This window comes from Epinephelus fuscoguttatus, linkage group LG17, assembly GCF_011397635.1.
Source record: "Epinephelus fuscoguttatus linkage group LG17, E.fuscoguttatus.final_Chr_v1".
Lineage (NCBI taxonomy): Eukaryota > Metazoa > Chordata > Actinopteri > Perciformes > Serranidae > Epinephelus > Epinephelus fuscoguttatus.
Window position 1 is genome coordinate 5477007 of NC_064768.1, and position 126876 is coordinate 5603882.

At 41.0% G+C, this 126876-nt stretch overlaps 2 protein-coding genes across 4 annotated transcripts; one reads left to right on the forward strand and one right to left on the reverse strand.

Moving 5' to 3' along the window:
- The first annotated feature begins 2269 nt into the window (after nucleotides 1–2269).
- LOC125904251 (phosphatidylinositol 4-kinase beta-like) lies at nucleotides 2270–62676 on the forward strand. Its single transcript, XM_049601539.1, has 14 exons — nucleotides 2270–2510; nucleotides 13249–13744; nucleotides 14984–15552; nucleotides 18610–19056; nucleotides 46481–46708; nucleotides 46945–47208; nucleotides 47319–47425; nucleotides 47614–47718; nucleotides 49507–49630; nucleotides 51216–51329; nucleotides 52837–52988; nucleotides 53298–53430; nucleotides 53564–53684; nucleotides 54857–62676. The coding sequence occupies exons 2-14, from the start codon at nucleotides 13264–13266 to the stop codon at nucleotides 55036–55038; spliced, it is 3027 nt and encodes a 1008-aa protein (XP_049457496.1). The 5' UTR covers nucleotides 2270–2510; nucleotides 13249–13263; the 3' UTR covers nucleotides 55039–62676.
- Nucleotides 62677–67565: 4889 nt separating this feature from the next.
- mindy1 (MINDY lysine 48 deubiquitinase 1) lies at nucleotides 67566–111652 on the reverse strand. Of its 3 annotated transcripts, none has more exons than XM_049601573.1 (12): nucleotides 111554–111652; nucleotides 101033–101935; nucleotides 97464–97715; nucleotides 92957–93138; nucleotides 92678–92735; nucleotides 82999–83063; nucleotides 82634–82792; nucleotides 80778–80880; nucleotides 78813–78955; nucleotides 78380–78574; nucleotides 71607–71774; nucleotides 67566–71355 (listed from the first exon to the last, which is right to left on the reverse strand). In XM_049601573.1, the coding sequence occupies exons 2-12, from the start codon at nucleotides 101397–101399 to the stop codon at nucleotides 71284–71286; spliced, it is 1764 nt and encodes a 587-aa protein (XP_049457530.1). In that variant the 5' UTR covers nucleotides 101400–101935; nucleotides 111554–111652; the 3' UTR covers nucleotides 67566–71283. The 3 variants fall into 3 exon arrangements, with proteins under 3 accessions (XP_049457530.1, XP_049457531.1, XP_049457529.1); XM_049601574.1 differs by having other exon boundaries at nucleotides 101045–101935; nucleotides 111421–111645; XM_049601572.1 differs by having other exon boundaries at nucleotides 111421–111645.
- Between the last annotated feature and the right edge of the window lie 15224 nt (nucleotides 111653–126876).

Here is a 126876-nt window from a genome sequence, read left to right on the forward strand (position 1 = left end):
TATGCCATGCCTTATTCTCCTCTGTAAAACTTCTACTTGCTTTGATGTCCTTCCCTTTCTCTCTTCTCTTTCCTACCTGCCAATGGGACAAGGGATGGAAATTAGCCGCTTGGCTACAATCTCTTACATATTTACATTGTTAATGTTCATTAATATGTTCTGTCCCATTTTTAAAAATAAACAAATAAATAAAATAAAAATTGCGCAAGTCAACATCGAATGAGGCATATACCAAGTTGATGCACTGTCAACACTGCTGTTCTGCATAGGCCTGAATCCCCTCAGTCAGATCGTCAAGAAGACTGGCTATGGATACCAATTCCGAAGTGAGGTAACAATCAGCCACCTGCTCTACGTGGATGACATCAAGCTGTACACCAAGAATTAGTGAGAAATTGACTCACTGATCCACACCACCAGGATCTACAGCAAGGACATAGGGATGTCATTCGGATTAGGCAAGTGTGGCTGGTTGGTATCAAAGAGAGACAAGATGATCAGAACTGAGGGAGTTGACCTAGCAGAGAGCAACTTATGAGATATCCAGGACAGCTACAAGTGCCTTGGGATCCCGCAGGCTAATGGAAATCATGAAGAGGCCACAAGGAAGTCGACCACAACCAAATACCTCCAAAAAGCACAGCAAATCCTGAGAAGTCAGCTGAATGGTCAGAACAAGGTTAGAACCATCAACATGTACACACTGCCAGTCATCAGATACCCAGCTGGGATCATAAGCTGGCCAAAGGAGGAGATAGAAGCCACAGATATCAAGACAAGAACGCTCCTCACCATGCATGGAGGGTTCCACCCCAAGTCCAGCACCCTGAGACTATACACTAAGCGGAAAGAGGGAGGCTGAGGACTAGTGAACGTCAGAGCCACTATCCAGGATGAAACATCCAAAATCCAGGAGTACATCAAGAAGATGGCCCCAAAGGATGAGCTGGTAAGTGAATGCCTCCAACAGAAACTGGATGAGGGCAAAGTAGTGGTGGAGCAAACAACATGGAGGGACAAGCCATGCATGGTGCATACCACCGTCAAATATAGGAAGTGGCTGATATCAAGAAGACCTACCAGTGGCTGGAGAATGCTGGACTGACAGACAGCACAGAGGCACTAATCATCACAGCACAAGAACAGGCCCTATGCATAAAAGCCACAGAGGCCAGGGTCTACCACAGCAGATCAGACCCAAGGTGCAGGCTGTGCAAAAATGCCCCTGAGATGATCCAGCACATGGTGGCAGGGTGTAAAATGCAGGCAGGATCAGCGTACATGGCAAAACGAAGTGGCTGGGATAGTGTACAGGAACATCTGGGGTCACATGTGAGCTCTTAGTTTCAGAGTCATTAAGGTCACCATGTGAGTCGTTAGGGTCAGGTGGGACCAGGGGTGAATGGGTGTGAAGTCGTCTGGGACGGGATCCCAAGACTGCATTATAGGTGGGTGATAAGTGGTTTAAGGGTGGTCGTTCCAGTTTGAAGTAGTTGGATTCGTTAACGTCTCTTTCAAACCATCTTTCTTCCCTGGCCAAGATGTGCACATTGCTGTCCTCAAAGGAGTGTCCCTTCTCCTGTAGATGTAGGTGGACAGCTGAGTCTTGACCTGAGGAGCTGGCTCTCCTGTGCTGTGCCATACGCTTATGGAGTGGTTGTTTTGTTTAGTATAAATCTGTGCATTTCTGGCTGCACTGAACTGCATACACTACATTACTCTGCTTATGTCTGTGTGTTTTGTCCTTGGGGTGGACAGCTTTCTTTCTCAGTGAGTTACTGGGTTTAAAGTGCACAAGGATGTGGTGTTTGTTGAAAATCTGCCTGAGGTTCTCAGATACTCCTGCAACCTACGGAATGACAATATTGTTTTGTTTTTGTGTCCCTTCCTCTCTGTCTGCTCTGGGTCTTTAAGAGGTTTTGCAAAGGTCCAGTTGGTCTGGCCACGGGTTTTAAGTGCTTCCTTGATGTGTTTCTGTTTTTTAATGTGTTTGTGTACTTGCAGATCTGTTTCATGTTTTTGCAAATTTACTCATCTTTTTTTGGTAATTGTGGAAGGTGTTTCATATTTACAGATTACACATTTACACATGGGTTGTTGATTTCTTCACAAAAATAATACTGAGACAAACTTATTTTCATACGTATGTACAGTACTAATCATCATTTGCACTGTCCTTCCATATGGTCCCTTCTCGCAAATAAACTTTTATTGTGAAAGTATTAACCGGATGTGTCGTTACTTAGAACTGCGTCTGTCTTTACGGATGTTGCGTCACTGCTGCTTTAAAGCAAGCAGAGTCGAGCGGATCCGTACAGAGCCAGGCTATAAATCCCCGATCAGATGGACCTCTACAGAATCTGAAAACCTGGACTAATACTCGGACTAAAGACCCGAACTAAACCCTGGATCAAAGACCTCGATTCAACCCGGAAACTCCCGGAACGGAAACGGATCAAAGCCCGAGTCTCGGCACATTTAGACTGGAGTGAAGACGCCTCAGTGCTCGGGTAGGTCTCATCCTCTGCAGCTGCGTTTTATTTTTGGTGTTACTTTTCTTCCTCTCGATGTTTCGGTTCGTTTCGACCAGGCCGTTAACCGCCGGTATTGTCCGTGTGTCCCGGTGTTCAGTCCCCGGGCTGCGGGCCCTCTGTAGCCCGGCTCTCCTCCGTCTTCCTCTAGCTTGTTTTCATCAGGAGGGAGCGGCTCTGCTCCTCCTCCTCTTCCATCTGCTGCTCCTCCTGCTGCTGCCTGCGAATATACTCTTAAATATGTCCGTAATACTCACTGATACTGAGAGTTCAGCCCCTTATCTGTTGGAGTATTTCTGTGCTACTACCACAGTATTAAGATCTAGATTTTAAATTACTTCATGTGCAGTATTTTTCGTGTATTTGTGGTATTGTTTTATATCCTTAATGTTTTCTAGATATTAATATAAATATAAAAGACTGCCATTGCAGTCCTGAATAATACTCTCATAATACTTCTCCTTATTTTATTGGATTCTGCCTTTTTATTCTGCTGTTGTAAAGCACCTTGTAACTTTGTTTGGAAAGGTGCTTTACAAATAAAGCATATTATTATTATTATTATAATACTTCTATAGTGTCTGTACAGTACTCCTTTAAAACCTGTACAAGAATCCTATAATATTCTACAATACTTAAATAATGCTTGGACAATAATCCTATCATAGTAGTATAATGCCCCCACAATGCTAGAATAATACTAGTACAATACTCATGTAATACTTGTATTATATACCTGTAATACTTATATAAATTCCTTTAATACCATACAATACTCATATAATATAATATTATTCTCCTGATCACCCTTTTATAATTGTGTCATGCTCCTGTAATCAAATACTCGTGTAATACTTGTGCAGTTTTCCTATAAGACTTGTACAATAGCCCACTCCGACAATACTGACATGATATTCCCATATTACCTGTACAGTACTCTTATAAAACCTGCACAATACTCCAGCAATACTTGCACAATACTTCTATAATACTTGTACGATACTCCTATAATACTTGTACAATGTCCCTATGATACTTGTATAACAAACCTGTAATACTATGTGTGTGTATATATATATATATATATATATATATATATATATATATATATATATATGTGTATACTTATATAGCAGTAGTACAACACTCCTATAATGCTAGTATAATACTCTTACAGCCACATATATTTTTTACCCACCAATGATTAGAAGGGGTCGTCATTAAACTTTGTGCAGTATTTTGTCTCCTGCATTATCTTTGTAATTCCCTTTTAGTTTTCCTGTATAATTGCAAGCTCTCAATACTACAGTATTTGTTTACATTGTAGTATTATAGTATGTCATCCACCACAACCGACATCAGAAAATGTTTTTGTTTTCATACTTTTGATTGTCTTTACCTTTTTAATTTAAACTCAGATCTCCTCCAGACTCTCAGAAGAGGAGAAATATTAAAATTTAAATGCTTTATTTTCTTTTCTCATTTTAAAAAAGAGTTAAATTTAAGTATAAACAGAGTTTAAAACCTCTGGGTCAGCCTGTAAAGTACGCACCAGTGTGTAACAGTAGAATGTGAACTCCCACAGATTGCTAAAATCTTCCAAAATTCAAAAGATATGACCTCATGATTTTTCCCTTCTACCCCTCTGACCTTCTTACATACAATCAATAATATGATCCAAAAAAGTGTGTGTGTGTGTGTGTGTGTGTGTGTGTGTGTGTGTGTGTGTGTGTGTTTCAATCAGCTGTTACATTGTGGTGATAAACCTCCCACTTTGCCCTTAATTGTATGTCACACACTCACCCATCAGTCAGTACTTACTTGCTTGTACACACTACTTGTATTTGTATATAATATTTGTATAGTACTTCAGTGCATCAGTGTTTAATGTGTAAACAAATCCGCAATAATAATGATGATAATAATGATAACAACAATAATAATAATAATAATATAAAGAGAAGTTTGTCAGTATGAAATAAAATGAAGGAGATGATGATGATAAGTGAGATCAGAGGCCTGTACTATGAAGCAGGATTTGGAGTTAGCGAGGTAACTTCGGGGTTAACTCTCAGGGTTTTCAGTACTACAAAGCTGGTTCTCTTTTTACCAGAATAAATCACAGTGGCAACTTAGGCTGAACAGTTAAGCTGCTCCGGAGCAGGTTAACTTCAGAGTATCCTATCACAACCTGTCAACACCCCGACCTCTGACCAATCAGATCACTGAAGAAAAAAGTATCCATGAATGAAGGTCTGGAGTGACAGGTAAAAGAGAGGAGCCTGCATGCTGTTATAGGTCAGTAGAATCATTTAATTGTTCCAAGGGTTTTATTTCCAACGTTTTTAAAACCGAGCTTCTAACAAGCACAGAGATCATTTACAACACTAAACACATGATGCACAGTGGTGCTACTTTTACAGTACACTCTGATTCCATCACTGCAGCTCAAAATAACATGAGATGTGTGATGAGAACTAGAGTAAAACATAATATTTCATTAGTAAAATAATCTACAAGTCATTTCCTACAAGTTTGTGACAATTGACTCAGCTAGACTTGCACCGATTTATCAGCAGTGCTCAGAATCGGGCTGGTTTTCACGCGATTGGCCATGAGCTGCGACCGGCCGGTCAGTCTAAAATATGCCGATTTAAAATGCCGGTCAAATTCCCGGCTCGCAGCATGATTGACATCGTGTAACATCAGCAGCGCACACACACGCACATGTGCAACTCACGGCTTGGGCGATGTGAGGAAGTGAAACATGGGCGGCTTCTTACCTTCATCATTCACGCACACACATCAAAAGCGAGAAGGAGAAGATTGTTAATTGTCCGCTTTGCACTGTGAATCCGTGTGCTGAAGATTCATGTGTCCGCACGCTTACTGGCGGGCGTGTCCTGAAAACCTGTGTGAATTTTCCACAGGAGATATTTTTACTTTTTTTTCTATTCAAGAAATTACCTATATATGCTATACTCCAAGAATTATTATTTTATTTATCCATGTTTTTATTCATGTATGCCTTTTTTACTTATTTATTTTAATACTGTACCTGAAGTTATATTTGAGCAAAAAGGAAAATGTTTCTTAACCTGTGTCACTGTTTTTGTTTGTTTGTTTGAGATGGTTATTGAAAAGCTGGTTCTATCTTGGTTAAAATGCAAAGATAAAAAACATTGCAATATCTTGTGTGCTGTAAAGTGGTTTGAAAAAAATGAAATCGGACTCGGCCATCCAAACACTCTGCCAATCGGAAATCATTTTGTAATCGGTGCAAGTCTAGACTCAACGGTCAAGGAGTAACCCCCCTCTAAAGTTCATTGAACAATATCATCAAAACGCAATGACATATCAAAAAGTCTTTGGCAACTTTTGTAAAGCTCCATCCCATGATGCTCGACATAAGGTTTGGTGCAAATCTGACCTACGCCTTAGGAGGAGATGTAAAAATGGTGTTTTTCAGAAAATTCAATATGGTGGACAGTCTCGTGGGCGGACCTTGAGGGGTCTTTAGGTTTTCGTAGAATTCCTTCACCTGACCAAGAGTTTTGAGTTGACATACGATGCAAGGGGGATGGCCTCTCAAATCCAAATTTTCTTTGACCTTAATTATAGCACCCCCATCTGGCCTATTGGCATTTTTGTATTTTGAGCACCATTTGCACACAACTTCCAGTCATATCCTTCAAGCTTGAACCCCTAATAAGTACAGATAAGTACAGATAAGACAAGTTCAGACAAATATATATAAGTACCAGTGTTGGGCAGTAACGCGTTATTAGTAACATTATTAGTTATTAGTAACGCGTTACAGTAACATCGTTAGTTTTGGCAGTAACTAATACTCTAATGCGTTAGTTTTTAAATTCAGTAACTCAGTTACCGTTACCAAACGGTGCATTACTCCATTATTTTTGGCCAGGTTTTAAAACGGCGCGCAGCATGCAGTATTCCTTCACAAACTGAAGTTCCCTTTCACTAAAACATTTTAGCCATAAAAACAATAAAAGATAGTCAAGTCAGATAGAGGTATATGAACAATTCTTACCAGAGCATCTTAATGAAACACGTCTCTCACCATCTCTGAAGTCACTGTCGACCTGCTGGCCTCACCACAGTGCTGTAACGTTACATTAAGTGGTAGCGCTTCTGTAGATTTTTAGTCCCAGTAACGTTATATCCAGTGATGTGATAGCCATTGTCATCCCGAGGAAGCTTTTGTTGTGGACAGACAATGTCTGCGATGGGCGTCAGACTCGACACCATCATATTTGTATCCAAGTACCGTAGTTGTAAAACGTTTAGCTATATATACAGTACAGGCCAAAAGTTTGGACACACCTTCTCATTCAATGCGTTTTCTTTATTTTCATGACTATTTACATTGTAGATTCTCACTGAAGGCATCAAAACTATGAATGAACACATGTGAAGTTATGTACTTAACAAAAAAAGGTGAAATAACTGAAAACATGTTTTATATTCTAGTTTCTTCAAAATAGCCACCCTTTGCTCTGATTACTGCTTTGCACACTCTTGGCATTCTCTCCATGAGCTTCAAGAGGTAGTCACCTGAAATGGTTTCCACTTCACAGGTGTGCCTTATCAGGGTTAATTAGTGGAATTTCTAGCTTTATCAATGGGGTTGGGACCATCAGTTGTGTTGTGCAGAAGTCAGGTTAATACACAGCCGACAGCCCTATTGGACAACTGTTAAAATTCATATTATGGCAAGAACCAATCAGCTAACTAAAGAAAAACGAGTGACCATCATTACTTTAAGAAATGAAGGTCAGTCAGTCCGGAAAATTGCAAAGACTTTAAATGTGTCCCCAAGTGGAGTCGCAAAAACCATCAAGCGCTACAACGAAACTGGCACACATGAGGACCGACCCAGGAAAGGAAGACCAAGAGTCACCTCTGCTTCTGAGGATAAGTTCATCCGAGTCACCAGCCTCAGAAATCGCAAGTTAACAGCAGCTCAGATCAGAGACCAGATGAATGCCACACAGAGTTCTAGCAGCAGACCCATCTCTAGAACAACTGTTAAGAGGAGACTGCGAATCAGGCCTTCATGGTCAAATAGCTGCTAGGAAACCACTGCTAAGGAGAGGCAACAAGCAGAAGAGATTTGTTTGGGCCAAGAAACACAAGGAATGGACATTAGACCAGTGGAAATCTGTGCTTTGGTCTGATGAGTCCAAATTTGAGATCTTTGGTTCCAACCGCCGTGTCTTTGTGAGACGCAGAAAAGGTGAACGGATGGATTCCACATGCCTGGCACTGTGAAGCATGGAGGAGGAGGTGTGATGGTGTGGGGTGTGTTTGCTGGTGACACTGTTGGGGATTTATTCAAAATTGAAGGCACACTGAACCAGCATGGCTACCTACAGCATCCTGCAGCGACATGCCATCCCATCCGGTTTGCGTTTAGTTGGACGATCATTTATTTTCAACAGGACAACCTCAAACACACCTCCAGGCTGTGTAAGGGCTATTTGACCAAGAAGGAGAGTGATGGAGTGCTGCGGCAGATGACCTGGCCTCCACAGTCACCGGACCTGAACCCAATCGAGATGGTTTGGGGTGAGCTGGACCGCAGAGTGAAGGCAAAGGGGCCAACAAGTGCTAAACACCTCTGGAAACTCCTTCAAGACTGTTGGAAAACCATTTCAGGTGACTACCTCTTGAAGCTCATGGAGAGAATGCCAAGAGTGTGCAAAGCAGTAATCAGAGCAAAGGGTGGCTATTTTGAAGAAACTAGAATATAAAACATGTTTTCAGTTATTTCACCTTTTTTTGTTAAGTACATAACTCCACATGTGTTCATTCATAGTTTTGATGCCTTCAGTGAGAATCTACAATGTAAATAGTCATGAAAATAAAGAAAACGCATTGAATGAGAAGGTGTGTCCAAACTTTTGGCCTGTACTGTATATATATATTTTTATATATATATCTATATATATATATATATATACACACACAATATAATATTGTAGTGTGACTTACATATTTTGATAATATTCAATTCAATTCAATTTTATCTATAAAGCCCAATATCACAAATCACAATTTGCCTCAGAGAGCTTTACAGCATACGACATCCCTCTGTCCTTATGACCCTCGCAGCAGATAAGGAAAAACTCCCCCAAAAAAACCCTTTAGTGGGGAACAGTGACGCCAGCTATTGTTCCTTGTGCGTTTTTGTTTGCATCTTACTGTTGTTCAAACGGACGTATCTGTGTTGATCTGTCGGTCTCCAGGCTACAACAATGTTCTCATTGGCCCCATCTGTCACGGCATGTCCTCAGATCTCGATTTCTTTCTTTTTTTATGTGAATATGTGAAGCCTCTGGTGATTCCCACCCCTATCCACTACCATTAATTCCACTACTACTACTACTGATGATGATAATGATAATACCAACAATAATGAATATAGTATAGTAATAATAATACAATATAACACATTCTGTACTAGGTGTGGCTTATTTGCAAACCAAAACGTGTTGCTGTCACTGACTTGAGTGACATGACTTGAGGACGCTTGATCAGACTTCTCTAAATAAACAAGCAAGGCTTTAAATAAATCAATTAGAGTGAAGATGACACAACATATCACACTACTTCTACTTTGTGTGTGTGTGTGTGTGTGTGTGTGTGTGTGTGTGTGTGTAGTGAGTCATTCAGTGTGGAGGATGCTGATTATGATGTCATGCCCACACATGTCATGTGTAGGCATGGATGGATAGATAGATAGATCTATCTATCTATCTGTCTATCGTAGTTATAAAGCCCAACATCACAAATCACAGTTTGCCTCACAGGACTTTACAGCATACGACATCCCTCTGTCCTTTGGACCCTCGCAGAGGATAAGGAAAAACTCCCCCAAAAAAACCCTTTAACGGGGGGGGACAAACGGTAGAAACCTCAGGAAGAGTAACTGAGGAGGTATCGCTCTTCAAGGATGGACAGACGTGCAATAGATGTCGTGCAGAACAGATCAACATGATAAATTAACAATAATCCGTATGTCACAATGAGACAGAGAGAGAGACAGAGACAGTGAGAGATGCAGGACAGACGGTAATGACAGTAGCTTACAACAACATTAATGAAAGTAATAATATTATTATAATAATTACGGCTATTGTGGTACAATAACTTGAAAGTATATATTAACATCTGATAGTATACATATGTGACAATAATCATATGGGTATAATAACAGCAGAAGTATGACTAATGATAACAGCAGCAGCAGGAGGCATCAGGCAGGACCACGGCAGCAGCACAACCACGCACGTCACGCTGTCCAGGCACCGCTGCGATATGAGTTAACCTGTGGGACAGTGGAGCACAAAGGCCCCGTTTATACGACAACGATTTCAACTGAAAACGGTAAACTTCAGTTGCGTTTTGGCCGATCGTTTACACGACAGCGGCGTTTTGGGTGCCTGAAAACGCAACGATTTGAAAACGGGTTCCAGAGTGCAACGTTTTGGAAACGGCAGCCCAGACGGTAACAGGAAGATGATTCCACAGGAGAGGCGCCTGATAGCTGAAGGCTCTGGCTCCTGATCTACTTTTGGAGACTGCAGGGACCACGAGTAACCCTGCATTCTCCGAGCGCAGTGTTCTGGTGGGATAATAAGGCACTATGAGCTCTCTAAGATATGACGGAGCTTGACCATTTAGAGCTTTATAAGTTAGGAGTAGGATTTTATATTGAATTCTGGATTTTACAGGGAGCCAGTGCAGAGAAGCTAAAACAGGAGAAATGTGTTCTCGCCTCTTAGTTCCTGTTAGTATACGTGCTGCTGCATTCTGAATTAGCTGGAGAGTTTTAAAGATAGATAGATAGATAGATAGATAGATAGATAGATAGATAGATAGATAGATAGATAGATAGATAGAAACAAAGGGAAAAAACATCAGTACTCTATCTTTCTATCTATCTGAGTCTCAACATGTGTCTGTGTCACCAAGCATCTAAGACTGAGCTGGTTTAATATCCCTTTCCTTTATTTTTTATATTTATATATATTTACAAATGTAAAGACCAGCTGAAATGAAATTAGATCACTTCCTGTGACTCTGTTTGTTCCAGAGTTTATAAAACTGTGCCGAAGGTTTAATATTTTCTCCCCACCAGCTGATTGTTTTCTGTTTTGTTTTATTGACTTCTGTTTCTGCTGATTATCAGTGTGATTAACAAGACAACCAATCAGCAGTCAGCAGGTCAAAGGTCAAACAAGTCATCAGAGGTAGAAGAAGTACTCACGTATATTTCACTTGTGTAAAAATAACAATACCACAGTGCAGGAATAATCAGTTGTGAGGAAAAGTCCTGCATTCAAAATAATGTGAAATTATCTGTATCAACATAAACATCTATCTTTCTTCAGAGCTACAAACAGTGCTTTTAAATACTACAGTAAGTGTGTGTGTGTGTGTGTGTGTCTGTGTGTGTGTCTGTGTGTCTGTCTGTGCGTGTGTACAGAGAGAGAGTAAAGCTGCCTCCACCCACGCCTCACATCTGGAAACCATCATACACACTCACACACATGTGATGACATCATGCTAAGCTGTGTGTGATCAGATCAAATTAAGCTGACGGTGATGTCATTACAAGGACACAGATTTGTGATCTGAAGTCAATTTTTTTTTAAGTTTCATATTAATACACCGGCAGTGAAGAAGTACATTTACTCCAGTACTGTACTGTGGGACAATTTCAGGGTACTTGTACTGTATTTGAGTATTTCTATTTTATGCTACTTTAAACTTCTATGCTTCTAAATTTACTGCAAAAGTTAGCCTATTTTAGCACAAAACTGTAAGCAGGGGGGGAAATGTCAGCCTGACTTAGCACTAACACTGGTCATGGGGAAACTGCTAGCCTAGCTTAGCACAGAGACAGGAAATAGAGGAAACTGTTAGCTTATTTAGCACGAAGACTGGAAAGCGGGGGGAAACTGTTAGCCTAACTTACCACAAAGACTGGAAAGCAGTGGGAAACTGTTAGCATGGCATAGCACAGACACTGGAAGCAGGGTGACACCACTAGCTTAGCTTAGCACAAAGACTGGAAGCAGGAGGACCTGTTATCCTAGCTTAGCTCAAAGACTAGAAGCAGGGGGAACTGTTAGCCTAGCTTAGCACAAAGATTGAAAGCAGGGGAATCTGTTAGCCTAGCTTAGCACAAAGACTGGAAGTAGGGGGAATGTTAGCCTAGCTTAGCACAAAGACCGGAATCAGGGTGAAACTGTTAGCTTTAACAGGGGAACTGTAAGCCTAACTTAGCACAGAGACTGGAAGCAGGGGGACCCCTTAGCCTAACTCAGCACAAAGGCTGGAAGTAGGGGGAACTATTAGTCTAACTTAGCACAAAGACAAGAAATTGGGGGAACTGTTAGCCTAGCATAGCACAGACACTGGAAGCAGGGGAAATCTGCTAGCCTAGCTTAGCACAAACACTGGAAGCAGGGTGAAACTGCCAGCTTAGCTTTGCACAATGACTGTAAGGAGGAGAACCTGTTATCGTAGCTTAGCTCAAAGACTAGAAGCAGGGAGAACTGTTAGCCTAGCTTAGCACAAAGACAGGGAATGGGGGAAACTGTTAGTCTATCTTAGCACGAAGACTGGAAGCAGGGGGGAACTGTTAGCCTGACTTAGCACAAAGACAGGAAACGAGGGGAACTGTTAGCTTAGCTTAGCACAAAGACTGGAAACAGGGGAACTGTTAGCCTAGTTGGCACAAAGACTGGAAACGGGGGACTGTTAGCCTAGCTTAGCACAAAGACTGGAAGTAGGGGGGAACTGTTAGCCTAGTTAGCACAAAGACTAGAAACAGGGTGGACTGTTAGCCTAGCTTAGCACAAAGACTAGAAGCAGGGGGAACTGTCTCTTATGTAAGGTTCAGTTTTTATGTAACAGTAACAAAGCAATGAGTGTTACTCTATTAACTGTATTTGGATGGAGAGATGCAGGAAGAGGCATAGTCACAGAAACGGTTAATCTTTTTTCAAAGATTTGTCATGGAAACAGATTTCAGTGTCAGGAGGTCAGACAGAAACTGGATCAGTTGCTGGAAGTGAAACCAGAAAAACACAGAGTCTGTGAGAAGGAGAGGAGGATACTGATAGAAAAAGAAATAGAAACAAAATCAGACTCCTCCTCCTCCTCCTCACAGTGATGATCCCAGTCATCTGCGTCACTCACTCTGATGACACAAACACAACAGGAGGTTTCCCTTCTCTCAGCGTGTTGCTGCAGACGTAATGAGCCTCGTTCACGACTTCAAGAAAAGATAAATAATAAAATATCAAGGCTACTGGGTTGTTTGTGTATATAGATCATGGTTCTGATGCAGACTGTTATTCAGGTGACAGGTTGGTGTGCAGCAGGAGGACATTACTTAGCACACACATACAGACTCACAACGATGTGTGGGAGGGAGGCAAACAAAGTGACACTATCATGTAAACACACCATGGTTCATCTCAGCTACTGCAGACACGACACATACGCTCTTTAAATGATGTTTGTGTAGCTGTTTCCAGACCTGCTTAGGATTTCTAAACAAATATCAGAGTGGAGAATCTTAACAGGAACAGTTCAACATTTCAGGAAACATTTACAGAGTACAGAACCTGCATCAGTTCACAGAGACAACATTTTCTCTTTCTCTCTCTCTTTGTAGGCCTGCTCCTCCAAAATGGCCGACACAGAGGTCTCCTTGTCCCCGGCTCTGCGTCCGCTCCACCTTAGCCCCTCCCACTCAGTACCACCTCTTCCACCTGCCTCCTCCACTTCCCCCACCACCTTCTCCTGCCCGTCCTCCCCCTCCAGCGCCTCCTCTACCTCCTCTTCTTCATCATCTTCCTCATGCTCTGAAAGCTCCTCTGACTGCCCAGTCCACCACCACCACCACCACCACCATCATCATCATCATCACCCCCGCCCCCAGCTGCAGCTGCCCCCACCTTCCCACAGCGAGCAGCCTTCCTCCCCCAGCGCCAGCCCCCGCAGCTCCAGCCCCAGCGGGAGCATCGGCAGCACTGGCAGCCTCGGCAGCAGTGCCAGTGAGGGCATCGGCAGCAGTGGCATGTCGAGTGCCGGCGACCCGCGAGGCCCCAGCCCCCCGCTGGACGTCATCTCAGAGGATGCCATGGAGATGGACCTGGGGGTCGACCAAGGTAACAGAACCCCATAATATTTTGTCATTGATGTATTGTTGAGACCACACGAATGATTCAGCTGATTCTGAGCACAAGGAGTAGGAGCAGGGGGGAACTATTAGCTTAGCTTAGCACAAAGACTAGAAACAGGGGACTGTTAGCCTAGCTTAGCACGAAGACTAGAAGCAGGGGACTGTTAGCCTAGCTTAGCACAAAGACTAGAAACGGGACTGTTAGCCTAGCTTAGCATGAAGAATAGAAGCAGGGGACTGTTAGCCTAGCTTAGCACAAAGACTAGAAGCAGGGAAAAACTGTTAGCCTAGCTTAGCACAAAGACTGGAAACTGGGGAAACTGTTAGTCTAACTTAGCACAAACACTGAAAGCAGGGTCAAACTGCTAGCCTAGCTTATGCACACAATGTATTTTGAAAAATCCACTTAGTCCTGATCCAGAAGTTTGGTACCAGATTGGTACTCTGCACAGAGGTGAGCCCAGTTGTATCTAGTTTTGTTTAAATTAATACTGAGTGATCACAAACTAGCTGGAGATTACACCAGGAAAGCCATCCTTGACTGCACATTCAGTAGGCATTAGGAAACAGATTGAATATTTGTGAGAAGTGCAGTGTGACCACACCTTTTAGTCTGGCCCCTCAACTGGGACCAATATGTCTTGGGGGACCTAAGGCCCGTTTCCACCGCAGGAACTTCGGGGTAATTTTACGGGGCTGGGGCCATTGGTGCGTGTCTCCACTGCAGGAACCACCCCGAAGGACAGAGTATATATACTCAAGGCAGAATGTGACGTCAATAGAAAGTGACAAAATAGCCGCGTTGCCCCGGTCGAAATGGTCGCGCAACGATTACGTCACATCCAGAGCCCGGTAACTTTACAGGAATCTTCCTACTCCGCCCTCTCAGTGGAGACATGGCGGTTGAGAGGGCTGAGCGAGAGGACGTTCCTGTAAAGTTCCTGCCCCCCAAATAGTAACAGGAACTTCTTCAGTGGAAATGGGCCTCAAGACAGCACAGCTCCCAGGACCACAGGGACACGAAACCCTTCCACTCTGTGAGGTGGTGATTCTCAGGAAGACATTAAAGGAAAAGTGCCACAGATTCAGTCTTTTTTCAAATTTTTGTAGCAGCTGTAACAGCTGAGTCATTTATTTGTTGTTTGCAGTTTCTAAGTTTTTCTTTCAGGTTTTACAGATGTTATGGTTACGATCAGTCTGACCTCTTCTTGATTTCTGCCTCCAGTGATCGACCCAGAAGTTGCTCTGAAGGCTTGCCAGGAAGTCCTTCTCAAGGTCAAGTTGCAAAACAGAGAAGTGCCTGAACAGCAACAAGTTGACAACAAACAACAACAACAGGACGATCAACAACAACAACAACAACAACATTACACAGACTCAACAGAGTGCTCCAGCCCACAGTGGCACATCAGCCCGGACACCAGCTCCATCAAAGAGGAGGAAGAGGAGGAAGAGGTGGAGGGGAGTTGTGGGAAGGATGGGGGTAAACAAGGCGATACCTACCAGCAAGACCCACCTCCTGCAGCACGGCCAGAGTCCTCCTCACTGCTGTCGGCATCATCATCATCATCATCTAAACAGTCGTGGCTGCTGCGCCTGTTCCAGTCCAAGCTGTTTGATGTTTCCATGGCAATCTCCTACCTGTACAAGTCAAAGGAGCCAGGGGTGCAGGCGTACATTGGAAACCGCCTCTTCAGCTTCCCCGACAGCGAGGTGGACTTCTACCTGCCGCAGTTGCTCAACATGTATGTGCACATGGACACCGAGGTGGGAGACGCCATCAGACCGTACCTGGTGAGTCCCCAGGCACCTGGTTTAGAAAACAACAGAGGTTTTAAGGTCTCAACAGAAGGCATCATTTATTTCTGTCTGGTTCTATGTATGGATCATTTCACCAAGGATCCATTTAAATGATTTTGTATAGAAATCACATGAAGCTTGTTAGCTAGCTAATCTTTGTATCAACTCAGGGTGTTAGTTTATTAACAAAGCTATGGAACACTTGGATAAGTGTGTTCAGAGCTAAATCCCATCCATCTCTTTACTGTTTATCAATGCCTCCATGATACTTTGCAACTTTGCCCAGACTCACAAAGTCATGCCTCCACCGTCAGGCTAGACCTGAGAGGGAAGCTACTGGTGGTCAGGTGTCAAACATTGTGATGCTTTAGCATTCTCACCCATGTCGAGGAAAATAGTGCTTGGGCCATAGAATGCAATGCCACCTTTAATAACAGCTCAACTGACAGGTATCAGTAGACCAGAAGGACCACAACTTTTCTAGTTTGGAAGGAGTTTACAGAGACCATGCAGAAAAACATTCGGTCGGCCTCTAGGAGTTCTGACAAATCATCAGATGACTCAGAAGAGAGAGGCGGGACTTTGTCTCTCCAGGCTGAACTGCTGACTCTGACCGTGGACAGTGTAGGATGGTGAAAAAAATGGGATTCCTAAACCCGACCAACATATCTTCAGTGGGGGCAGAATGATAAGATGATTTAGGGGGAATCCTTGCCCATCTCACTGGTGGAGGTCACTGAGGCAGTTTCACAGCAGGCCGATGGTTCCCATTCTTTTTAAAGCATGGCCAAAAGATGCATTCTGTTGTCAGGGTATAGCACTGCTGGATGGGCAGCAGATCCTCATACAGTAGTTTAGTAAACATCTAACGAATTAGCGCCCCTAGTTGTTAGGATAGTTTTAGGAAAAGGAACATGGTAGGGTTTTGTCACGTAATGTACTTAATGCAAAGTAACTTACGTACTTAACATAACTTGACAGCATACCTTAAGGTGCTGACACACCAAACCGACATCAAAGAACTAACGGCGATGAAAGCCAACTGTTACGTCGCCCTGTGTCAGTTACATTTGAACACACTACAAAGACTACATCCGATGGCCAAGTAGCACGTACGTTCTGCGCCTGCGTGAGAGGAAATAACGCAAAAAGAGCACCACAGCACCTCCACGGACTATTACATCCAGACGGTCCCGGTGTTTCCTCCGCAGGCTCCATTTCACTCAGCTGCTTCTTCCCACTTTAACCTGAATAACAAACCGGGGCTTGGTGCTCCGGTTGGATCCAAATGGAGAGGAGCACCGTTTAGCCCTGGTTTCACTACAGGCAGATTCACTCGCTACAGTGGTGAGGAAATAAAACCTGAACAGCCAATCAGAGTGATCTCTCTCACTGACAAGCTCCGCCGCCGATTCAACATGCTCAATCAGCTGAAAAGCCGCGGACGCAAAGTGCCAGTGGTGCGGGACACACTGCAAAAACTAGGGCGACAGAAGCTCACCGATGCTCCAACTTTGACCGACGGCCAACCGTCGGCTTGGTGTGTCAGGGCCTTTAAGATAACTCAGCGTTCACTTGATTTCACACAGGACACAGTCCCCAGTCTCCTGGGGGAAAGTCCTGTGTTTGTTTGACCCATCCACCCCACCCTGCCTCCTTACACAAATGTTTGCTCTTTGTACACTTCCTTCTTTACTCTCATCAGCACATTGGTCATGTGAACACAGCCTTCACAATTTGTGGGTTATATATAATTTACGAGCTCACGGACTACATGGGTTATATACAAATTCTGGTTCATTACTTTATGTAGGTATACGTGCGAACAGTGCATGAGAACATCTTGAAATGGGTCATAGGACCACAAAGTACATCTGAATGTATTTTGTTAAAAGGACCCAGATGAGGCCATCAAACGCTTCCTGGACACCTCCCATTGGAGGTATTTCGGACACTTCTAACTGAGAGAGGCCCACCCAGAACATGCTGCAGGGATTATATATCTCATCTGGTCTGGGAATGCCTCGGAGCTACCAGGACAAGCTGGAGGATGAGGCTGAAGCCCCCAGTCTTAAAGAAATAAGTTTTTATTTTTTGGCCCTGTTGCCTAGCCCTCTTTGAAAACTTAAGACCCTCTCCCACTGGACATAAAAACAACTAACACTCATTAATATCTGGCTTTTATCTTTAGTCCCAGGACAAATGACTCTGCAGTAGTTATGGGTATATATGGGCCCCAGCTCTGATCAGCTTCATTCATTCATTCATTCATCTTCTAACCGCTTCATCCTCTTGAGGGTCGCGGGGGGGCTGGAGCCTATCCCAGCTACATCGGGCGAGAGGCAGGGTACACCCTGGACAGGTCGCCAGACTATCGCAGGGCTGACACATAGAGACAGACAACCATTCACGCTCACATTCACACCTATGGACAATTTAGAGTTATCAATTAACCTAGTCCCCAGTCTGCATGTCTTTGGACTGTGGGAGGAAGCTGGAGTGCCCAGAGAGAACCCACGCTGACACGGGGAGAACATGCAAACTCCGCACAGAAGGGCTCCCAAGCCCGGGATCGAACCGGCAACCCTCTTGCTGATCAGCTTCAGTCAGCAGTAATAAAATTACAACACCTGGCTGAACATACTAATTTCTGTCAGTCGTGTGCCACCACAAATTCCATGTCCCTGTCCAAGCAGCGCTCGAACCTCATTCCAAATTAGTCGGCACAGATTTTGAAAGAGAGACTGAATACATATCAGATATAAAAAGGAAGTAACCACCAAAATATTTTTACTGGCCTCCATGTTGCTTCCTACTGTTTACTAGCCCATCTTCTGGTGCATCATGTTTAATGTCACAAACGTGCTGGAAAACAACAGAAAGGCATACCTGTTTACTGTCTATCAGCTGTTTTTAGTGGGTTTTACTGCATTTTAAAAACCTGCATATATGTACTGATTTGGGTGGAAAAGGGTATCATTTAACAAATGAATAATGTAATATTTAATCTAAATACAATCAAAAGTCTTTGTCTCTCTGTCCGTCCCTCAGATCCACCGTTGCAGAGGTGAGATAACCTTCTCACTGCTGACGGCTTGGCTGCTGGGTGCTTACTCCTCTGACATGCACATCTCCACCCAGCGTCACTCCAGAGGCACCAAACTCCGAAAACTCATCCTGTCTGATGAGCTCAAACCTTCAGCTCCTCCACCAGATGCTCACAGTGCAGTTTCAGCTTCTGTTTCTGAAAGCCCGGTGTCCTCGCCAACCCACCGTCGCTGCCACCGAAGGCACAACAGCAGCAACATGGAATCTGGCCCCTCCTACTCTACGGCTGGCCCAGACAGCCCTGTACAGGGAGAGGTGGAAGTGTTTGTTTCTCCATCCAGGAGGACCCACCAGAGATCCAAGTCAGATGCCACCACGGCAAGCAGCGGGCCTGGCTCCGGCCTCCGACGGACAGGAAGTAACCCGAAAGTGGAGGCTGTCCATGAGGAGGTAAGGACCAGACTTTTACTTGACACCTCAAAGGGAAGAGCTGGTATTAGAATGATGTTGTGTCCATCAGAGGGTTTGGTCTGTGGATTTCAGATTTTTGAGTACTTCTTTGTCATCTGACACTTGACAATAAAAGTAAATTTGATAATCGATAATGACACTTTATTTATCTTTAAATAATACTGTGTGTATAAATAAAACACACAGAACAAAACTGAATTGAAGATGGATTGAAAATGATTAAAGTCAGGAAAGCACTGCCAATAATAAAACATGTATTGCTAGTTTCAGTGGAAAAAAAGTTAAAAAAAAAAAAAAATTATTATGAATAAAGACTTTACTTTTAAAAAGTCCAAAAATCCCATGTACTTGTATGTGTTTTACATTTGAGTCGTTCACATACAGCCTGCTGTTATCAGTCAGCTTCAGGGTTGCTCTGAAGTGTGACAGTTCAGATGCTGCTGGTGGGATTTTCACAGAACCTGGAAGGAAAATCTGTAATTATCTGTGTAGGGCGTGGCGTCGTTTTTCTTTGCAGCCTCCTTTTGTTCGCCTCCTTTATCTTGTCGTACTTTTTGTTCACCTCTTTGTGTTCTTTGTCACATTGTGTTCCCCTTCTTTATGATGTCACTTGTGTCAGAAACAGAACCTGTTAGTTACACGTGATAAGACTCTTCAGCTGTCTGCATTGATCACCTTTTTCAACTAGAGCTCCTGCACACCTGAGTGCTGTAATCCCCTCAGGATGAATTGTAATCACCGTAAGGAGTGCCATCATCAGATGTAGGAATGAGAATGAGAACCGGTTCCAAATTTTGTCGATCCATCAGAATCGTATTATAATGTCCTTTTGTCGATGCCGATATGTTTTTCTGACAGTTGCAAAAGACGTCAAACTTACGTGCAGTGTCTCTAAAAATGTAGTTCATTACTCATTACTATTTCTTTACTTATTACTCCCTGCCAACAGAAATTTGTCACATCACTTTTCCGTTACACCCCATAAAATTGGTAATTGAGTATCTCCCCAAAATTCAGATGTGCGCCTCTGTGTGAATTTCAGGGGAATTGCTATTAAGTGTAGCTAAGGCTAGATAGCTTCTATTTACCTGGAGGTCTTCAATTCCCTGTGACCAGTATTTTCCCAAGGCTCTGCCTGAAAGACAGAGAGTCACTCATGGAGCAGCATTTCATCTACAACATATCCAACCACAAGCCTCATCACTTCTTGTAGCTGCAGCTGTCCACAATTAAAATCCAGTTTTGGTTGTTTAGCCAGTGTAGGGCTACCTATGCGACCTATGCGGCTGAGGAGGGCTCACCTTTGGTGGGGTGTATTTTCTGGAGCTTCACGTTGTTGTGCTGTCAGTTGTAGTAGCCGAGGTGTTTCAGACCAGAGCTTTAAGGACGAGTTGTAGTTCTACTGCCTGCAGCACCAGTGTTCTTGTCAATTTACCTCTCAGCAAAATTAATTTCCAGCTGTTAAGGTAAGTGTTTCTAACTAGCTTGCTGCTTTATGATGTGCTTGAGCAGCATAACAATTACTAAAATGAGTCCACTGATGTGATGTTGTATTTCAAGTCAGTAGTGATGTGATAACAAAGTAATGTTGTAAGTAGGGCTGCCACAAACGATTATTTTGATAATCGACTAGTCACCGATTATTTTTGCGATTAGTCGACTAATCGGATCATACGTAAATTGCAGCTCATTGCACCAGCATGCAGCTGCTCTTATATAACCATCATTAGCTTCCAGCTTGAAGTGTTTAAGGTATGTGCTAACTAAAAATAAAGACAATTAAGATGATAGTTCATTCAACTTTTAATGAACTTTGCAGCTTGTAGCATAATTTCTGACATTTTTTAATGTGATGTGTGCAAAATAAAATGAAGGCACAACTCTGACCTTTAACATTTTTAGCTGTAAATGTTTAGTGCATTGTAAAATGGAACCAAAAACTATGCACTATGTATAGTTGCACTATGAATACTATGCACTAGTAAGAATACAAAATATCAACAAAAAGAAATACTTGTAAACATATTTCCCTCTTCTCAGACATCAAACAAATCTTTAAATGTAGCATAGAGTGCAAACAGCTGAGTAAAATAAGGAAAACAAGGCACTGGGCTAAAGAAAACAAAAATAAATATTTGTTTAGGTTTTTCTTTGCTTCATTTGTCTCTGGCATCAACATAGCTACATTTTAAAGTATTGAATAGTGCTACAAAATCAAATGAGGTAGGCACCTGAAACTAAAAAGAAAGTATCCACAAAAATTAAGTTTTGGTCTCACTCAAATATAACAAAAGTGCATTTTGTGCTCAGTGCTCACAACTGTATTCAACTTTACTACACTCTGACTCTATATAATCCCAATCTACACAAGGCTCTTGTTCATAGCCAGGAAAGGTAGCATTTCTACATGTTCTGGAGAAAGGCTTGCTCTCTTTTGAGAGCAGATGTTCCCTGCTGTGGAAAAGATCCACTCTGATGGGGTGGAGGTTGCAGGGATGCACAGAAAAGATTTCGCTAGCTTTGATAGCGTGGGGAAACGTCCCTCATTTTCACTCCACCATTTGAGAGGCTCATCCTTTTTAGAGACTGTGGCCTCTCCAAAGTACAGCTGAACTTCACTTCTCACAACTTGGACCTTTTGGTCTTCCTGGGACGCTTCTTCCTCATTTTCACTCTGACTGTCTGTGTCAGACTGAAGGAGGGTGTCTCTCTACCATGTGGAATGTACTGTTCCATCTTGTACTGACATCTTGGATCAGTGTATTTTTCTTCACATTCATTTGCTCCTGTTTCATCTTTAGCTTTGTACTAGCCAGCTTGCTTCTCTTGAAGTGCTCCACTAGCTGCCTAGCAGCACTTAGTGCTCTGCTGATGGTGGTTTCTTTGAGAGCAGTGTTGACTATGAGCTGGAGTGTGTGTCCAGCACAGCGGATAGAGGCCCATCCATGTTTTTCTTCAAGCAGTCGCATTGCTGCCACCATATTGGACCCACTGTCATGAACATGCTTTTATTTTGGCAGGCAAGATGTCAAACTTTGTTAACACCTCTTCCATCCATGTCATTATATTTGCACCAGTATGCCTCTCCTCAAGAGGCATGGTGGCAAGGTTGAAGCTCTTCATCGTCCAATCTTCACTCAGGAAATGGCAAGACACACCAAGGTACGCCTCTGTTGCACGACTGGTCCACACATCAGCAGTCAGGGTGAGGAAACTTTTGACAGCTCCAAGGGTCTGCTTTACCTTAAAGATATGAGATGATTTGGAACAATAGTAAGCAGAGAGAGACCTTCTCAAAGGTCTATCATATTTCTTTTCCATCATTGTGGTGAAGTGGGATCGGCCTGGTAGGTAGTTATCATGGTATTCTGGGTTGAACTGCTTGATCATCTCTTTGAAACCTTGATCGCCAACCATGGACAGGGGTCTCATGTCCGTCACCAGCATGTTCAAGATTGCTTCAGTCAGGACATTTGCTTGCCGAGGTGTGCATGTTGTTGGCTTGGTAACAAAGTCGTCCATTGAAGAGGAATGTATTTTTTTTAGCACTGTAACGTAGCGTTATAAAACATTAGCGTTATCACATTTCCGATTCAAACATGACATCGCTGTTATAACGTTACAGCAAACACATAACATATGTGTGCTAAGGCTAATGAAATTGTCATTGTTAATGTTAACGTTTACAGCTATAAGTAAGTAGCTCACTGTTGACGTTAATGTTAGCAGCTAACTAGCCAATTAGCTTACCGAGACGACTGTCCCTCAGAAATTGAATCAGCCACAACGTGCTTCCTTTTCAGATGCTCACGCATCGCCGTCATACTGCTATGGAAGGCAAGTTCTGCCTTGTAGATTTTGCATTGTACATTCTTCTCTTTTATTCTGGTAAAATGCTCCCAAACTTTTGAACTCCGTTGCCAACTAGCCATGATACTGTTTGGGCATAACTTTTCCGGTGACATCACGGCTGACCCCGACTACCACTACTGCGCATGTGCGTCAGGTACAGAAAGGCAGACAAGTTAGCGGAAGGTACAGCGGCAGTTTTGAGAGAAAAACAAAGCTTCAAAAAATAAACAATGACGTCGATTATTAAATTAGTCGCCAACGATTTTGATAGTCGACGTAATCGTGACTAGTCGACTAATCTTGGCAGCCCTAGTTGTAAGGAGTTGTTTGGTTTTGGAGTAATTGTAATATTATTACTGAAATTTCAATAGTAATTTGTTACGCTACTCGTTACTGGAAAAAGTAATATCATTACTGTAAGGCATTACTGCCCAACACTGCTCATGCATCAACGCTGCTGAAAACTTGCAACAAGAAGGTGTCAGTGTCAGTGCTGCTTTGATGTCTGTCAAATGATTTAAAGTCAGAGTGAAAACACTAACATTATACTGCAACATCTTTCTGCACAGCATGGTCTTACATTCCAGGAATGCCATTTATTTGACTTGCTAAGCATGAGTGACACTGTGTCCCAACCAAGAAGCATGGCCGTAGATATCCTGTTGCAATAACATTAGCACCATGTAGGCAGGCTGAGCAGCTTTTGACTGAGAAAACCTCAATGAAAACAAATGCGTCATAAATATTCTCTCATTTCATCCTTTAAGATGAAGACCTGAGTCACATTAATACTTTTTATGCCTCTGTGCAGGCGACAGCGTGGCCAGAGGCAATATGTTTTCAGGTTGTTTGTCCATCTGTAGGTACGTACATACAGTACAGGCCAAAAGTTTGGACACACCTTCTCATTCAATGCGTTTTCTTTATTTTCATGACTATTCACATTGTAGATTCTCACTGAAGGCATCAAAACTATGAATGAACACATGTGGAGTTATGTACTTAACAAAAAAAGGTGAAATAACTGAAAACATGTTTTATATTCTACTTTCTTCAAAATAGCCACCCTTTGCTCTGATTACTGCTTTGCACACTCTTGGCATTCTCTCCATGAGCTTCAAGAGGTAGTCACCTGAAATGGTTTCCACTTCACAGGTGTGCCTTATCAGGGTTAATTAGTGGAATTTCTTGCTTTATCAATGGGGTTGGGACCATCAGTTGTGTTGTGCAGAAGTCAGGTTAATACACAGCCGACAGCCCTATTGGACAACTGTTAAAATTCATATTATGGCAAGAACCAATCAGCTAACTAAAGAAAAAGCAGTGGCCATCATTACTTTAAGAAATGAAGGTCAGTCAGTCCGAAAATTGCAAAAACTTTAAATGTGTCCCCAAGTGGAGTCGCAAAACCATCAAGCGCTACAACGAAACTGGCACACATGAGGACCAGGAAAGGAAGACCAAGAGTCACCTCTGCTTCTGAAGATAAGTTCATCCGAGTCACCAGCCTCAGAAATCGCAAGTTAACAGCAGCTCAGATCAGAGACCAGATGAATGCCACACAGAGTTCTAGCAGCAGACCCATCTCTAGAACAACTGTTAAGAGGAGACTGCGCGAATCAGGCCTTCATGGTCAAATAGCTGCTAGGAAACCACTGCTAAGGAGAGGCAACAAGCAGAAGAGATTTGTTTGGGCCAAGGAACACAAGGAATGGACATTAGACCAGTGGAAATCTGTGCTTTGGTCTGATGAGTCCAAATTTGAGATCTTTGGTTCCAACCGCCGTGTCTTTGTGAGACGCAGAAAAGGTGAACGGATGGATTCCACATGCCTGGTTCCCACTGTGAAGCATGGAGGAGGAGGTGTGATGGTGTGGGGGTGTTTTGCTGGTGACACTGTTGGGGATTTATTCAAAATTGAAGGCACACTGAACCAGCATGGCTACCACAGCATCCTGCAGCGACATGCCATCCCATCCGGTTTGTGTTTAGTTGGACGATCATTTATTTTTCAACAGGACAATGACCCCAAACACACCTCCAGGCTGTGTAAGGGCTATTTGACCAAGAAGGAGAGTGATGGAGTGCTGCGGCAGATGACCTGGCCTCCACAGTCACCGGACCTGAACCCAATCGAGATGGTTTGGGGTGAGCTGGACCGCAGAGCGAAGGCAAAAGGGCCAACAAGTGCTAAACACCTCTGGGAACTCCTTCAAGACTGTTGGAAAACCATTTCAGGTGACTACCTCTTGAAGCTCATGGAGAGAATGCCAAGAGTGTGCAAAGCAGTAATCAGAGCAAAGGGTGGCTATTTTGAAGAAACTAGAATATAAAACATGTTTTCAGTTATTTCACCTTTTTTTGTTAAGTACATAACTCCACATGTGTTCATTCATAGTTTTGATGCCTTCAGTGAGAATCTACAATGTAAATAGTCATGAAAATAAAGAAAACGCATTGAATGAGAAGGTGTGTCCAAACTTTTGGCCTGTACTGTACATCCCTGCCTCATTCTCATGAACACATTATCTCAGAATAGCTATGACGGGATTTCTTCAGGTTTGGCACAAATGTTTGCTTAGACTCAAGAATGAACTGATTTTATATTGGTGTTCACAGATATCTAATAGATAAAAATGATGAAGTGGTTATGTTTTATATTCAAGCTCAGGTCTTTTTTGGCCTTTTCAGCACAAATGTGGCTTCATACAAACAAGCAGCTGGTTGGCGCCCATGTTTGTTTTCGTACGTGAGAGGGCTGCCTCTGTCTAAAAACTTTCCTAGTCGACCAATAGTCATCATTTAGGGCCATTAGTCAACTAGTCGCCCACATGTTTATGGTATTAATCTAATTGTTAAATGATATATTTTGGGTGGGGCAACACAATGGTTTGAGCTGAAGGTTTGAGAAAGAATAGTATCAGTAACATTGTTAACACTGTGCTACATTACAGAGAAATACAAAACTGTACTAATGAACCTTCCTTAATATAGGCCTATATTTTATCTACAAGTGCACGTCACACACTGAGCGAGCCGCCTGTTAATGATGCTGTCGGCAAAGCAGTAATGATTGTGCTAAGGGGCTAATGGGCATGTAGCTACTTCCATGTTTCACATGATACGTCATGTTTGTAGTCAACCAATGAAGATGAGTTTACATATCACCTTGGGTTCGTCCTTCACCTTCTCAAAATGATCCCACACCTTGGATTTCCTGCCCGACATGTTATTAATCAGCCTGTGGAATAACCGCAGGTACCAGCCCTGGAAATTAGGGGCCGTACACACGCAGCATCTTTAACCGCCTGGAAAACGCGAGGTCGGCAGCTGGGCACTATTCTTGGCGCTATTTAGAGCTGATCTTCTTCCAGGGGCTGTTTATAAGTGTGTAGGCCTATCATCCGTGGGACAGATGTAAAGCTCTGGATAGCCCTGCACTAAAATGATCAACTTTTCTGTATTTCTCAAACTGAATATTATTGTAAAAAGGGAAACATATCTGTTGGCTGTGATTGGTTTGTAACATGACTCCTGTCTGACTGCTGAGTGTGGCCATTTCCTGTGTCTTTCCTTTCAAATTTAATTGAATTCCCATATAGTCCAGTTATATACGTTTTGATTATAGAGTTTCACTTTTTTTTTTGTGCGACTAAGCAACCAATAAAATATTGTAGGGATGCACCGAAATGAAAATTTGTAGTCGAAACCGAATAAAATTAAACACTTGGCCGAATACCGAATGTCGTTGTTTAGTTTTTCGTTAGTTTTTGCAGATGAACCCCCTCCAGATTAGTGTTGTCATGGTACCAAAATTGGGACCCACAGTACGATACCAGTGAAAGTATCACGGTTCTGAGTAGTATCACGATACCACAGCGAAAATGAGGCAGATGTGCCTTTTGTCATTTATAAAAAGATAAATCATTTTTCTATAATACATCACTGATATTCCAATGGAATAAGTTACTCATTGACTTATTCATACTTCAAAAACAGCATCAATAAGTGATGAACATAGGGGGGATCGAAATAAAATAAATAAATAAAATAAAAATCAACCAAAACTCAACCATTCACTCTCCTCCCCTGACAAGTTAAGAACAGTCCCTAAAGTGCGGTGAGGTTTGTGAACCGTTACCTGCCACAAAGAGAGAAATGTGAACGGCTTGTTTCTCCTCTGACACGTCAGTGAGCCGTTCACCCGTGTTCCGCCACGGCTCAGCTGTTCAGGTTAAAACAATTCACCTTGCAATAAAATTAACCAAAGGAAAAGTTACAACGCTACTCTTCTACTCAGGCGGATCAGGTGCGAGGTATTGAAGACACACAAAAGAGATTCATTAATTTGGCTTTATCAACAAAAACAAACACAAATCCTCACACCTTGTGGTGTTAAAACATTCAGAAAAAAAGAAGATTAACAAATGTGTCACAATATAGTTGAATTAATAATCAAACTTTAGTGAAAGAAATTAAATCATGTCCGCGTCCGGACAGAGATAATACCAAACAAGGAACGGCATGGGCGCCAGTTCAACAAACAGTTCACTGATAATCAAACACTTTTTCCTCGTTATTCAAAATACACAATCTTCACAAAAATAACCCGAACAATCCCCCCAGTCAATCAAAGTTCCAGAAGCCGGCATTAAAGAAATATATATATATATTAAAGGGAAGTTCGTTGGAGCGTAATGAAGCACTGCAGTTCACAAAATAAAAAAAGAACCACGCAATCTCACCACTCGTCCCGCTTGGCAGCAAAGTTGTGTCTTGAGGTAATCCCACAAGGAACAAAAATAATCTACTGTATTTGGTTTGATCCTTAGAGATGGGAAAACTCCTCACGCACCTCCAAATGCCGACTGCTCATTGTCCTCCTCTTTTTCCATGCGTCGCTTTCCCTTATATCAACATAATAACAATATTTCAGTCTATACCATACCTGTGTACATATAAATGGCATCTGATAACATTCACCATAGAGTATTAATAAATCTGACAGCGGAACATGAAAAATTATAAATTTTTCCCGTAACTAAATGTCTTGTGTAAAGTAGAACTAGGCAACCTTTACAAGGTACTACTGGGCAGTCATGATGCCAGCAAAGAGGAAATTATTGGACCTGATGCCGGGCTTCTCAATCGCCGGTAAGCCGTTATCTTGTGCCGCGGAGCACTATGGCCGCCATATTTGACAGGAATACGGCGGGTCTGTGACCCCCGTTCAACCCACAACTGGCAGGATTTGCCTTTCGTTTCTGCTGCTTGTTGAAATCTGTACTCGCACAGCGTGCTCCTGAATGATTTCTTTTGCTCGCACAAAACTATATTTAGTCGCAAATGCACCGTAGAGCTCTGTGGAAAACAAATCACTGTAGCATATATAAACAAATCTAACCTACAAGTAAAAATAAATTAATAATAACTTTCACTGCTCAAAGATACTCAGTAGCTCAGCTAATACCTGAAATGTCACTGGATACAAACCATATCGAATGTATTCGATATGGTTTCGGCTGAATATATTCGGCCGAATATATTCGGCTACCGAATATCCTGTGCATCTCTAAAATATTGCTGACTAATGACCTTTCTGGTTGACTATTAGGGGGCAGCCCTTGTACTTGAACATGTGACAGTTGGTGTTGTAGTGGGATTTGTGGGGTGCTCCATACTTGGTGAAACACTCGGTCTTCTCACACCCGAAGGTCTGAACCAAGGTTTGTGTTTTTGTTACACTGTCTACCTTTGATCCAGTTTGTTTTAGTTTGATATCACAGTGATGCAAGCACACAAAAGAACTCCATGACATACCTAAGTCCTTTCATCATCACGTACATCCTCTCGTCCTTTGTTTTGTTCTTTTTCCTTTTGCTGGTTCTGATGACAGTCTGACAGACTTCTGCAAAGAGATTAGAGCTATGAACAATTGCAAAATGTCTTTGCCGGCAAATATTGATGGAGCCAGTGGTTCAAATTGAATCTCCCAGAAACATTATTGTTAACTGTTTAACTCTATTGGGAGAAATACTTTTGATGTGTGTATTATTGATTATGATGAAGACGTTTTTAATACAGAAGGGATTAATTGTGCTGTCTTGGCTTTAGATGACAATAAAGCATGTGGAGCAGGTAAGATAACTGCTGAACATCTAAAATATGCTCTCAAAAAACTTTGCCTCTTACTTGCTATCTGAAAAAAAGAAAGAAAATCCTCCTGAAAAGGCTAGAAAAATACATCACTACCACTGACAACCAGTTTGGTTTTAAACGTAAACATGGCACTGACGTGTATTTTTGCTTTAAAGGACATTTTAGATAAATATAAGAACTCCACAATGTTTATTTGCTTTATAGATGCCTCTACGGCTTTTGATCACATTAATCACAATAACTTATTCAATAAATTGCATTGTAGAGGGGTCCCTAAATAGGTAATCAGAATTCTTGTTTACTGGTATGCTCATCAGTCTATGGAGGTTAGATGGGGGTGCTCTGTATCAGAATCATTTCATGTAATGGAGTTCGACAGGGCAGCATTCTGTCTCCTTTTTTTTTTAATGTATACACGGAAGACTTGTCCCAACAGTTAAATGCATGTAACACAGGGTGTTGGTGGGCAATATTGTAATAAATCATCTTATGTATGCAGATGATTTGGCAGTCTTCTGCCCATATTGTGCTGGCCTACAACAGCTGTTGAAAATTTGCTCTGACTATGGTGCAGACTTTGACATCAAATATAATGCCAATAAGAGCAACATTAGGATAGTTAGAAGTAAAGAAGACAGAAAATTAGTATTTCCTGAATTCTTTTTATCTGGTGTTGCTCTTAAAGTGTGTAATGAGATTAAATATCTTTATCATTATATTGTAAATAATTTAAGTGATCATAGAGATATCTACAGACAGTGTCGCAAGTTGTATGCACAAGCTAATGCTTCACGTAATGATTTACGTGTGTTTAGTTGATGTAAAGATCGACTCAGCTTGGCCTGTAATGATGGCATGAGACTGCAGTGCCAGCCAAATGTTTGTAAATGTTGGTGTGCTTACTTGTCCTGCTTTAATACAAAATCTTATATATTGATATATGTGCAGGCTCTCTGTCTCAGAGAATAGTATCATCCAGGCTGTGGCCAACACTAGACATGTGCCGGTATGAGATTTTGACAGTATGATAACCGTGGGCAAAAATACCACAGTAACCGGTATTACCGCGGTAATAATAATAATAATGATGATAATAATCATCATCATAATAAAACAGGCGTTGTCCTATTTTTGCACTCTATACTTAAAAATGGTAGGCTAATATTCTTTTGACCGTTCATGAGCGACAGCACGTACCAGGCATCTCCTGTCAGTGCAACGCATCATCACACCAGTTGTTTAAATGTGTAGGCTAATGTAGACCCGTTAAAAGTTTAATAGAGCCGTTTCTTAACTTCACGATGGTGAAGTCCTTTGCGCAGCAGCCTGTGGACACGGGCGACTGGGAACTGGAGCCCAGTACGGGAGGAGTGGGTCTTTGCCTTGGCTCTGGCTTTTCCTCCGGTCTTTCTGCTGCCACTCATTTTTCTGATGCTTTCTAAAGTCAGGACAAAGAGGGTTCTTCTGATAGCCAAAATGGTCCCACACCACCGACTTTGTCCTTTTCGCTGGTGGGAAAAGTTCAGCTTCGCCTCCTTCAGCCATGCTTGCAGTTTGCACGTGAGTGGATTTATACTGATTACTGACTAGTACTGACTGACTGAGGCTGCCGCCCCCCCTTTTATATTGTATCTATTATATTGTATTTTTTTTTTTAAATTTCTTTTTATTGATTTTTCAGTGAAAAACTAAAACAAAACACAGATATATAAATATACACACAGAACAGGTACATCAGACAGGGTCATCTACAGCAAAACACAATGACAGTTTTTGTTAAAAAAAACGGGGGGGGGGGGCTGGCAGAAATCAGGCTGAGGGATCGGATCTAGGGGCTTTTAAGGCACCCACAGTTCTCCATTAAAGTCCACAGTGACACGAAATACCTTCCTCTGTTCAGTCCACAAGGTCACCGGTAAAAAACATAGTAAATAGAAATGAAATAAATATGTATTTATACGGAGAGAGAAAGGCTCACGACCCAGAGCAAAATTTCAGTATCCCAGTGCAGCAAAATAAAGTAAAAAATACAGATTTCCACACAGAGTATTCATTCAGTGGTAAGATTACCTCTTATCTATATAGTCCCTCCACTTCTTCCAATATTGGTCACCTTTTTCAGTATTGTGTCTCAGGGAAAATGTTAACCTTTCCATGTTGTAAATTTCTTCAACTATTCCTATCCAGTCTGAAATTGTCGGGCAGTCCTTGCTCAGCCAATTCCTGGTTATTGCCTTTTTGCTACTTGCCAATAATAGCTGTAATAGGTATCTGTCTTGTTTATTTATTTCAGTTGGTATGTTTCCTAAATATATAACACTGAAACTGAGATCAGGCTGCAAAATTATTATTGATTTGATTGCTGCTATAACGTCTTCCCAATAAGATGAAATAATGGGACATTCCCAGAATATGTGAAAGTGGCCAGCTGACATATTACCACACCCTCTCCAACATCGTCCTTGATCTGGGTTATTGGTCTGTAAACTTTTGATTCTGGGAGTTATAAAGAATCTTACAGTGCATTTCCAGGTGAATTCCCTCCACAGATCTGAGCTAGAGGTGGTGGACAATGTCCTACAAATGTTTAGCCAGTCATCTTCAGTTAACTGTATGTTAGCTTCTTTTTCCCATCTTGATTTAATATACATTGTGGAGAGATCTCTGGCCTTCTGTAGAACTGAATAAATCCTTGAGATTAGTTTTCTGCTCGAATTTCCTTTATAAGCATTGACAAATATCTCTATCAGGTTCATTCCTTCTTCTCCAATAGTTTTGATGTTTTTATTAAAATAATCTCTCAATTGAAAATATCTGAAGAGATCCTGTTTCTCCATATTGTGCTTTTTCCTGAGATACTCAAAGGAACCTAAACCAGTACTAGTAGAGATGTTGCAATATGAAGTAATACCCAGGTTTGTCCAACGAGTAAACCTGCTGTCCAGTTCGGCTGGCGTGAATTCCGTATCAAATGCTACCCAGCGTAGTAGTCTTGCATTTCTTTCAAACTTAGAGTCTTTGAGGATTTTGTACCATATATTTAAAGGGGTTACGATCCAATTACTTAATTTATCTACCAGTAAGTACTTTTTCAAGAGGGTTTTATCTCCCAACACAGATGGGAGAGGTTCACATATAAAATTTTGTTCTAACTCCTTCCATTTTGTGTCACACTCCAGATCACACCAACCGACCAGGAAGCGCAGCTGTGCCGCTCTGTAATAATCTTCCAAACAGGGTAGGGCCCTTCCGCCTTTATCTTTGGGCAACTGTAGTGTCTGAAATCTAATCCGTGGTCTTTGTTTTGCCCAGATAAAAGTAGATATCATCCTATTCCATTCATTAAATTGCTTTGGTGGTATCTCAATTGATAACGACTGGAAGAGATACAGGAGACGGGGTAGCACGTTCATCTTAATTATGTCTATCCGGTTGTACATATTTGTCGGTAATAAGGACCAGCGGCTTAAGTCTGCCTTGATGTCAGCTGTTATAGAGGTGTAATTGTGGTCATAAATGGTAGTTAAATCTTTCGGTATTTTTACTCCAAGGTATTTAATTATACTATCTGTCAGTTTAAATTTATATGACCTATAAATGTTTTCATGTGGTTTCAGATTAAAGGTTAAAGTTTGGGTTTTATGTAGATTAAGTTTATAACCAGAGTATGAGCCAAATTCTTCAAGTAGATGCAGTAATTTAGGGAGACTTACTTTGGGGTTGCTAAGGGTCATAAGAATATCATCCGCATATAAACAAATTTTATATTGTGAGTTTCCAATCAATACACCAGTTATGTCCTTATCCTCTCTTATCGCCTTAGCCAGTGGCTCAATAAAAAGAGCGAAAAGTGTAGGGCTAAGAGGGCACCCCTGACGACACCCCCTCTCAAGAAATACTGTATTAGACAGGGACCCGTTAATTTTTATTCTGGCAGTGGGGTAACAGTATATGGAGTTCAGGCATCCAATTACCTGATCGTTGAAGCGGAAACGTTTGAGAACCAAATACAAATATTCCCATCGAACGGAATCGAAAGCCTTTTCGGCATCAAGGCTAATAACTATAGATTCCCTGTTGCTACTTCTCATCTGATTAATGATATTATATTGTATTTTGATACATAAATGATTGTTTTTTTGTGTAGTATGCTATGAACCTCTCTCTGTGTCCTTAATAAAGTCGTCGTCATCATCATCATCACCAAACCATGATTTAGTTTGATCTGGACCAAGATCATCTCTTGTTTTTGCAGCGAGGTATGGATCAATCTATGGTTGCTGTGGTATACTGTGAAACAATATACTGTGGAATGAGAATTAGTTATCATGCTGTATACATTCCCTTACCTACAGTACTAGGTAAAACCATGCAACCAGAAGGAGAACCAAGTGAACCTTGGCTAAGTCACAACCCTGGACGCAGACTGGCCAATCATAATGTAGCATTGGGTCGGCTCAGACCAGGGTCCAACAACAACAGAGCTAACATATACCAGGGATTGACGCTAACTTTTTTCCCAAGGAGCACATGTGCTCCTAAGTTGAAAAAGTAAGGAGCGCACAAAGAACTTTAGGGGCACAATTTAAATTGATCAAATAATGTGTTTTCCGTAATAAACGTGATGCAAATAGACATTTACGAGCAAAAGTATTTAATGAATTTGTATACAAAATGTACAGAAAGGTAAAATCATCAAGTTTTGAAAAAGTACCTTTCACACAGAGCTTTCGCGGCTTGGGGGCGCAGAGGACAGGATTTGGGCGAGTACAGGCTCGTTCAGGAGCTACAGCTCCATGGTGACTGCTTTCAGGTCTACATCAGGCTTTTCTCTGCTATTGGACGTGCGGTGCCGAGGTGTCATCGGTGAAATTTAAAAAATTTCAATTCGAGCACAGGCTGGCGGCACGAACCGCTCAGCTCGGCGGCAGAGCAGTGTGCTCTTGCACCGCAGTAGCACATACACAATGAATGGGTTCATCGGTGGAGGTCTGCGCTTTGCGCACTCTCTGTGAAAAGGGCTTTATTTCCACCCTGCCCAGCAGCGGTACCGTGGCGAACGGTCCCTAAAGGCCTCTACACATGATCAGCTGTAAAACCGCTTTGCGCTGGCTGTCCCATTGTTTGTCTATGGAGAGGGCAGCAACGCCTGACAAAGCGGCACCGCTACCCTTGGCGTCGCGCACGATATTCATTGTGCCGACAGTGGCTTGGAAAACCGCCTATAACCGTGTCACACGGGGAAGAGGGAAGAGGGAAGGTGGCTGGAGTTCCTCCAACATTTGCGGTTAGATTATCATATTTTTTTATTGACAAAAATATAGGCTGCTTCGGCTGATTTTTTTATGCGCACATGTGCTCCTAAATATTTTTTACAGTTCGCACACACCTATTTTTAGTCGCAAATGCGAGTGAAACGCTCGCACTGTCGAGCCCTGTATACGTTTCTTCCCGGTTCTAAAACCAAAATCAAACCATGAAAAGTGTAGGGTTAGCTGCCTAGCTACTGAAGCTATAGCCTACTGGATGTATTCAGTGCTGCTTTTGCTTTTTAATGATGATACAGGAACCAGTGAAGGGAAGCAGGGAAAATTTGCTGATATTCAACCAGCTGTGTGTCATCATCGCATTGTGTGCAGATGAACATTGTTTGACTTCCCCTGTCCGGCAGCGGAGGTCCAAGTGCTGGCAGCGGCATGGGGCGAAGCCAAACACCGTTCATCTGCTCACACTGCGATGCCACACAGCTGGGTTAATTTTTGCGAAGTTTCCCTTTGTATTCATTGTCTTCTGTTGCGATCACCAGTGTTGGTGACAGATAATGTGACATCACGACAGTGGTGGTTCACTTTTACACTGTGATCTGTAGCCTGTAGTTCAGCTTCGGCTTCTAACTATGTTTGTCTTTTTAACCTGTTGTTGCTGCTCAGTCAGTTTGACATCCTGGATATATCCTTCATGCTCATTTTGTAGACTCCTCTATCTCCTTCTCTCTGGAATAACTATTTCATTTTTCCAAAAATACAATGTATTTCTTCAGGGAGTGCAGTTAGTTACAGCTTAGGTAATGCTTACTCCGACAGCTTGTCAGACCATCACAAAGGGGCAGGGCTTAGCGAAAAAGGCCAATTTCTTTCCTCTTCCACTGCCTGCCATGCATTTAAGTGTCATCGTATTACACAGTTACTACTACAGTAACTGTGTAATACCACAAAACTGCGATATCTCCTGAGAAGGTTATTGTACCATGAAAATTTCATGCTGATGCAACCCTAGCTCAAACTGAAGTCCGGAACAAACGAGGCAGTTGTGAAATGTTATAATTACGTTGGTTTGTCTTTAATCTGATCTGTCCGTGCTGAAAAGAACAAAACTGAACTGGAGGTTGTTGTTATTGTTTTTGTGTTGGCTCAACTGGCTGCCAGTTGAGAATCTGCAAGATGCCTGGAGATTATTTGCTTTGTGAAAAAGAGCTAGAGGAGAAATTTCAGCCTACTTTCAGAGTGTGTTTCTGTGTGTGTGTTGTCACATTCTTGGCCAGCGGCTCGGTCACGTGCAGACAGAGGCTCTCCATTGGCCAGGAGCCAGAGGCAGAGTGCGATGTGATTGGATGAGAGCCACATTTGGTTCCTCCTGGACAAACTCTGAAAGAGACAATTAAAAAGAAGAGAAGAGAGAGATGGAGGGATGAATGAGAGGAAACAGTTCATCTGTTCATCTGCTGTTTGGCCTCTCTGCTGATGTTTGATCATATTTTCCACTCATTTATATTTTAGTAGAAGTCAGAGATCCTCCTGTGGAAAAACTAAAGCACAGGAGAGAGACTGAAGAGAGAGACGGATAATAAAACCCTCAACATAAAATTTCTTTTATGCTGTTAAACATCTGACTTCCTGATAAAGAAAACCTCTGGAACAATGAAAAGAAAACCTGCAACAATTATTTTAAAACCATTTATTATCCAGCTAAAGTTAGCATGAAGAAAAGAGAAAGTTCAAGACTGATAACAGTTAATATTCAGCTGGGAAACAGTTTCACATAATAAAAGTTTATCTCAACAGCATTTATCCAAAATGTTTGAAGAGATCAGACTTTCTATATCTACTGCACAGAAAACTTCAGAGTTCAAACTGAACCCTGCAGATAAATCATCATGAAGCACTGCCTGTGGTGTTAAATCAGCAAACTGTTAATCATTCTTTACATAATTTCAGTGATTTTGTTCTCCTATAGGGTCTGTTATTTTAAGTGATTAGCGTGAAGCTAACAGCATTTATCCTACAACCACATTGGTTGAGTGAACAGCAGACAGTCTGAAGCCCTTTTTAGACAGGAGTTGTGCAAATTTGCAGGAAAGCCCAATCAGTCTTCTTTCAGCATTGGAAGTATAAAAACAAAATCGGGGAGTGCAGCAAAATGCCACCTACCTACTTTTGCTTATACAGAATGTGCCTTTTGCGGGGCAATGTTGGGCGTGAGCAAGTAACAAAACGTGTAGCTCAGCGTGTGACGTAAACAGTGACGTGGGAGGGAAGCCGTGGCTAGTCAGTCCTTCAGCGATTCTCTCGTAAGTCAGCCCGTTCTTCACCGTCTCCCTCATCTAATGGTTCATGGCCTCTTTGTTTGCGAGGGTAAGGAGGGTGCGCAATTCCTTGTCTCCCCAGTTGCTCATCTTTACAGTGTCTGACAGGTTTGCGTTTCCCTCTTGCTACTAGCTGCTCGCTAATTCCTGCTATCAGCTGTTTCCTGTTTATCCACCGCCAGTGGCTCGCACATGCAGCGTTATCAACAGCTCAGATCAGGCATGCCATTCCTCCCAATCACCCCCTCCAGGTTTTTCCGTCATTGCCCACATGAGCGTTGAAGTCCCCCAGGAGAACTACGGAGTCCCCAGCCGGCACCCCTTGCAGGATGCCCCCAGAAGGCCGGGTACTCCGGACTGCCGTTCGGTGCATAAACACAAACAACAATCAGAGACCTTCTCTTTGCGACCCGCAGTCGCATCGAGACGACCCTCTCGTTCTCCAGGTAGAACCCCAACACGGCGGTGCTCAGCCGGGGGCTTGTGAGAGGTGATATTCCACGTTCCAAAAGCTAGTCCGCGACGCCAGGGGCTCTGCCCCTGCCTGCCGCCCGGCACACAGTGCACCTGACCCCGATTTCTGTCCCTGCGGGTGGTGGGCCCGCAGGGCGACGGCTCCATGTTGTCTTTTCAGGCTGAGCCCCACCGGGCCCCATGGCCTAAGGCCCGGCCACCAGACGCTCACTGGCGAGCTCTTCCCCCGGGTCTGGCTCCAGGAGGAGGCCCCGGTGTCCCCATACCAGGCGAGGTACTCTGCTCCCGAAAGGTCTGTTTCATCAAGGTCTTTGAATCACTCTTAGTCTGGTCCCTCCCCCGGGATCACTTTGCCTTGGGAGACCCTACCAGGGGCTGTTAGCCCCGGACAACACAGCTCGCAGGTTCACAGGGAGACTCAAACCCCTCCACCACATTAAGGTGGTGATTCTCGGAGGAGAATCTAACAACAGCTGAGGCTAATAGCAGCAGGCTAACCACAGTTGAGGTTAACAGCAGTAGTAACAGTAAATAAGGCTAACAGCCTTGAGCTAAAATATTCCGCACATTGGTAGCTGTGTTGTAATTGTGATTGAACATTAGGCTCTCTTAATCAGCAGGCTAACAACAGATGAGACCAACAGTGGCAGTCTAACAGTAGCAGAGGATACAAACACACAGTTTCCTTCAGCTGATGTACAAAAGAATATCAAATCTTCTTCTTCTTCTTCGTCTTCTTCTTCTTCTTCTTTTTCTTTTTCTTCTTCTTCTCGTTCTTCTTCTTAATATTATCATTAGTATTATTATTATTATTATTATTATTCCCTTCTTTTATTCCGTAATGGAGTATTTGTACATAGTTTTGTTGGTACTTAAGTAAAGGATCTGAGTTCTTTTTCCACCATTGACTGTAGGTCTTTAACTGTAGAATCCTAATAATAATAATCTGTATTTCAACAACCTTCAGGTCAAATTTAACATTTTTATCTTCTCTAATAATGTCTAAGAAATAAATAAAAAGTGTACATTTGACTGCAGTGATGCACCATGACTATAATGTCACATTTAAAACACCTGAAAATACAAAAACAATTCTTCTTCTGTTTTCATTCAGTTCTTCTCAGACTTCAGACTTCCCTCTGTCTCTGTGTCACAGTCAGATGTTTTGTTTATTCATTAGATTAAAAGGAGTAGAGTAGCAGAAAGAGAAGAAATAAAAACCTGCTGCAGAGAGAAATCAGATATCTGGCTCCTTTGCGTCCAGGTGAAGGGTGGCCTCGGAGACGGAGGGTTGGAGGAGACGGGGAGGACAGGAAGTGAGGAGGAGGAGGAGGAGGAGAACAACAACAACAACAACAACACAGAGTTTATACATCAAAGAGAGACGTTTTCAGATGTTTAACATTTAAATCTAAATGACAGAAACTGAAATAATTTTAAAAACTGAAATATTTTCAGATCAGTTTCTGACCAGAAATCAAACAGAAGTTCTGAAGTTAGTTTTGTTTTATCCAGTTTTATCTTTTGTTAGTTTGATCTCCTAAATTTAACCCTAAAATGCATTAAACATTCACAGTGTTTCCCCTACCATTATATTGAGGGCCAGATTACAACATAAGTCATTTAAGGTTACCTTTCCTATAAAACAGGTCTATACCTTGTCCTATTATTAAACAAACTAAGTAGCCTTATGTTATTAATCTTATTTACACGGCGCCATGTCATTTCTGTCTCTGCATGGTCGTGCATTTACAATTCTCCTCTGCTCTCTGTATCGCACACGGCGGAGTTCTGCCCCGATGCGTGCGCACACACACACATACACACACACACACACAGACATGTGCGCGTACACAGACACATGCGCACACACACAGGTGAGCAAACTCCCACCAGCGGACAGCGTGTCAGAAAATATGTTGCGTCAACCACCTGAAAAGCAGACAAAAATATCTGCATTTTTTAAACTCACAGGGTGGTGAAGATGGCGAAGAAGAAATGTTCCGATGTTTAGTTCGATGTACAGTACAAATAATTGTTCAGTTGTTATATTGACTGCTGTCATTAAAAGAAACACGTGAACACCATAATTCCTTTAAGTGTTTGTGTTGGTGTCTGTCTGCCCCCTCCCCAAACTGTAAGCCTAGGGCAAACACTGATTCCTACATACACCACCAACATAACACAGGTTAAGAAACACATTTAAGTTGTATCGCATGTTAACTTTATATTAACAATGATAATAATAAACTTTGTTTATATACCACCTTTTATATAAGAAATGAAGCACCAAGTGTTTTACAACAAGGGCAGTATAAGCACTGAGTGTGTCACATGAAATACATGTAATAAAAATAAAACAGCTTATTCTTAAAATCCTAGAATTGTAAAACTATAAATCATAAAATCAAGATGAGTCTCAGACACATGATCTCCAAGACTGATGTAAAAGTTATTTCCTTTAATGCCTTGAACCAGTTTAACAAACAGAAAGGCCAGCCAACAATTGATTAATGCATGGTACACACTACATGATATTAGGGCTGGACGATTAATTGAATTTTAATCATGATTTCGATTTTGGCTTCTCACGATCATAAAAACATTATAATCGAAGAAAAACTATTAATGTGCCGCGCGGCGTGTATGTAAGCGCCGTGGATGCACCTGTGTTAAGTGCAGCAGCAGCAAGCGTGTGACATGTGTAGATCAATATGTGGAGCGAGCGATTGAGAACATGGCAGAAAGACAGCCTTTGGTTGAGAAGAAAGATACACTGTAGGGCAACGTCAGTCATCTGGAAACATTTTGGCTTCAAGTTGACGGACGTTGAGCTAAGGAAATTGTTTGCAAAGTACACTGAACAAAAATATAAAAGCAACACTTTTGTTTTTGCTCCCATTTTTCATGAGCTGAACTCAAAGATCTAAAACATTTTCTATACACACAAAAGACCATTTCCCTCAAATATTGTTCACAAATCTGTCTAAATCTGTGTTAGTGAGCACTTCTCCTTTTCCGAGATAATCCATCCCACCTCACAGTCACCATCAACATATTATTTTACATCAATAAAATCTATTTTATCATTATTTTGAGTCACGTTGTTGAAAGAATTTAGCTGTCTGTGTTCAAGCAGGATAATAGGTCTCCATTCATTGCACGTCGGACTTTCTATTTCCTTGTCAGAGATGGTGTTGCATTCAAGGTCCCCCCCAAAAAACGGGAGGAGAAAAAAAAGGCCGAATATTCAAAAAAAAATTCACAATCGAATCCCGTGCCATCGAACAAAGCTTCGAATTTTTGGGGTCAGCCCTAGTATTTATTTTTATTTATTGTTTTTATTGCTATTATTATTTTTATTTTTTTTTACTTGTTTACTTGTTACCAATTTATTTTTGGCTGTTCTTGTAAGTTATATTTGAAGTTGAGTTTTGATGGAGTTTTGAAATCAATGAATAATCGTGTTTATTAATCGTGATTTCAATATCAATCAAAATAATCGTGATTATTATTTTTGTCATAATCGTCCAGCCCTACATGATATCAGCCCAATTCTAGCCCCACGCAGCAACGTACTGGGTCGGCATGGATTGTAAACAACGAGTGTCACACGCGATAATCCATCGTTTCATCTCGTGTAGTGTGTCGTAATTAACGACAACCGACGCCACATCCGGGACACCTCACGACGTTCCGACATTAAGTCTAGCATGTTTGATTTTCTTTCTGTTGTTCACAACTGCTCCCGTCACAGACGTCACTTTGACCAATAGGAACACAGAGCGATAAGCTGCCATAGACAAATGTATGACAAAAACACCACGGCCTTTTAGATATGTCGTCTAGGGATGTTACCACACAGAGTAAAAAGGAAAAAATGCCGGAGTGAAACAGCAGAAGCACTTTGTCAACCTGGTGAGTACTGCCATTAGCATCAAGCTAGTAAACAATGTTTAGAGGAGGTAAAGTAAGAAAATTTAAAAATAGCAGCGGGGCTTTTACTCACCACAACTGCAGAGGCTGCCAGCTTCATTTGAAACAGACTACATTATAAATGGGCCATCATTTATTTCCTCTGTATTTTTATATTTTTTTCTTATTATTTGCCTTGATAAAGTTAATGCATTCTCAAACTAAACACTTCCTATTTCTATTTCAAACTAAAAGCCCTGTATAATTTTGGTTGAGAGAAAATCCCTTCATTTTCTAGATATGCTTTAATTATGAAACATTTGCAGGAACTTGTGGAGGATTCAGTGACTTGTATGTTTGTGTACGGTACTTCAAATGTAGCTCCTGCCATCTGCTGGTGCTTTTTTACATTACTACAACATTTCGGCTGGCACATGAACAGACACAGTGACTGAAATAATAGTAAAAGTCATAAAAATAGGACAAGAATAACCCGATGACATCACACACATTGTGAAAGGCAACTGGAGATGATTGGTGTGGACGATCGTGTAGTGTGACATAGTGACTGTCGGAACGGACAGAAATGTTGTGTACTGTGTACTAGGCATCAGATGTCATGGTCAATCATATCAAATGCTGTGCTGAGGTCTAAGAGGACAAGAACCGAGACCTCATTTTCATCAGTATTTGGTCTGAGGTCACTTATTATTTTAGTAAGTTATTAACAATAACAGACACACAGAAAATGTGATTTTTTTTTCATTTACTCGCTATCAGTTTGGTCTGTGGATATTCTCATTTATCCAGGTCAATTCCATTTTGGCAACAATTAAATCGTAGGCAACTGGACTTTGATTTTGTCTAGAAGACGTTTCGCCTCTTATCCAAGCGGCTTCATCAGTTCTCAACGCATCGGTCTGACTAGTCCTGGACGTCAGACTAGTGAGGACTAGTCAGACCGATGCTATCAGTTTGATAACTGCGGACAGAATGGTTTTATAGTAAGGGGAGGAGTAAAGGGAGGAGGGCAGGCTTTAGCGTGGACGGTTAGTGACGTCATTCGCCCCAAAAAAGAATCATTCGCCTCCAATGTAATGTAATATAAATTCAAATGTAGTAACCAGGTTTCAAGCTGTAGAGGGCACTCCATAGCACATTTTTAAAATAAAATGTAGATTTTCAACAGTTTGCACTAAACTGTCAAGATTTTGAGCAGGATGAGTCAGTAACACTACTATACTACCAGAAACAATGATTATCAGCTGAAAAAATGGTTTTAGGGTTTAGTTACTCTTTAAGTAATTTAACCATGGCGTAACCTCAGATTCACAGAGTATAGCCCTGGCCGTAGCTGTGGCTGTTTCAGTGTTTTCAAAAAACCCTGTAAGGAGTCGAATATTACGTTTTTCTGGTCAGAACATTTTGTTTTGATGGTTTTAACTAGCGGAAATTAGCATTAGCATTATCACAATTAACCATAGCTGTAATGATATGTTCTATTTGCATCAGGAAGTCGGAATTTTCAAGTTCCCTGTTGGAAATTTCAACTATAATGTTCCCTGAAGTTCGTTTTCTGACTCAGAAAGTTGGAGGAACCTCAGCAACCCTGACCTCAAAATTTAAGATGGCTGCTCGGCACATCAGCAGTAGTGAAAGCTGTAGTAATACACTGTTCATCAAAACATCTTTTTGTTTGTTACTCACTGAAACAGTTGGACCCACAGTACTGTCCAACTTCTCTCTGTGGACATGTTGCTGCAGTGTTAGTGTGCTCAGAATACAGCGCAGTACGTTATTTACTAGGACTGCTAACAAAATCTGTGGTTTTCCAACATGTGCTGGAACGCAGTACATCTTTTTTTTGCTTTAATGGACAGGACAGAGTGAAGAGTGTGAAATGGGGAGAGAGGGTTGGGGGGGGGCATGCAGCAAGGGGTTGCAAGCTGGAGTTGAACTCACAACCGCTGATGCGAGGCATCACCTCTGTACATGGGGCGCTGGCACTATCCACTAAGCTACTGACGCCCCCAGTCATGGAAGTTATACTGTTACTTGTCACCAGCCCTTTTTACACAGAGATGGTCCTATAGAGCTGCTACAAAGTCCCTCTTTATGCCACCTTTGCATTTTTACACAGAACCAAACAACAGCGGCATCATGCCACTCCAGTGTGTGATTTTAGGCAGCATGCTGACATCACAAAATCAAAAGAGGTGTGACATGTAACACAGTAGCTTCTGCCTCTAGTTTGACATAAAAGATGCGCGTCAGCAGCACTTGTGAAAAATAACAATGACATAATATGTCAAAAACTATCATTTACAGTCTCTGTTATATGGCGGCTGATCTTGCAAAGCAGCATAGTGGTTGTGAAATTCCCAGCTTGAAGAGTGTAAAAAAGGCTACAGACTGACACCCACCAACCCCACATCAGTCAGCACAGTGATCAATAATCAGTGGCTTGTCCTTGATGGATGAACAGATGTGACATTTTCAGTGTTTCACGACAAACTAAAACCATTTCAATCTTCTGGAAGTCTTCTTCTTTTGAAGGCTGAACTTATTTAGTGAAGTGTGAGATTTTCTCCTGGCTTCTCAAGTTGGAAATTTGGCTGTAAAACTCCTCCGATGTTTATAGCAGTGAGGTTGAGCCAGCTGAGGAAACTTCTTGAAGCTGCTGCTCGGATGGAAACCTGACTGTCGTTATGCTGTCTTTAAATCACCTGATACATTAATGACAGGAAATAAATTTGATTGCAGTGTTGGATTTTATTGTGTGTTTTTTTTTTTTCTTCCACCAAAATAACCAACTGCTGCTTTATTTATCAGTGTATTTTTAAGAACTGAATTAACCACCAAACATATAGTGGGACCAAATAGCAACACCAACGTTCTTATTTGGATTGTCTGCCTGACATTATTTCCAATATATCTTTGCCCATAAGTAGTAATATTTTAGAGTGCTGTCTACATTGACCTTCTAAGGCTTAAAATTATATGATGTGCATATGCACTCGATTTAACATAAGGAGAAAGGTATAATTGCTGTTTCAAGATGGTCCTTTTTATTAAAGGCAGTGTTAACGCCAACCTCTTCCTGTAGGTTGAAAGGTGGACCTCACAGTTAAAATAATAACACACTCTTTGCTGTTCTGGGTGTTGTTCCTCCTGTTGTGAGTTTGTTTCCACTTCTTGGGATCCTCTCTAAAGTCAGCTTATCCCCAAATTCTAAACTCTTTTTTTAGAGACCAGATAACATTATTTTGAAACTGTCATAACATCTCTGCTGCGTCATTTACAATAATTTTACATTTTCTCTTTTTAAATAAACATCCAAACACTCAGCATTTGGTTTCCTAACAATCTGTTTATGCTTGTTCATGTTTACTGATTATTGTCATTGTTGATTATCTTCTTAATTCATTGTTTTGTCTGTAAAATGTTGGAAAATAGTGAAACTGCCCTTATTATTCTCTTCAGTCCAAATAGACGTCTTTTTTTAGGGGGACCAACAGTCTGAACTTCCAATATATTCAGTTTAATGTCATTTAACAAAAAATATCATCAAACATTGATGTGAAATCAGCAGGTATTTCACACAAATGGACTATAACTGTCATTAGAAAATAAAAATGGTTGTAGATTTCCCTTTTTTCCTTTCCTCTCAGTCCTTCAGTTGGATTATAAAGTTATTTCCCAACTGTCAGTCTGAGGCTTTAAAAAGTCGTGTTTTTGTAAATATTAACAGTGAAACTCTGATGAATCTTTCTGAAATGCTCCTCTGTAGCAATGATCTTCTGACTGTAAACTGTAAAATCTGGAGGTTTCTGTGTTCCTGCAGAATCTGGGTCATGTAAACATCTTTCCTGTCTTTGATTTCCTCCCAAAACGTCTCTGAAATGTTTCCATGTGTCAGCTCCCTCCCTCTCCTCCTCAATCCTGGTCAGAGGGAGTAAGAGGGAGGGGGCAGGAGGCCTCTAGATGAGGATTTAAACCATGTGATGCTGAAAGCAGCTCGCTCATGTGACGACGAGAACTCCAGAGGGAAAAATGGTTTTATCAGACAGAGAAATGAAATGAGAAAAAACGAGATTCGTCTGTTCACTATTCGGACTCCAGGCCGAAAGCAGTGACTCTGAAACTGCTCGTTCCTTGAGTGGAGGTTGGTTTACGTGTCGGTAAAGTAATTCAGACTTAAGTTTTGAAAACTTTTATCTCAGTATCCATTCAGAAACAAGATAACCAACCAACCATTATTATTTTTAAAAGTTTTAAAATCTTACAAAAATTCCAGAAAACAATCAGAACAAAATTTCTTTTTTTTTGTTTCTCAGATGTTAAATGTATCAGAGATTCAGTTTATTAAGTTATAAATCAGAGAAAAATGGGGTTGAGTTTTTGCTTTGAGAAATTAATTCAACCATAATTTGATTCAGGTGTTGTGTTTGAAAATGGCCCCAAAAATGACTTGTGTGTGTAGCAACAGAGTGAAAGTCTTTCACAGTTAAAAGTTCAGTTTGATGCCTCTGCTGCAGGACTAAGCTGCACGGATAAAATCCATCATTATTCATTTTAAACTGTGATATACTGCATTAGAGATATTAAAAAAAATGTGATTGACATCTGCTCATGGACAAAAGGCTCGTGTTCATGACAGAGCGATATGTGAACATTAATGGCGTCCTACTCAGCTGAGCTGTAACATTAGCTAGTTCTGTGGTGCTAGGTGAGCTAGCAGTAGATGGATGCTTCCTTCCATGCGGTGATACGGTTGGCGGGTGTAGTTTGGCATAAAGGAAACAGTTCCTGCATGAAACTGCTCACAACCAGGTCTGTGGACTATCTTGAGTCACCAGGTCATGAGTTCTGGAAAGAGACATTGCTGTTGAGTTATCAAGTTATTAAATGCTCAACTCAAACCGAAACTATGTAGACTGATAAAAAGCGCTACAGGTAAGAGGAAAAATATCTATTTTTGATTTCTGAGTGAACATTTTAAAGAACAGCGTCCTGGTTCAGGGTGTGCTCAGGTTCATGTTATGTTAAGGTTCAGGTTCGAAGAAACACAAAGGGACCTGTAAACAGACCTGTTTAATGAATGCAGCGTCAGATAACATGGGGAGCTTCATCATCAGGCTGCTGTCTCCACGGTAACTGAACACCATGTCTATGTGGTCCTTAGGGTGACAGGGCCAGTCGACCCTCTGGTGGACAGACTGCTGAACTGCAGTTTGGTTCATAAGACCTTTAAGTTGAATCTTAAACAGTTTTTTTTTCCCTTTAAAAACTAACAAAAAAATAACATAAATTCAGCTTCAGCTCTTTTCAAGTCATTTTTGAAAATGTGTGATTTAACAAAATGGATTTGTTTTGTTTTGGGCTGATAAACTCGCCTGATGTTTCTTGTATTTCTTTCAGCCGGAGCGTTTGCGTCCTCAGAGGGAGCTGGTCAAGTCTCTGCTCTGCATTGGGAAGCGTTTGGCAACACTGCCCACCAAAGAGCAGAAGACCCAGCGGCTGATTTCAGAGCTGTCGCTGCTCAACCACAAGCTGCCGGCCCGAGTGTGGCTGCCCACCGCCGAGCACCAGCACCACGTCTGCAGGATCCCACACACACAGGCTGTGGTGCTTAACTCTAAGGACAAGGTAACACTGAACACACACCTGCAGGACACCCCACACAGGTAACACACAAACAGACAATCGGGTATCAGAGCACCATCCATCAGCGTGTGTTTAGCCTAACTTAGCACAAAGACTGAAAACAGGTGGAAACTGTTAGCTTCTAATCATTTACTGCCACAAAATTAACACATCATTTCATCTAAATTCTTCTTCTTCCTCCTCTTTTTCCTCCTACTCTTCCTCCTCCTCCTCCTCAGGCTCCGTACATCATCTACGTGGAGGTGTTGGAATGCGAGAGCTTCGAGACGTCTCCAGTTCCTGTTCGGATCCCAGAGACGAGGATCCGCTCAGCTCGCTCCGCGGAGAACCTGGACTGTGGTGGCGGCATCACTGTGGCCAACGCTAATGGTGGCAGCGGGATGACGTCAGAGCACAGAGCAGGAAGTTTCTCCACCGTCCCCAACTACGACAATGACGATGAGGCGTGGGCCACCGATGACATCGGACAGCTGCAGGTGGAGGTGAGGTCAATGTCACTCTGTAGGACCACTGTAGACAAATTGTAAAATACAGAATCATTTTTATTCATTTATTGTGTGCGTGTGTGTGTGTGTGTGTGTGTGTGTTGCAGGTAGAGGCTCAGACCAGCAGCTCTGATAACATCAGTCAGTTTTCAGTCGACAGCATCACCAGTCTGGAGAGCAAAGAGCCGGTTTTCATTGCCGCCGGAGACATCAGGTACACACTCACATACTGTGTAGAATAAATACATGTATATTTATACTCACAGAAACACACACATTAACACACGGTTTATTTACTGCAGGACCTATGAATAAAAGTATTATTGATTAAAATTTTGTTGATATAATTCTCATGCCTAATACCTTATTTACTGTTTGTTCTTGTGATGCTTCTGTTCTCAGACGTCGTCTGTCGGAGAACCTCGCTCACACTCCGACTTCATTCAGGAGAGACCCTGAGGATCCGTCAGCTGTCGCCCTCAAAGAACCCTGGGAGGAGAAAGTCAGGCAAGTCGAGATATGATTCATCAGCTGTTTGTCACCTGGTTCCTCATCCTGCTGCACCAACACTGTGTTTATACACACACACACACACACACACACACACACACATATATATATATATATACAGTACAGGCCAAAAGTTTGGACACACCTTCTCATTCAATGCGTTTTCTTTATTTTCATGACTATTTACATTGTAGATTCTCACTGAAGGCATCAAAACTATGAATGAACACATGTGGAGTTATGTACTTAACAAAAAAGGTGAAATAACTGAAAACATGTTTTATATTCTAGTTTCTTCAAAATAGCCACCCTTTGCTCTGATTACTGCTTTGCACACTCTTGGCATTCTCTCCATGAGCTTCAAGAGGTAGTCACCTGAAATGGTTTCCACTTCACAGGTGTGCCTTATCAGGGTTAATTAGTGGAATTTCTTGCTTTATCAATGGGGTTGGGACCATCAGTTGTGTTGTGCAGAAGTCAGGTTAATACACAGCCGACAGCCCTATTGGACAACTGTTAAAATTCATATTATGGCAAGAACCAATCAGCTAACTAAAGAAAAACGAGTGGCCATCATTACTTTAAGAAATGAAGGTCAGTCAGTCCGGAAAATTGCAAAAACTTTAAATGTGTCCCCAAGTGGAGTCGCAAAAACCATCAAGCGCTACAACGAAACTGCCACACATGAGGACCGACCCAGGAAAGGAAGACCAAGAGTCACCTCTGCTTCTGAGGATAAGTTCATCCGAGTCACCAGCCTCAGAAATCGCAAGTTAACAGCAGCTCAGATCAGAGACCAGATGAATGCCACACAGAGTTCTAGCAGCAGACCCATCTCTAGAACAACTGTTAAGAGGAGACTGCGCAAATCAGGCCTTCATGGTCAAATAGCTGCTAGGAAACCACTGCTAAGGAGAGGCAACAAGCAGAAGAGATTTGTTTGGGCCAAGAAACACAAGGAATGGACATTAGACCAGTGGAAATCTGTGCTTTGGTCTGATGAGTCCAAATTTGAGATCTTTGGTTCCAACCCGTGTCTTTGTGAGACGCAGAAAGGTGAACGGATGGATTCCACATGCCTGGTTCCCACTGTGAAGCATGGAGGAGGTGTGATGGTGTGGGGTGTTTTGCTGGTGACACTGTTGGGGATTTATTCAAAATTGAAGGCACACTGAACCAGCATGGCTACCACAGCATCCTGCAGCGACATGCCATCCCATCCGGTTTGCGTTTAGTTGGACGATCATTTATTTTTCAACAGGACAATGACCCCAAACACACCTCCAGGCTGTGTAAGGGCTATTTGACCAAGAAGGAGAGTGATGGAGTGCTGCGGCAGATGACCTGGCCTCCACAGTCACCGGACCTGAACCCAATCGAGATGGTTTGGGGTGAGCTGGACCGCAGAGTGAAGGCAAAGGGGCCAACAAGTGCTAAACACCTCTGGGAACTCCTTCAAGACTGTTGGAAAACCATTTCAGGTGACTACCTCTTGAAGCTCATGGAGAGAATGCCAAGAGTGTGCAAAGCAGTAATCAGAGCAAAGGGTGGCTATTTTGAAGAAACTAGAATATAAAACATGTTTTCAGTTATTTCACCTTTTTTTGTTAAGTACATAACTCCACATGTGTTCATTCATAGTTTTGATGCCTTCAGTGAGAATCTACAATGTAAATAGTCATGAAAATAAAGAAAATGCATTGAATGAGAAGGTGTGTCCAAACTTTTGGCCTGTACTGTATATATATATATGTATATATATATATAATACATGTTTGCCTACAGGAGGATCAGAGAATGCTCTCCGTACGGTCACCTGCCAAACTGGCGACTGCTTTCCGTCATTGTGAAGTGTGGAGACGACCTGAGACAAGAGCTGCTGGCCTATCAGGTCCTTCGACAGCTGCAGGTACACACTCACCTGGAATATTATCACTGCAACGACTTCAAGATCAGATATTGGCTGTGGCTCAGAGGTAGAGCAGGTTGTCCACCAATCGAAAGATCAATGGTTCGATCCCGGGCAAGACACTGAACTCCAAATTGCTCCCGATGGCTGTTCCATCGGTGTGTGAGTGTGTTAAAACTGAGGAGCAGGTGGCACCTTGTATGGTAGCCTCGGCCACCAGTGTATGAATGTGTGTGTGAATGGGTGAATGTGACTCGTAGTGTAGAAAGCACTTTGAGTGGTCACTAGATGACTAGAAAGGCACTATACAAATGCAGGTCCATTTACATAACACAGTAGTGTTTCCTCTATAGCAGAATTTCTCTCTATAAATTAAGTAGAACTTTTAAAAAAAATAATTTGAGTTGTTGCTTTTATCAGACTTTCTGACGTGTTTTAAAGAAATATTCAGCAACTACGAAACACGCTTTAAAACCAAACTGCAGTATTTGTACTTTAACTGTGTATTACTGTATTGTCTCCCACAGAAAGACAGCTTATTTAAAAGGTTACTACATCAATTTAAAGCTAGATTATGAGATAGCCATGGCTAACCTCAGCTAACACTAAGGCTAACTTTTGGTAACTGATTTTCCCCTCATTCTTTGTAAATTAAATAATTATCCTATTAGAAGTTATATTAATTATTCGCCATCATTAAATTCATAATAAAAAAGAATTAAAAAAAACAGCAAAAGTAAGATAGCTATATTAACTGAAAGCTAGCTTATCATATAGCCATGGCTAACCTTAGCTAAAGTTAAAGCTAACTTTTGGTGACTTTTTCCCTCAGTTTCCTGCATATGAAGTGACATTTCTGTCAGTTACCATCATTAAAGATAATAAAGAAGAAGTAAAAAGCCACCAATGTCCTGCCAAAGCTAACTAGCTTAGCAGAAAGGTGGCTATTTTTTCAAAATGAGTAGATCTCAGTAGCTTGTCTCTGTTAATTCATATATTTCAATATAAATATTAATAACACCCTGCAAGAAATTGAAACAATCAAAAGTTGCTTTTCTTAAAACCTTTCAGAAACCTGAGAGAACACAGTTTGTTGGTAGATACTGCAGTTTCTCTGAGTATTTGGTGCAGTATCTGCAGTTTTTAGGTACTCTCTGAGTTGTGTGATGATAAGTTTGTATAAAATAATAATTTTGTATAAAATAATCAGCTTAAAAACACATGAAATGGAAACTAGTTCCTGTGTTCTGCTTGTAGAGGGCAACACAAACCATCATAAACCTGAATTGATTCTTATTTTCTTTCTTTTTTCATCATATGGAGAGAATATGGAGAATAATTTAATAAATAGAGTATTTCCTCTTAAAATATAACCTTCTTTATATTTTATAATAAAGGTTTCACACCCAGCAGTTGTAATAATTAGAACATGGGAGGAAACAAACTGAATTGTTTCTGGTGTTTCCTCCAATCTGCAGGATGATCTGACGCTCTAATTTTCTAGATTTAAGAAGAACATATTGATTATTGTTTAATGGCAGGAAGTTGATCAGTAACCAGTGGTGATGTGTGTTTGTGTGTTCAGTTGATCTGGCAGCAGGAAAGAGTTCCTTTGTGGATCAAACCGTATAAGATCCTGGTGATGTCATCAGACAGTGGGATGATTGAACCCGTTCTCAACGCTGTCTCTCTGCACCAGGTACGCACACACACACACACACACACACACACACACACACACACACACACACAGAGCAAGTTATCATGGGATGGTACACTTACTCAAGCACTGGACTTAAGTACTTTTACTGCAGTAAAGGATCTGAGTATTTCCTCCACCTCTGATGGTGGGACGCTGTTGCTGTGACTTGATTGGACTCTCGTGTCCAGCTCTTCTTCACTGAAAAAAATCCTTTTCTGTTAAGGGATTAAACATTCAGTCTTAAAAATGTCAAAAATGACAACATTAATATTATTAGCATTATTAAGTTTTTTCTGCTTTGGCAGACCTGTCCTGTAAATTACTGGTCTTGTGCTCACCTATGAGAACAAACTGATAACCAAAAGGGAGAAATTTACAAAAACTGTACATGTACAATATCATTTTATTTACTGGTGCTCCCTATCTTTGCATGAATCAGAGTAATGTTAAACTCCCTTTTTGACATTGAAAAAGCAGCATGCATTTAGTAGCAGATCTGCTGAACGTTGAGACCTCAAAAATATGGAGGATTTAGAGACCAAAGAGAGGGTTTTCTGGATCCTTCTCCAGAAAAAATAATTTTTAGAGATTTTGTTCCCTTCAATCTGATGACTTTTAAAGAATCAAGCTAGCAAAATAACAAGTCCACTGCAACGATATAGACAGAAATTCATACCTTTTTAGGCTGGATGCCAATATGCAAAATAAATCTTGGTATTTTCAACGAAATGGGCTACATGTTCAGCTGCAAGTCAAAGCCACAATTGAGATGTCACAAGCACTTCTATGAAAACAGACTGTGATCAAAATAAAATGCAAAGACTGGGATTTTTTTCCGTTTGAAAATATACAGCTGCACAACATGAAATGAAATGATATAAAATAAATAGCAGGGCTGTACATTAACTTTTTGCAGACGGCACTGGAGCTATAGAGGTTTAAAGGTTTGCAGCACAGGACACAAAACTATAACATGACCATAAAAGTGTCAAGTAGGTTTGGAACAATTAAAAATCTTTGTGGGGGAGTTAAAAAGTCGTTTTCCATCTGTTTGGCCTTTCAAATGAATCTGGTGTTGGAAAATGATTTAATTTTTATTTTTCATTTATTTAGGTTATTAATTATATTTATGCACAAATCATCAAGTGTGAGGCTGAGGGAGGGAGGAAAGAGGCGAGAGACTTTGTCTGTGTTATATACATCTTGTATATGAAATGTCTGTGTTGTTGCTGCATTTTTTTAAACACATATGTCACCTTCATTCAGCCACTGTCTGTGTCACAACTTATACTACAACTACCAAGAAGAACAGCCGCTGACAATCACAACGTTTACTTTATTTATTAGCAACAGTGTTTACACAGCTTAGCATCCTGTGTTTATTAGCCACATCTTAAAAAAACCAAACTGAAACACATAAGATAATTTAAGTTTCACATCATGTAGATGTTGGATGTTTTTGCACACACAGCGCTGATGTGGTTTTGTGTTTCCTCTCCATCAGGTGCGTAAACAGAGTCAGCTGTCTCTGCTGGACTACTTCCTGCAGGAACATGGCAGCTTCACCACAGAAGCTTTCCTTACCGCTCAGAGGAACTTTGTCCAGAGCTGCGCTGGATACAGCCTGATCTGTTATCTGCTGCAGGTCAAAGACAGGTGAGACAGACAGACAGACAGACACACACACTTTAAGATGTTTTTACAGCTTTTTCACCACCACCAGCTCCTCCATCTTTTTGTGCCCTGCGCTGTGGGAGAAAAGTGACCTTACAAAGTGAAGAGTGGACAGAACAGCAAGATAATCCACCATATTTAGACTGAATTCTGTCTGATCTGAGTTTTATTTACTTAAATTAGTAATGTTTCCAGTGTCAAGACAAAAACCTGCATACAGCTAGTATGTAGTCTCTTTAGAGGGAGAAGACTCTTTGTGCTAACCTATGCTAACATCTCTGATGTCTGCAGACATAACGGGAACATCCTGCTGGACTCTGAAGGTCACATCATCCACATCGACTTTGGCTTCATCCTCTCCAGCTCTCCTCGTAACCTTGGCTTTGAGACGTCTGCATTCAAACTCACATCAGAGTTTGTTGATGTGAGTAAACAGGTTTCTCATTGTTTTTGCCACAGTGTTGCATCTTAAATGAACTGCAGTGTTGCCTTAGTAGTATTAGAGTCTGAAAATGGGATGGTAAAATGACTGAATGAAATGAATGCATGTGTTTCAGGTGATGGGCGGCCTGGACGGTGACATGTTTATCTATTACAAGATGTTGATGCTTCAGGGTCTCATTGCTGCCAGGAAACACATGGAGAAGGTGCTGCAGATAGTGGAGATAATGCAGCAAGGTAACATCAATGTTTCTTCCTCATACTGATGTTTAAGACATAATATCACCTTTTATTGCATACTGTACAGTGTTTCCCACAGGATTTTGGGAAACTATGGCTGGATCTGGATCTGATCTGTCGACACCTCCCCCTGCTGCTCCGCCACACCCATCTCAGCGCACCTAGGTCTGCCAAACTACCAAACTGAGCGCGCCTCGGGTTGCGCTGCTCAAAACTAGCTCTGCGCGGGGTTCGCCACCCTGCGCTGCGCCGGGAAACTAGAGCCCTTTGACTTATTTCCACACTGCTGACAGTGAGACTTATATTCATTGTGGCTTGGAAAACCGCCCATAACCGTGTCACACGGGGAAGAGGGAAGGCAGCTGGAGTTCCTCCAATATTTGCGGTTAGATTATCATACATTTTTATTGACAAAAATATAGGCTGCTTCGGCTGATTTTTTTTTTTTATGCGCACATGTGCCCCTAAATATTTTTTACAGTTCACGCACACATATTTTAGTCGAGTGAAACACTCGCATTGTCGAGCGCTGGATCTGACAGCCTGAGCACATCGGCACAAAACGCTAAGGCATTCGAGATATTATTTATATCATGAGAAGTCAATACTTTCGGCAGCCTAAATCTTTTATTTAGAAACTATGGCGGGTCAAATTAAACTATGGCGGGCCGCCATAGTTTCGTTAATTAATGATTAAAGCTAATGGGAGGCTAAAGCCTATTTGTGACTTCTTTATGGCATTCTGTACTATGACATTATAACATACTATACTATAATGTTTTAGAACATACATACTATGAGGTTTTTATGGCATATTATACTATACTACATCACAGCATAGTATAATATGCCACAAAAACCTCATAGCATAGTATTCCATACAAACGAAATAGTGTAGTATGTCATAAAAACATCATCGTATGCCACAAAAACATCACAGTATGTCAAAGAACATGTGATGCCATAAAAATGTCACAGTATAGTATGTATGAAAAAAGTCATAGTATAGTATGTTTTTTTTTTTTTTTTAAGCCATTTTTATGGCGTACTGTTTTGAAAATAGAAACCCTCATACCAACGTTTCCTCTTTAAACTTATATTTCCTTCTCATACCAACATGTCCTTCTTATTCTGATGTTTCCTCCCATGTGTTTTATTTCCTCCACTAGGTTCCCACCTGCCATGCTTCCATGGCTCCAGCACCATCCGAGGTCTGAAGGAGCGTTTCCACATGTCTCTGACAGAGGAGCAGCTTCAGCTGCTGGTGGAGCAGCTGGTGGACGGATCCATGCGCTCCATCACCACAAAACTCTACGACTCCTTCCAGTACGTCACCAATGGCATCATGTGACCTGTGACAACAACAGCTTGTTCAGACACTGATGTTTAAACTTTTACCAGCTGCTTTTGTTTGGATTCAGCAGACTTCTGATCTTCGCTGGAGTCGGAGAATTTAAATATTCATGGCGCTGTTGGGAATTACTGGATTTGATTTTCTCGTTAACCTTCATTCTGTTTTTCCACGTCTGTCTCTGCAGTCTTTAACGGATTTGTTTTGAATGTGATGGACTTATCGGCACAACAATGAGCTGATCTGATTTCATGTGATCTCTGATTTGGTGTTCTACATTCATTGGCAGCTGGACAAGTACATCATTTGGGACTTTTCCAGGTCGGGTTTTACATCCTCTGAAGAATTACACCTGGAAGAGAAATGTAAAACCGACTGGAAGCATCAGAACTCAAGGTTCATCCTGAGATAAATCTCATCAAAAAACTGTTTATTGACTTCTATGGCATTCTACTGGATTTTACTCTGAACCAGCACACGCTTGAGCTCAGCTCAGCTCAGCTCAGAGTGTTCAGATACAGAATGTTTGTCGTGTTTGGATCAGTTTTGAAGGTAAACGATTCATTGAAGGAGAGAAATGATAACTTGATTACTGATACATTAATTTAGTCAGTTATTGACTCAAACTTCGTAGGGTACATTCACATCAGTAAAATGACAAATTGGGATTTTCAGCTGCTGATCAGACAAAAACATTTGTTAGGTGTTTATATTTTAAAAGTAATTCTGGCAACAAACTTTACTCAACAACTACAGAAGCCAATGGAACTAATGAACAGTACCAAGATAGCCCAATATTTCACTGTTTTGTAGTTAATTTAGATTTTCAATCCTCAGAAAACCACAAATCATTTAACTTATCTGCTAGAACTCCAATTAGAATAAAGTTTGACAGCAGCTTAAAAATTTGAATAACTTTTTTTTTCCAACCCTACAATATTCATTAGCTTTTACGGTGAAAGAATAAAATCTGAGTGACAGTCCGTTCTGTCACCTCTATGTTTGGTTGTTCTTAAAGAACAGAGCAGTGAGAAAAACACTACATTACAACATTAACTTGATGTTGTTTTCTCTGGATGTTCAGAGAAAAGACAAAACAGCAAACAAAGAAAAGTGACTGAAAATAATACCACTCTTTAATTTGAAGTGTTATCTGAGACCAGTTTATCTTCCAGCAGAATAGCTTGATGTGTTTAGTTTTGTTTTCACCAGACATTTATCACAATTGTATCTAAAAAAGAAAAAATTAGAATCTAATTTGAGTTTACCCTGGAAGCTAATTCCAGGGTTCTCCACTGTTTGGCTTCATGACTTTTCATCTAGCACCACCATGAAGTCAGAAGTATTAATCCAATACAAGTTCATGGCAAGAAATAAATGGCTAAATAGCCTTAGCTGTACTTTAGGCATGTGAAGTATTAGCACGTCAACTTGCTGACTGTGAGCATGCATGCTAAAAGTAGTACGCTAAATGCTTGAACCTCTCAAAGCTGCATGTGGGCCAAAGTGCTTAGGTGTTCGTCCACATTAGTGTGACTTTTTTATACTTGTAGAAACATGAACTTAAATTTTTACCTTTTCATTTTAGATCAGCTAATTGAAGAAGATATTGAAGGAAATTTGAATAGTCATTTTGCACAACTACAATTCCAACCTAACAAGCTAAACATCATTTGCTTAACACCAGCATCCAACAGTAGCTATCAAGAATGTGAACATGCTAATGTTAGCATGCGCCAGTAGTTGTTTTTTAAATCCAAATATAAACTGTGACCCTGTTTTCACTATAAGAACGAAGGCATTGTCGAAAGTTATATGTTTTATGTTATATGCTCCGATTTTCCCTCAGAGTTGAAATTATTTGAACTTTGACCGCGCCGCTGCGCCGCATCTGGCGGTGAGCGAAGCATGTTGTTCTTATCACGTGAAGGCGGTCGCAGGGGCTGGAGCCCATCCCAGTTGACATTGGGCAAGTGGCGGGGTACACCCTGGACAGGGCTGACACATAGAGACAAACAACTATTCACACTCACATTCACATCTACGGGCAATTTAGAGTCACCAGTTAACCTGCATGTCTTTGGACTGTGGGAAGAAGCTGAAGTACCTGGAAAAAACCCATGCTGACACAGGGAGCACATGTAGACTCTGCACAGAAAGTCTCCCCCACCCTGGGTTCAAACCAGGAATCTTCTTGCTGTGAGGTGGCAATGCTAACCACTGCATCACTGTGCCACCCAAAAGAAACAGGATGTATTATGACTTATTAATTCACTAACAGGCCAAAACCTGAGGAGCTAAAAATGTTGAATAAACGTGACAAGTGTCTGGTGAAAAAAGATAACCAATTAAAATGTAATGTGTCAGCTCATCAATTTATTTAATCTGCATGTTTGTCACTCAGTTATTTTATTTTTTTTTCCATGTAGTTTCAGTTTAAGAAAGGTCCCTGTTTAATTTCATTTCATTCACTCAGTTCTGTGTATTTTTGAATTTCAGTTCACTATACGACATGATGATGATGCTATCATTAAAAAAAACTCTATGATGTTGAATTAAAAAATAACCTTTATATGGATGAGCAGTAACAGAGCAGACAGGTTTAGGTTAACTGTTTTCCTCCCCTCAGATTCCACCTTACCTGAATGGTTCCCTGCCCTTTTTTGAGCCAAAATGGCTACCAAGCAGTTAAATGATTTGTTGCAGCAGATTTATGCACGAATCTCCTCATCCATTTTCCACTAACTGTATATCTGTGTATAACTCTGAGCTGAAATAATGTGTTACAGTTACATGTCTGTTAATGATATATTTGCATATTTAACAAACGCTCAATATTCTTCCTCCCTGATTGGCCCCCAAACTACATTCCTGTGATTAACTTTGGCCAATCAGGAGAGGCGGCTCTGCGGATCGGCTGAATGAGAGCGAGAGACACTAAATTTCTGTTTGACAGAAAGTTTATTTTTCTTTATGAGGAGATCAGTTTCCTGAATATGTGAATGTTTTTATACAGAAACAGTCCACTAAAACAAATTGTTTTTCTCAGACAGATGTGTTCTCAGTATTGATGAGCAAATGGTTTCTTGTCTGTACTTACAGTTACAACAATGTTGTAACTAATGTTGGAAACACTTTCAATGGCTTTATTCCAGTGAAATACTGTAAATACTGTATTAACATGTTTTAACATAAAGAAATACTGCATTTTTGTCTTTGAGATCTGAGATTAAGTGGGATTTTTTTGTGTATTTGTAAACACTCTTTAGTTAACTCACTCAATTAGGTGGCAAACAGTTTGTTCAGTTCTGTAACTGCAATTTGTTCCTTTATTTTAAATACAGCTGCAGTTACAAACATCATGAATAGAGTGCCCCAGGAATGAGTCCTAAAACCTGAAAATAAGTTAGAATTTTACCACTCCTTGTTCTTGCTCTAAGAGACTGTGTGGAAATGACACAAACATACTTGGCTAGCAACCATTTTAGGCGAGTTATTGTCATTCTAATGGTTAAAGATTCTAATGGTTAGCTCCTTTTTAACTAAAAGTTCCTGTTTTATCTCATAAAAATGTATACATTGTGTTATATATGCAAATTAATATTTTTTAACGCAAGGCAGACAATTTAAAGTCACATAGCCCTTTAATTAATGCTACCTTCTAGCTAACAAGCTACCTAACTGTTGTACATGAGCAGTGACTATAGACTATAGACTATATACACACACTACAGTCTACAACAGCAGTGTTGAATAATAATACATTATCCACAAACTGTATTTACTGTACTTTCAATCAATATTCCCAGACCACTGTTTCTTCTTAGTCATTAGTTTGACAGTGACTTAGCTAAAATGGTTCAAACTTTATTTGTAATAATTGCTAGCTTGTTATATTTTTCTATTTTTCTCCACAGTCTAATGTAATGTTTTTTTTGTTTGTTTTTGTTGTTTTGTTGTTTTTTGTCTGTCAAGCTTAATTGTAATTCTTTTGTCAATTAGTAGAAGGACTAAAGCGTGTAGGTGACAAGCACAAAAGTGGAGTACAAGAGCAGTGCCTAGCTTGTTAGCTAGTTAGTGACAAACCTGAACATTCTAACAAGCTAGTTAGCCAACTAAAAATAAGTTTATTATTTTTTTAAAAGCATGAATTCATTTTAACTTTTTGCTTTTTTTTAAAAAAAATTTGATTTAATTTTAGTTTTATTTTTTAGAAGAACAACTTGTTAACAATCACAACAAGCTGATTTCTTTTAGCATCCTGGTGGAAATTTACATTTTATAAACCAACCACATGATTAAAAAGATATTATAAAAACTCTTCACTGGAATAAAGCCAATATTTGGTGTTGTCATTAACATCTAGTTGTTTTTTGGTGTTTTGACCACTATTTAAGCACAGATTTGTTAATGTAAAAGCAGCGTCATGTTACTGCCTGCTAACCATTAGCCTGCTACTTATATGCCACCGCGCTTGACCAAGATGCAGCTGTGACTAAAGTTTACCAGATAAGCAACTTAAATAGCAACTCTTTCTTGTTCTTTTCATTTGTGGATATGTATGTATGTAAATGAACTGAGTTAGTTTTCTTGTGAGAAAAAATAGATGCCTTGAGATGTACAGAAGGTACAAACTCTTATCAATGCAACCCGAGGGACGAAGGAGTTCGGGTCTCGGACCTGAGAAGTGCTTTTATATCTTAAGTCTGACCGCTTCAGGGACGAGTTTTGATACTCAGATGTGTTTATCTCCTACACTGGTCTAGACGGAAGTCATGTTAATTTTAATTTACAAGTTACTGTTGTCACATTTAGACAATAAAAACATTTATGATGGCTTAAAATAACTAGTAGGCTCCTTTTTGAAGAAGTATCCTCTGATACTGTCTCTAAAATAATAGCTATTAAATTATTTTTTCTTTTTTTTTTGTGGTCTGGTGAATCCTGGGAGGAAAACACTGCGGTCTGTTGAAACTCGTCCCTGCTACTAAAAACCTTTCATTGCCTTGTTTCTTCGTTACATCAGCTCGAACACATTCAAGAATTTTAATGTGAAAAACTCTTAAAGTGCATTTATCCTGAATGAAAATGTTTTCTGTCATTTGTAAAAGGTTTCTCCATGTTTTTAACTTTAGTTGGTACTAAACATTTAACACTGTAAATCCAGTACAAGGCTCCTCCATCTTAGGTTTGATTTTATCAAGGCATCTTGTGAGTTTCTGTTGAAATCAAGCAGATTAATAAGGGGCTTCAAGTTGTCTTGGTTTCACTGAGAAATGCTAACGATGCTAACATCACGCAAGACAAACTGACGGCTTTATTTTTCACTGTGTGAAGAAAATAACCAACGTGGAAACACTGGATTTCAGTGTGACTTCTGAAGTTTTATAAACAGCATCATCTCCTAACGAGGCAGGAGGAAGCTTCGAGGGGATTATGCAAAGTTGACAAATAATTTCATTAAATTAGGGATTTGAATTAAAGTCAGCTGGAGCAGTAAAAAAAAAAAAAAAATTAAAATAACCAGGATGACACAGCTGGAACTCAATTAAACATCCATCACCTAAAATCTTTACTATTGGTATCTTGTTTGTATTAAACATAAATATTGATTACTCACAAATTCATAATTCATATGTTAATTAAGGTTTCATTTGAAGAACAGTGAGAGCTGCTGATATGAAATTACTAGGGCTGCCCGCGACCAAGAACTTTCCTAGTCAACCAACAGTCATCATTTAGGGCCATTACTCGACTAGTCGCCCATATGTGTACGATATTATTATTAAATGATATATTTTGGGCGGGGCAACACAGTGGTTTGAGTTGAACGTCTGAGAAAAAGGTATTAACATTGTTAACACTGTGCTGCATTACAGAGAAATACAAAACCGTACTAAAGAACCTTCATTAATATAGCCTTTTATCTACACTGAGCGAGCCGCCTGTTAATGACGCTGTCTGCAAAGCAGTAATGATTGTGCTAAGTGGCTAATGGGCATGTAGCTACTTCCATGTTTCACATGATATGTCATGTTTGTATCACCTTGGGTTCATCCTTCATCATCTCAAAATGATCCCACACTTTGGATTTCCTGCCCGACATGTTATTAACTAGCCTGTGGAATAACCGCAGGAATCAGCCCTGGAAATTAGGGGCCGTACACATGCAGCATCTTTAACCGCCTGGAAAACACGAGGCTGGGCACTGGGTGCCACTCCTGTGCCTTTTTTGTGCCACCTTTCAAGAGTGTGGTGGCAGGTTTAGTCTGCGGTTGCTAAGCAACCTTAACAAGAGGCCTATTTTCCTGAAATCCTGAGAGCAGAGCTGATCTTCTTCCAGACGCTGTTTGTAAGTGTGTAGGCCTATCGACTGTGGGACAGATGTAAAGCTCTGGGTAGCCCTGCACTAAAATGATCAACTTTTCTGTATTTATCAGACTGAATATTTACAGAAGAAGGGAAAGATATCTGTTGGCTGTGATTGGTTTGTAATGTGACTCTTCCTGTGTCTGTCCTTTCAAATTAAATTCCCACATGGTCCAGTCATATAGGTTTGGATTTATTTTGATAAGGCGCAGCTCCTAATAGAGTTTCACGTTTTTTTTTCTTCCTGCAACTACGCAACCAATTAAATCTTGCTGACTAATGACCTTTCTGGTCGACGAACGTTTGGTTGACATCAGGGAGCAGCCCTAGATATTACAAAGACGAGTCAAAGTAAGCACATTCACCAAAGACAAAACATGTGGAGACATGTTGTGATTATAATTTAGCATCTCATAATAATGAGATTTGTATTTCATAATTAGAGAGTAAGTATTAAAACCATCACAAGATCTTTGTCTTGTAATTTTGAGACACAAATCTTAGAATTACGACACAATTTCAGTATCATCATGAAGTAAATATATCTGGTAAATACCAGATATCTCCTCATAACTATTAGATTGTCATAAGTAAAACAAGTCTTATGTGCATCGTAATTAGGAGTAAAATCTAAGATATGGACTATGTAATCATCTTTTAATTGATGAAATATGAAATTATGACTTTTTCTGTAATCTTGAGATAAGGAATTATGAGACAAGCATATCACAATTATGAGATGTCAGAACTCTGACTGTAATTAATATATTTTCCTTTAATTATGAGGTGAAAATCTCAGATCATCACAAAATATCACCAATTTCTTTTCTCTGGTGAATAAAGTGCACAAATCATTAATTTGAACATTAAATAATAAATAAAGTAAAACTATTGGTTAAACTGGAGCCCGCTGAACAACAGACGGTTGCTGTTACGTGTAATAATCAATGATCAATGCTCCTGCTCGTCTTTAATGACGTCATTTACATTTTCATTTTTATAACCTTCAGTTTATTTGAGTTTCATGAGTCGAAGGTCTTGTTTTACAAACTATTATTTGGAAATTCCAGATCATTTAAAGACTGTTTAGTCAATGAAGATGAAGACATTCGCTGTTTTCTGCAGCTCCACCTTCCTTCACCACCACCTCCTCCTCCTCCTCCTCCTCCTCCTCATCATAGAGACTCAGAATGCAAATCTGCTCCTTTAAAGGGAAATGCAAAAACATTGTTCAGATTCACTCGATTTGTTTGACCGGCTGAGTTTCCACAGTGGCTGAAGGACGAAGGTCAAATCCTTCAGCAAGTTGTTGTTGTCTGTGTGTCTACTGAAGTTTTTAAATCACGTACAAAACAGTCACATGTTCGTACTAAACTGCATGAAACTCATTCAATAAAACTGAAACCTGGTTCATATGTGTGCTGGAGTTTGAGTGATTATCTTAATGCTTTAGATTTGAAGAATATGAGTACGGAGCTGCAACGATTAGTCTAGTCGTTATTCAGTCAGTCCACAGAAAATTGATCAGCAACTATTTTGACAATCAATGTATAGTTTTAGTCAACAATCACTGGTTTTACAAGGTTCTTATAGCTTAATGCCTGGTTCACACTACACAACACTTCTATCTTCTCTGACTGTCACGATGTCACATTACGCTATTGTGGAGTCAAAATTGTACTGTCACTTGGTGTGGACCATCACGACCATTACACAGTGGTCCACACCAATCATTCCCGGTCGTCTTTCACGACGTGTGTGATGTCATCGGGTTATTCTTGTCCTATTTTTATTATTATTACTAATATTATTTCAGTCACTGTGACTGTTCATGTGCCAGCCAAAATGTTATTGTAGTCACCTAAAAACTGCCAGCAGATGGCAGGAGCTACATTTGAAGTACCACATGCAAACTGACAGTCATTGAATCCTTCACAACAAGTTCCTACAAATGTTTCACAATAAAAGCCTATTCAGAAAATGAAGGGATTCTTTCAACTGAAGTTATAAGGGGCTTTAAATTTGAAACAGATACAGGAAGTGTTGAGTTTAAAATGATGGCGTGATGCATTAACTTTATAGAGGCAAACAAGAGGGATAAAAAGTAAATATATAAAAACACAGAGGGATTAATAAATAATGGCCCTTTTATAATGTAGTCTGTGTCAAATGAAGCTGGGAGCCTCTGCAGCTGTGTTAAGTAAAAGCCACTATTTTTTTTTATCTTATTACTTTATGTCCATCTCCATTATAAAGAAATAACATTCTTTGCTAGCTTGATGCTAATGGCTGTACTTACTGGGTTGACAAAGTGCCTCTGCTGTTTCACCCCATCATTTTTCCTTTTTTATTCTGTTGTGGTAACATCCCTAGTGGAAATATCAAAAACCCTGGGGTGTGTTGATGTACAGTTGTCCACGGCAGCAGATCGCTCTGTGGTCAAAGTGAAGGCTGTGACAAGAGAAGTCGTTAACGACAAAAAGAAAATCAAACGTGCTAGATTTGGTTGCAGTCATTACAGGGCTGAGTAGGCAATGTAAAAAAAAGTAAAATTTTTAGCTTTAACTTAAAGGTGGTCAGAGTTGGGGTGTCTAACATCATCTGGGAGGTTATTCCAGGTTTGTGCTGCATAATAACAAAACGCTGCTCCACCATGTTTTGTTCTGACTGTTGGGGCAGTCAATAGGCTGGCTGCAGATGTCTTCAGGGTCCTAGGAGGTTCATATGTCACAAACATGTCAGAGATAAAATTTGGGCACTGAGCCACAGAGTGATTAGTACACAAACAACAGGATTTTGAAATCAATTCTCTGAGTGACAGGTAGCCAGCGCAAGGATTTTAAAACTGGAGTAATGTGGTAGGGCTGTCACTTCTTCTAAAAATCAAGGTTGAACGAATTTAAAATGACCCCTAATTCGTTCCAATAAATTCGAATTAAACTCCTCTTAAACACCACAACCTCATTATTTTGATTACTTTATTAACTTTACAGCCTGTCTCACATCACATTCCTCCATTCTTCTTGCAATCAAATGTTATTTTTTAACAGCTGCATTAACTTATTGGTTTCTTTATGTCTATCACTTCTACCTTACTCTCAATAAAACAAAGTTGCTGAAGCTGAGTGTGCTGAATAATACGCAGTCAAATGAGGCTGTACACTTGGTGCTGCTCTGCTCGTCTGTGGTGCCTCTGCCTCCGCTGCCTCAGTTGGGTGGTAAGCTAGCAGGTTTGTTGTCACTGAAGAGAAAAACAGCTGCTTTTTACAAAGTCAACAAACAGCTTTATCTTTGTGCGTGACTTTGCCATCTACAGTGTAGAACCCAAAATACTTCCACATGCTGCTTCTCAGATGTTTTGGTGTCGTGATTGTCCGCTCAGGACGGCTTTGCTATCTATTGTCCTCCATTTTCGTAGCAAAACAATCCATTAACGTTAGCTTTGTTGAGTGATAGGTCAGTAGGGCATGCAATAAGTCAACATGATAGTGAATTCTTAGAGTGCCCTGTTGGATCACGAGGCAAACTACATCAAATTGTCTGATGCGCCTATAGACTGCAGCTGACATTTCGAACAGGTAATTACAGCTCAAACATGAACTCAACTGAACTGATGGACACAAAGTACTTCCTGTCATGAAGATATGATTTGAACCATTTAAGGACAGTTTCAGAAAGTCCCACCGGGTTTTCTAGTCCAAATAGTCCACTGTGTCAAAAGCAGCACTTAAATCCGACTGCACTAAAGCCTCGATTTTCTGTGTAGGCATACACCCCAATGTTGTTAAGAGATCTGTTGCTGCTGACCCTGGTGCTGGTGTCACAGTTGGGAGTGGAGGCGTTGCTTAGATAAAGATAAAAACAGAAATGGGAAATACCTGTCATTTCTTGGCGTTTTTCTGTGCAGTTTTATGTTTTTCACACTGGATGTGGGATTCCACTGCCTTGATTGCCATTGTGCTTCGTCTGAAATAAAATTTGTGCCTGTAATGCACAAAGCCTCATATGCATTGCCTTGGCTTGGCTTGTATCCAGGGTGTCCTTGACCTTTCCGAGATGATTATTAAACAAACGTGTTCCAGTACAGATGTAGTTGTTATGTAGGAATATGGTTATTACAGTGAGTTTGGTTAATCTACATTTTGCCAACAAGTAAGGGCATGTATAAAGTAAACAGACAGTATTAGGTTGAGTGGTAGGTTTGAAGATTGGTAAAATCAGAAATGTGGACTTAGACACTGAAGAGCATGACTCATTTTGACAAAATGAAAAGACGGATAAATCAAATAAGATCAAATGTTTGTGGCAATTGAGACCTCACAAATTCAGGTTTAAGACCATTAATGCCTCATATTTATGGATTTTAATTTAAGACATTTTAAGACGTTTTAAGGAACTGCACAAACCCTGTTTTATTTTCTCAGATGTGGAGTCTTCTTCTTCATAAATAAACTGAATATCTTTGCTTTGTGGAGTTTTGGTAAGAATGCGTATTTTTAAATTGTGGGAAATCATGACAGACATTTGTCACTATTTTCTGACATTTTAAAGATAAAATGATTAATCATCATAATCAAAATGATCAGATACTGACTTAAAAATGTGATAATAAATCAGAGGTCTAACTTGGTAAGTAAAATCCAAGTCATGATTTTGAGTCACTCAGTCATAAATACAAAATAAAAAGTTCAAATATTTGAATGCTAAAACTTTTCTATTTTTACACTGCAGTATTAGTACTTATACTTAAATATCAGAATGCTGAAGTAAGCAAAGACACCGTCTTAGACTATTTTATCAGATAAATTCTGCCTGTGTTCAAACATGTGGAGTCTGTTAAAAACAAATGTTCATATTAAGTGTATAATTACCTTATGAACAGGTGTGTTTCCACACAGGCAAATTCAGACTGATGACCATCTAACTGGATACTGAAGAAACTATTTACATGTACCAGATGTACAGAAGCTTGTTTACACTAGTATTAGAAAGACATGGAGAAAATGCCAAAAGTGATGATACATATGAATATTCTCATAGTCAAAGTATAAGTAGTAAAAAAATTATTACTTTAAGTCAGAAATGTGTCTTTAAAGTTTAAATTGTAATATTAGTTAAAGTGATATAATAATGAAGCCAAACTGTTTTCCCTTCAGCATAAATGTTGGCTTTTTAATTTAGGATACTAAGTAAAAATTGCAACTTTAAGTAATCTTTAACAACATTTTATGAATGTAAGACATAGGTGTGACTGTAAGACAAACTAAAATGTAAACTGAAGTTACAGAGTCAAAAATGCGACTTCATGTAACCTTTTCAGGAACACTTTCACATACGATACGAAGACGTAACACACTGTAAGACAAAATTTAAGTTTAATTTAAGACAGTGAGTCAAAATCGCAAAAAAAAAACAAAAACAAACATTTCAAAATATGAAGATAGAATTCTGACTGTAAGACAAGATATAATTTTAATTCAAGATACAGTAAAAATTGCAATTTTAAGTACATTTTCAGATACTAATATGTACTTCTAAGACAAAATGTAAGTTTAATTTAAGATACTGAGTCATAATTACAACATTAAGCAAATTTTTAGATATTGAGACATTATTCTGACTGTAATAAAAAATTAAGTTTAATTTAGGATATCAAGATACTGAATCAAAATTATAACATTAAGTAAATTTTAATAACATTTTTAGATATTGAGACATCATTCTGACTATAATAAAAAAAATACGTTTAATTTAAGATACTGAGTCAAAATGGCGACTTTAAGGTAATTCTAATTACGTTATAAAGATATTAAGACGGAATCCTGACTGTAAGACAAAAATTAAGTTTAAATTGAAGATACTAGTCATAATTACGACCTTACGTAAATTTGAAAAACATCTTAAAATACTGAGAAATTATTCTGACCATAAGACAAAATTAAAGTTTAATTTTGGTTATGTCAAAATTGCAACTTTAAGTAAATCTGTGAGATATTTAGTCAAATTTGTCATTTATGAAGTATAAAATTAGACAGTAAATAAAAATTATGACGTTCAGGTTCGTTTAGATCATTAAAAAGGTAAAACCAAGTAATAATGTCCTGATACGTTTGTCTTAATGTGTGTAAAAAACAACAAATAAGTGAGCCGACACCAGACAGAGTTTGATTTTGCGTTTACTGGTAATTTGACATCATGACAAATTAAATACAAAGCTTAAATAGAGCATGGCAGCAGTCCGACAGTCAGACACGTTTAAAAACACCGGACGACAACAGGAAGTACCGGCAACGTTTCAAGTGCTAAATGTTCCCCAACAACATCATCTGATTAAAGAAACCAATTTTTTTTTAACTCAGTTTGAGACGTTAATGTTGAATGTGGCTTTAAATAAGTCATTTTAAATCAGGACTCTTACCTTCACTTTGAAACCAAAAAACTGTCCAAAGAGGAAAACCTTCAAACAAGGTCTCAACAGTTTGTTAAACATCTGCTCTTCAGCAGCGCTACGACAGGGTTTTTATTCCAAAATGTGCTTTTAGTTTGTCTTATCTCAGTCCCAACACCAGAGTGATGAAGTGATGCAGAACATTAATTCTCAAGTTTTTTCCCCACAACAGATTATAAATGTACGGAAGCCCAGTGACACCCAGAATACAGTAATTAGATTTTAGGAATGGCAAAAATTAAAGCATTATCATAAATCACATGACTTTCTAGGTCATTATTATTGTGAGGCACTAAAGTAAAAAGATTACAATTTGAGTTATTAGGTCAAAATTATGAGATATTAATGAATTTGACAGGATACTTGGTCATAAGTGTGAGATTAAAAGTCAACCTTTTGATATATTAGGTCAAAATTATGAGATCTAAAGTCAGAATTATGAGATAAAACATGTTGGACTAATTTCTAAATGATCAGAAACTGACTTAAGTCATAATTTTAGATTTGGTCATAATAATTTTGAGGCTTTCAGTCATAAATTCAGAATAAAAAGCTCAAACTTTGACTTGGAACATAATAATTTGTAAGTATTTTTATTTTTGTCATTTTATCTATTCATGTCAGGTTTGGGCTTCCATACTGTTGATAAATGAAGAAAATAAGCTCTGCAGTGAACAGAAGACATTTTACATGAATGAGATCAACACATCTGTCACGTGTATAAAACCTGTGTGGGACAAGCGCTGGAAGTTGGCAGTAAACGCATCCACTTTTTTTTCTGTGATCACATATTTGGCGATTTAAATCATTATTTTGTTCATTTTTTCCTCTGAAGTATTTCTTAAGTGGATGATGTTATATTTTGTTATTAAGTATTAATGCATTTGAAGTATCTGCCCCCCCCCCCCCCCCAAAAAAATAAATTGTTTGTTTTGGAATGACGTGTAATTACCATAATGTGAATAAAAAGTTAATGTGGCGTAAAACTACAATAACTGGCTGTTTCAAATTCAGTATTTCTTTCAAGAACTTTCCCATTGTTGATGCTACAGAGTTTATTAACAGGAAAGTCATAAGAAATTATTAGGAAATTAAGGACTTGCAAAATAATGTAACATTTGTGTCTTGTAATTACCAATTATCAATCAGCGACAACATCATTTTTAAAACATATTCAACAGCTTGAATACTTCAGGTGAGAATTAAACATTTCTAATTTTAATCTTTGAACAAAATGAGAACATTAACTGGCTGTCAGATCCTATGTTCTGCATTTTAGGGGTGAGTCCATGTACACGTTTGAGATCATAAACGGTTATGAAAAATTAGTACACAAAAAACGTTTTTGTTTTTAGGGGGGAGGGGAGTGATACTAATTGTTGACTAACTGTGATAGACTGTGTTACCTTCTCCAGTCTGGCGCTCCGAACCATAGTTGGGAGACACTGGTTTTCTGTAGATTATCTTTACAACTTGGCTCGTTGCTGGTAACTAGCTCCAGGAGTCAAGACCAACTCTGCTTGAAGAATGAGGATGCAGAACTGATGTTTGTGCAGAAGCACATTTATTTCTCCTCTACAGCAGGAAAACATAACATAACACAGGACCTTTTCCCAGAGACTATGCTGTAACTGGAGCCTATCTAAACACTGTAAACAGACTGCAACCACCCGTAGCATGAACACTACTATTTTCACGGTGCATTGCCGTCCGTACACTCTATACACCACTTTACTTCCCACAACATCTACTACGTCACACCCACACGGCCACTGCCTTTAAGCGAAGGGCTGGCCGGTAACAACTGTGAATATGACAAGAAATGGTGTGAGACCGGGTTTGGCAACAGGCCAGTAGCCTACGTGCTCCGTTCTATTAAAACGTCGCGTTGGTTAAATGGCCCGTTCGGTTGGTTTTCGGATAACTGGGGCTTTACTGGTATAATGCTATTGCACCACCCAGTTGTGAAACCCGTGTACACATTTACACGATAAAAATTACCCACTCTAAACGTTTAGAGATTTTTGTACACGAACTCACCCCTACTGCATTTATTAAAAACACAAAAAATCTGCGGAAATCTTATGGGACTTTTGTACTGAATCACCTCTGGATTTTAACTGTGTTAACTCCTACTGACCTCCTGGGTTAACGTTTAGCGTCATTTACACTGAAGCGTATTATTGGACAGGATCGGTTTTACCAGACGAGGCTGGACATTTTAATGTTGTTGACTTAAATGGAGCTCACTCCTAAACCGGTATCGCTACCTCTTCTGGTGAAACTGATCCCATCAGAAAAGAGATTTTTATATTGAAATACAGATTAAATCAACAGATTTCGACCAGTTTCCCTTCATCATTTTTAAGATACCGCTCTCTAATAACCAACAGCTTTATTAATGGACAGTAAATATTCCTAATGCTCAGTTATGTCAGTTATAAGACATAAATAATCTGTTTTGGCTGCAGTTAATCCTCCAGCAGGACATTTATAAAATTTATTTTCAAAATATTTCAAACTACACACTCGATGGATTATAATACAAAGCATTTATTATTAAAGATTTATTAACTGCAGATGACTTAACTTTGCTAATGGCAAAAGAAAGTGAGAAATCTGTGGCACTTTCTCAATGACTTATCAATCTTTAAAACCGCAGAACTGATATCTAATCATTTTATTAATGACTAGACTCCAGCTGCAAGTAGTGATAACATAATCTGATGATTACTTTTCAGATCATTTAATTAACTGTTCGTATATAAAATGGCTTGTTTTGTGTGACCTACAATCCAACTAAAAAAATACTCACTTTACAGTAAACAAAAAATTATCAGTATTGTTAATATTATTATTATTAATAATAATAACAAGGCGAAGAAAAGCATTGAATCTTCAGATTTTATAAGGTGAAATGGTATTTTTTTTAAAACATATATGCTTGTAAAAATGATTGAAGGGGTTTTATCATTTCTCTAAATGGTTTCTGATTATTTTTCTTAATCATTTCAGCTCTAAACTTGACTATTTCCTACAACCTGGCAATTCCAAAAGATATTCTCTTTGATGGTTTATAGCTGATCAATTAACGATAGTAAATAATTTATTGACCATTACTAAAGCCGTTGATTACAACTTATTAATGCTTGATCAGACAGCAGTGTCTGTCTGTGTTAAACCAGACTCAACAGTCATTTTTAACATTTTCACAAACTTTCTGAAACCTGGAATCACATCTGAAACAAACCGTTTAACAAAGCACTGGGGTTTGGCATCAAGCTGTGTGTGTGTGTGTGTGTGCGTGTGTGTGTGCGTGTGTGTGCGTGCGTGCATGTGTGTGTGTTTGTGTGTTTGGACCTCCTCCCCGCTGCAGATAGACCCGACTTGGGGAGTTTGGTGGTTGGTAGTTGACAATGATGAAGAGTCTATAGGACAACACAGTCCGAGTCCTTTTCTCTTCTCCTGGCTCCGCCCTGTTGTGACCCCTGACCTCTGACCTATAGACACAATGACATCATCATCATCACCACAACAACGACACAAACACACACACAAGCTTCAAAATTATTTTCAGATTTTTACACACAAAACATATTTATATATTTTTTTATACTTAAACTGCATTTTTCTGATAATACTTAAATACTTTTAGTCAATGTACATTTTCAATGCAGCATTTTCACTTGCAACAAAATATTTTTTCAGCATGGTAATAGTACTTATCAGAATTCTTCCTGTGTAGTTGTACCTGCTGTGCGGCCTGCAGTGATCCCTGTTGCTGCTGTTGCTGTTGTTGCTGGAGTTGCTGCTGTTGTTGGTATTCCTCCTGTTGGAGCTGTCGGGCCAACTCCAGGTCACTGAGGGGCCCCGGGGCCCCGCCCTGTTGCTGCTGCAGTGACACCGCCACCAGGTAGTCCTAATGCCGAAAAAGATCTGTGTTATTAGGTCAAAATTATGAGATATTAAGTCAGAATTATGAATTACTACGTCATAATTCCCTTAATGAATTTGACAGGATACTTGACCATAATATGAGAGTAAAAGTCAAATTATGAGATAAAACATGCTGGACTAATTACAAAATCAAATTATTTCAATATCAGAAACTGACTTATGTCATAATAATTTTGAGGCCCTCAGTCATAAATTCAAAATAAAAAGTACAAATTTTCAGTTATTGGGTCAAAGTGATGAGATAGTAATTATTAGTTCATAACTTTTCAATTCAAAGTTTGTTTGTTTGTTTATTTATCAGGGACAATGCATATTAATGAACAGTGAACTGTAAATATACCGGAATTAGCCAAAAGGCTAGTTTTCATCTGCAGTCCCTGGCCAGATCTGAGTTGGACTAAATGACTAAATACGAGTCAAATGTGCGACTTGGGACAAAATAAGGCCCGAGCATCTGCGGTGGGAAGACCCTCTTGAAACTGAAGGAATTATCATTATTTTCGCTAATGAATTGCATTTTGGGGGGGCTTACTCATGAAACCTTGCACATATATCACATCTGGCGAAATTTAATATTTCAAGGGTCGCATACTCAGGTGCAAAAAAATGGCTCAGTAGCACCCCCTACAAAATTTTGACGACGCAGCCCTTAACCCCCAAATTCCACCAGATGCGTGTGGGTTGCGTCTGCGCTCTGGAACAGCAACGGAGCCGATACGTTTCAATTCTAGTCAGTGTGTGTGCTTCCACCAGCTGCGGCTGTGCTGCATTCCGGCTCTATCACAGCTGCGGCACTCCGAAGCCCTCCGCAACAGATACGCAGGACGCAGGAGCACAACGCAGCAATTCAGCACGGAGCAGATCGTGCGGGGCAGGAAGTCGTGCACAGAAATAAAACTTATGGTTAATTTTCAAAATAAAATACACAGTGTTCATAGCAGATCATATTTCCCTGCACTACACATTGAAAACGTCATAATGGGCAGAGGCAGGCCTGAAGTCAACAGGTCAGAGGTTTTCAGATGTCATTTCACCCCGTTGACACCATGGACGAAGAGATGTCAATCATGGAGGTGCACCGAGATGTCTTCCTACTACTCCTCTGGTTTTGTGGTTCTGTTTATAGAAACTACATCTTGTTATATCGCGCGATTATGCATGAATTTGCGAGATCTCGTGGGTCCTTGTGACTCCCGCTGTCCAGCAGAGCTACACCGCTCCTCACAGCAAACGCAGTCGGTGGGTGTTGACAGACAGCGGAGCACGCAGCGGATAACGAGCGCAGCCGTTCCGCAACGGACATGCATCCAGAGGAATTCCGGCGTAAAGCCGGTTTCACCTACATGTACGAAACTTGGTGGGCACGTCTAACATCCCAAGACGTACAAAAAAAAAAAAAAAAGCCTCTTGGACCCATTCTCTAAACCCAACAAGGAGGTCGGCCATTTTGAATTTACAGTGCAATTTTGGTGCATTTTGGCCATTTCCAGGAGTCGTAAATTAACAAACTAGTCCTAGAGATTTTATCCAATCAACTTCAAACCTTGGTCTGCCCCACTAGAAGACCTTGAAGAAGAAAAGTTATTACAGATCCACTGCTCATTTTCATTCACTGCTGCTCATTATTATCCACTTCCTATTATTTTATTATTTTTATTATTATTATCATTATCATTATTATTATTATTATTATTGTTATTTATCACCGTCTCTTGTATTTTTGTACTTATTTGCATGCCTAGTTATTTAAGTTTGAGTTTAAATTTGAAATCTTTAATCTGACTCTTTCTCACTGACTGCTGTAACACTGGAATTTCTCAATTATGGGATCAATAAAGGTGTATCTTATCTTATCTTATCTTAAAGAGTAGCCCCTGTGGCATTTTTGACCAACATGCACAAAAACTGGTACACACATGTATCATGCCCAGATGCACAAAAAGTCTCTTAGACCCATTGCCTAAACCCAACAGGAAGTCGACCATTTTGAATTCTGTGGTCAGTTTTGGCAGACTAGTCCTAGAGATTTTATTCGATCCACTTCAAACCTTGGTCTGTCCCACCAGAAGACCTTGAAGAAGAAAAGTTATTACGAGCTTGAATTTTCGTCAAACCGTGTGACCGTGGCAAGGCGTCAAACTTAGGTGTACTGCCACAAAACAGGAAGTAGTTTATAACTCCAGCATACATGGTCCAATCTTCCCCAAACTTCACAGGATTGATGACAGTCCCCCCTTGAATACATCTATATGCCAATATTTGGTATTACTCATAGCGCCACCTACTGGGAAGGAGGTACTTCTTTTCAGATATATATCTTTTTATTTATGTGAAATTTACATGTTGTGGTCTATATCTGATGTACAAAATCATGACATATCATTAGTGCATTCTTCAGGGTCAGCACTGAATGGTGTGGGCATTGCGTGGCATCAGGTTTTAATGTCTCGCCATGAAACACGAAATTGCTATAACTTTAGAGTAAATGGTCCAATCTGCACCACACTTCATATGCTTGATAATAGTCTCACCCTGAACACATCTATATGACAATGTTTTGTCATACACATTGCGCCCCCAAGTTGCGCGAAGGTGCGAGGGCCAGTTCATTGCTGCTTGCAGCTTTCATTTGTAAGTATTTTTACTTTTGTCATTTTATCTATTTATTTAATTTTCTGTCAGGTTAGGGCTTCCATACCGTTGAAAAAGGAAGAAAATAAGCTCTGCAGTAAACAGAAGACATTTTATATGACTTATAGCATTAATACTTTGACACAACGTGTATTAAACCTGTGTGAAACAATTGCTGGAAGTTCGCAGCAAACGCATCCACTTTTTTTTTTCTGAGATCGCATAATTGGTGATTTAAATCATTATTTTGATCATTTGTTCCAGTAAATGTATTTCTTGAGTGGATGATGTTGGCTTTTTTTAAATTAAATATTGATACATTTGAAATGATTGCCAATATTTTTTTCCAAAATGTGTTTAGAAAAAAGTGATATTAAGTGTCATAAAGACCAAGATACTCCGTTGTAATTAACATACACTAAAGGCCAAAAGTTTGGAAGCAAGATCAAATTTGTATAAAAAAAGATCATAATGTCATTGGTATACTTTGCAACAAAACAAACATGATTATTATATAAAGAGTCACTTATCAGAATACCTTTTTTTTTTTTTAAAAAAAAAACATGTATTTATTGAAGGTTTTTTCAGAGTTTTACAGAGAACAACAAAACACACAAGGCACATGTATGGCAAAAATAGACTTTAAAAAAAACACAGGCCTTGATGTTGTAGTATCTAGGCTATAGGTTTGAATATATTAGTCCATGAAGTTGAAGGGCACATCCTCACCAATGATTTGGCTCGCCAGATCTAAGACTTTTCTCCAATATGTGAGAATTTGTGGACATTCCCACATACAGTGGAATAGTGTTCCTTTTTGGTGTTTGCATTTGAGGCAGGTATCAGGTATGTTGGGATTAAAGTGGTGCAATGTAGACGGTGTTATATATAGTCTACTTATCCATTTATATTGTAATAATTTGGAGTTTGTATTTATTGATTGAGTTTGAGCTAGAGTACATGCATCTGACCATTCCTCCTCTGTTAGATTATCCTGCAGATCTGTCCTCCATGCTTCTAGTAAGTTTTGTGGAGATGCTTTAGACTTGCTTACAAGGAGCTTGTACAATAAGGAGATCTGTCCCCTGGAATATAGAAACTTCAAAGTGTACTTTTCCAGAGTGGATCTGGGGGGATTGTAAAACTATTACTTTGTTTGGACAAGATAAAGCTTCTAAGTTGCAAATATTTTAAGAAATGTTTTGCAGTAATCCCATACCTTGCTTCAAGCTCCTCAAATGAACTAAAAACCAAGTTGTCATTGTAGAGGTCAGCTACTTTGGCAATTCCCTGAGATGCCCAGACTTTAAACCCTGGGTCTGCTCTACCACTTATCAGAATACATTTTTACTATAATTATCAGGTATTTGGGTTTTTCTCACTTAGACTTTGCTTTCTTCAAAGTAACCTCCTCTGGCTTTAACAACAGCATGGGCATATATGAGGCATTCCTTCCACAAGTTTTTTTAAGGTATGTGCCAGGAATTGCATTCCAAGCTTTCTTAAGTTCATCAATGAGAGACTTCTGATTTGCGGGATGCACTTTTCTGACTGATCAATCCAATTTGTGCCACACAAGCTCAATTAGAAAGAAGTCTGGAGACTGAGGGGGGCAAACCATCTTTCGAAGAACACCTTCCTCTTCTTTTTTGTCTAGGTAACCCAGACAGAGGTTGAAAGAATGCTTAGGGTATTTATCTTGCTGCAAAACAAACTTTCGACCCACAAGTTTTAGTCCAGATGGAACTACATGATGCTGGAGGATGGAGTGGTACTGTTCCTTCTTCATTATTTTGTTCATTTTTTCCTGTAAATGTATTTCTCAAGTGGATGATGTTGGATTTTGGTATTAAATATTAATGCATTTGTAATATCTGGCACTTTTTTTCCCCCAGAAAATGTTTCTGGGGGAAAAACCATAACCAGGTAGTCCTGACACCAAGACAGACGATCTGTCACAATAACCAGGTAATCCTAACAACAACAAAGAAGATGTGTCACTTTAACCAGGTAGTCCTAACACCAACAAAGAAGATCTGTCACTATAACCAGGTAGTCCTGACACCAACAAAGAAGATGTGTCACTTTAACCAGGTAGTCCTAACACCAACAAAGAAGCTCTATCACTATAACCAAGTGGTCCTAACACCAACAAACAAGATCTGTCACCATAACTAGGTAGTCCTGACACCAACAAAGAAGATCTGTCACTATAACCAGGTAGTCCTCACACCAACAAAGAAGATCTGTCACTATAACCAGGTAGTCCTGACACCAACAAAGAAGATATGTCACTATAACCAGGTAATCCTAACACCAACAAAGAAGCTCTATCACTATAACCAGGTGGTCCTAACACCAACAAACAAGATCTGTCACCATAACTAGGTAGTCCTGACACCAACAAAGAAGATCTATCACTATAACCAGGTAGTCCTCACACCAATAAAGAAGATCTGTCACTATAACCAGGTAATCCTGACACCAACAAAGAAGATCTGTCACTATAAACAGGTACTTCTAACACCAACAAAGAAGATCTGTCACTATAACCAGGTAGTCCTGACACCAACAAAGAAGATCTGTCACTATAACCAGGTAGTCCTCACACCAACAAAGAAGATCTGTCACTATAACCAGGTAGTCCTCACACCAATAAAGAAGATCTGTCACTATAACCAGGTAATCCTGACACCAACAAAGAAGATCTGTCACTATAAACAGGTACTTCTAACACCAACAAAGAAGATCTGTCACTATAACCAGGTAGTCCTGACACCAACAAAGAAGATCTGTCACTATAACCAGGTAGTCCTCACACCAACAAAAAAGATCTGTCATTATAACCAGGTAGTCCTGACACCAACAAAGAAGATCTGTCACTTTAACCAGGTAGTCCTCACACCAACAAAGAAGATCTGTCACTATAAACAGGTACTTCTAACACCAACAAAGAAGATCTGTCACTATAACCAGGTAGTCCTGACACCAACAAAGAAGATCTGTCACTATAACCAGGTAGTCCTCACACCAACAAAAAAGATCTGTCATTATAACCAGGTAGTCCTGACACCAACAAAGAAGATCTGTCACTTTAACCAGGTAGTCCTCACACCAACAAAGAAGATCTGTCACTATAACCAGGTAGTCCTCACACCAACAAAGAAGATCTGTCACTATAATCAGGTAGTCCTGACACCAACAAAGAAGATATGTCACTATAACCAGGAAGTCCTCACACCAACAAAGAAGATATGTCACTATAACCAGGTAGTCCTGACACCAACAAAGAAGATCTGTCACTATAACCAGGTAGTCCTGACACCAACAAAGAAGATCTGTCACTTTAACCAGGTTGTCCTCACACCAACAAAGGAGATCTGTCACTATAACCAGGTAGTCCTGACACCAACAAAGAAGATCTGTCACTATAACCAGGTAGTCCTGACACCAACAAAGAAGATCTGTCACTATATCCAGGTAGTCCTAACACCAACAAAGAAGATATGTCACTATAACCAGGAAGTCCTAACACCAATAAAGAAGCTCTATCACTATAACCAGGTGGTCCTAACACCAACAAACAAGATCTGTCACCATAACTAGGTAGTCCTCACACCAATAAAGAAGATCTGTCACTATAACCAGGTAATCCTGACACTAACAAAGAAGATCTGTCACTATAACCAGGTACTTCTAACACCAACAAAGAAGATCTGTCACTATAACCAGGTACTTCTAACACCAACAAAGAAGATCTGTCACTATAACCAGGTAGTCCTAACACCAGCAAAGAAGATCTGTCACTATAACCAGGTAGTCCTCACACCAACAAAGAAGATCTGTCACTATAACCAGGTAATCCTAACACCAACAAAACAGATCGATCACTGATAGTCTCAGCTCAGTCACGTCCACCTGGTGGACCTGTCTCACCTGGTCAATCTGTCTCTGCTGCTCCTGGGCGCTGGGTGGCAGGTTGGTGGTGGGTTGAGCTCGTTGAGGAGGATGACACAGTCTGAAGTCAGAGTCGCAGAAGTTTCCGTCTCCCTCGACATTATGAAGAGACTCCCAGACCAAACCCTCTTCCTGCAGGAATCCCTGATCTGTCACCAACAGGTACAGGTGACCCTGAGGGAGAGAACAAAACTTTATTACCAACAGGTACAAGTGAGAAAGAAAACATACCTTTATTAACAACAGATACAGGTGACCCAGACAGAGAAAGAGAGAGAACATAACTTTATTGACAAAAGGTACAGGTGTCAGGAAACTAAAATAATTTTAGAGTGTAACTGCACCTTGTGTTTGTTCATAGTGCTGAAGGGTGTGTTTGTGTGTTTGTGTGTGTGTGTTTATGTAGTTCCACCTTGTGTTTGATCATAGTACTGAAGTGGTTATTTCTGAAGAACACAGAGATTTCTCCCTCCTTGGCCGTTGTGTTGAGTTCACACAAACCATGATACGACAGCTGAGTCGCCGTCGACTCCAAAAACTGCTCTGCAACCAGACCTGCAGGGGATACACACACACACACACACACACACACACACACACACACACACACATAAACTAAGCACAAAAAGTAAGGAAATTTGTGTTTGGTAGATCATTTCTTTGTTGTAACAGTGCTTCCTGGCAATAAATCTTATACCGTCGGAAAGCCTGTTTATTCTCCTTTTAAATGGTGCCACATTTGTAAGGAACATGCATTTGTGGGATGAGCAGCAGAGCTGAGTATGTCGGTTGCCCTCATGAACAATTTGTCTAATCTTCTCTGCCAATGCCAAACAGTTTTTGTTGCTGTTGCTATTGATCTCAGCACCTGTAAGCATGGGTCCTGCTACAGTGGTCAGTTGGTGTCTGCTCCAAGAATCGGCATACCACATTTGACTGATCTGGATAGGGCCTGTGCGATAGGGCAACTTTAACCTGGTGTTCCACAAAACCAAGTTGCGGCATTATTTGGAGTGTGCCCTAGTATCATCTGCAAACTGAAGGCGAAGTTCCATATAACGGGGGATTTCAGAGACAGGCTGCAAAGTGGGCATCCCAAGAAGATGGCACCCCAAGAAGACCGTTTCCTCATCCTGTCAGCACTAAGAAACAGTGGGCAGGTTTGCAGGACGATATGGCCGATGGCTTTGCCCAGACAATCCGGAACAGACTGCACGCAGCAAATCTCCGGTCTCATAGGGCTGCCAGGAGGCCTGCCATGACTGCCCTTCACAGTCAGGCCCGTTTGCGCTGTTGTCAGCAACACATGCACTGGAACCTGAACATGTAGAGGAACGTTATGCTCAACTATGAGTCCAGATTCTGCCTACGGCAGCTGGATTGTGGGGTCAAAGTGTGGAGAAGATGCAGAGAACGCTTTGCTGATTGCTGCACCAATGGAGTAACATCTTTTGGTGGAGGCAATTTGATGGTTTAGGGCAGCATCTCCCTCACTGAAAAACAAGGCTTGTCATCATCGGAGGCAATCTCAATGCAGAGAGATATCGAGATGAAATTCTGCAACCAGTGGCAATCCCATATCTCCATAGTCTGGGAGTGAACTCTATCCTCCAACATGACAACGCTCGCCCCCACAGAGCGGGGTTTATTAGAGACTACTCCAGAATTTGGGAGTGGAGAGGATGGAATGGCCTGCCAGCAGTCCTGACCTCAACCCCATTGAACACTTGTGGGATCAGTTTGGGCGTGCTGTTTCTGCCAGAGCAACCAACACAATCACGTTGGCTGACTTGCAACAAATACTGGTTGAAGAATGGGATGCCATCCCACAGCAGTGTGTGACCAGGCTGGTGACCAGCATGAGAAGGAGGTATGATTCATCCACACGCTGCTGCGGTTCCTCTTTGTTAAATGAACAAATTGTTAAATTGCCAATATGTCTTGTTTCTTCAGACTTCAATCATCCAATCCACCAAACAAGAGTCAAAAAAAAAATGTTTGGCATTGGTAGAGAAGATTAGACAAATTGTTCATGAGGGCAACCCACATACTCAGCTCTGCTGCTCATCCCACAAATGCATGTTCCTTACAAATGTGGCACCATTTAAAAGGAGAATAAACAGGCTTTCCGACGGTATAAGATTTATTGCCAGGAAGCACTGTTACAACAAAGAAATGATCTACCACACACAAATTTCCTTACTTTTTGTGCTTAGTTTATAAATACACACAGAAATAAACAGAGAGGTGTTTGTTCAGCATGATTCATCAAGCCTTTGTGTTCAGTCATTGCACTGGCTGCTGTCTGCAGAGTGTGTGTGTTTATGTGTATATATTGATGTTTATATTTGCATATGTGTGTGTTTGTGTGTGTTACCTTCACTGACTCGGCTGCTGTCAGCTGAGTGTTTGTAGTCGATGATTTTCTCCACCAGCTGGTTATAGCTCAGTTTCCCCACAGAAGCAACCATCTCTGGACTCTGAACACACAAGAAGCATCAGTAAACGGCTCTGTAAATGCAGCACGGGTGAGGCTCTCCATGACTTCTTTCTTTCCTCAGCAGCAGTTTGTGAGGGGCAGAGTGGATAACTGATCTGTCCATCTGTTCAGAGTTGATCAGATTACACCAGTGTATAAGAGGAGCAGCTGCTAGGAGTGAATACAAACTTTAAGACGCAGCAGAATGAATGGTTAACATTCACTTTTAATGCCTCTGATGTTCTGCTGCTCCGTCTTTGTCCTGAATGTACTCTGCGCTCTAGTCTCGCTCACCAGACCTTTCTCAAGAAAAGAAAGGTCTGGCTGGGCTGACTCTCACTTTAAGACTGGAGAAAAAAACGCCCCGGCTGCTTGTATTTCTTTCAACCAATCGCAATCATTCTTGGCGGTGCCACAGCAACGGTGCGCTTGCAAAAATAATGCCAGGGAGAAACAGGTTTTGGTGTAACACGCCCACAAAAATATTGCCTACAGGACGTGAAGCATGGCAGAAAAATGGCTACATCCCCGCAAGATCAAACACCGCAAAAGTTAGTAAAGGACGTGTTGAAAACTGCAACCGGAGGTGGTAGGGCGGGACTTCAGCGGGTGGCTTGTTCCGCCCAATGAGAGGCTGATCTTTGCAGCGAACTTCCACCCACTCAGACTGTCTGCGGTCTGACAGTGTTGTGTAAATAACCTAATGGTATATATAATCCAATGGTGCTACTACTGAATGGTTCAGCTCCAAAGTTAGAATCTAATCTTAAATCTATTTGTCAGTGGCGGCTGCTGGTCTTTCAAACAGGGGAAGCTCACTTTAAGTTTACATCATAAAATTTGTCATATTGTAGCGAGGCAGTAACTTATAAAAGGAACATTTAATTGAAGCCGTTTTTCAACCACACTCATGCCATAGATCCACAGCAAAACACACCACAAAGATTTTCAGATGGCTTTAAACACCTGAACTGTACTGTATAAACAGTGAAAATGAGCTATATCGCTTATGGAAATAAAGAACTCCGGACGGCATTTGTCAGAAGACTCCACTCGCAAATATCCGCGTGAGACTGAGCTCGAAATACGAAGCGCTGTCCATCACAAAGGGTTCAGCCTTTTAGACAGTTCCTTCAATCATCATGCCTACCGCTCCATTAGGTCCCAGGGAAGCTAAGCCTCCCTGGAAGTGATGATTTTGTCGCATTTATCCAATGACCGTCTCGCTTTGCTACATGAAAAAAACCTGCTCAGCGCTGTCTCATAGGAATGCTTGGAGGCTCCGCATCCACCGTGCGGACACAAGAATGTATGACAGGGAGGTCGCATTTTAAAACTGGTGATAAACAGCTGACATTTGAACATCATAGTCATGATGTTAAACACATCCTAGCGCACGTTTAATGCAATGTAAATTCTTATTTTAATGTAAATTCAATAGTGCATATTTTACCATTTCTTCTATAAAATTTTAGGGGAAGTTCAGCCTCCCCCCTGTAGTTTATTTTGACTCAATCCGACATACAAATCCTCACTGAAGTACCAAGTATGGATTAATCCACTGCTGAAAACAGTCCCCAACAAAATCACTATTTCCTCCTGTTTGGTTAATAAAAACTACAGTGAGCAGCTGTTTTACGAAAATACTGATGAAACTACATATATTTGATGATCTTCAGTAAGAACCAGTGCACTTCTGTGTGTGTGTGTGTGTGTGTGTGTGTGTGTGTGTGTGTGTGTGTGTGTGTGTGTACCTGTGGGTCAACCAACCAGCCATGGTACAGCGGGATGTCCAGCAGGTCGAACACGATACACTCAGGTGTGTACTCAAAGTCTGTCACCCCGGTAAAACGCACATTAACGTCCAGACCTGTGGACAGCTTAGGGAGCACCGCCATGGCATCACTCATGTTCTGACACACACACAGGGTCACATGTCAATCATGGCTCCACAGGAAAACAACAGTCACTTTTAGTTTAACTTTGCAGGTGAACGTGTTTGAGATTTCCTGCTTAAACTTTATTGTTAAAGTCACCTAGTTTTCCATGAGACAGTAAAAAAAAAGTGTGTGTGTGTGTGTGTGTGTGTGTGTGTGTGTGTGTGTGTGTGTGTGTTTACCTGTTGGAAGTTGAGCTCCATCCCATCAGCCTTCTCTCTCGGTGTAACAGACAACACACACTCTCCTGCACAACAAATACACAAACATCAGCTGATCACATCTGACATAATTTCACTTAAAATAGATGACATTCTGTAGTGAATCTGGGGTTTTATTTTTAGTAGTTTTGTCCATCATTTCGGTCTGATGGTCTGTCAACATGTTTGCAGATCTCAAACTTATTTGCTCTGGTCTGCCTCTCATATGGTCAGACCAATCACGACCATTTATCTAATATGGGGCAAGTCTGATACAGTGACTTCAACATAAACACCATTAAGGCATTTTTGTAAACAACTAATATATGTTTAAGGTTTTGTTGAATCCGCTATAACGTCAGTGTTGAAAAAATTGGATGTTTTATTTTCTGCAAAAGAAAAACAAAAACTGCTCTCAAAGGGAAACTTTGCCGATTTTCAACCCGCTCCGTGTTGTTGTTGAGTGGGCAGTACATGCAAATGAACAATACTCAACCTCCCACTTTCTTCAACACCCAGAGCTCCCAGCTCATCTGACAGCGGGGGTTCCCCAGGCAGATGAAACTGGGCAACAAATTCAGCCCGGGACATTCAGGTGCACCCGCCAACACACCGGCCCACACATTTCTACATATAATCCTCTATACACTATACACACTACACTACACAACGCTGTCCTCAGAATCAACTGCATAAGAAAATCAGCAGTTATTGCTTAATTCCAGACTATAGAATAAATGCAACAATGAATTGGCCACAAATGGCTTTGTGCTTATTATCTAACTTATAATAAGAGCATATGATTCTATCCTAATGCATCTAATTTTATGCACAATATAATTGTCTGCCCTGCTCTTGTATTACATAAGCGCAGTTTATATCTCCATGGCTCACAGCCATGAACTAAGGAGGTATAAATTGGGCAATAGGCTCTATAGTCAACTTTTAGTCAACTTAATACTACAACAAAAAAATCCCACTACTAAAAAGGTTTTCCTCTGGCTAAAATGTAATGAATAGTAGGCTATGCCTTCACATCGAACCCATCATATTTCTGGTCTCATCCTCCTCCTCATCACGACTGGGGTTAGTCTGTCCCTCAGCTTCACTGTCGTTGGGACTGGGAGCATCATCTAATGTTAACTGCATGCATCCACAGGAAAAAAGCAAGCACATATTTTCTTTTAGTACAGGTCTAAACTATAATGACTTAATGCAATACCTAGTAGGCTAGTTGGTCTCTTGAACTGGACACCTAGAAGATATACACAATTTGCCAAAGCCAACCTTGCACATTACACACTCACAAACGCTAGCTAACGTTAATGCACCTGCTATGGCACTGTCAACTCCAGCTCCTTCTCCGTCGTTAGCAACACCAGCAGCCTCAGCCCGTCGACCAACGCCGCGGCCAAACAGGTCGGTTATTTTGGAGCACTTTGCTGCCTCTTCTTGGAAGATTTAAGTTTTTTTATTCAAGTTTTTCCGCGCCACCCTTTCTTTTTTTTACTGGCTTTATCCATGTTTTCTGTCTAACGGTCAAACTAGCCTGGTTTGCCATGACTCGACTGAGCCAATCAGATTTCAAGAAAAACAAGGGCCTCTTTCATATTGGAGGAGGCAGCTCTTATCTCCTCCTCCAAGCATCAAAACAAAAGACTGACACCTACGTTCCCTCTGAACATCTCAACAGCAAACAAACAACATGGGAGGGACATGCATTGCAGTACTGACAGCTAGCAACTAGCTTGACATTCAGTAGTCTTTTTTTCTTCTTTTCTTTCTTTGACCACCGGACCGGCCCCACCGGCCCACACCAGCCCACTTGGTGACCGGCCCATCAGGATTCATTCCGAACGTCCCGATGGCCAATCCGCCATTGCCACCAGATGGTGCTCCAGTCGCTGGTAGCACAGAGAAAGGGCAAACAGTGCTCATCTACCCACACTGCAATGACACAGAGCTAGTTGGATATTGACTAAGTTTTTCTCTGAAGCTTTAGTTGAGAAAAAAAATGTGTTTGCTGCATATCTGACAGGATTCAGTAAAAGTTTAATTTACCAACTGGCCACGCTGGTCACCAAAAGATGAGGCACAGTGACAAGTTTGTTGCAGGTCTATCCAATTGTGTCCAAAGAAATTTTGATCTATAGCCACTGAAAACACACCTTGGAAGTCTCTACGTCGATGCAGAGTCTATGCCGTAGGTATGGTGTCGATTTGACATCCTACATCCCCCAGTTATAAATCCCACATAACAGGATACGTGGTCAGCCAAATGAATGAAGACTTAAAATGCTATTTATTTCTAATCTGTGAAGTTAAAGTAAAGGAAAATCTTTTCAGCTTACAAAAATAGACAGGTTTGTGTGGCTGCGACGTTTAGTCACATTTCTGGGGATGTGCACGTCAGGCTACGGCGTATGTTACGGCATAGGTACAGAGCTGATTGGACATGGAAGTATAAATACCACTTAACTTGCATTTGCTGTGTCAGAATAATTTACTTAGTGAGTACACATTTATTATTACTGACTGAAATAATGGACACCAGAATTATGATTTAATTTTATTTTTGACAGGAAGACTTCTGGAAAAAAAAAACAATGATCATTTTGGCAAATTAATCATTGAATTCAAACTGAAATCACATTTAGTCAAAAGTAATTGTTTCTAAGAGCTGGGTAGGCTGTTTTATTTTGTCGTCATGTGGCAAAAATCCCAAGGTAACCTTTGAGCATGCTGTAGACAGACTTGCAGACTTTGTCTATCACAGGTCATTTCAGTGAGAGAGTGCTCCTATTGGCTGTTCTACAAATGAAGATGCACGTGCACGTCCCTTGTGTGAAAGCCTGATTTAATGGTGAAGAATCCTACAGAGAAAGTTGCTTTTTTCAGAACTGGCAACAACTGCCTACACTGCAAAGATGGACTGAACAAAAAGAGAGTTTGACAACTAATGAAGTTAAACACGTGACAATATCAGTGAAGTGTTTCAGAGATACATCTTAAAGGGATAGTGCACCCAAAAATGAAAATTCAGCCATTATCTACTCACCCTCATGCTGAGGGAGGCTCAGGTGAAGTTTTAGAGTCCTCACATCCCTTGTAGAGATCGGCGGGGGAGCGGCTAGCACACCTAATGGCTGATGGCCGCCCAGACTAACATCCAAGAACACAAAATTGAATCCACAAAGTATCTCCATACTGCTCATCCGTAGTGATCCAAGTGTCCTGAAGCCCTGATATAAAAAGTTGTTTGGAAAAACGTCATATGAACTCTGTTTTTAGCCTCACTGTAGCCTGTAGCTCTGACTGCTTCTCTGTGCTCCGTGCTCACATGTGTGCGCTTGCACAAGACCAGCGAAAGCATGAGCTTTGCTTACCATCACGTGACACGTGCACCGCAGGGGGGGAGACAACAGTAACCACAGTAGCTAAAAGATAATTTGCACTACGGTCTTTTAGCAAAGGACAGCCCAACACGTCTGAAGACTCTGAAATTGAGGAGGAACAGCATTTCTTTGTTGAGCCGTATTTGTTTGAGCCTGTGTATACGGACGCGGAACTCAGGCTACTGGACAAAGCAGCCGCCGCAGCTCATGAGCCTAACCCTCAGCCAGCCGCAGAATACTGGAGTCAAGCACTGCAAAGCAATGCCAACGGATGAGGAAAGTCTTTGCTGCTCAGACTGGGAATTGGCGATGCCTGCACTTGAGAATCTGGACATCAGTACTGACAAGACTGCTGCTCTTCAGAGACCGTGCATCACCGATCACCCTGAGCGTGCACACGTGAGCACGGAGCACAGAGAAGCAGTCAGAGCTACAGGCTACAGTGAGACTAAAAACAGAGTTCAAATGACGTTTTTTGAAACAACTTTTTATGTCGGGGCTTCAGGACACTTGGATCACTACGGGCATGAGCATGTTGGAGATAATTTGTGGTTTCAATTTTGTATTCTTGGATGTTAGTCTGGGCCGCCATCAGCCATTAGGTGTGCTAGCCACTAGGTTTGTAACGATACATCAATCCACATCGATACATCGATTCATTGATTAACGATCAGATTACATCGACGCAAAATGAAAACATCGATCCATATCGTCATCCTAAAGATACACCTTTATTTTGAAATTCAAATAGCACGTCTGTGTCACCATTTCCGGGCAAGAGCGCCTCCACTCAAACAACAAACAGCGCCGCCCGGGCAGTTCATGGCAAGCAGCACAGAGAAAGACGACGATGGAATTCGCTCTCCTCTCGGGAATAAGTCGGCGGTCTGGAAATATTTCGGATTCCGGAGGAACGACGGCTCAACAGACAAAACACTACGGACGTCCCGATCCAGCTTTTTCACTTCCAATCTGATACCGATATTACAGCCTTGAGTTTTTGCTGATACTGATCTGATCCAAGTGCGTATTATACATATTCACTTATTTTGTTGTCAGTCATGTTAGAAAAGGTTTGATCAAGCAATATTACTCTATCAAGAACAACTACTTAATCAGGTTAGTTAGAATGATCCACAACAGTTGGTATGAGAAACTGACCTGTTTATTGTTAACAGGGTTAAATAAACAAACTTTAAACTTGAACAATAACATTAAATAAAAAATACAGCTGGTTTGCTTTGGCTGCTTTGGCCCCTTAATAAATAGAAAATAAATCAACACAAGAAATCTTTAAAATGTCTAACATTGAAATTAAAATAGCAGCAAGACTCCACACACTTGTGCTTTGCCCCCTAAGAAATAAAAATAAGATTAACACCACAAGACATTGTTGGCATTTAACAAACAATGCAGCCTTTCCTTTTCAGTTATTTTTGTAGTGTCAGTGTCAGCCTGGTGCTGCTGTTTCCTGTGTGTCTGCATGCTGGCCTGGTGGATTGATAGTAAGTGCTGGAGCAGATCACTGGAATGGACTGCTTGAATTGCGGAGCACTGGTCTGGCCGGTAAACCTGGATCGGATTCCACGAAAAACTGGATCGGAGTTCTTGGATCTGCATTTTTCCATGCAGTCCGATCCGATGCCAATGCACGTTTTTTGCTAATATCAGTGGCCGATACCGATCCGATCCCTACAAAACACACGCCATATGCAAACAATGCCAGTGCGAGTTGAAATATTCGAGAAACACAACGCACTTGGCTGGGCACCTAAAGAAGAAACACGGCATTGACCCGCGTGCTAACGTTAGCTCCAGCGTTACCGTGCCAGAAGCCTGCACACCAGTTTTGACAACAACAACAAACCAAAAAGAGCAACAAGTATCACGGGTGCCATTTCATATTTTACTTGTAAAGACATGAGACCTTACAGTGTTGTCGAGAATGATGGCTTTCGTGAACTACTGCATACTCTGGAGCCGAAATACACAGTACCATCAAGACAGCACTTCAGTGAAACGTGCCTACCGAGACTGTACACTCAAGTTAAAGATGAAGTTAAACGTGAGTTACTGCATGCAGACAGAGTCGCTATCACTACAGATGGATGGACGTCATGTACAACACAAGTCTACGTAACTGTAACCTGTCATCATATTGACAACAACTGGCAAATGAAGAATTATGTTCTTCAGACACGGATTTTGAACGATGCACACACAGGAGTAAATATTGGCACAGTTTTGAAGGAGGCATGCGAGGAGTGGAATTTAAGCGACAAAAACCCTGCGCTTGTAACAGATAACGCCAGCAACATGTCCGTCGCCGGAGTAGAGGCAAGTCTGTCACCGCACATCAAATGCTTTGGACATACTATAAACTTGGCCACACAGAAAGGCCTGAAATGTGCTGGTGCTGCATGTCTTCTGGGAGTGTGAGACGGGTCGTGTCATTTTTCCACCGCAGCACAGTGGTGACCTTGCTTTTAAAAGAGAAGCAGAAGTTGCTCGAACTTCCAGAACACAAGCTAAAACAAGACGTAATCACAAGCTGGAACAGTTCGTTTGAAATGTTAGAACAGTTTCTGGAGCAACAAGCTGCAGTGTATGCTTCACTCCTGGACAGAAAACTGAGGAAAGGTGCAAATGACGTGCAGACACTCAGCGAAGGAGACATCTCTGCAGCTGAAGACTTAGTTAAGTTACTCGGACCAGTGAAAAGTGCCACCACCATCATTTGTGAGGAACAGCAGCCCACGGTATCTATGATTGCACCACTCAAAGCTAAGTTGTTGGAGCATTACAGTATCTCAGAGGAAGACTCCACTTTAGTGACAGAGATGAAGCAGACAATGACCCAGGAGCTTCAGCAGCGATATGCGGACATGCATCAAGTCCTGCTGAGAGCATCTGCCTTAGACACAAGGTTCAAGAAGCCGCCATTCTTAAGTGAGGAGGAGAGAGATGCAACTTTCCAGTGTCTCATACAAGAGGCTGCAGAGCTGTGGGACCAGAAAGTAAGATAACATTTTTTTGTTTGTGGTAGAAAAGCTATTATTCATGAATATATTAATTACTTCTTTTATTGTTGACATGATTTACATTTACGTGTGTGTGTGTATGTGTGTGTGTGTGTTAATCATCTACAAAGTGGTACAGTGGCACAGGTTGAGAAAGCACCTCCTCAATCCTCATCTGATGACCCAGCACCACCTCACTCATCTGGTGACCCAACCTTTGATCAACCTGACTTGGTGCCTGCTTCCCAGGTTCAAGCCACTGAACAAGTTGTGTCAGGGTTCAACGCTAAGGTTTTTTTTCACTTGCCCGGTCGGGCAAGTAGATCTCTGACCAACTTGCCCGAAGTCAGTTTTTACTTGCCCTATAAAAATTGTTTAATTAAGCGGCTATCAAATAACAAAGACTGCAGTTATTTTTATGTTATGTAATCTTTATTTACACTGTATTTATTAATTAAAACAACATGTCATGTATTGTAGCTTAATTCCTACACAAAAATGACAGTGTCAGGGCTTAAAGTGAAAAATTTGTCAATCGTTCTCCGTCTATAATTTTGCGCCCTACTTGAGCCATGCCCACCTCTATTTATTTTTCACTCCTCTCTCCAGTTCTGCTGTATTAACACCAGGTTTAATATATTTTGCTTCCATCTCTCTGCCCTGCTCTACTTTACTTTAACGCTACTTAGCTCTCTCTCTACTCTACCAGTGGACTACAACATCCACCTGTTGCACAAAACGCACACAGCAGTGTTTCCCCTAGGATGGAGCTGTAGCAGCGGAGGTGAAGCACACGCATGAAAAATCATTTTCACGTGTGAAACTTTTTTGTATGCTTGCAAAGCACAGCCTGCTGGGATGTTTCTGTATCTACTGGCACCAGAAGGGCTCTTTAGGACTAAGTACATACAGTACATGTGTGCACAGTAATGAGCAGGTGAAATGTCTGTCTAGCTTACACATGAGGTGTCCCAAGATTTAGGAACATACAATTTTATTGAATATAATAAAGTAAAAAGTCACATGACATGCTGCTGTTTTGTGCTATAACCTATTTAAGTGCTGTAAGTTGTTATTTACGTGACAACACCTGAACGCAACACAAGCTTAGCATGAGTGCCGTGCTACACGCACAGACATACACGCTGCTCTGCGAGCAGCGTGTTTGTCTGTGCGTAACAGCAGTCTGTTATTTACACAGTGTCCATTTCAATAACTTTGTCAGCTGACAAACTGCACCGGGCTCGGGGTCAGGTTTGGTCAGGAAAATGCGGCCCGAGCCGCTCGAGCGTGCTCACCTGTGTGTGTGGCGGAACTCCGCCGTATGCGATACAGAGAGCAGAGGAGAATTGTTAACGCGTGACCATGTAGAGACAGAAATGACACGATGGCATACTCAGTATAGTATAGTATATTGTTATGTTATTATATGAAGCGTCCGTCGCGCAAAATAATATCAATGGTCGCAGTGGGCAGGACATTGTTACGCAGCTGTGCCTGTGACTTCAGGCAGAGAGACCGCTGCATCAGAGCAGAAGAGCACGTTTTAAAATACATTTATTTTATCAATTAGTTATTAACTTTTACTATTTTTAGCAACTTGCCCGATCGGGCAAGTGAGTTGTTAGTTTACATGCCCGACCGCACGTTTTACTTGCCCCGGGCAATCGGGCAATCCTTATTGTTGAGCCCTGTGTGAGTTTCCTTTTTGTGGACAGTGTTTTATTCAATGTTATAGGTAAGTGAATGAGTTAATTAACAATAAGCTAATAAGTGTTTGGAGTGTGTACAAACAAGATATTTTATCCTCTGAAATATTAAAATCTTGTGTTCTGTGTCATTTTAGATTATGTCCCCGCTTCCAAGAGGTCAAAGGTACTTGAGGATCTCTTTGGTGACACCTTATTCACTGTGGACTCTAGCTAGACTGCCAAGACCTCCAGAGAGCTAGCCCATGCTGAGGTTGCTAAGTATAAAGACACTGCATCTTTGGTCCTGGGTGGTAGTGTGTTAAAGTGGTGGAAAAGTAATCAGACTGAGTTTCCCCTCCTGGCCAACCTTGCCAAAACTTACCTCTGCATTCCTGGTACCAGTGTACCCTCTGAGCGTGTATTTAGCACTGCAGGTGACATTGTGTGTTCAGAGCGTAGTGTTTTGTCTCCTGAACATGTTGATCAGTTTATTTTTTTGAAGAAAAACCTCTCAAACAAGAAAACTGGAGGACATACTTAGAGATCTGTCAGTAAGCTATGATAAAAGCCAAAGAGCTATCACCACATTACTGATAATTACAGGCAAAGGACTTTGTTGAAGTATTTTACTAATACAATATGCACTAAGAAGATGTGGAATTGTTTACATTTGTTTTGTCCTAACTTGTTCTCCAGCTGAAATTGCTTATTTTGGTTAAGAAAAATATATATAAGATGTAGTGGATACTGGATACAGTAGCTGTGATGCAGGGCGACTGTACTGTATTTGCATTTTAAAGTATAGGTTAAGACCTTGGTTAAGTTCTAACTGTTAAAAATACTGTGTTTATGAGACACAAAAGAGTGAAGGTTTACAAAAATCATGCTTTAATGTATAAAAAAATGGGGACTTAAAGTTCTTTCAGTTTTGTTTTATAGGATGTCAATGTTTTAAAGCTGAATATCTCTTACGTTTGTTTCTGTTTGACTGAAAGGTCATCAAGGGCTCGAAGTTAACTGATAAAAAAAGTGCACTTAAACATGAGAAATGTGAGACAGAAGAATACTGTTTTTCATTTAAATGCCTGATACCTGGAAGAGTTTAAAAATAAAAGGGTCAAATCATATTCTAGTTGTTTTTGTGAGTTAATGTAAATGATTGTGTTAGATGGGCATATGATATCGCATCATATCAATCGCAGGCTTCTGAATCGAATCGAATCGAAATCGTATCGTGACAGACTTTGTGATATCGGCAAACATCGTATCATCATCCAAACAAATCGATATAATATCATATCGTGATGAAGCTGGTGATTTACACCCCTACTAGCCACTCCCCCCGCCGATCTCCGCAAGGGATGTGAGGACTCTAAAACTTCACCAGAGCATTCCTCAGCATGAGGGTGAGTAGATAATGGCTGAATTTTCATTTTTGAGTGTACTATCCCTTTAAGTAAGAACCAGTGGACTTGGAGCTGAGAGACACACAGGAAGGTGTGTGTTTGTGCGTGCATGCGTGTGTGTGTGTGTGTGTGTGTGTGTGTGTGTGTACCCAGGTGAGCCATCAGGTCCTCAGTGGTGACAACTTCTGTCTGAGCGGGAAGTTTAGCCTGAAAACACAAAGAGTTACTACAATTAACAAATACTACAACATAAATAAAAACATGAAGCAGTGTGTCTCCTGATGAAGATTAAAGGGACAGCTCACTCCACAACTGTCACTGTGTTTTTGACAGTGGTGGAAGATGTACTTTAACATCAGTAAAAGTATTAATACCACAGCGTAGAAATACTCTGTTAGAAGTAAAGTAAAAGTTTACTTGTGTTTTACCTTCCAGCGGAGGAACAAAGTGTTCATGATAGCCAGCAAGGGGCAGGGTCCGTTCTCACTCTGAGTGATGATAGGAGTCTTCTTCTCTTTCCAGGTGATCCACTTCACCAGGTAATATGCTGGCATGGATGGCCCCGCCTCTGGAGCAGCAGCAAGAGGAGCAGCAGCAGCTACAGCACCCCCTGTGGACAGGAAGACAATTACAGTCACATATACTGATTAGTGATGTCATGAGAACGATACTCGCAATACCTTTTGATTATATATATTTTAATAAAGCATTTCTTGTTTAAGTACAAGGTGTCTTAGGATTATTTTTTTTTTTTTTTTTTAAACCATGGTATCGACTTTGGTATCCAGAATCGTGTAATTTTACTGGTAATGGCACCGACTACTGAATTTTGGTATTGTGACATCCCTAATACTGATACAGAGAGCAGGAGGAAGTATTCAGATCTTACTGCATTAGTAGTACAAATACCAAGGGCAAGGCTGTGGCCGCCTAGAAGGTGCTTGTGATTGGGAAATGCAAGTAGATTCAGGGGGAAAGCTTGTTGTTCTCCAGGAAAATGTTTGTACCAAGCAGAGGCCTGACATTGTGTTGTGACAGTGTTGTGGTCAGTGAGTCAACGGATAGTTTATTTCATTGAGCTGACAGTTTCTTGGGAAGACTAAGTGGAAGAAGCCTATGAAAGAAACAAGATTAGATATGCAGACTTAGGGGCAGAAGCTGAGCAGCGAGGATGGAAAACTAGGATTTGAGAAAGCCATGTGTAAGTAAGGTAAAGGAGGTTATTGGGTTGCTGTGGGAGCAGTGAGACCTGGCATTAGGGGAGTGTCTCTGGGACACCAGAGATCACTGTCTAGCCTCCTGGAGGTGTCATGGGACCAACTAGACGAAACACTGGTGAAAGGAGGTTCCCACCCGATGACCCCAAAGACATGTAAGTTATCACTGCTCACTGGTCTATATAGTTAAGCCTCGTCATAACAGCTTATCATGGAGGCTTAGGAGGTTATTCGCTGAGTGCTGATCCTTTCTCTAGAGAACAAACTTCTTGTGTTTATTTGAATTGAATGCTTACACAAAATTCTGACCCTACCATCTGAATGTCACAGCAGAAATCGAGACTCATCAGAACAGGCAACATTTTTCTAATCTTCTATTATCCAGTTTTGGTGAGCCTGTGTGAAGTGTAGCCTCAGTTTCCTGTTGCCAGCTGACAGGAGTGGCACTTGGTGTGGTCCTCTGTTGCTGTAGCCCATTTGCTTCGAGATTTGACGTGTTGTTGTTTCAGAGATGGTCTTCTGCATACCTTGGTTGTAACAAGTGGTTATTTGAGTTACTGCTGCCTTTCTATCATCTTGAACCAGTCTGGCCAATCCCTTTGCATTTCCCAGTGCAAATCTACTTGCATTGGGAAATGCAAATCCCAATGCAACACTGCCTTAATTCGTATACTTTGTCATAGTAAACGACAACCAACTCCATATCTGGGATGCCTCATGACGTTCCAACAGAAGGTCGAGCATGTTTGATTTTCTTGTCGTTCACGCCTGCTCCCGTCACAGTCGTCACTTTGACCAATACGAACACAGTGCAATCTGTGGCCATAGACAACTGTATGACAACAACACCAAACGCTTTTTGATATTTACTCTGGGAACGTTACCACAACAGAGAAAAAAAGGGGAAAAATGATGCCGTGAAACAGCAGAGGCACTTTAGCAATCCGGTGAGTACTGCCATTAGCATCAAGCTATTAAAAAATAGTGGCAGGGCTTTTACTTACCACAACTGTAGAGGCTACCAGCTTCATTTGAAACAGACTACATTATAAACAGGCCGATATTTTTTTCCCTCTGTATTTTTATATTTTTTCTTTTTATCTGCTCCTGTTTGCCTCGATAAAATGAATGCATCTCACCGTCATTTTTAAACTCAACACTTCCTCTATCTGTTTCAAATCAAAAGCCCATTATAACTTTGGTTGAGAGAATCCCTTAATTTTCTGAACAGGCTTTAACTGTGAAATATTTGCAGGAACTTGTGGAGGATACAGTGACTTGCATGTTTGCATGCAGTACTTCAAACGTTGCTCCTGCCATCTGGTGGCACTTTTTCAGTTACTACAACAGCATTTCAGCTGGCTCATGAACAGACACAGTGACTGAAATAATAGTAAAAGTAATAAAAATAGGACAAGAATAACCCAATAACATCATGCACGTCGTGAAAGACGACCGGAGATAATTGGTGTGGAACATTGTGTAGTGTGTCATGTCTGTCCGCCAAGTCATGGCTCGATTTCATGACTCCACAATCTCCTAATGTGACATAGTGACTGTCATAACAGACAGAAATGTTGTGTAGTGTGAACCAGGCATTACTCATATCTAGTCTAGGTTGAAGTTGGACATTTAGATCTCTAGACCACATATTAGTGTTCCATATGATTCAGTGGCTATTAAATCAAATAATTTCTCAAAGAATGATTTATTGCTCACAGGAGGAGGGTACACATTAAGATAAGAAAGTTATGAGAACGATAGCCCCTTTTACACAGCCAGATTTTCCGCGAATGTTGGGCCGTTTTGCCGGCCAGCTGCGAGCGTTTATACACACAATTTCGCTCAATTTTCCGCCTCGGAGGGTAGTCATATTGGCGGAACCCTTTTAGTTTAAACAGACCGAGGCGACCTTCCACAACGGGAGGGGCTGTTGAAGACTTGTGCGAGGAGTTGTTGGTGATGCTGCACATGCGAGCCACTGGCGGTGGAAAAACGGGAAACAGCTGATAGCAGGAATTAGCGAGCAGCTAGTAGCTAGAGGGAAACGCAAACCTGACAGACACTGTAAAGATGAGCAACTGGGGAAACAAGGAATAGCGCACCCTACTTGCACTTGCAAACGAAGAGGCCATTACTCAGTTGTTTCTCCTCTGTCTGGCCCAGGGCCTGACTTAATTCTGATTTTTATTAGCTTTTCCCTGACCATGTTGCTTTTCAGTCTAGTTTCCTTGTCTTAAGATTGCTTTTCAAAGGGGGTTACAATCTACCAGTTAGGACAGGTTCTTTCACAAAGCCGCCTGCCTCAGTGCCATACCAGAAGCATATTGTTTTTCTGAGACCTTTCTTCCCCATTCTGATGCTCGCTTTGAACTTCAGCAGGTTGTCTTCACCATGTCTACATGTCTAAATGCATTGAGCTGCTGCCATGGGATTGGCTGATTAGCTATTTGCATTAGGAGAGACCACAACTGCTCAGGAAGACAACCCGCTGCAACACTGGGGGGTTAACAAAGTGCAGTTTCCCACTCTAGCTCAAATGACACAGAGATACCTTTCAGCACCATGCAGCAGTGTGGACAGGGAAAGGCTGTTTAGCTCAGTGTCACATATTGTAAATGAAAACCAAAACAGGCTCACAGCTGATAATGCAGGGACGCCTCTTTTCATCAAAAATTCCCTGCCTCTCAGTTTTTTTCAAATAGACTTTGACCTACTCACAAACAGCAGTTTGTGATGACATTATAATATATTATTTCAGTTGTTCTGCAACAGTTGTGTGTCGGTACTGAAATCCACTGAATTTGTTACATTTAAGTAAGGTGTGTGGCAAGGCCATGTTTGTTAAGAAAAACATACGGTTGAAAGTTGAAACGTCATTAACCACAAATTATTACAGTCAGGAACTGAAGAACATCTAAAGAAAATAAAACACTTGTATTAGTACTTGGCATCAGCAAGTACCCAAATGTAGGTACTTGTACTGAAAAAAAGTGGTACTGGTGCATCCCTATTCCAAAACCCTAAAATATTCTGTTTACTGCCATTTATAAAAGACCAAAACAGAAAATAGAACCTGAAACTAGTTGCTGTAAAAACCCATTTGATCATCATTCCATCAACTCATTGATTAACTTGCTGATTGTTTCATTTATGCCAACTATAAGCATAGGCAAAATCACATATTTAAACTCAGGGATTCTGTTTAGAAAAGCCTCATTAATGTCTTTAAAGTCCAACAAATATAAACAAGCCCATTTGCAAAATATCAGTCATTGCTTATCTCACTGAAAAAATTCAATAAAATTTGTTAACTGTCCTATCTTTCAAAACAAATAGAAAATAGTTATTGTTTAGAAAAGCAAACCCTGCAGTCAGAAGATTTAAATAACAAGTGAAGGTATCATAGTAGTGTGTTCGTATCACTGCTTTGTTTTACATTTAGCTTCATCATTCATTTATCACCATTTATGGCCCCAAACTGCGCTGCAGCAGCTCAGAGGTTAGTTATAGCACACATCAAGGGTTCAGACTGCATTTAAAGATAAATAATGTGTGACGTTAGCAGGACTCTAGTTGGGAAATAAAAAAACATCCTCACCTTTGAACCTTTAAAATGTTTTGCAAAGCATTCCTCAGGACTGTTAAACAGTGTGGTGAGTGAATATTTTGACCCTGAACTCAAAGTCACACAATAAACAATCAGAGGACATCTCACCAGCAGCCTCCAGCATCTCCTCTTCCTTCAGACTGGGGACCTCGGTGGACGGAGAGCAGCCCTCCACCCCCAGAGCGGAGTAGGAAGAGGACAGGCCATCCTCCACATCCAGTGAGTTTGCTGTGGCCGTGACCCCATCTGACAGCTCCAGGCTGGGGATGGAGAAGGAGGCAGAGTCTGTGGACTCCCGCTGGTCATCTGAGCCACCCGCTGTCGCCACAGAGGAGCTCTCCTCGAGGTCCAGATCCAGACCTGCAGACACACAACACACCAGAGACCGCAGAGTCCTGAGGACACCTAATAAGAGCAAAAACTTTAATAGATAACAATAATAATAATAATAACAGTTGTCCCTGGCTTTATATGCGTCCACAAGCTGCTAGGCTAATTTATACAATGTAAAAGGCCATAGGCTCGTGCTAATATCATCAGCATGTTGTAAATGTGTCCAGCAAAAAGATAAGTGCTTCATCTGTGAATGCTGTGAGTTATAGTGAAGCCCATTTGTGTACTTACATTTGAAGTTGCTATTAAGGTATATTTAATGTGTGTTTTGGGTGTGTTTTAAATCAACTAAACTTTACAACACTTCACAGAAACCTCTGCCGCCGACCAGTGTTTTGAAGATGTAACTGCAGAGTGACACAAACACCACCACCACACAAGTATAAATGCTCACAACCACATAGGCCACGTGCGTAGGCTATAGCGTAGGCTCTGCATAGAGCTGACGCACAACTCTGCAACCACTGGGCCAGTCATCACAAAACTTGCAGGATATGACCACAAAAATATCTGAAACATCCTTTGAAACTTTCATTTCAAACTGACCACTCAAGAGCACTACAAATGCAAAAAAAAGCGTGTGGCACAACACAAATCAAACTATAAGTCAGAAATATGTTTCATTACAATGATAAACAACATATGTGTAATTATATTGACAGTGCTCAGTTCCAAACATGTGCACTGGCCGGGCACAAAATTTGGCCATAAATCACTGACAGTTTGTCAAAACATCACCAAACTCAGTGGATATTTTCAGTTAGGTGTTGAGACATGTGCTCAAATGTTTTCACAATTGAACAAAATGGGGTGACAGTGCTGCCAAAGAGGAGCATGTTTTGCCTGCAAGTGTATAAGCTTCTGTCTGATGGTCATAAAACCTGTGAGTTATCTTTGATGTAGGTGTCATAAACAGTCAAAGGACTTGATCCTTTGCAACCAGTCCATGCTGGCTTGAACCCCAGAATCGCTGCCTGCAGCTATAATAATCTTTTTGTTCTTTTCACACTGGCCGGCAGCCAATCACATCCCAGAACAACAATGGCTGACTGAAGGCATCTCCTGACTGGCTGGCTGTTTCTCTGCTCCACCTCCTGAATGTTAACCAGCTGGAACTTTACTACAAACCAGTGACACAGCAAAGTGTTTCAATAAAGATCTTAAGCTTCACAATAACAGGATTTTCAAATATGTACACTGCTGTTGAAAAGTAAACTGCTGTCACAGAGCTTGATTTTATTTTTTATTTAACCTTTATTTAACCAGGCAAGTCATTAAGAACAAATTCTTATTTACAATGGCGGCCTGGCAATGTGTGGTGATGTGGCTCAGTCATATGTGTCAGAGGATTCCTCTCTATGTCTGAATGGCCTTTGATGCTTTACGGTTGTAGAAAGTCCTTTTAACAAATAGATGTTTAGTACGAAGGGTTTGTTTTGTACATGGAGAACAAAACGCTGTACAGTGATTCAATCAGACTGACAACCGCAAGAGACAGAGATCTCTCTGAGCAACAGCTAAGAACAGAAGAAACCAGGAGCCATTGGAAAAAGAATCTGGAAGCTTAGCATCAAAATGTGTGCAGATTTATACAGGAACAGGTTCCTCTTTCACCGTCAAGTTCACAATAATGTCTCTAACATGCTGGAATTAACTTGAACCTCTTAGTTTAAACTTAAACTTTAAACCTCTTCATTCAAACCACTGAGTCGACTGCAGAGGACTAACTCAATATTTAGACCCCAAAACAAAGTTAACATCCAAGTTAACACAGTATTCTCCTCTGACATTAGATACTGTGGGACATCAACTCATTTTATTTTTCTTTCTTTATAAGAATATACGACATTTGGTGTCTGAATTATAAATTGACAAGAAAATAAATTTTGGCTCGCTGAACACATGAGCTGCTGGTCTACTGCTGCCTCAAGTTAGTTTGTTTGTGTAATTGTGTGACTTTGGTGAAGTGTCACGGGGAAATCATGGACTCCATAACAAACTATATAATAACAAATGAAAAATTGAGCAATTTTGCTCAGGTTCGGCCCACTTGACATGCTGCTGTGTTGTGCTGTGGCCTGTTCACGTGCTGGAATTTGTCATTTACGTGACAACGCCTGAACGTAACACAGGCTCGCTCTGCTGCAGGTACAGTGCCGTGCTGTGCTGCTGTGCGAGCAGCATGTTTGACTGTGCCCAGTCTGTTGATGGTCATTTACACACTGTCCATAACAATAACTATGTCAGGTCAGTGCCCCCTAATATAATGTAGGGGAAACACTGAATCAAGCAAGAAGACTAATGATACCATTTATGTATTATATTGCAATCGCAATTGCAAATTGCGGTATTGTCCACTCAAATCACAATCGCACATTTTTATCAAATCGTGCAGCACTAGTCTTACCCCTGTTTAGATACGAGTTGTGCAAATTTGCTGGAAAGCCCAATCAGTCTTTTTTCAGCATTGGCAGTATAAAAACAAAATTGGGGAGTGCGGCAAAATGCCACCTACCTACTTCTGTTTATACAGAATGCACCTTTTTTGGGGCAATGGGGGGCGTGAGCAAGTAACAAAACATGTAGCTCAGCATGTGACGTTAACAGTGAAGTGGGAGGGAAGCCGCGGCTGGTCAGTCCTTCGGCGATTCTCTCCTAAGTTGACCGTTCTTCATCGTCCCCGTCTTCTGATGGTTAATGGCCTCTTCGTTTGCGAGTGCAAGGAGGGTGCGCTATTCCTTGTCTCCCCAGTTGCTCATCTTTACAATGTCTGTCAGGTTTGCGTTTCCCTCTAGCTACTAGCTGCTCGCTAATTCCTGCTATCAGCTGTTTCCTGTTTATCCACCGCCAGTGGCTCACACTTGCGGCGTCATCAACAGCTCCTCCCTTTGCGGAAGGCCGCCTCGGTCTGTTTAAACTAAAAGGGTTCCGCCAATATGACTACCCTACGAGGCGGAAAATTGAGCACCTCGGATCAACGCTCGCAGCTTGCCAGCAAAACGGCCCAACATTCGCGGAAAATCTGACAGTGTAAAAGGGGCTACTTTAAGTTCTGTTCCCTGTTCGAACGGGCTGGCACTTTGTGAAGTACTGAGCATACGACTGGATAAATGAGACTTGGATTATAATGCTTATAATGTTTTTTCTTCCCTCACAATGGAGACATGCGAAAAAACATCTTCTGCATGCATTTAATGTAACACATTGAATGAATAACTGATATGCAAATGGTCATTTTGCAGTGATATATTCCTTTAATCTTTTAGTTTGACTCCTGACCTCACCTGACCTCTCACCTGGCTCTCCTCTGTCCTGACCTCCTTCACTCTTGATGTGTCTGAGTAGAGCCGACAGAGATTCTTCTTCGGTGGTAATGGCAGTTATTGTCCCATCTTCAGACGACAATGACGATGAATCCGGTGGTGTGGGTGTGGCCTCCTCCTCCTCTTCTTCTTTGAGGGCTGTGGCAGGAAGAGGACTGTCAGTGACACCATTGCTGCTCAGTGCCTCGGCTCTGACATCTGATACATCTGTCGTCATGGTTACAATCAGTTCTTTGGAGACGCTCTCTGCGGGAAGAGACACTTCATCTTTGTTTTGTTCAATCACTAGATCTGCTGCTGCAGCCGGCACCAAGCTGGACTCCGCCATGATTGGCTGATAGTGGATTCTGACGAAACGAGACCTGACGAGAACAAACACCAACTCCTTCTGAGCACAAAAACACGTGTAGAAAAAATAAATCAAGAAGCCCTTATGTTGAAAAAAAATGTTTCAGGTCTGCTCTGAGCTGTTGATTTAAGATGGAGGCGCGGCGGCTAAGGAGGCAGACAGCAGATGAGGCCCCAACATGGCCGCCAGGGGAACCTCTAGTATGTTCTCCCGCCTGCTGAGGGTGTCACAGAACAAACACACCAATCTATCTGATACTGACAATGACAAACAGTTTCTGGCAGAAGTGAAATCTGTCGTCATAAATTAAAAATATATTAAGATTAAACTAAAGGCAGAAACTCTTCTTCTTCTCTTTCTTCTTCTTTCCTGCCAACGGGAATTAGTTTGTGGGATGGTTAGAAGACTTCCTGTCAGAGAAAGTCTTTGCTGTCTGTCAGCAGGAACGATAGGTATGGAGGATTTTCTCTTCCTCTACTTCTGTCAGCAGAGCATCAACAGACTTCCTGTCAGACCTGAAAAAAAAAATAAACAAGAAGGACAAATCATTAAAGATGCTGGCTGTCTGTCTATCTGTCTGAAAAAACACCGACACATTTGGCTTCCCGATCAATATTGTGATTAAGTAGTTCAATCTGTTTAAAAACAAAAAAACAACTAACAGCAAAGACATAACTGACAAATCAGAATGATGAAGCTTATTTCTAAAGTTTAAAAAAAGACTTTGGTCTAAATACACTGGATCCAACATTTCCCACAATGCACTTGGACATGGTGTCTTTCACTAGAGCTTTCTTGTCTGGTAAATGGCCACATCTTTCTGACTGCACACCCTCAGTGTGTAAGCCAGACACCCTGTGACACATCTGCAGTGTCCAAAGCTGATGACATCACTATCACATCTATGTGACATGATTAGTACAACAGCTGTTTTCACAGGATGAGGAGGAAGAGGAGTGGTAAACTAATCTTCATGTTTCAAATCAGTCATTTTAACTGTAAAAACATGATTACGTCAGGATCAAAATTAAAAGCTGACAAAACATAAAAACACAAGGTGGAACCTGTACAGAGAGGTTTAACAATACACGTAAGTTTACTTTTACGACATAAAACATTCTTTTTTTAAGGGAAAAGGGGAAATGATATTTAATTGGTGTTTATTATTTAGACAGTCATCTAGTGACTGAACTGGTCGCAATACAACAGGCATCTGTGTCACCACTGAGGACTAAAACTATTACTAACAAAGGACAAAGGGCTGACGATACATTGACCAACACCCATTCTCGGAACCCATCGGCTGTATTACAGCCTCTGGGGGCAGACCCCTGATTTTTTGGCATTCCGGTTTGATCCGGGCAGAGGAGGCGAATTTCCGTTTCCGACTTCCATTTATATATAAGTAAATATGCTGAACCATTGCGATGGATTCAGAGTTCGCAATGATGCCAGTTCACCGCACGGACCATTTAACCTGGCAACAACTGCAGCCGGGTCAAAAGTGATTGGTCAATATCACGCAGACTACAAACAGCCTACAACCGGAAACCCGGGCTCTTCTGCTCTTCTTCCAGAGGCAAGATCTCCGGGGTTTGCCTACAGACTCTACATTCACTGAATGTAGAGTCTGTATATAGAGACTAACCAACTCCAAAACTGCATACTTCATAATGATAAAAACTGAATATGGTACTAAGAGTTTAGTCTCGCCACCAGACAATCAGAGATCTCCGCCTTCTGATAGTCTGGGGACACTCCTTTCTGAAGTGTGTTTAACACAACGCCTCTTGCATTTTTGAAAAGGACACGCCTTCTCGGAAATGTGCGCTCCCCCTTTTCTCATCCGCAAGGAAACAAACACACAGAGAGCTTGAAAATGGATGCCGAGAGATTTAACTCCGTTTTATCAAACGTTTTTGTGGAGCCCCTAGCGTCACATAGGTTTACATTACCAAAAGTTTATGACAAACTCTCTTGCCGAAAATCAACTCCCGTGTGCGCACGGCGAGAGAGGAGAGGGAGATACGCTGTGCTGCTGACAGAGGAGACACTGAATGAGTTCCCTCTGAGCGGTAAGTCGCTAAAAGAGTCTAAGAAGTCTGGGGCTGTTCATAAAACATTAACACACTCGCTCACAAGTTCTCCAGCAACACGTTGCACATGCTACGCTAAATCATGGACGTGAACCAGCTCCTCTTGCTCCGCTGTCTCTGTGCTCGCAGCCATTTTCACACTGAGGCAGGTGCGATGACGTCATTGACGATAGGACGGTAGAGCGCAAATCTCTACCGTGGGCCAAATTTATATCATTTCTACCGTTTACCGCATATACCATGCAGCCCTACACAGATCCATCTCACGCTAAATTCTAGCCTCACTCGTGAACAAGACCCGAGGGCAGTAACTCTCTCCCAACCCAGAGGGGGCAATCCACCGCATCCATGGGCAAACTCCTACAACCCCTTCAGCAGCTCCACAGCAGGGCTGCTGCTGGAAATATAATTTGGCTGAAAAAAAAACATGGTGAATATTATAAGAGCTGTTTGAAATAAATAATCACATTTTTCATCAAGCAAATAGTATTCTAAATGCCGCTAAATGTGCGGCACTCCGCCTCCTTTCATATTTAATAGAGGGGGGACAATACCTGACAGTAATATTCTCAGCTGTCAGGATGTGCCTGCTGTAAAGGCTTAATATAATCATAGAAGGCTGAAAATCACAGTACATGTCTGTTCTGGTTATACAAGTCAGCAGTGTAAAGCTCAAGCATGTGGGGCCTCCTTTCATATTTAATAGAGGGGGGGACCGTATCTAAAAGTACAGCTGTCAAGATACAGGCCTTTGCCACCTTGGTCTCGAAAAAACCAAGGGAAAACCCTGCCCCAACTGTACTCAGTTCAATTGACAAACATCCAACACAATCTTCCTCCTATCGGCCAATCTCCTTATTAAATGTTGATGTCAAAATTCTTGCAAAAGTTTTGGCCAGTAGATTGGAGAATGTTTTACCAACAGTCATCAGAATATGAAACAGGGTTTATCAAAAACCGTCATTCCTACTTTAATACTCGTCCTTTATTTGATATTTTGTACTCCCCCTCTGGCACAGTCCTGAATGCGTTTTCTCTTTGGACGCGAAGAAAGCTTTTGACCATGTGGAATGGATGTACCTGTTTGCAATTCTATAAAAATTAAACTTTGGACCAAATTTCATCTTGTGGATTACATTATTGTATTCCTGCCCCACTGCCTCAGTCCTTACTAACTCTCAACAGTCACAACCTTTTAACCTCCAACGTGGTACTCGCCAAGGGTGCCTCTTAGTGTTGCACGGTATACCAGTACTAAAATAGTACCGCGGTACTAGAGTATTCCAAACGGTACTATACTGCATTTGGAAAATACTGGTACTTTGAAATTGATTCAATTCATTAATTTAGTTAATTTATTTTAGTCATTTATGCACACAAACGCCTTTCTTGATCCTACTGGAGCACAGATTGCACAAGTGGTGTGTATGACAACACCTGTATCAACATTCGCAGCTGGTGCACGTGAAAAAAGACAAGAGAAAGTCTGAATCGCAAAGGGAGACAACACGAGACAACACAAACTTGGTGGAACATTTGAGTTACCAAACTGTGACGTCCGTACCGAGGTACTTACCGAACCATGATTTTTTTGGTACCGTTACTCCCCTACAGTATTTATTGTTCTAAAGGTTTGTATCCAAAAGTACTTTTCCTTAGGAAAAGTACTCTTTGGATACTCTTCAGTACCGAAGAGTATCGAAAAGTATCGAAATTCATAGTGGTATTGGTATCAAAACAAAGATTTTGGTATCGTGACAACACTAGTGCCTTTTAAGCCAATTACTTTTTGACTTGGCCATAGAGCCGCTGGCGACTACATTCCATAGCTGTCAAGAGATTTCAGGGATTTGGAGGGAGCTGAACACAAATGGGCCTTATACGCTGACGACCTCTTACTTTTCTTATCAAGCCCCATATTTCCCTACCCCATATGCTATCACTACTTACTAATTTTAGCCAGTAAATGAGGCAGTGCTTAAATCAGAGTATACAAGTCTCTCTTTTAAGATTATGAGAGACCAATTTACCTACCTTGGTATTGACGTCACAAGAAAACACAAAGGTCTTTTAGGGAAAATTCTCTCACTCTGTAAAACAAGGTGAAACACTGCCTGACACAGAGGTCTCCTCTATCCACATCTCTAGTGTGCCGAAAAAAAATTCTATTAAGATGAATATTCTCCCCAAATTTTTATATCTTTTTCAATCTGTACCAATTTCTATACCTAAATAGTTCTTTGAGTCATTAGACTCAGTTATTCCATCATATATATGGAAAGGCAAGCGCCATCGATTGAATAAAATCCATCTTCAAAAATCCAGAAGGTAGGGAAGGCATGGCACTGCCAAACTTCCGCTTTTATTAGTGGGCGGCTAATTTGCAGTGTCTGGCTTTTTGGTCCCATTTCTGTAACCAAGCTGACTGTCCATCTTGGGCGGAGATGGAGTTAAATTAGGGGTGCACGATAACTATCGGGCCGATAATTATCGGGCAGATAACAGGAATTATTACGTCATTCCGATAAGTCCGATATCATGACAAATAGCCCCGATAACATGTATAATTTTGTCAGCATGGCAGTGCCCCGCTCCCACTATGAGACCTGAATGGCCTGCAGTGAATGCTGCATTCAAGTGACGTCAGCATAATCAGAAAAACTCTTTCTGACTGGGAAAATTCAAGAATACCCCCTCATGTCGGAAAACAACTCGTTAAGTCGGTCATAATTTCACACAGACACGCACACACACTCTCTTTCACACACACACACACACACACACACACACAGATGCGCACACTCTCTCTCACACTTTGCACGGTATACTGGTACCAACGGTAGACCGCGGCACTAAAACTCCACAGTACATATCAGTGTTTCCGCTACATTCATTTATTGCCGCCGCTGCTCCTTCAAAACATTTTTGCAAATGCACCACCACTCTGAGACATCTGTGCACTTGCACAGCGCAGCAGCCAGTATAGTGAGGACAGCAGCGGTGAGGGCAGTGGGGGGTGGGGGAAGGCTCCTATTTCCTATTTTGATAATGCAATCAAACAGCGGTGAACGGGGGTCACAGACACGGACAGGAATACGTATTCCTGTCAAATACGGCGGTGCATTATAACAGCTTACCGGCGAAGAAGTCCGGCTCCAGGTGAATAACTTGTTGTCATGACTGCCCAAAAGTACCTAAACAGCTGAGCCATGGGGGCACACAGTATGTGGCGTATCAGAGGAAAAACTTTAGGGACTGTTCGTTACTTATGAAGGGACTTGTCAGGGGAGGAGGGCGCCCCCCCCCCCATGTTAATCACTTATTCATACTTCAAAAACAGCATCAATAAGTCAATAAGTAATTTATTCCATTGAAATATCAGTGATGTATTATAGAAAAGTGATTTATCTTTTTATAAATGACAAAAGGCACATCTGCCTCAGAACCATGATACTTTCACTGGTATTGTACCATGGGTCCCAATTGAGGGATGTCTCCCCCCCCCCCCCCCCCCCGCGAAATCTGAACATTATATAAGATAATCATATTGCAAAGATAATATATAAAAGACAACATTGAAAACACAATTAAATTGCAATACTTTTTCAAAACTTGATGATTTTACCTTTCTGTACATTTTCTATACAAATTCATTCAATAATTTTTTTTTTCATTTACAAGCACAATTAATTAAAATTCATTAAATAATTTTGCTTGTAAATGTCTATTTGCATCACGTTTGTTACGGAAAACACATTATTTGATCAATTTACATTGTGCCCCTAAAGTTCTTTGTGCGCTCCTTACTTTTTCAACATAGGAGCACATGTGCTCCTTGGGAAAAAAAGTTAGCGTCAAGCCCTGGCCAGTATTTTTTCGTTATTGCAAGAAATTCCATTGACTCATTCACAAGTCAAAAATGTGTTTTATCTGAAAGAAACATGCAATATTTACATCTAAGATAATAGAAAAATAGTCAACCAAGTGCAATGATGTCCTTCAAGATAATATTTGTTTTTCAGTTTCAGTTATATATTGGGGGACATTTTGGGCATTGGTGGGGGGCACGTGTCCCCCTCAATATATATGGTGACTACGGCCCTGTCAGCATGCATAATTAGGCTGCAGTTGTCTGAGTGTGCAAAGGTGAAGTGCGCTTGTCTTGTCATACAAAGTTTGACGAGTGTCAACTGGACAATATGGACATATTTGCATCTTGAAAGCCGGACTACAAATGTGGTCAGACAGGGAGAAACACACGCAAGCCTAAGACGTAGTAAGTAGGGATGGGTACCGTTCATAATTGAACGGATACGGTACCGGTATCTGGAATTCGGTACCGGTACCAAACGGTACCTTATTTCAGTACTTTTTAACCCTACGGGCCCTAGGCCTTTTTGGGGTATTTTTACTACCTTTACTTTTAAGATCATATCACAGTCATTATAAAGGCTACATACACATGCTATATCTTGTTTTGTTTTTTTCAGGACAATCTGGGCTAACCAGATTTGCCATCATTTCATGTTCTTCTATGTGCCTGTATTTTATATTCATTTTATATCAATGAAAAAAACAAATCTGTGTGCCTAAATTCTTACATTTTTACATGTATCTCGCCATAGCAAGTTGGAAAATGACATTCTGCCATATCTGAAGAGGAGAGACTCTCTGGAATAAGAACCATGATGCTGGGACATTCTGTCACTTCACAGCTGTCCAAAACATGTGGTTTGTGCCAGGCGGACATGTTTGCCAGTATTTTTTCATTATTGCAAGAAATTCCACTGACTCATTCACAAGTCAAAAATGTGTTTTATCTGAAAGAAACATGCAATATTTACATCTAAGATCACAGAAAAATACTCAACCAAGTGCAATGATATCCTCCAAGATAATTTGTTTTTCAGTTTCAGTTATATATTGGGGAGACATTTTGGGCATTGGTGGGGGGGGCACGTGTTCCCCTCATTGTATATGGTGACTACGGCCCTGTCTGGGTGTGCAAAGGTGAAGTGGCTGGTCTTGTCATACAAAGTTTGATACTTGAAAGCCGGACTACAAATGTGGATAGACAGGGAGAAACTCATGCAAGCCTAAGACGTGGTAAGATATGATATTCCTCACTATATGAAGTGACTGACAACAAGATCTGTATAATGGATTGTAAAGAAATTCGTCAGGTTTTTATTTTGTAGACAATTGATCTGGATTTATAGCGTGATGGGATGACAGCACAATGATGTGTGTGGTATCACATGAAAGCTCTGCTCCTGCGCTTTGATGTGATATGTGTGGCATTTCTGTGAGAGCCTGCGTTCGTGAGTAATCCATCCAAGAGTAACGTGTGTGCAAAGCTGTATGAAAGCTCTGTTATACATAATTTTATTGTAATTTTTTTTTTTTTTTGCTGTGAAAACACTGGATTACCGACAAGTGCTTGGCCTTGTCGGAAAGCTACAATTCTGCTGTGTCCGCTGATATGCGTGGCTTCTCGCTATGACGCACGGTCGCGGAGAAAATCCACAGAGAAGAACGGGTGTGAATTTGGACGCACTATGCATCGTTCAGGCCCATAGTCTAAACTTCTCAGTTTCAACATTTTATGGAGAACATTTAGGAACAGTGCTGCACGTTAACTTTTGTCTGCACATTTTTTTTGTCACCATTGTTGCTGAGTCTGAGGTGCGAGTCATGCGCTCTCACTCCAACGTGAATTGGTACCAAGTACAAAAAGTACAGAGTTTCGGTATCCAACCCTACTTGTGACATATTGATGTCATAAGGCCCGTTTCCACCGCAGGAACTTCGGGGTAAATTTACGGGGTCGGGGCCGTTGGTGCGTGTCTCCACCGCAGGAACCACCCCCGAAGGACAGAGTTCCAGAACTTTTACAGGGGCTAAACAAGTCCCTGCCTCGGAGTAGGTACTCAGAACGGCCCCAAAAAACTCCTGGCTGGGGCTTGGGGATTACTTGGTGCTGATTGGATATACTCAAGGCGGAATGAGACGTCAACAGAAAGCAACAAAATAGCTGGCATTTTTAAAACTCAGCAGACGAGGGTTAGCTCGTTCATAGCTTCCACCGCCATGTAAACAAACTCAATAACCGGTCTGTGAAAAACATATTTTTTCCGGCGGATATCTTAGTTACAACATGATAGAGCTAGCAAAGCAGTTTTGTGTTGCTATGCGTGGTATTTATTCAGTTTTGGGAAATCATGATGTCTAGAAAGCATCAGCTGACAGGGACTGCTAACAGCAGCAGCAAACCTAACATCAGGACGTCATCTGTTAAAAGCCTCCCGTTGTCAGATACGACATGAAACTACTCCAGTTAGCTCAATCATGTTGTAACTAAGACATCCGCTAGAGAAAATATTTTCAGCATGGCTGAAAGCAAAATTATTCGTGACTCCGCGGTAGTTCCAAAAAGAGGAGTAGCTTGAGTACCGTGGAATAAACTGTGGCATCCTGAATGTTTTATGAACAGTACCGGACTTCTCAGACTGTTTTAGTGACTTACCGCTCAGAGGAAACTCATTCAGCGGCTCCTCTGGCAGCAGCACAGTGTCTCTCCCTCTCCTCTCTCGACACGTGCACACAGGTCGTCAAGTGATTAAACCTGTGGTAATGTAAACCTACGAGACGCTCGCGGCTTGACAAAAAACTACATATATGTGAATGTGCAATAGTTATGGTAGCAAAACAGCCTGTCACAGGTTACAGCGTGATGATTAGAGGAGAAATGGCCACGCATAAAGGTCTAAGTGGACAAAAAAACAACTCAATTGTGTATCATGTATACAGTTTTTTTATTTGGGAACTGTTTACATGTGTAATTTGTGGTAGATTTTGTTTTGTTGAACTAAAATTATTGCATACAGAATCTGAATCTCACTCTGAGTTACTGTTGTTTACAAACTAAAGAATTGAGTGATCATTTTTCTTTACTGAATATTTGAAGCTAAACTGAGAGGTTAACATATAAAACTATATCACTTATTTTGTTGCAACTCTATTTCCTTGAGTCAGCAATAGAATATATTTGTTTTACTAATTTGTCATATTGTCAAGAATATAATCATCGCAAAAATACCCTGAAATATTGTGATATTATTTTAGGGCCATATCGCCCACCCCTACTCAACAAACAAGGAACACTTCATCCGTCAGTTTATCACAAATATTCAAGAGCAACACACCTGGAGATACATGGTTTTCACTGAACAGAAAGGGAATGAAAAACGGTCATCTGAAAAAGCTGTCAGACACATGTAGTACAGTAAAAAAATACAATATTTACCTCTGAGATGGAGAAGGTGAAAGTTGCGTAAAATAATAACACAAGTACCTTGAATTTATGCTTGAGCACAGTACTTTAGGACATGTACTGAGTGTAATCCTTATTACCAATGAGGACATCAGGACCTACTGCTGTCTTCTGAGCTACAGACTGATGCTGTCAGGTGACCTTGCCCCACCTTATCTCTCTCATCAGGAGTGCAGGACTCCAGTTTATCTGTTAATATGAGAGTACGGGGAGGGAATAAAAGTGTGAAAATGTGTGCGTGAGTTCATCAGACTGTGTGGCTGAGGGGGAGAGGTGTTTGTCAGTAAACAGCACAGAGAGCAGTCAGTGGGGGCGGTCATAAGTCAGCTAAACAACTGCTTAAGTTTCCACTCAGTCACATAACAAACCACAGGAGTCACTTTGATTACAGTGATAACTTGATGTTGTAACTGTCTGTACTTCCTGCTAACAACATTAGCATAACAACAGTCCTTCATACCAATAGTCACACCTGTTAAAACGTGGCAGAAACAAACAGAAACATGCAGACTGTTGGCGGCACGGCATTAAGCAGCTTTCTGCTGTGGCACAACTCCCAGAGCTAGCTTACCTGACGCTAGCGCTCCTAGCTAACTTAGCCAAGTTAGCTAATGTTCCACAAAGACACAACTTCGCTCCGAGAAACGATGTTGACCTCCTCCTTCACATCAGAATCAACAGTCGGTTAACTAAGATGAGCTTACCGGCATCGGGTGTGGGTCTGAAATCTGCGCCGATGCTGGCTGCTAGTCGGCATGCTAGCTGTTTACATCCCCTCCGCCAGGCACACGAGAAACCGCGCCCACAACGAGAAAGGATGCAACGTCACATCCTGTCAACTTGAAAAGTCTGGGTCAGCTGTTAGCCACCTCGCTTGTTAATATAGGCTACATGGAAAATGTACTCTGTTATGTTACAGTAAATCTTTATTTTTGCTGTCATGGCCCTCTACAGAGGTTATTGTGGATGTCGTTTGGTGAACAGTAATGGCCAATACGGTGTGCTGAAATTGACAAGTGATGTGTGTCAGATGAGTGTGCGCATAAATAAAAAGTTCCTTCACAGAAGGAGTGAGTTCCAGTCGCAGACTGATACCCCAGTGTGCGTTTATTCCTCCACAATTTATGATCGGTCTAGCAGTAGGTACGCACGCACGCAAGGATAGTTGAGCAGATCATCTCTAGTAGAGATTCTCTACTAACAGGTTAGGGGCCCAGAGTTACCTGGAGAGTTTTTCCAGCAATCTACCACCGAGAGAAAATTTGCGATGTACAGCTTGTCCGGTGACTTAGCATGCTAAGCTAGCGCCATGCAAAGACCGGTTGCTGAGTCGGGTGGCCAATGGTCACGGCTAGTATTTGACGGAGATGAAAAGAACTACAGACTGTGGCAGACAAAGTTTTTGGGCCTTCTTCGGTTGCAAGGGCTAGAGGTCACCGTTTTAATCGAGCCTGCCAAAGGTGAGGAAGACGATGAGAAAAATGCAGAGGCATATGCAGAATTAATTCAGTTTCTGGATACTAAAAGTTTGTCACTCGTAATGAGAGATGCAGCGGACAATGGCCGAGCAGCGCTACAGATTTTGAAAGACTATTATGCTGGAAAGGGGAAACCCAGGGTAATAAGCTTGTATGCTGAGCTGACTTCACTTCAAAAGTCAAGCGGCGAGAGTGTGACTGAATACGTTCTACATGCAGAGACCACAATCACAGCATTGAGAAACGTGGGTGAGACATTAAGCGACGGACTGCCAGTGGCAATGATTTTGAAGGGACTGCCTGAATCCTTCAAACCACTCGCTGTGTTACTCAGAGTGAGGTGGAAATGTCTTTTGCTGAATTCAAAACCAAACTACGAAGCTATGTGGACACTGGAAAAAATGTGCGCACCGGCGTCAGAGGACAATGTAATGACAGCCAAATGTGAAACCCACTCCGGCAAGTTCGAGTGATCGTGAAAAGTGCAAACGTTTGGTCTCGGAGATCGAAATAATTTTGGGTGAAGTGGACTTAAGAAAAAACATTTTATTTTCTTCAGTTAGTAGTGGTGTGACAGGGACAGGCAAAGAGAAGGCCTGGAGGGAGGTAACAGGTGCTGTTAATGCTGTCTCAGTAGTACAACCCACCGAGCATTTTTAGGTCTATTATATGTCTAATATACGTCTAAATCTTCCTTAGACGTCTAGTATAAAATTGGTCTATCAGGGGTATAGAAATGAAAGTTTTTTTAGACGTCTAAATCTCGACTATATCTATACTATACTGTATATCGCTCAACGGCTATCATTATTTTAGTTAAGTATTTGGAGATCAGTTATGCACCTTACAGTTGTTTTTTTAATTAATAGCTATCGAATACTGGATTAAAGTGCAACGTCTAAATTCCGTTGAAATTAGGTCTAAAAAATAACTAGACGTCTAATATCCGTCTATTGCTCAGTGGGTACACTGGCTGAATAAACTGTGTTTGACTATAATGTTCATATTTTATACAAGACAACAGCTTTCATTAAACATCAGTCAGATACAGTCAGGGCTTCACATCTGATGTTATTTTAAGAATCCTCACATCCCACTGACAACAAGTCTCTGTGTTGCTAAATACTTAAATAATTAAAAAGACCAGTTTTACATTTGGCTGAGTGCGCTTGGTTAAGCACACACTTTGGTGACGTGTTGCCACACAGAACGTACATTTGCCTATAGTGTATAAGCACGTATTAAGTGGCCAAGCACGCTGGGATATTTAAACAAAACTGGGACAGACTTGACAACGCTTCTTACATTGCGCATTGTCTCTGTGAAAATGCAGTTGATTGTACTGGCAATGTTTGGCACTCTGCTTGGCCAGATCCTTTGGAGGACCCACCAGATGATAAGGCATAGGCGAAGACAGCAAAATGCCTCTTCTGACAACCGAGATGTCATGTTAATCAATCAATCAATCAATCAATCAATCAATCTTTATTTATAAAGCACTTTTCATACATAAATGTAGCACAAAGTGCTTTACAAGGTTAAAAAGATGTCCCTCCCACCCACCCCACACCCGCCCACACCCCCACAAACACACAGCCACCCAGGCCCCCACCCACACCCATGCACACACCCATATACACAGTCATGATGTAGGCATAAAAAACATAAAAACATGTGGCAGAGCGCAGAGCAACCAGGTGAGGAAACACTGCTAACACTAACCCAACCCTGCCACGAGGCAGCGTCAGAGCAGCCAGGGCCAAACACAGCCCCCAGTGCAGAGGCCCCCCACTGAGGAAATACTGGAGTTAAAAACTAAAAATAAGATTAAAAAATAATATTAAACGCTAAACAATAGATGGAAGAAATAACAAGACTACAGTAAAACTAAGAATAACATAAAACATCAATGAAAGACTAAGAATCATATTAAAACCTCAGTAAAAGACTAAAAATTACATTAAAACATCAGTAAAAGACTAAGAGTGATGTTAAAAGTGTTAATGACAATAAAACATCAGTAAACTAAGAAAAATATTAGTTAAAAGCCTGATTAAATAGGTAGGTCTTGAGTCTGCTCTTAAAAATATCACCATTCTTTGCAGCCCTCAGGTCCTCTGGCAGGCCATTCCACAGACAGGGGCCATACTACTGGAAAGATGCCTCACCTTGAGCACGTGTTCTGACTTTAGGAATAATTAAGAGGCCAGTGCCGGAGGACCTCAGGGTCCGCGAGGGTTCATAGGATACAAGCAATTCTGTAAGATAAGAAGGCCCAAGACCATTAAGACATTTAAAAAAACATTAAAAGAACCTTAAAATCAATCCTGAAAGACACAGGGAGCCAATGCAGTGATTTTAAAACCGGTGTAATGTGGGCATGCCTTCTGGTTGTAGGCCTGAGATACTTTTTTTGGGAAGACCAGCAAGCAGGGCATTACAGTAATCAATATGACTGGAGATAAAAGCATGCATTAGCGTCTCCGTGTTAGCTCAGGAGAGACAAGGGCGGACTCTGGCTATGTTTTTTAGATGATAAAAAACCTGTTTTTGTTACATGCTTAATGTGTGGAATAAAAGTAAGCTCAGAGTCAAAAATAACGCCCAGGTTTTTCACTTGAATAGATGGATTTAAGGACAATGCCTGCAATTTAGATAAAAGGTTCTCTCTCTGAGCCTCAGGACCGATGATTAAAACTTCAGTTTTGTCCTGGTTGAGCTGTAAAAAGTTTTCTGCCATCCAGGATTTGATGTCTAAAATGCAGTTAAAAATGGCATCAATTGGCCCTCTGTCATCAGGAGACATGGAGATGTACAGTTGTGTATCATCAGCATAACTGTGGAAGTTAATACCATGTCTCCCGATGACACAACCAAGAGGCAGCATGTACAAATTAAAAAGTACAGGACCCAAAATTGAGCCTTGGGGTACACCACATTTAATTTCATGGATCTCTGAAGAGCATGTATCCATACTTACCAAGAATTTTCTATCTGTGAGATAGGAAGTGAACCACTTAAAAACAGTACCAGAGAGGCCGACCAGCTGTTGGAGTCTATTAAAAAGAATAGGGTGGTCTACTGTGTCAAAGGCAGCGCTTAGATCCAGTAGCACCAGAACTGATAACTGAGTCCAAGTTACACCTGAGATCACTGACAATCTTCAGCAGGGCTGTCTCTGTACTGTGATTCTTCCTAAATCCAGATTGGTATTTTACAAGGATGTTATTATTATCTAAAAAATCATTAAGCTGAATAAAAACAAGTTTTTCTAAAATTTTACTTAAAAATGGTAAGTTGGATACTGGTCTGTAGTTGTTAAGAACATTAGGATCTAAGTTGTTATTCTTCAAAAGGGGTCTCACCACTGCTGTTTTAAAGGCAGCGGGGAAAGTACCCACTTGAAGAGAACAATTCACAATGTTTAAAAGCTTATCTTCAAAAAATTCATAAAATGTTTTAAAAAGTGATGAAGGAATTGGGTCTAAAAGACAAGTTGTCGGTTTCACTTGGGAGAAAACTCTACCAAGCGTCTCAGCATCAACCAGGACAAAACTGTCCAGTGTTTCCTCAGGTAAAAACAAGCAGTCAGATATGTTAAGAATTGTATTTTGATGGGATAAAATATCAGATCTGATGCCATCAATTTTGCCTCTGAAGTGGTCTGCAAAGTCTTCACAAAGGGAATCTGTTGAAGTGCTTTGTAATTTGTTAAAATCAGGGTTGATTAAAAGGTCGACGGTTGAGAAGAGGACTGTGGGATTATTTCTATGATTATTGATTATGTTGGCAAAGTAGGTGTTTCTTGCACGTCTGAGTGCATTATTGTAAATTTTAAGTTGTTCATGGAATATTTGATAGTTAATAGTTAATTTGTGTTTCCTCCATCTCCTTTCTGCTATTCTGCAATTTCTTTTCAGATTTTTGATTTCTTCATTTCTCCACATGCCTATTTTGTACCAGCTTTGTTTTTAGTGGAGCGACTGAATCAAGACTTGACTTTAGTTTATTGTTAAAATCTTCAACAATAAAGTTGCAGGAAGCAGGTAAAATAACTGGAGGACATTCATCTAAAACTTCAATAAAATTTGCAGCCACTTCAGAGGTAAGATAGCGTTTCCTCACAGTTCGCACCAAGGTCTCCCGCTGAATAAAACTGGTGATATTAAAAAACACACAATAATGGTCAGACACAGCAGAGTCGATAACAGAGGGCACACTGGTGGACAGGCCATGGCTGATGACAAGATCCAGAATGTGTCCTCTGTTGTGAGTCAGCTATGTGACATGTTGAGTAAAATCCATACAGCTGAGGATGTTTAAAAACTCATGTGCAAAGGAATCTGACTGATTGTCTATGTGCAGGTTAAAATCATCTGATAGAATTATCATATCATAAGCGGTATGGATTATTGATAAAAACTCAGAAAATTCATTAATAAAAGCAGCACATTGTTTGGGTGGTATGTAGACTGTGACACATAGGATTGGGGGGTTGCTAAAAACAATTGCATGGTATTCAAAGGTGGTGTACTGATCAAATAGAATGTGTTTAGTAGTGAGTGAATTAGCGGAGATTGATGCAGTACCACCACCCTTCCTACTGCTCCTTACAGAAAATGCAAAATTAAAATTTGGTGGGGAGGCCTCAGTGAGAACAGCTGGTGTGTCCACGCTCAGCCACGTTTCAGTTAAAAATAAACAATCAATTTTGTTATCTAAAATCAGCTCATTGATAATAAAAAACTTGTTTGCCAGAGAGTGAACGTTTAAAAGTGCCATATTGATAGTGGCTGGTGACTTCTGAACTGTAGATATCGGTGGTTGGTATTTTTGGAGAGGTTTAGTTTGCTCTCTGTTTGTAATGATGACAGGAATTGATGAAGTGTTTGCCTGAATATAAGGTCCAAGTCCGGTGATGCATGTATTGCTGTTAAAAATGGAATTAAAAACATAGGAGCTAGAACCTGAGGGACATCAATCGCTGACGAACTGGTCAGCAGGTGTGGGTTTGCATCGGTGAGAGGAGAATGTGTGCCAGGTTAGCGGACAGTAGACGGCAACCAGATTTGTTGAGGTGAAGCCCATCGGCCCCAAAAAGATGCCTCCTCTCCCAGAAGACATCAAAGTTGTCTATGAAGCCAACACTGTGGGAGCTGCAGGCAGAGGAGATCCAGGCGTTCATGCTGAGCAGTCTGCCACAAGTGGGGGTGGGGCCGGAGATAAAAACACTCAGCTGTGACTGTTTGACCAGATTAAAAAGGTGGGTAAAATCCTGCTTTAAAAGTTCAGACTGCTGCTTGGGGATGTCGTTGGTAGCTGCATGTATGATCAGTCTGTCAGCCTGCGGATGAGACTTTAGGATGCCTTCAGGATTCTTTCCGTTATGTCAGCAACGGTGGCGCCGGGGAAGACAGTGTGATCTCCCCCCCCTCATCCGCACATTCCTCACGATGGAGTCCCCGATGATGAGGGTTGTAGGTGGAGGATCCATCAAGTGTCCAGGGGGGGAGGTGGGTGAACCGGGAGCGTGGTTTCCCGCCAGGTGAGGAGAGCCCCTGGTGTGCAACCGCACCGCATCCTGCAGGAGCCGCTTGCGCTGGGCTGAGGAGTGGAGAGGGGGTCGCTATGGCCCCGCTGCCGGGCGAGGGACAGAGGAAGCCCCGTTCGAGGTCCTCCTCCGCTCGCGGATAACAACCTCGGACCAGGTAGCCCCCCGGTCAAGATGTTGAGATGGAGAACGGGAGGGGCCGTCAACACGGGAACTGCCAGGACCCCCACAGGATGACTCTCCAACTCCGTAAGGTGCAGAGCACGGCCCGGTGGTTGTAGGCGCAGGGACAGCAGCAGCAGCAGCGGCGGCAGAGGAGTTGTGCGAAGGTGCACCGTCCGGGGCTCCCACTCCGCCACCGCTGCCTCTGGCAGGAGGAGAAGCCGCCGGTCGGTGCATGGAGTTGGGGGACGCTCCAGTGGAGGCACAGTCAGGAGCCACGCAGGCCCTGCCATCCTCACCTGGGTGATCCGGTGCCTCAGTCAGCGCTGTGTAGCGGTTCGACAGGTGGAGCAGTGGTAGTGGAATATCCGTGATCCGCGCCTTCCCACCTCCCCTAACTATCACCTCTGTCCAGTTGCCCTCTGGACTGGGGGTCGAGCAGGAGGATGGCCGAGTTTGCAACGGATCCCAAAGAAAAGTGTCAGCTGTGGAGGTGTTAATGACGGAATTCAGGATGGCGATCTTCTTGTTTTGTGCAGCAGTTGTGTCGATGTAACTTGACAGCAAGACGTCCAGCTAATCCGAAAGTCTCTGGACATCATCCCTGAGGTTAGTAATCACTTTTTCTCTACGTGAATGAAGTCAGTCCTCACAGGGCATGATGATGATGCCGTGGGACCAGACAGCTAGCTAGCTACGTGGCTACTTCACGTGTTTTTTGCTAACGGTAGCTAACCTGCATCACTGTCATTCAAACTTGTTGTGGTGTAGTTTAGATTGTCTAGTCGTTTTTTAAAATGTTTTTGTACAAGGCGCATCTGAAGGTGGACGGGAGAGAAACTGTTGATTTGCTCACTGTGTGGGAATCTGAAGGTCCACTTGTAAAATCCACACAGGAGAGAAACCTTACAGCTGCTCGGTCTTGTCGTTGCAGAGTGTATGATGATAATACATGCGGTAAGTTTAACACACACGCACATACACACATATGGGGTGCCGTTTGTAAAGTGGCTCACGCTGAAAATAACATCAACATTTTGCCACATTTAGCTTCAAACAATATTTAAAAAAGTGTTGTGAATTTTTTAACGTCACCTTTTACCACATTTACAGCAATATTTGTTAACTTAGAAATATATTAAATAGTTAAATCTAAATATTAAATGTGGCGCCTAAATGTTAAATGTTAAATCTAAATCTAAATGTTAAATCTAGATCTCAATGCTAAATCTAAATCTAAATGTTAAATCTAAATGCTAAATCTAAATGTTAAATCTAAATGCTAAATCTAAATCTAAATGTTAAATGTTAAAGGGAAATTTCGGTTTATTTCAACCTGTCTCCTATCGTCCTAAATTTGTTTCAAGTGACTAGTGACATAAAAATAATAGTTAGCATGTTAGCCGTTAGCCTAGATACAGCCGTAGCATCAGACCTGTTAAAACGTAAGTGAACAGGCATACTTCAACTGCAAAGTTAGTCCACTAAACAAGACCAAGAGGGCAACACAAAGAGGACTACTTTAATTACAAGCATTTCCATTCTATACACATGCAGGCAGTGTGTGATGCAACAGGCCAATATTTAAACATTTTTGTGGGCTATCCAGGATTGGTACATGACACAAGGGTCTTCAAGAACAGTCCACTGTACCTTAATGCTGAGTACCCACCTCAAGGGTATTTTCTGTTGGGGGATGGAGGTTACACTTGCCTGGAGACACCTATCACAGTCATCACACCCCACCGCCACAAGGAAGACCACAACAGCGTTTCAATAATTCCCATGCATGGGCACGCTCTGTAATAGAGTGTGCCTTTGGAGTCATGAACGCAAGGTGGAGGTCCACGCTGTCCAAAGCCGTGGAGGTACAGTTGTCCTTTTGCACAGATGTTGTGATGGCCTGTGCATTTCTTCACAACATCTGTATCAGCAATGGTGACATTATGGAGCCAGAGGAGGCTGAAGATGCAGGTGAAGCAGCACCCGTCCCACCTGAAGAAGTGGACTTTCGAGAGAGGAGTGGAACACCAATAAGGGACATACTTACTGCCCAAGTGTCTGCCCCTGTAGCACCACCTGCTCAGTTGATGGAGCATGATTATTGCCAGCACTGATGGGAGTATTATTATATTTACAACCTCTGTTCACAGTGTCACCTCTTTCACATGTTTGCACTTTTTCACGTCTGCACTTTAAAATAAATTTTGCACATTTGGCAGTGTTTGAGTATATTGCTCGGTTGATGGATGAACCAATTAACCATTTATTAAACTTAGAAATAATTGAACAAGAAAATGTACCTACAAATACAAATGTGTTGTGTCAAACTCAAATTTTGATGCATTTTTTTTACAATGCTGTTAGTGAACAAAAAACAACAACAACAACAACAACAAAATCACAGTAGTGCAGAGGCTTACATTTTTTCAACAATTTTCCCAAAGATATCAAGTAATCTGTCCATCTGTTCAGCATTTATTTCAAAATTCTGTTGGTCAGTCTTGTCTCTCTCCTGCTGCTCTGCAGCCCTTTGTGCACGGTCATCCTCCAAAAACTGAAGTACCTCATGCTTTCTTTTACGTTTTGGTGGTCTGTCGGTGGAGGGCTGGGGGGTGGATGGTCCGCTGCTAACAAGCAGGTGAGACTATTTATGACCTACACCCTCTGGCCCACCAGATGCAAAAAGGTTGACAGGTGTTACTGATGCCCTTGATCCAATGGCCTCATCCATGGCTGCTTAAAATTCCCATGTGGCTGCAGTCTCCTCTCCTGCATCGGTCCCTGCCCCGGTCTGTTTGGTTTTCTGTTTCAGTTCCTGGGTGCATGGGTTTTCACACATATTCACATTATTTAGTTAAATGAAATACATTTACATCATTTCAAAACAAATAAATATCATTCTTAAAAAGGCAACATCAACACTAAAAATGACATTATCATGGGACTTCCGGTACAGCTCAGTAGTCAGACGCACCTGAGACCACGCTCCCGAGAAAAGTTACTATTTTCCCACTAAAAACTCGTTTACTAAATTTTGAGTGGCACCTTTGTTAGATGAGTGGGAAGAGACTCACAAGAGGCCAAAAAAGAGAAGAAGAAATGTCTAAAAATCAAGAAAAAGGCAGCACGGGGGCGAAGGCGAAAGCTAATGTTAGCAACCTGGAGGCACGGTGTGTTAGCAGCGGCATGGAGGACACCCCGGAGGGTGAAACCAGTGTGAATTCGAACGACTTGATGGTGGCGATTAAGGACCTTAAATCTGATTTGACGAAAGGTAACGACTCCCTGCGGCAAGAAATCAACCACACGAGCCAAGAAATTAATGGCAAACTTGATAACTTAACAAAAGAGGTGCAAAGTTTGTCCGGCCGCGTTGACGAAGCGGAGACCCGAGTGGGGCGTATGGAGGACTGGGCGGCGGAGGTAAATGTGGTGCTCTCTGCCTTTGCCAAACAGCAAAAGATTCTTCAAGCTAAAGTCACGGACCTGGAGTCCCGATCTAGAAGAAACAACATCCGCATATTCGGAGTGGCAGAAGGTGAGGAGGGAGATTCGGTACCCCATTTCATCACTACTCTCCTTAAACGTGAGCTACCGCTACCGCAGGACCTCGACCTGAAAATCCAACGGGCACACTGCTCCTTGACGCAGAAACCTCCACCCGAAGACCCTCCAAGACCCATTATTGTCAATTTCCAGGAGTTTACAACTAAGGAACTGGTACTGAAGGAGGCTTGGAGAAAGGGTAAAATATCACTGGGCAAGCGGGTGATCTACTTTGACCATGACTACGCCACTGAGATTGTCAAGAAGCGCAAGGAATACAATCCGATCAAGAGAGCTTTAAGGGAGAAGGGAGTACGTTTCCAAACCCCCTATACCAACATGAGGATCCACTGGGACACCGGAGTCAGAACATACAGCAGCGCAGATGCAGCATGGCAAGAGTTACACAGACGGGGCTACAAAGTGGACCCGCCGCAGGCGCGTGAGAGAGAGTCTGTGCTGGATTCATACCTCTCGGAGCTTCTCGGATGGGAGCGGAGAGCAGACCGCCGGGAGAAAGGCAACTCCACTTCACAGAGAGCGAGGGAGAAACTGCGGGAGTTCCAGAGGGACAACACAGCGGAGGACGCCTGAGATTTTTTTTTTTTTGGCTACAGGCTACTCTCACAATTGGGTGGTAATTTTTCATTGTTCGAAAGTGTTGGTTAAGTTAAAAAAAGATAAATCACATGTTGTAATGCTTCAAGAAACGCATATGTCTAATGAAGAACATAATAAGTTGAAGAGGTTTGGGTATTCGAATTCCTTTTTCAGTGCATGCAAAAATAGCAGGAAAAGAGGAATGGCTATCATGGTGTCTAACTCTCTGAATTTTGACTTAATTAAGGCAGAAGGAGATAAGGAAGGCAGATATGTTTTAGTCAAAGGAAAACTTGATAACATATTGGTCACATTTGCTTGTATCTATATTCCTCCAGAAAGTGATAAAAAAAATCTTTACTCAGCTCTTTGATAAAATTGTCACTTTCAGTGAGGGTATATTAATCTGTGCTGGTGACTGGAATACAATCCTGAATTACTCATTAGACACGACAAGTAAAAAAAACAACACAAACTGCATATGTCAAAAAACCTTAACATCTTAATCAAAGAGTCTGGTATGTTTGATGTCTGGAGGAATCTCCATGCTTCAGAGAAGGACTTTACCCATTTCTCAGCCACACACCAGATTCACTCAAGAATAGATTTCTTTCTGATGTATATCACAGATAGACATAGGGTGAAAGAATGCTCAATAGGAACCTCGGATGTTTCAGACCATAACGCAGTTTACTTAACTATACAATAGACATAAAGACATAAAAGCACACTGTGGAGAATGAATATTGGGATTCTGAATAACACAACAACTGTTAAGGATATAAAAAGAGAAATTAAGGACTGTATTGAAAATAACACTAATAGTGAAGTGGAACCAACGATGGTATGGGATACGATTAAAGCAATTATGAGAGGGAATTTGATATCACGGACAGCTTACATGAATAAAGTGAAGAGGCTAAGATATGAAAAATTACAGGAAGAATTGAAAAAATTAGAGAAACAAAAACAAACGAATAAAGATGTAACACTGACGAACCAGTTAAAAGAAATCAGGAAACAAATAGATGCAATCCTGACTGATGAACTTGAAAAGAAAATTAGATTCACAAAACAAACCTTTTACGAATCTGGCCCTAAAGCAACAAAGATCCTGGCACGACACCTTAGAAAACAACAAATTAAAAGCTGCATATCTAAGATTAGAGACCCATTGAATAACGTCATAACTTCTAAACCTCTGGAAATTGAAAATTGCTTCAAAAAATATTACATGTCACTATTCTCAGAACCAGATCCACTGGATGATGAGATGATTAAAAAATACTTACTATCACTGGATCTCCCCTCCATAGGTAAGGTACAAAATGAATCTTTATCCGCTCCAATTACAAAGAAAGAACTAGACAGAGCTATCAGCAATTTGAAAAATAATAAATGCCCAGGGAGTGATGGCTTCCCAAACGAGTGGTACAAGATCTTTGGGGAGGACCTTGCACCCACATTACTTAAATCTTTAAATTGGACTCTTAAATATGGTAAAATACCCCCATCATGGAAGGAAGCGGTGATTTCAGTGATACTAAAGGAAGGCAAAGACAAAGAGTTGTGTGAATCTTATCGACCGATTTCCATATTAAACGTAGATTATAAAATATTCACATCCATCATTTCTAGAAGGCTGGAACATCTTCTTCCTTACTTAATAGATGAAGACCAAACTGGATTTATAAAGGGCAGACAAACGCAGGATAATATCAGACGCACACTACATATTATAGAACATATTAATAATAGACAACTCAGTACAGCCTTGATTAGCCTCGAGAAGGCATTTGATAGAGTTAGTTGGCCTTTTCTTTATAAAGTTCTGGAGAGATTTGGCTTTAATGACCAATTTATTAGTTGTATAAAAGCTCTCTACAGTAGCCCTATTGCCAGGCTGAGGATCAATGGCTCTCTGACAGACAATTTTAATCTTAACAGAGGTACAAGGCAGGGATGCTGCCTCAGCCCCTCCCTCTTTGCGTTATTTATAGAGCCGCTTGCTCAGAACATCAGACAAAATGATGAACTGGAAGGGATTAACATAGCAACAGAGGAGCATAAAATAGGCCTGTTTGCTGACGACATTATCACCTATTTAAGGAACCCAAACGTAACAATCCCCAGACTTCTAACCACCTTGGAAAATTATGGCAAGATGTCAGGATACAAACTAAACATCAAAAAAACACAGGTACTTTGCTTAAATTACCTACCGAACAGTAAAATTAGGAGTAAATATAAACTAAAGTGGGACACAAAATGGATTAAGTATCTCGGTGTAATAATTACACAGAATTTAAATGACCTGTTTGAATTTAATTACCGTACTTTGACCAACAAAATTCAGAAAGATATAACACGTTGGTCAACATTAATTTTAGATTTCAGTTCGAGGATAGAGGTGATAAAAATGAATGTACTGCCTAGGCTATTATACGTCTTCCTCTCACTCCCCATTAGGATCCCAGAATTCCAGTTCTCTGTGGAACAAATTAATATCTAGATTTATTTGGGCAGGCGCAAAACCAAGGGTAAAACTCACAACGCTCCAGCTAGATAAAGAGCGAGGAGGTCTTGCCCTGCCTGACTTTAGACAGTATTATTATGCGGCTCAACTGCGATACATTGTCTACTGGTGTTCCCCAGAATATCAAGCCAAGTGGAAAAATATTGAACTCAATTTAGATAAAGTGCCACCCCCTGCTAGATTAGGGGCGAAAAAATGTATAGATCATAAGGAAGATAACACGATTTTGAGAAACACTTTGAAAACATGGTTTGAGATTGTTAAGAAAAACAAAATGGAAGGTGACAGTAGGTTGTTGATGTGGCCCTCTCATTCACCTGACTTTGGCCCCAGGGTATTAGATGACACGTTTATTAGGTGGACGGAGAGGGGCATAACAGCAATATGTACACTTGTTGAAGGGAAAACTTTTAAGAACTTTGATAAACTCAACGGGAGTTTAATCTTGTAAACGGATACCTGTACCGTTATTTACAGCTACGTAACTTTTATGACAAGGAAGTGAATAGGCACTTATCAGCGGAGACTAATGAGATGATTGTATTTTTGATGGGCATATAAAAGAACCCTCAAAGATTGTATCAAAACTGTATAGCAGCCTCCAAAAATGTAATGGAAGAAACTCATTATATATCAAATCAAAATGGGAACAAGAATTCAATGTCATATTGTCAGAGAATGATTGGTTTTCCATGTGCAACACACAACAATCTTCAACTAGTTCGAGAAGATGGCAAGAATTCGGCTGGAAAAATCTTATACGCTTTTTATCACTCCACACATTAAGACTAAACAAATACAACAACAACAGAAATGTTGGAGAGGGTGTGATCATGTAGTAGCCAATCATTCTCATATCTTCTGGACATGTGCAAAAATACAATTATTCTGGAATAATGTTATCCAAACAATGGAGGAAATTTTAAATCTAAGAGTGCCCAAAGACCCACGGACTGTATATCTGGGACTTATCCCTGTTGAAGTAATTGAAAAGAGAGACATTTACCTCTTTAAAATATTGACTATTGCTGCTAAAAAGGCCCTGACAAGAAACTGGATGAGAAGCGATCCCCCAGGGCCGAGACAATGGCTGGACACTGTTGAAGAAATATATGCCATGGAAAAATTGACTTTTTGTCTGAGAATTAGAGGAAGGGATTTTAATCAAAAGTGGCAAAAATGGACTACATTTAAGGTCAAATCCCAGCCACGCCCTTAAAGAAGAAGAAGAAGAAAGGGAAAAAAGAAAAGAATGACAATATACAACGTCTCCCCCAGGTTGTTATGATGTTATTATTGTTACTATCATTCTTTATTTTTATTTTTATTTTTTATTTTCCATTTCATTTTTTCTCTTTCCTTCCTGTGTCACTTGAAAAAAGCAAAATAAAAAGTTTAAAAAAAAAAAAATGACATTATCATACATTAATGATAATGAAATTATACCTTGTATTTATACTTTAGATTTTCCCATTTTCTTTTAGCCTGCTCACCAGTGACCAACTTGTCCAGTTCCATCAACTGTAGCACATGCCTATCATAATATAGTAAAAATGATTTAGGCATATCAAGCAGTGATAGTTGTAGTGATCGTTTTGTAATATTTGTCTTGTTTGAAATAAAAACATCAATCAAAAGAAATGACGGAGCAAACTACTCACCTGTATCCATCAGCTGCAGTATTTTTTGCCCTTGTAAACAGGTAATTGTTCTCTGTTCTCAATTTTATGAATTGGAACGTTTGTTCCGTGGTCCCTATTTCAGATAAGTTCTGTGGTTAGTAAATAATTCCAGGACAAAGCTTGATATGAATTTCCTCACCACAGACACATTAACAAAGCTTCCTAACATGTACCATCATGACGCTATGATAAGAACAGGACTATGATATAAAGTTAAATTTCTAAAACATTTTTCTTACATTGAAATTTCTTTGGCGGCATTTCAGTAGAAATCCTGACGATCACAGACTTCACCAGCTTCTCCTTCTTCTTGATTATTGGCGGAACTCCACCAGCTGTTGATGCATTGTGGGATTTATACTTAGCCAAATACCGCTCAGGTGCGGTCTTACCGTAAGTGTGGGTAAAGTACAAATCAAGCGCACTGCACTTTTGGTCGGCGTAGAAATAGGATACACTTGCACACTTA

Bases quoted from the DNA above. Each gene is read 5' to 3' on its own strand.
- LOC125904251 (XM_049601539.1), top strand. From the start codon at position 13,264: ATGGCCGACACAGAGGTCTCCTTGTCCCCGGCTCTGCGTCCGCTCCAC. The intron at 13,745-14,983 runs GTAACAGAACCC...TTCTGCCTCCAG, and splicing joins GGACCTGGGGGTCGACCAAG to TGATCGACCCAGAAGTTGCT. The intron at 53,685-54,856 runs GTAACATCAATG...TTCCTCCACTAG, and splicing joins AGTGGAGATAATGCAGCAAG to GTTCCCACCTGCCATGCTTC.
- mindy1 (XM_049601573.1), bottom strand. From the start codon at position 101,399: ATGGCGGAGTCCAGCTTGGTGCCGGCTGCAGCAGCAGATCTAGTGATT. The intron at 82,793-82,998 runs GTAAACACACAC...TGTGTGTGTCAG, and splicing joins TGGAGCTCAACTTCCAACAG to AACATGAGTGATGCCATGGC. The intron at 78,956-80,777 runs GTAACACACACA...TATCCCCTGCAG, and splicing joins CAGCAGCCGAGTCAGTGAAG to GTCTGGTTGCAGAGCAGTTT.